At 46.1% G+C, this 122,574-nt stretch overlaps 3 protein-coding genes and 1 long non-coding RNA gene across 14 annotated transcripts; 3 read left to right on the forward strand and 1 right to left on the reverse strand.

The window, feature by feature from the left end:
* The first annotated feature begins 4,603 nt into the window (after positions 1 to 4,603).
* Positions 4,604 to 45,366, forward strand: RGS8 (regulator of G protein signaling 8). 7 transcript variants are annotated; one of them, XM_014866781.3, is made up of 8 exons: positions 4,604 to 4,819; positions 16,576 to 16,691; positions 17,809 to 17,882; positions 19,786 to 19,914; positions 22,384 to 22,485; positions 23,318 to 23,382; positions 38,569 to 38,735; positions 40,008 to 45,366. In XM_014866781.3, the coding sequence occupies exons 4-8, from the start codon at positions 19,889 to 19,891 to the stop codon at positions 40,188 to 40,190; spliced, it is 543 nt and encodes a 180-aa protein (XP_014722267.1). In that variant the 5' UTR covers positions 4,604 to 4,819; positions 16,576 to 16,691; positions 17,809 to 17,882; positions 19,786 to 19,888; the 3' UTR covers positions 40,191 to 45,366. The 7 variants fall into 7 exon arrangements, with proteins under 7 accessions (XP_014722267.1, XP_070353669.1, XP_070353670.1 ...); XM_070497568.1 differs by lacking the exon at positions 19,786 to 19,914 and having other exon boundaries at positions 4,681 to 4,819; positions 40,008 to 42,499; XM_070497569.1 differs by lacking the exons at positions 4,604 to 4,819; positions 19,786 to 19,914 and adding an exon at positions 14,613 to 14,751 and having other exon boundaries at positions 40,008 to 42,499.
* Positions 45,367 to 51,114: 5,748 nt separating this feature from the next.
* Positions 51,115 to 96,151, reverse strand: LOC123280621 (uncharacterized). Of its 3 annotated transcripts, none has more exons than XR_011498089.1 (4): positions 96,030 to 96,151; positions 77,432 to 77,493; positions 54,359 to 54,527; positions 51,115 to 53,421 (listed from the first exon to the last, which is right to left on the reverse strand). It is a non-coding gene; the product is annotated as an uncharacterized lncRNA (long non-coding RNA). The 3 variants fall into 3 exon arrangements; XR_006519679.2 differs by lacking the exon at positions 96,030 to 96,151 and adding an exon at positions 79,269 to 79,647; XR_011498090.1 differs by lacking the exons at positions 77,432 to 77,493; positions 96,030 to 96,151 and adding an exon at positions 60,825 to 61,154.
* On the forward strand, positions 79,765 to 85,544 carry RGS16 (regulator of G protein signaling 16). Of its 2 annotated transcripts, none has more exons than XM_014866737.3 (5): positions 79,765 to 79,952; positions 80,857 to 80,967; positions 81,721 to 81,785; positions 82,070 to 82,236; positions 83,686 to 85,544. In XM_014866737.3, exons 1-5 carry the CDS (start codon positions 79,909 to 79,911, stop codon positions 83,905 to 83,907), a joined length of 609 nt encoding a protein of 202 aa, XP_014722223.1. In that variant the 5' UTR covers positions 79,765 to 79,908; the 3' UTR covers positions 83,908 to 85,544. The 2 variants fall into 2 exon arrangements, with proteins under 2 accessions (XP_014722223.1, XP_014722224.1); XM_014866738.3 differs by having other exon boundaries at positions 81,724 to 81,785.
* A 393-nt stretch (positions 96,152 to 96,544) lies between the features above and the next one.
* RNASEL (ribonuclease L) lies at positions 96,545 to 116,642 on the forward strand. 2 transcript variants are annotated; one of them, XM_044757998.2, is made up of 8 exons: positions 96,601 to 96,653; positions 97,012 to 97,054; positions 98,678 to 100,312; positions 104,548 to 104,633; positions 105,820 to 106,025; positions 106,791 to 106,923; positions 110,130 to 110,263; positions 111,206 to 116,642. In XM_044757998.2, the coding sequence occupies exons 3-8, from the start codon at positions 98,833 to 98,835 to the stop codon at positions 111,333 to 111,335; spliced, it is 2,169 nt and encodes a 722-aa protein (XP_044613933.2). In that variant the 5' UTR covers positions 96,601 to 96,653; positions 97,012 to 97,054; positions 98,678 to 98,832; the 3' UTR covers positions 111,336 to 116,642. The 2 variants fall into 2 exon arrangements, with proteins under 2 accessions (XP_014722217.3, XP_044613933.2); XM_014866731.3 differs by lacking the exon at positions 97,012 to 97,054 and having other exon boundaries at positions 96,545 to 96,653.
* The last annotated feature ends 5,932 nt before the right edge of the window (positions 116,643 to 122,574 follow it).

Genomic DNA, 122,574 nt, shown 5'->3' on the forward strand with positions numbered 1-122,574 from the left:
ATAAGGGGCTTTGAATCTGGGCTACTCCTTGAGGTATCAGTGAGCTTTTGCTGTGTAACAAAACGTCCTAAAACTTGATGGCTTAAAAGAGCAACCATTTGTTAGGTAGTAAATATGTGGGCCAGTTGGGCAATCCTTCTGGTTTGGGCTGGCTTAGCTAATCTTGGCTGGACTTGCTTGTGTGTCAACAGTCAGCTGGTAGCTAGATTATCTGGTATGACCTCACTCACATGTCTGGCAGTTGACTGGCTGTTGGCTGGTACGATAGCGGTGACTGGATGACATGTTTCTATTCATCCAGTAAGCTAGTGCAGGCTTCTTCACATGGAGGCTGCAGGAGCCCAAGAGCAGCAAGAGAGAGCAAGCCCCAACTCACAAGTGCTTTCCAAGCCTCTACTTGCATCCTATTTGCTATGGTCCCATTGGTTAAAGCAAGTTACCTGGCCAAATCTAGAGTCAGTGTGGGAGAGAGTATCCAAGGTTATGGATACAGAGGTCTGTGAACAGATTAGGGGCCATCACTATCATCAGGCCACCACGTCTGGTGATAGATGATACTCAAGTAATGGTCTTAACAAATTACTAAGTGTCGTTCATCCAAACTGCTCTAACAATTTATTTCAGATGAGGCCAGGAAGAGAAATATAGTGCAGAATTGTAGAATTATAGAATTGGAAGCAAATTTACAAATAACCTAGCCTAGCCCTGTCATTCAACAGAAGAGGAAATGGAGACCCAGAGAAGTGAAATGACTTGCCCAAAGATGAGAGCTAGGTACTGATAAATCTTTTAAGCATCTATGCCTTTACTCCAGGAATTTAACCTTGAATGAAAGAGAAAACTCCATTTCATCCTTGATTTTGTGAGCACGTGAGATAAGTTGAGAAAAGTAAAGTGAAACCAGATAGATGTTGTCCCTGCCTTCATGGAGCTTATGGTCTAGTGGGAATGTACACACAAAAAACTAGATAATTAAAAAATAGTGTATATACCAGGATACATGTAGGACGTGTGAGGAATCAAGGTGGGCATGAATCCTGAGGGGACAGAGGAGATGTCTATTAGTAGTCTAATTGGCAGCGTTGGTGGTTCACTGGTAGAATTCTCACCGGTCATTAGTAGTCTAGGCTGTTTAAATGTGAACTCATTAATTCTCATAACAACCTGGTGAGGGAGGTGCTATGAGTATCCCCATTTTACAGGAAAAGAAAGTGAAGCATAGAGAGGTTCAGTGACACGCTCAAGGTCACAAAACTGGTAAGTGGCAGAACTGGGATTTGTAAACAGAGTGCCTGTCTGACTCCAGAGTCCATGTTCTTCATCACTCCCCCGCTGCTGTCTATGGAAATGGGGTTTGGGAGAAGTGGATGGAGTTGAAGGATCATTCAGACATCCTACAGAATGATCTGGTTGAGAACAGAATTCCTGGATAGACATTTTAAATTCTACTCTCTATAAACAACATTCAGGTACTTGCAAATTTTAAACTCCATGAGTGATGCTCGTGAGTGTGTGCATTTGCACATACACAATGCAGTCCTGTGCCCAATTGCACAAGCAGGGGTGAACTCTCACAGATCTATATATAAATTGTCCATATGGTGAGGTTCAGGAACTTTCTTTGTTCCTTCAGTCCTATCTGTCTGTCTATCTGTCTGTCTGTCTATCTATCTATCTATCCATCCATCCATCCATCCATCCATTATTCCATCCATCTACCCACTCATCCCTCTATTCTATTTTCATCCATCCATTTCTATTTCTTTCTACTCGGAATCTTCTGACTCCTTCCTATCCTGGGACTGGATTTGTTTTGATTTTGTTTCTATTGTTTATTTACTTTGTTTGCTCAAGTTGGTAGGTTCTGCTTTCTTACCGCCAGAGGCTCTCTTCTCCTGCTAAGGGAGGTGGCTCTCTCTCTATGTTTCTTCTCTTAAACATAAAGCATTAATTGTGTTTCCCATGACAGATGTGTATGTGAGAGCAAAGAAAGCCTTCCTTAACAATGGCTACTCAATCAGAGGGATAAAGCCGCTTTTGCTGGAGGTAGCATATGCCTGGGGAGGAGAAGGAGGCTAACAAATCATTTAAGACTGAGCTCAGACATTCGCTTGTGGGGCGTTTGTGCGACATACTCTTGGGAAGATCTTTAGAGCTTACATTTCGCTGAGAGGCAGAGTTCATCTAACTTCTGATCTGGGTTCTTCAACAGTTTCTGTATCTCTACACTGTTTGTTAGTATCCATTAACTTTTCGTCCTCTGATCCTGTCTAAATATGAGAAATGCCCTAACTACAACCAAGGACAGCCCCCTTATATTACTTTTCTATTGCTGACATGAAAAGTGACCACAAACATAGTGATTTAAACAGCGCAACTATTATCTCACAGTTCTGAAGGTTGGAAGTCTGACACGGGTCTCACTGGGCTAAAATCAAGGTGTTGACAGGGCTGTGCTCCTTTCTGGAGGCTCAGAGGAGAGTCTGTTTGCTTGCTCCTTTGGGTTCTTGGGCTGCATTTAGTTCCTTGCAATTGCAGGACTGAGGTGCCCTAGGCTTCAAAGTCAGTTCTCAAATGAGAAATTGTAGAGTCATTCTCAACTCTTTCCCAGCCTCCCTCGTTCCGAACTCCCCTCATCTGTCATATCAGATCAAGTCCTGCTGATTCAGCCTTCCCAAATCATGGCATTTTGTTCTTTCTTCTCAAGTCTGTTGTCTTAGTTTGGCTCTCATCCTGTCTCACCTGGGGATTTATAATAACCTTGACTGGCTTCACTTCCTTCCAATCCCTCTCCACTCAGTATCTTCTCAAAACACAAATCTGATAATGGAAGTGATCAGACCAACACTCCTTTAAAGTTTTTTACTAGCTGGTCACAATGGGTTCTTTAAATTACATCCTCCACTGTGACCTCCTATCACACTTTACTTTCTGCTCCTGCCTCCTTAGAAAGAGCACTCATTGTTGGCCAAACCCACCAGGGACCTCTAGACTCTGTGCCTTTGCCCAGGCTGTTCCTCTGCCTGAATTCTCTTCTCCACTCAACTCCGCTTGTCAAAATCCACTGGTAATCTTTGATGTGCACATCAGATGAGGCCTGCTCTAAGAGGACGTCTTTGATTTCCCAGGTGGACTTGGTCTCCCCTCCCTTCAGCATCCCCCCTGTGGCACTCCGAGTCTTTAGCTCACCTATCCAGCTGTTCGAGTCACTTATTTAAATCTCTCATTCTCTTGGTTCATGCTCGACATGACAAGGATGTCTTAGTCATCTCTACATCCCCCACAGCACACAGTAGGCTCCAACGACTGTTTGCTGAATTGACCTGATTTTGCTGAATTGGTGCAATGTTTTATGCAACAGCTAAATGGTGATCATGAATGTCTATGGAGGCAGAGTCCTACCTGGAGCAGCCACCTCCTGAGGGGTCATCTGGGTCAGTGCTTGTCAGGACCTCTGGAGACAGGCCTGAAGGAGAAGTAGCTTGTAGCAGGGATGCACAATTCCCTAGAAATCTGTCACGGTCCTTTCTTCACCCCTCTGCATCCTGCCCCTCCCTCCAGAGAAGGCGCTTATTTGAGATCTCTTTCCCTTCGTTAGCTGCACTTGCGGAGCGTCCCCAGCTGTAGCTTCCTTTGGTCTTCTCTGGCTTCCACTATTTGTTTACTTCTTTCCCTGTCAGCCTCTTCCTCTGGCTGTGGTTGTAAATAGAGCCGATGACTGTCAGCTCTGGGGCCTGTGTGGTGAACCTGCCGCACGTGGGCGGCAGGTCGAAGAGACTCTGGAATCAGAAGCGAAGGGTTTTCCCTCATGCTTGGAAGCCGCTCCAGGCACTGGCCCAAGCTGTCCAGAAGGTTTTGCTCCTGACCATCCAAATGGAACTTTACAGACAACAGCATCACATGACACACTGTCTCCGTACCCTCCTGGTCCTTCTCGCTCCCATTCTTGCCACCGCGGCCCCCTGATCACAGGTTGGCCAGATGGCAGAGGGGGCATTTGGGCTTGCTTGCAGGGTAGAGTGACAAATGACACTACACAGTCCATGCATTACCCTGTTTCACGCCTAATTTTTTTCTCTTCTTTGAGAAAGTTGGAGCTGTGCTTGATCCAAAACGCCTAGCCGTTCCAAATTCCTAAGTCAGAGTGGCCTTGCTTGTTGGTTATGGAAGGAGAGAGAGACAACCTTGAAGGCAGGCCAGGAATGTGGGGCTTTGTCTGTCCCTTAACACTACCTCGTAAAGCAGATTCCTTCAGCCTGGTCTGCTTTTGAACCAAAGCAGGTCATCCTCTCTCCCCATGCCAGTCACCCCGCTTCACCTCCTCTGGGCTGTGCAACCCAGGGGATCTCCTCCCTCCCCCCTCCATCCTCTTCCACCCCCTCTGTACTCTGCCTCTCCCTGAATTCTCTAGAGCCGGCGGCCCCTCGGAGGCAGCTGCCAGGGAGCGAGCTGTCAGCGGGAGAGCCACACAGGCAGTGCCATCCTGCTGGAGTCTGCGGTCCTCCCCCGACTCTGCGTGGCAGTGCGCATCATCTGTCAGAGTGCCCCCTCCCCTCCCTCCGCTTCCCCACCCCTTCCCCCTGTGCTAGCTCTTTCCCTGTTCATGAGATGCAAAGCCGGGAGAGGAGCGGAGCCAGCGGGAGCGGCTCGTTGCAGCAGCTCTGCTAGGGGCGCTGAGGTGAGGTGGGCTGCCCCTCTGGCACCCTCTCCCATGTCCCAGGAGGTGGCTGATTCTGTCACTCAGAGCCTCGCCGAGCCATGCCCACCTGGGGCCCACGCCAGCCACACCTTCCCAGCTGCACTGTCTACCACCAGACAGGTAAGAGAGACCAGCTCCTTCCAGCAGGGCCTGAGTGGGTCCCTGAACTGGCCATCCTGAGCCACAAGTCTTGCTGGGAGGTGCAGGACAACTCAGGCAGGAAAGGTACTGTCCTCGTGTCATAGTCCTTGCTCATTCTCTAACAGAGCTCCTCAGAGTGGGTTAAGCCCTTTACCCTTGCCAGGAGCAAGGGTGCAGGAATATGCCTGTTCTTCCCAGTTAGTGAGCGCTAAGCTGCAAACCTTTTTTTTTGTTCTCCTTTCTTCTCCATCCCAACTCCTCAGGTCCCCTGAAACCTGCTTTCTGGTCCAAAAGGATCCTGTTTCTTCCCCCAGAGATCCTGTGAGGGGCTCTGAAAACATTATAGGTCAATATCTGGACTATGACACTGTCCCTTTTAGTTTCATTCATGTGTTTTTTGGCTGTTGTTTTAAGCGGGTCGCCTGCACAGCAGTCTTGCTGCACACAGCATCTGTTTTGTTTCCAGTGAGCATGCAGGTCTCTGGTGTTGCTGGTGACTAACACTGGTGACACATTCTGATGCAGACGGACTGACAATCACAATGAGTTGGAGCAAGATTAAAATATGTTGGAGGTCACTAATGTCTTTTTTTTTTCCAGCTTTATTGAGGTATAATTGACAAATAAAATTGTAATATGTTTAAAGTGTACAACATGGTGATTTGATGTATGTATACATTGCAAAAGGATTCCCACCGTGGAGTTAATTAACACATCCATTGACAGGTCACCAATTTCTTTTTAAAAAATTTTTTTCCAGATTTTTATTAATACACGCAATGCTGAAATAATAGTTAAAATTTTGCTCACATTCTGGATTATTTTCTTAGACACAATCTTAAAACTAGACTTGCTGGGATGAGAGTTTTTTTTTAAGTAAGATATAATTGACATATAACATTATATTAGTTTCAGGTACACAATGCAATGATTTAACATATTTGCATACTGTGAAATAATCACCACAATAAATGTAGTCACATCCATCATCACACATAGCTACAAATTTTCTTTTTGGCTGGTCACCAATTTCTAAGCAGTGAGTTGAGGGCACAGCTGCTACCTGCAGGGGGTGACGGGTCCCTGGAACAGCTAAGTGGGTCCTTCTCAGAGCTGTCTAGGTAGTGACTTTTTGGGGGGTGGGGAAAAGGAGGGTGGCTTTTCTCTTTCTGTCTTAGAGTCACTCAATATCAATCCATTGTTTTGCTACATACTGAAAACCTGGCCTTCAGATTCCTTCAATCTAACAAAATAAGAAGGATAGTCTACACTGTCCTGCAACTTGGGTTCTTTTTGGATTATTTGTTCCTACAGATTTGGAAAACTTCAGGGTTTTCTTGGAAGATGGAAGAGGTGCTAGAAAGTGGGGGAGTGAGCTAACTGTTACCATATCATACAAGTGTTTGGGAAAAGTGCAAAGCCCTAAACATGCGATGTGGTCTTATGTGGAGGATGGCTGTTATTACTTTGGGAATAATAGCTCCAGGAGCGCTCAGTCAGTCTGGCCAACTAGTCTTTATTAACCGTCTGCTCTCTGCTCAATCCTTAGAGTAGGTTTCCTGGAAGAAGGTCGATGGGAGTGGGGTGAGTGGGGATTGAGTGTGTAGTGTGGCCTGGAGCCCACCATGGCCAGGCAAAGGTAAGCCATCCCTGGAGATTGGGTCCTTTTGGTGCTTTTTTTCAAAAGTAAATTTCACACAGTCCCTAACACACAAACGAATCTGAAAACTTCCTCGTAGTCTTTGTCCAGTTGAGTTAAACCTGCTAATGAAGCCAAGGTCTTTCTCCCATGAATCAGTGAACTCCAACCTGAAGAACATGGTTCCTTGGCCCCAGTAGCTGTGTCACAAATGCCAGGTGCTCCCAGGGGATTGAGTAAGAGTGTGGATGGACGGCTGAGCAAAACCCAACGTATTTCCACTAAAAATTCTCCCAGATGTGGATCTCAGTGGCAGGCCAGCAGCAGCAGCAACTGAAAAAAAAAAAAAGAGACATTGCTTAGAGTGGAAAAAAACCCTGGCCGTCCTGGATTCCAGCCTGCCGAGGGCCATTAGTTGAATTACCCTGGGCCCTTCACTCAGGGCTACTGAACAGCTTTGTGTTTGTAATCTGTAAAATGGGCACAATTACAAGTGCCCAGCTTACCTCCAAAGGTTTTCGTGAGGATCAACCAAAAGGACTAATGACAGCTCCCAGTCATTAAGATGCGCCAGGCAACTTGGCTAAGTACTTTCCCTACATTAGGTGATTTTTTTTTTTTTTTTTTGAGGAAGATCAGCTAACATCTGCTGCCAATCCTCCTCTTTTTGCTGAGGAAGACTGGCCCTGAGCCAACATCCATGCCCATCTTCCTCTACTTTTTTATACGTGGGACGCCTACCACAGCATGGCTTTTGCCAAGCGGTGCCGTGTCTGCACAAGGGATCCGAACCGGTGAACCCGGGGCTGCTGGGAAGCAGAACGTGCGAACTTAACTGCTGCGCCACCAGGCCGGCCCCGCTTTACGTGGTTTAATCCTCCCAATTTCCCAGAGCAAACTGAGGCTCGAGGAGGTTAAGAAACTTGATCAAGTTCAGCTAAAGAAGTGAAAGCACTTTGTAGGTTGTGACGGTGCTGTACAATTGTAAGTTTTGTTGTGTATAACGACTTTACGGATTAGAATTTTTGTCCTGTCAATCCTATCCCACACTCACAGTTTGGTGCTTTCTCATTTTCTCTTTGTCCAAATGCCTACATCTTCAGAGACACTAGAAATGCTCCTTGCTTCCCCTCTGTGCCTTGGGGATTAGAATGGTTTTCACTGTCCAAGAAGCATCAGCATTCTCCTCAGGACCTTTATCAGTGTGCTCTGGATGGAATTTTCACAAGGCTTTTGAATTCTTCAATATAAGGTCCTAGAAAGAAGAGGGTCTCAGAAAAGCTGAATGGCTTAAGGTAAATCCCTACCAGGGCCTTGTCTCTCAAGGAAAAGTGTCAGAATTTGCTCAGCATCCTTGTGCATCAGAGTGCACCCACACAGCTCTGTTCCCCACCCCCCGCCCCCTGCCCAGTGCACCAGGAACAGCCCCAAAGCGAGTTGTCTCATTTCGCAAGGCTCTGTGAAGGGAGGAAGGGTAGCAGTGGATCCCAACAGGAGAGCTGTGCCCTCAGGAGGCCTGGCCTCCACTCAACTATTTCCTGACGCTGTGGCTGCACCAGACCTCATCCGTGGCCCACTGGCTGTGGAGTTTCCCTTTTCACATGACTCTGAGTGGCTGGCTAGAGTGGAGCTGGAAGGAAGGACATAAAAGCCATTGGCCAAAGTTACTAAAAACGGAGGGTTAGAAAGAGCTTCTTTTATATTCAAAAGATGGGGAGAGTGCTGAAGCCGCTTTCTACCCACTGCTGTAGACCCTGGTGGCAAATGGTAAAGCTTTTTTTACTGTCTTGAAGGGGAAGAGATTGATAAGCAGCACCCTGGCGCAGCGTGATAGGAGAGCGCCACGTTTCAACTGCGGCAGTGCCTCGGGTTACATCTCAGCCCCAGGGCTTTGAAAACTAGGTCCCGCTGCTTCTCCATCTCTGGCCCTGCTGCCCCTTCCCCTGCAGCCTCCAACCCCACCCCGTTTGGTGTTGGGCCCCTGCCTTCTATGACTCTGATGCTCTCAATGTGACTCCATGTTTTCATAAGGCTGAACAATTTATAATCTATGTTTGCTTAAATATCTCATTGAATTCTTCCAATAACACAGGAAGCTGGCATCACCTTAGTAATTCGGATTTCAGAGATAAGGAGGCAAGGTTTTAAGCCAAGATGACCCAGCCATGAAGGGGTGGAGCTGGAGCTTGAACCCTTTTTACCTGATGCTGGAGCCTGTGCCATTTCTATGACTCCACACTACCTCTTCTGGCCAGCATCCTGCTTCAAATGTTGTCTCACTCACCTACCTGAACCTGGCTGGCTCAGTGAAATTCAACAAATATTTATTGAGCATCTTCTTGGTGCTAGGCACTGTGCTAGGTGTTGGAGGTGTAGAGACGAAAAATACAGCTTTTACTTATGTAATGTACATAGGTAATGGAATGTACCTATGCCTGGTACATTGCTGTGACATAGGAGATACCTAAATGTTAGCTGAATAAATGAATGAATGGATCCACTTTCCTGTCCTTGATGAACTTAAGTCTGGTTAGGAGAAGAGAGTTGCAGGCACATAATTGTGCCAGGTGCTGATGTAAAGAAGTGTGCCTGGGAGCACAGTGTAGGGCACTTTTGGAACCTGCGTGTGTGAGGGCAGCTGCTTGGAGGAAGTGGTCCTGAGTGCAGCTTGAAGGATGAAAAGGCATAAAGGAGCCCCGGGAATGTGGAGTCCATGATATGTGCTCAAGATTGTGAACAATGTGAAGTTGTCAGAGCATGAAGCCCAAACCAAGGGAGTGGTGGGTGACTCTCAAGGTAAGCAGGACCCAGCTTTTGGGGAGTTTATGTGTCAGGATCCTTGTTAAACCTTGAACTTGATCCTTAGGCTAGAGGGGCTTATAGGTTGTGAGGATAAGGGAGCATAACCATGTTTGTGACTTAAACAGGTGACTATGAATAATAAAATTGAATTTAAGGAGGTAGGCTGGATCAGAGACCCAAGACCACAACATGAACAGGGACCGTGAACCAGGACATGAACAGAACAGTGGGAGTAAGGATGGAGAGGAGGAGAGAGATGTGAGGGAGATTTAATCAGTATGATTTGGTAATTGGTTGACTGTAAGAGATGAGAGACAAGGAGCTGTCTGTAATTACTTTCCTATTTCTGGCTTGAGTTACTCAGTGGATGGTGGCGCCAGAAACTGAGATCAGGAATTCCAGAGGAAGCCAAGATTTGTATGTGTGTTTGAGGTAGGATGGAGGATAAAACGGGTCAGCAAAAGAAGGGGATAAAATGTGCTCAATTTTTAGATGTATTTTCATTTGTTGTACCTGTGGGACATCTGAGGGGTATGTTCAGCAACCCCTGGGCTATGAGAAGCTATACGATTGGGAGAGGGGCCAGAATTAGAAGGAAAATATTTAGAAATGGTCAATATACCCAAAGTAGTTAGGACTATGGGTGAGGATGAGATTGCCCAAGGAGCGTTTAAAGAGAGAAGAGCAGGAAGCTAAGCTTAGAAGGTAGGAGAATACTAGCATCTATCAGGTGGGCAGAGGAGGAGAAGCCAGCACAGGAGACCCAGTGGAAGGGCAGTTAGGAGGGTCTATGGCCATGGAGGTCAAGGGAGTAGAGATGCCAGAAGTGAATGGTCACCCTGGCAAATGCAGCTAAGAGGTCCATAATGACAAGGACCACTGGACCCCACAAGATGGAGGTCGCTTTTTCATGGAGAGGTGGGGACAGAAGCCAAATTATGAAGGATTTAGGAGAGGATAGGAAGTGGGCAAACATGAGATTCTTTCAGGCAACTTTGCTGAGAAAGGGAGGAATGCCCAAGGGAGGACTTTTTTTTTTTAAATGAAAGAATCTTTTTATTTGCAAGTGTAGAATAACACGGGAGAAGGAGAGAATAAAGACAGAGCAGAGAGTTCATACAGCAGAGTGAGAGGGGAAGGAGGGCCCAAAGCCACAGGAGGAAGAGTTTACTTTGAACAGCTAGATCTCAGAGCGGTGGGAAGGAAGGAAGGGTGTGTGTCAGTGTGGCTAGATTTGTAGGGGAGGCGGGGGGGAGAGAGGTGGAGGCATTTCCTACCTGAGGCCTCGATTATCTTGATGAAACAAGAGATGAGGCTGTGGGTGTGTGAAGGATTGCGTGTGTTATGTGAGTCCTCTCTGTCTCTACACTCCGGCTTCCTGCCCTTCAGCTGCCTTCACAGAAGCCAGCTGGCCGCTAGGAATCTAACATGCAAAAACTGAGTTCACTGTTTAAGATTGAGGGCACAATAGGAATGGAGAAGGGTTGGGGAGGCAAGTGAACAGGTCATCATTTGTATCCTCATCCAAAGTTGAGTTATTACCCTGGGTTCTGGATGTGTATTTGGGTAGCTCAGCAGGAGGAAGAAAGGATGTGGCTGGATTCCACCCCAGGAGCTCCCGGCTTGAGTTCCAGCTATGCCTTAAGAAACGTGACCTTGGGCAAAGTCTTTAAAGCGTAATTTCTGTAGGTGCTATCTAAGAGTCACGCCCACTCTAAACCTCTATGAATTTTGGCACCCACTCCCTAGGAGTCAAATAATAGGTTTTTCTGAAAATGGATTTATTCATGGGGAAGAAAACTCACAATAGAAAATTGACAGGAAATCAATTCCCATTCAAATTCCTTCCTTCTCCTCTGCTTCAATTTCCCTTCACTAATAGTTTACACTTGACATACTCATTTGACTGAAGCACGCACTGTCGTTGGTCACACTACTTAAAAAAAAAATTTATGCACAATTTCAAATTTACACAAGTCAAGAGAACAGAACAATGAGCCCTTACGTACTACCATCAGCTTCCACAACCCGCGTTCCCCACCCTTTGTGATTTTGAAGAAATTTGCAGAGAGCGTATCATTTCAGCTCTAAATATTTCAGAGTGTATCTCTAAATAATAAGATTGCTTAAGAAAAAAACCCCTCAATATTGATATCACACTAATATCAATATCTAATCAGGGCTCAAATTTCCCCAATTGTCTCATAGTATTTTCTTATGGTTTTAAATTTGAATTAGGATCCAAATTTCATATATTGCATTTGGTTGATGTGTTTCTTAAGATATATATATTTTAAACACTGACGACCATCGTCTGAGAGACAGTCTTGTAACCCTACGACACCTCCCGATTTCATGGTGTTTCCCCAGGGTGAGTAAGCCATTCAATTTTAGGAGACCTAAGGAACGATTGCAGTTCAGACTCCAACTTTTAATTTTAAAATTCCTTCTAGACACACTTAGAAGGAGCAGTATAAAGGTAGTGAGTAAAGAAAGGAGCATAGAAAGAAGAAAAGGCTGAAGGGAGAGGTACGGAGATGAATGGAGGCTCAAGAGGAACAAAAGGAAATGACAAAGGTCACAGAGACTTATATAACCCTCCCATCCACCAAGAAGCTGGAAAGTTCTTACAAATGTACTCTGTACATTTTTGTATCATCAAAGTTAGTGTGGGGAACACGAATCTTTAAATGATATTCTATTTAGTGTGTTTTACCAAACAGCTTGTGAAATAGCTGAGCAGACATCATCCAAGGGATCCTCCGTGCAGAGTAGGGAAGTAGTAGGAGGCAGCAGTCCCATTTTACAGCTGATGCCACAGTCGATGAGGCTAAAAAAAGCGGCTCGCACTAAACAAACACTCCTTTGCCATTTGTCCAGCATTGTGCTAAACCCTAGACTGCATTATCTAATTTAATCCTTATAACAAGCCTATGACATTGGCACTGTGCTCTTCATTTTCCCCACGATGAAAATGACACTCAGAGTGGGAGAGTAACATGCCCGCGGTTACAAATCTGGAAAATGATGGAGCTGATCGAAACTCAAGGCTGTCAAACCCACTGTCCTATTTTTCCAGGTCAGTCTACTCTCCACTAAATCAGCACTCTTTTTTTGCTAATACTTGCTCACTGGCAAAATTCCATTTACAGGGAAGCTCAAAGCATCACCAAATATAATAACAGGGTGCGGTGTACTAGAATTTGCAAAGCATTTTCCTTCCCACAGACTTTCTCATTTCTTTCTCATAAGCACCCTGAAAAATAGGCAGGGCAGGTGTGTTAATTTATGTTTTACAGATGAGGAAGTTGAAAGGCAAAGCTCTTGGTTATGTTAGTTAGCGATCACATAGCTAGTGAGGGCAGTTCGTGTCACGGAGCTAGTTAATGGTAGAGTTAGGACCAAGGCATTTTCTTCTGATTCCAGCTCCTGTGCTTCTGGGGTTCTCTCCGGAAAGCTCGTGGGCCCGCACCTTTAGCTGCTGACTTCTTTCTGTGTCTTCTCTGCTGTTCATTGTGAAAAGTCGAACAGGCTTACTACAAATTAAATATCTGAATGCTTGAACTGATGAACAGGAAATGAGGCTGTAATGCTCAGAGGAATGAAATGGAGATGCATTTTTTTTTTTTTTAGTAGAATTTTGGGCCAAGTGGCCTCTTTCTGTCCTTCTCTTCCCTATGTCCTTCCAGTCTCCATGGAAACCCCCAATCAATGCAGCATATGTTGATTCATGTTTCTACTGTTACTAGGAAGCTACAAAGTGGAAATTGCTTTTAAAAGATTTGCAGAAGAGCTTTAGCATGCTGACCAGAATTCAAATCTAATATCCGAATGGCTGTTTTATTAAAAGCTTTTAATATGGTACTATCCTAGGTGGTATGTTGATTAAATAAGCGCACAGGGGGCATTTGGAAATATACATCCTCCTCCACTATCACGGCTTTTAAAAATATTATGTTGCAGACTTTAATTCCCTTTATCTCCAATTTAATTACATTTTTGTGGCTTGTGTGACAATGCCAGGTGCCCCTTTTGCTCTTGATTAATTCCACTCTGGCCTGACCAGGCTGTTGGGAGCAATAGTTTGCAAATGTCTCAGGTACCTGTGCTGCTGACCCAGAAATGTCAGAGTGTCTTTTGCATTAGGTTGACTTTGGTCTTGACCTGGAGACTTACGGAAGTCTAACACGTTGCTGCCATAAGGAATCTTCAGTGATTTTTTCATATTTTTCCATGAACTCAAGATCAAATTTAGCCAACATTTATTAAAGACCTGCTCCGTATGAGGCAATGAGAATTGATAGGAAGGGGAGTCTGTCTTTGTGGGGCACGTAGTCGTTTGGGAGGATCAGAAAATATCGATCACGAGGATAAACCACAGACTGTGATGCGGGCTGTCAGAGAATCACACACTAATGGGGTGGTGTTGGGATGGAGGGGTTCCTTTTTTTCGAGAGAGTTCTGAAAAAGCTTTGGACAGGAGAATTTTAAGCTTGGAGGGATTGTGTTTCGAGAGGGAGCTGGGAGTTAACGGGCAGATCCAGGGTGGGGACAATCCGGGTAGAAGGAGCAGTAGAGGAATCAGGTGTGTGCGTTCGTGCCTGTATGCGTGTGAGTATGTATGTATGTGTGTGGGTGCACAGTGGGAGATAAGACTGGATAGGGAAATGGGACCAAATTATTGGAATGTCAGGCAGGACAAGAAGCTGCAAGGGAGCCCATCAAAGAGTATTATGCAGAGGATCTGGTTTATGGTATCGGTTGAGTGGGTAACTCTCGTGGTGGTATAGTGGTTTCTGGGAGGTTGGGGGTGTTGATGGGGGGCAGGAAGATTAGTTATTTAGGAGAGGTGGAAGGGCACGCCCTGTGCTGTGTACTGAAAAACCTCTGACATGGCAGCGTCAATGGATGGGAGGGGATGAAGTTGAGAAATATTTCAGAACTATAACGACAAGGTTTAAAAACCAATTCAGCAAGGGGAATGGAGAAAAAGAAGCCCCAAGTACCTGTACCTGTGACCCTGAAGGGCTAGGACAGAGTGGTGTCAGGAACACTCACAGGGAGCCCAGCAGGGCTGGAGGATTTGGAGGGAAAGTCAGCTGTTTTGGAGGCAGTCGAGTCTGCGGGGTCTGAGGGGGTGGAGCTGTCTAGCAGCCCTCTGGAAAAGCAGTCTGGAGCTCAGGGGAGGCAGGACTGAAGCATCGATTCTGGAGAGAAGCAGTGGCCCGCACCTGGGAGGGCTGGGTTTTCCAGGAGGAGCAGGCATAGAATGGGAAGAGCAGAGAGGCGCAGGGCATCTGAGAAGCCAGAGCAGAGCTCGTAACGACTATTTGCCTGGGAAAATCCATGTGTTGGGAACAGTGGAGACATCCTGTGCCCAGTTTTCAGCCAGCAACTCAGGAGCAGTAACCAGAAAAGAATCCAGCGCTCTGGGTCCCGGCTCCAAGCTGGGGATGCAAAGTCCAAGTAGGTGAGTGTCTTTCTCATTAGCACTCCAACCTGCCTGCTTTTTCCTCTCTCTCTCCTACAGGAAAGAAGACCATGCTAGAATGCTTACCCCCTCGGTTCAGCTTAATTTTCCCCCTGGAATTCTTTATGCCCTGCCTTATAGGACGGAAGACTAAGTTAGAGTCCACCCCTGAAAGGGGCTTGTACTAATCTGTGCTTCTCAAACCAGGGTGCTGCGGGGTTATTCCTGGGTGTTTAGGCATGCTATGGTAAAAAAAAAAAGTTTGGACTGGTTTTAATTTTCTTTTTACTCATGCTAGGTGCACATCCACATATTCTTGTCTTTATATTCCTATTCTTTCCTTTAAACTTCATTAATTCTTATATCTTTCTTTAAACATTTGGGTTGGCTTATTGACTTCCTGGGACTATATTATTTCTCTAAAGGCTAATTGAAGATTCTGAAGGCAGGTTAATATTGGTCAGCTTCCACTATGTGGGCCCATTTGCAGCCCTGCTCTAGCTCCTCGGCGCCTTTAAATCCTGGAGGCCAGACGGGGCAGCACGAGACATGGAGGAGGCCTCTACCCCGCTATTTTAACACCCGCAGAGGAGTCCCCTGATCATACTACCTTTATGTTAAAGCGAGGGGCAAAGCAGAGGCTGGAAGCACAAAGTTTGGTATCAGACACCAGCTCTGCCACTTACAAATGACTTGTCGTGTTTTTCCATCTGTAAAATGAGGATGGTAAAGATGTCGACATTGTGAGTTTATTGTGAGATTATTGTGAGAGTTAAGAAAGATCAGGCAAGTGCACTGTTTAGCACAGGGTCTGGCACATTCTAAAAGCTCATTAAATGTTAGCTATGTGCTTGGGATCCAGGGGTGGATCCACCTTATGGTACAAACTTATCTTGCATTAGGGAAGTGCTTATCGATGGGCTTTTTTTCACCCGTTTATCTGTCCACTTGTTTCTTACGGTACAGGAAAGTGTCCAGACGTGAGGGAATCTCTTTATGCTTAGCTTCTAAACCCCAGTGAGCAACAGGGTTTGGGACAGGGGTTCTGAGGGATAGAGTATGTTTCCTTTACATCTCATTTTACGACACTAAGTTCCCTTTACCCAACAGAGGGGAACCGCGGACATTTTCAGAGAGAGACAATGAGTCACTGTGGAGGCAGCCTCAGAATTTTTATTTCATCCTTGTCGTCAGGCAGCGTGCGGTTGCGGCAGAATCATTTCTCTGCGAGAATAGGGGTCATGCACCAATAGATCTGCCAGGAAGACCGAGTCCCGGCGTGACGTAGGAGAAAAAGCTCTGCTGTGAGCGTCATAAGAAAACAAGTTCTGGTCCTTGAGCTGCCTTATATGTGTTGTGTCACTTTGAAACAGACATGTCACCTTTTCTAGTCTCCGTTTTCTCATCAACTCGGGGACGGTAATACTCTCTCTGACTGTGGCGTGGGGTTTTTGAGTGACGATGCACGAAAATGCTTTTTACATTGTAAAAGATTAACCAAATGGAACCTAATATGTTTATTATAAAGCCATCATTTTCCATAGAGATTTCTGCTGCCTCTAGCAAATGCTGCCTTTTGGGTTTTAGAAATGACTGGCAGCAAAGGCCAGGTGCATTTGGAGCTAGTTCCTGAGCGGGAGCAGGAGACTCGGCCTTAGGGACCTAGAGCGGATAGAGGAGAAGGTAAGCTTTATCCCAGGGCGTGAGGTGCAAACTTTAGCATACATCAGAATCACCTGGAAGGCTGGGCCCCATCCCTGGAGTTTCTGATTCTGTAGGTCTGGGGGTGGGGCCTGAGAATTTGCATTTCTAACACATCTCCAGATGATGCTGACGCTGCTGGTCCAAGGATGAGACTCTGAGAACTACTGCACTAGGGCAAACAGGAAGAGAAAGTCCTCCTCCTTGAACTGAAACAGGCCGTGTGAAGATCCATGTGGGTAAGGCGGCTTGGAAGAAAAAACGTAGAAGACAGAAAAATAGGGATAATGTGCAGGTTGGGCAGAACAAAGGGAAAAGTCTCATTCCGTACCAAATGCGAGTAGGGGGAAGTTGCTAGGTGATGGATGAGGAAGAGAGGTGAATTTCCACTGTAGGAAAAACCGGGAGCACAGAGTTAGAAATATACATGTTTGGGGAGGCAGAGGAGGTGGAAATTTCTCATTAAGAAGTGAGGAGTGGTGTGATTGGTGCTGGGGGGTGGCAGTGGAGATGGGCTGGGGGAGAAATGCCTTGGTGGAGTATGGGGCCAGCTGAGGTGTGGCAGAAGGGGGTCATTTCAGCGCTGTGTGGTTCGGCTTGGCAGTGCAGCACAATAGAAATTCGGAGAAAGGGGGTGGAATTTAGATGTGTGACCTGCCCCGTAGTGTTCTTGCTCTCTGCATTTATCACATCACATCACACCCAGCAAGACAGCCCCCCTCCTCCTGGCTCATTAGGAGATTTGATTCGGCTTGGCTCCTGCTGTCAGCAGCTGTCTGGGGCAAGATCTTTATGCTCTCTGCTCCCTGAGCAGCAACCATCCTTCGGCCAGCGGCAGAGCTCATTAGAAGAGGCCCTCTGGACATTTGATTTTCAGGTCATTGGTGGCTGGAAAGAGTTAATACCTACAGCTTCGCTGCCCCCTGCACAGCCTCTGGGTGCAGAGGGAGGCAGCTTTGGGCTGTGGGGACTTCTCCCTGAGCTGCAGCCAAAGGAGCAGGGAAGCAGGTTAGTGAGGCTGAGGAGGAAGGTGCGGGAGGAGTGCCAGGCAAGCTCTGCTCAGGGGCACCTCCTGCATCCTGCCAATGAGGATGGGTGTGCAGACCGTGTCCCGGAGCTGAGCCGCCGCCCGCGGGGTGTAGGCTGCTTCAGTATTTACTGGATGTGACAAGCAGAGAGAAGAGCTTTCAGCGGGGCCGCTTGCTGCCCGGCTCAAGTGGTGGGAGGTGTGTTGTGCATGCATGCATGTGTATATGTGTGCGTGTGTGTGCGTGTGTGTGCCTGTGTGTCCAGGCACACATGCCCTTCACCCGCCAAGGATTTGACTGCTAAGAGAAAGATCTACTCTTTCCCCAGAGCTCCTTAACCTGCAGCTTCTCTGACCATCCGGTTGGCAAAGACGCGCAGGCCATGAGGACTGGTCAAAGACAGTGAGTATTGCGCTTTCCTCTCCGGGGTGCCCATGTGGGCTGATTGCATTATCCATATTTAATTAACCTGCCTCTTCATGCATATTGATTGCTTTCTCCCTGCTGAGGCTCTTAGTTTCTCTTCCCCTCTTTGTAAATCCTTGCTCTTTGCTTTTAACCTTTGCTTTTTACTTGAGTATCCTCTCTTTCCATTGTGTCCCATCCCGGCTGCCCCAGAGTCACCTATAACTTGATGTCCATCTATGAGGGCACATGTACTGTGGGTGCAATCACACCCTCGGCCTTCCTGGGCTCAGGGTAACCCCAAACTCTGTCCCCCAGAAGCCAAGGATCCTGGGGTGCTGGGATGAATCAGGAAGCTTGGGTCGGAGAACCTGGCAGGTTCTTATTTCATTGACGCTGAGGCTGAGCTCATTGAAGGGGTGGTGGAGAGTCCGAGAGGCGATGGTGGGCAGTGCTGGATTTGGAAGAGAGAGACGCAGGCATTGAAGCAGCTCCAGCAAGCCAGGGTGGGTACCAGTGGAGTGGGAAGAGCGACAAGACAGTGACAGGAGGCTGGGTGATAACTGCCCCAAATGACCTTGCCTGCTGTGTATGCGGGGAGCGGTCCCCGGTTCTGCTCAGCTCCAGGGTAATGGAGGTCCCTGGCATGGGCTTCCCCCTCCTCTGGGGTATATCCCACAAGCAAGAGAAACTGAGGCTTAGATGCCCCAAATAATGATTTCTAGAGACCCTTACAGCTGTGAAGAGCTTCGATTTCTTGACTTCTGGGCAAGCAGGTGTACACACGGTTAGGACAAAGATTACGGAAGTGTCCTAGCTGTCAGAGATCACGATCCAGGCTCAGTCTCCCGGGGATGAGCCTTTACGCAAAGTCTAACTAATTTTTTTTAGTTTTAACAAAGCCATCGTTTTATTTTATTAATTGTGGTATTATTAGAGAAGGTATTTTTAAAAGTATTTGTGAAATGTTCCAGGTAATATCAAAATAATTTAACCGGTGTAGATTGCGTCAGGGCCTTATCCATCTAAATTAGGTTTCTTTTAAAATGGGTTCTATGTTCCGTGTCAGAGTTTCCCAGGGGAACCCTTTATGTATAGGCTGCTCTCTTCACGTGTTTCTTCTTATCAGGTTTCTTCTGCGGCAAGAAAGCATTCAAAGCACTGAGAATAGGACCCTCAGGAGAGAGAGATGGTCAGTCAATCAGGCCTCAGCCTCAGCATCCCTCTCCTGGTGTCCTCCCTGCGTCGGGTCAGGAATAGGCAGGTCCCCAGGCTGAGGAAGGCCAGGCAGCCTCCCTAGGGGCAAGAAAGAGTGACTCACATATTCATTTCTTCAGCCTGTGCCTGTGATCCCTGCAAAGGAGCAGGCCTGTTCAGTGACAGTGCCTGACAAGCCTCCCTTGGAGTTGCTCCAACCTTCCTCCCGCTCACGCCTTCCTGAGGCTCCTCGCACTCCCGCCTCCAGGACAGGTTCCCTTGAGGGAGGCGAGAATCAGAACAGCAGCCAATCAAATGATTCTGGAGCAAGTGCTGTCCCTACCTCCCCCACCCCTGGCTGGCTGGTCACTTGAGTCCCACTAGAGTAAGACAAAGAGAACAGTAATTTGTGGCCTGCTAAGCCCATGCCTTCCTCCCCTGGGGCATGTGTCCCGCTTTACTGTGGATGGCCAGTGGTTGGGAAAGAGAAACTCCTGACCATTAGGCAGCAGAGTGAAGCCACCCAACGATTCGTTCTTATCTATCCTTGGCTGGTCACCCTTGCTCAGGACAAGCAGACATCTATGGGGAAGGGGGTGTGTGTGGGGAGGTATTCAGTTGGCAGAAAGCCATCTGAGAAGATTTGCAGCCAGGCCAGATAAGAGAGGGTGGCCCCCTCTTACAGCAGATTCTTTGATTTTAGGTGAGAGGACGTGAAAGGGTATATCCCTGTGCCCCGCAGTCTTATCTCCCGCCCTGACGTCCCTGCAAACCAGCCAGAGGGTTAATCGTAAGCGGGTGCCTGTATGGCCGCTTTACTGATGCCACGCAGGTAACTGATGCTCACCTGTCTTCTTGCCCCTGCCCCTTTCCTCTTTCTCTACCCTCCCACCTCCCCTGCTGTTTGAGCCTGCCCCAAGCCTTCTAATCTCATGGGTGGTGCACTTGCCTCCGTCCCCCAGGCCTTCCATGTGGGCTGCACTGTCCTTCCTTGGGTGCTTCTTGCAAAGTTGTGGCCTTGCAAGCAGGACTTGCCTTAGTGCCAAGCCCTCCCATTGACCAGGAGGACTTATGGGGTGGACTGTGCATGAGCTTGTGTGGAACCATTTAGAGACCTCTGCGGGTCACCAGGACAGGGAAGAAAGATGAGGGCAAGCCTAGTTGGGATTTTTTTGGTAACTTTAACCTTTGCCTCTTACTTCTGCTCTCATTTCAGACTTAACTAAAATGTTATAACTCAGGTCTCAGCTAGACAAGATGGAAAATCAAAACCATTTTGTCCCAAAGAATATTCTATGGAAGAATTTAGTAAACGATTTGGGAGAATCACTGTTGTCTTGGTAAAAAGTATCACCCTTTACACCGGCCCCTGCTAAACCCTGTTAGATGGCTTGGGTGGATTTGCCATTTTTTAAAATCCTCTTAATTGCTCTTTGGGGGTATCAACCTGACTGTGATTGATAATCCTGAGGCACTGAGGAATGAACTGACACACTGAAAGTTAAGTTTCGGCCTGTGGTGCAGCCTGAGCAAGACCTTTACTCAGATTCACGGAAAGTGATGACTCAAGGGCCTTTAATCAGTTGTTTGTGTGGCCTGGTGTCAGAGCAGCCTGTGACTTGTAAGAGTGAGTGGACACACGATGCTCACTAGTGCAGGAGAGAGACCAGCCGAAGCCAATGTTTTGAAATGCCACAAAATCGATTCACAATGGGCCTGCCTGAGATGAGAGGTGGGAGCGAAGGCCACGCAGGCCCACTCTTCTGCGGGAGAGGTACCATTTCTGGGAACTTGGATGTTTTGGCTTTAGCAGGCTCCTCGGAGGCGGACTGGGAAATACAAACGCTGTCCATTCACGCCAAATAAGATACCATCCTAGTGGACATTCGTTGGATAGGATTTCTGTGAACAAATACCAGAGCCAGGGATGAAAACCCATTTGAAATAAGAGAAAGAGATTGAATTGGATGGTTTCTAACATCTCTGCCCAGTTCCAGGATTTGTGAAAAAAAAGGAAAGAAAAGCCAGGCTGGAAGGACTTCCTTTCAGCAGGGAGAATGAAATCTTCTGGGCCTATTTCTGTGGCAAATTGTTACCAATGTGCATGTGGCAGCCCCCTTTTATAAGTCACTCTTAAGTCCTGATCTGATTATACCAAACACCTCCCAGTTACCTTTGCCCTCCATGTGAGGAGTTGTCAGGGTTAAAGGTCAGGGGTCAGTAAACTTAATTCTGTCAAAGGCCAGAGAGTAAATATTTTCAGTTTTGTGGGCCATACAGTCTGTGTTGCAACCACCCAACTCTGCCCCTGTGCTCGAAAGCAGCTTTGAACAATATGTAAACAAATGGGGAGTGTTGTGTTCCAATAAAACTTTATTTACACAAATGGGCATCTTGCGGGGCTGTAGTTTGCCAATCTCTGATTAAAGGTAAAAAGGGGCTAATGTTGGGAGTCTGAAAGAGACATGAGCACAATTTCTCATTTCGTCCTCCACAACAGGTAACTGTTTAAGTATCTGATCCTTAGGAAAATAAGAAATATGAGAAATTTAAATATGCATGTCAAAATTTTAAACATGCTGATTGAGATAAGCCAAAATATAAATAGGAATATGAGGGCTTCATTAAGTAAACAGAAGAACTGCCAAGGGCGCACTGGTTCTTAATTGCTAATTGTACCTTGCTCTTGTCCTCGCCTGCAGGCATCGGTCCTTGCTGGTCTGTAAAAATTTATGTGTATCCCCAGGTGTGTGGGATGAGTGGTGAGAACTCCAGGCAGCATTGACCCGCCTTGAAGCCCATACTTCGCGCTCTGAGCCTCTGTGATATGCATCCGTATCTTAGGCAGGAAACCCCCTCCTCTCTGCGTGGGTACTACTTCTGGGGCTTTGCAATCAGGAGCTGCTGCTGCTACTTTGCCCTCCTAGTGGGAGAGCAAAATGTAGATTGTTATTTTGTCATCACTGTATTTCCTTTCCCTACAGAGAATCCTAATTTAGAAATTCTTCCAAGCTAACGACCTTCATTGACTTATCATCAACTTGCCGTGCCAGCTTTAAAAAGCATTAAGCCTCTAGGGGTAGGGTACCTATTACTATTCTGGGAATCAAGATAGGGAGTGAGTGTATCCCTTCATCTTCTAGGTGTTTCTCCTCTTGTTCATGAAATCTTCAGGGGCCACCTGGGGAAGGGTGGGAGGGGGCAGTGCTGGCCCTGACAGCAGCAGCTCCAGGGGCCCCTTCTAGAGCTGACAGCTATGATCATGACATCCCCCATCCTTCTGCCCCTGTGCTTGTTGCAGGAACAAAGGGATGAGGACTCGACTGGGATGCCTGTCGCACAAGTCAGACTCGTGTAGTGATTTCACAGCTATTCTTCCTGACAAACCCAACCGCGCTCTAAAGTGAGTAGTATGGCCACCCGGCTTTCCCGGGGTGCCCACCATGGGGTGCTACTGTGGGGCTATAGAACCCGTTCTTCTCTAGGAGGTTGGTGACCAGATGAGCCAGGTGACACTGAATTTCTGCTTCGTGGCACCTCCTTTTAATATCCCTGAACGTGAGTGAAAGAATGTTTATTTTCCTTTTCAAAAGGTATGACGAGTCAGAATAGGGACGCTCCTTTTACTTTTAAGAAAACCATATTACCCACCACTCTTACAAAGCTGCAGTGAAGGATACTTCTTGGTTCTACTTAGTTGTCAGTCTCAGCTCTCAATTTGGAAACAGACACTCAAATCTACCCTAAAAATCTGCTTAGGGTCAGATAATCTGGATTCAGTGCCTATACTGTGCAGGCACTGTGTTAAATGACGTCATAGATGTTACCTCATTTAACCCTCACAGAGCTCTGTAATGGCCATTGTTATCCCCTCTACAGAGGTGAAGAAAGTCAGGTGACAGTAAGAGATGGAGTCAGGAGCTCAGCCTAACTTTTCTGATGCCGAGACCAGTTTCTTTCCATTGTTATCCTGACATCTCTAAATCATGCACTTACTTAGCTTTGCTTTTAAGACTGAAAACCAATATACTAAATACACTGAATTCCAGTCCTGAGGGTTTTCCATCAGTTACTTAAGAACGTGCACATTCACAGCGGCCGAATTGCAGGAATCTAGGTATGGTCTTCATTTGCCCCCATTGTTCCAATTTTTCCTCCTGAGCAAATCTCGGTGATGGCTGAAGGAGAGGTGGTTATTCCAGAAATATTCAGGGGAGATGTTTCTTTTTTCGTAGGAGATTATCCACGGAAGAGGCTACGAGGTGGGCAGATTCCTTTGATGTGCTTCTCTCTCATAAGTGTGAGTAGAATTCAGGTTTCAACATGTCGCAGTGAATCGTTTGGTGCATCAGTAAAACATGCATCAAAAGCCTACCATGATCCAGGTGTTGTGCTAGGGGTCTCAGACGGCGCCAGTGCCCACCGTCACAGAGCCTTCTGCTTAGAGAGGTGTAGAGATAAGAAAACATACTTTAAATGCAGTGGGAAGAGGCCCTTCTTTGCTGTTTTCTGGGTTGACAGTATGGTCCCAAGAAGCCTTCGTGTTCTCAGCATTTTAGTAAGAAAGAATTTAGCTTGGGGAGTGGGAGTGGTGGGCTCCATGGGAATGAGAGAGTCGAGGTTCCATCCCAGATCTTCTTTACAAAATTAAATGACCTCGCCCCAGCTCACTAGAGAGCCTTGGGTTGCTCATCAGTCAAATGAATGTCCTGGGCATTTTGTTATTCACTTGAGTTGGCAAAGTTTTGAGTTTTCTTCTTGCTCTTTATTTGGGGGGTTTACTACCCTAGCCATGTTACATTCCTCAATTTCTGACGGGCAGAGCACACTTCTGCTACCCCTCCTCTTCCGTTTTGCCCTTCCTCATCTTTTTTGCCATTAGTTTCCCACAGAGGCAGAAATAGTCGTGCGTATTTTGGTGTGGGAAGGGCACTTTGACAATGGCCAAAGTTTTCAGCTTGTGCTTTTTTCTCATCATAATCAAGTCCAAATTCACTGGGCTTTGAAATCCTAGTGGCATTAAGCACATGGGAGAGGGAGAGCCGGGGTGAGGAAGAGAGAAGGGTCTTTTGCAGAGAACAGAAGGGGTCGCACAGACGTTCGGTGTTCCTCTTCAGTTTGTCTTGTCAATATTAGAAGTCCGGATTGATCTGGGAGCAGAAGGGCAGCTTTTAGTTTAGCATATTATTTCCACTTAATTGGAGGACACGATTTTGTACAACAAAGTGAAGGGCATTGGCTGGTAGTCAAACTTGTGTTCTCAATTTTGACCCAGCTCGGCTACAAGATAATTGAGTGGCCGTGATGGAGTCCCTAGGTCTTCAGAAGATGTCTTTAGAAGTGATTTTGCTTTCCACAGGACGAGCAGTGCCTTCTGCCTTTGCCCTGATCCTAATAAACTAATTAACAAACGCATTTGAATAGATTTTAAAATGAAATGCAAGATCCAAGAATAAGCCCATATTGTAGCAAGTAATTTGTGAGACAAATAGTCATTTGAGCGTTCTATGGATTACACTTAGGAAGGAAAATAAAGCAGCGAAGATACAGCCTATATAACATATGGCTATACCCCAAACAGAAGCTTATGTGGTGAATTTGCCGAGGTATTGGCATATGTACAGTAATGCTTAGGATTTGACAGCAATGCTTGTTTCTTATGAGGCTATTCTGACATTTTCTGGAGTCACATTAGGCTAAACAAGTGTCACTATCAATTTACACCTTCTTTTCTGGCTGAATTCGATTCAAGGTCACCTTAAAGTTTGGTTTCTATTTCAGCCTCATGACTGACTCACTTAGTTCAAGTCCCTGGGGCTGTTTCCTCATTCTAAAATGCTGATAGAAATACCTGTGTGCTACCTGTCACCCGGCTATGAGAATCTTCATAAAAGGACACTTTTACATGATTTTGGGTTCTCTACTCAATGGTGTTTTGTAAGAATATGATGGTATTTTTTAAAATGATGCTTTTACTTATCAAATGTAAAACAAATGTGTCTTGAGAATAAGCTTGCAAATTTTGCTGCCCATTATTAATGTTAAGCCATTGTAGACAGAGTTTATGGTGGTAAAATTAGTGGATGGAAGCTTAGGGTGTATTTGGGTTGCTGCAGTGGCAAGACCTGGAGGTTTTAGAGGTTTAATTTTATTTGCTTGAGTCAATGACTTTTAGACCTGAAGGCACTTGGTTCTGCTTCTGTCGCGGTTGCTTTTGGTTTCCAGGAAGGCAATGACACTTTTCTGAGATGGGGCTTCCACTAAGGGGTTACAAGAGACACCAGATTGGTTTCTTTGTAAAACCACTACAGAAATAGGCTTTTTGAACTTTGAAGTTCTGTGATCCTTTTTGGAGTCTGATGTTCTATTTTTACGACTGTTTAGTACAGAAGTAAAAAGCCAATGGAGTGAATGTCTGTGAGAAGAAAGGTGTCTTTATTCAGGGGTCACTGGCAGAATTTCAAGGTTTTAGAACTTGAACACTTACTCCCCAGGAAGGCTGTGGAGGAGCCAGAGCCCAGGTTACTTTGTAGGGTGTTGACAACTTTCTAAAAGTCTAATTAGTTTAGGTTAGTATTGTAACTCAATTAGGGCTGATTAAGCTTTTCCCAAGGGATTGCGTGTGTGCTGGTCCCTTAGGAGGCACAGCAGTTGATCAGAGGTGTTCGGGGCTTTCAATTAAGACAACAAAATGTCCTAAAAAGTAAAGAAAGGAGAACCACTGAATGACTGGGCTCCAGAAAAAGGTGCATTAGTCTAGAGTCTACTCCCCGGTAATTCTCTACACCTAGTCAGCTATCCTCCTGGAGTTTTGTATTTCAGAAAATTCAGATAATTATTTTTGTGCCTTTTCTCAATCAACAGAACATCTTTGCCATCCCTGCTCTGCATGGGTGTTTTGGACACTCGTTTATTTTAAAGAAAGGTGTATCGAGCGTTCATTATATACAAAATCTATACTAAGCAGCTGGTTGGCTGATGAGTAGGATGGTCCCTCCCTGGTGGAGAATGCACCCTTCTGAGGAAACAGACAAGCGTACACCTAACACAAGAAATAAGACAGTCTGCTGACTACAGACTAGGGGCCTGAAGATTCCAAATAGAATCCTGGTATTCAGTGTCCCCCTTAAATTCCATCTCGTCAATATTGGAAGTCCTCACTGATGTGGTAGCAGAAGGGCTGCTTTGGGTTTACAGCGTTGTTTCTATTCAATCAAGGAACACAATTAAGTTAAGAACAATGGCTGGTGGTCAGTCCAGTGCTCTCCATTTTGACCCGGCTCTGCTACTACATAGCAAGGTGGCCTTGATGGAATCCCTCAGTCTCTTGGAAAATTTATTCATCTCTGCAATGAAGGATCTGGAGTAGGATATGTCAGAGGCTGGATCCAGTTTTGCTCCCTTGTTCTAGAATGCCGTCTGTAGCAACTACCGAGGCTCGGCAGTAACTCGTCACCTGCGGCAGGTGGTCTGAGTCAGCTCTGCCTGCAGGGTTATGTAAAACTGCTTCAAAGCTGACATGGCTCCAGCCACCAGCTGAGGGGCTAAGGCACCTGCATTATGAACCCTTCCGCTCTCCCTGGCAGGGTCCTGCTGTGCAGGGAGCACCGCACGGGTTCAAATCTCAGGAAAAAAAGAAAGCAACTTTGCTATTTTTTAAACCTTAGTACAAGAAAAATTTGGAAGGCAAATATTTGGAGCAGTTTGATTTCCCATCACACTTGCTGACAAGTGTAGTACAAAGCTAAAGAAGCACCCACAGGGGCTGGCCCCGTGGCCAAGTGGTTAAGTTCGCGCGCTCCGCTGCAAGCGGCCCAGTGTTTCGTTGGTTCGAATCCTGGGCGTGGACATGGCACTGCTCGTCAGACCACGCTGAGGCAGCGTCCCACATGCCACAACTAGAAGGACCCACAACGAAGAATATACAACTATGTACTGGGGGGCTTTGGGGAGAAAAAGGAAAAAATAAAATCTTTAAAAAAAAAAAAAAGTAACCCATTTAAAAAAAAAAAAAAAAAGAAGCACCCACAGAGGGCTGGGAGATACCCACTTGCTAAGTGCTTTTTTTTTAACTAACAAATGAAAAATGAAGTTGAAATTGCTGATGGCTTTATTTGCTAGGGAGGGATTGCTAATGTGCATTAATCTGGCATCTTTTTCCTATTCATTCAGTGGCAATTAGACTTGGCGTCTATGAGTTGTGCATGTAGTCTGCCCCCAAGGGTTGTGTGGGGGTGTGTGTGTGAGTGTGGACACCCAGAAGCCTTTCTGCCTCTGCAGCTCAGACCTGGGAGAGTGGAGGCTCTTAACTTGTGGGAGGTCTTGTCTGACAGGTTGCTGGAGAGCAGGCACAAAATTGTGTGTCTTCTGCTTTTATATTCCTCACAAGGTGCAGGTGTTATATGCCTGTTATATGTCCAGCGTTTTGTAGGACATTCTGTCCTTAACTCTGGATCAATTCTTCCTCCCTTTTTCTCTCTCTCCCTCCTTCCTTTCTTTGTTATTTTGGATGTAAAAGTTGGATTCATTCTTGTTTTAAGGTGAAGATGTAGACAGGGTTCTTCCCTTTTGCCCTCACTTCTTTTAGCCTGACCCCACACCCAGAAGACAGAGCAGTGCACCCTGGGCATCCATGTGGTCCTTGGCTTTGTTTCCTTGTTTGCACGGAGCATGGAGGTTCTATGCTGACCTGTCCCCACCAGGCCCAGGGAAGGTTAGGTTAGTGGAATAGTACAATTGAAAGCTCTCCTGCATTTGTAAAGTTTTATCCATTGCTGAGCAAAGGAGACCAAAAAGGAGGCTTTTGGCTTTTAAAAATTAGCCTCCTTTGGGATAATGGTTGAGATATAGAAAAATATAATGACTTGACCTGTTCACACAGCAACCATGCAGAAAACCCTAAACAAACAAACACTAAAATTACCAGCTCATGAAATTCCTTAATTGTTCATCTGAATGCTCTTTGGTTTTAGAATATACAGTTGAACAATCAGGTTTCCATTTACTGCACAGCCCTCCCCACATCTCTCACTAAGCCAAAAGTTTCTAGAACAGTGTTACTCAAAGTGTGAACCAAGGAAGGCAGTACCAGCAGATGCTGGGAGCTTGTGAGGAATGAAAATTCTTGGGTTCTATCTCAGACCTACTGTATCAAAATCTCTGGGGGTGGGGCTGGCAATCTGTTCTTCTTCAAGCCCTCCAGTAATGTTTGTGCTCATTTAGTGTGAGAAGCACGGCTCCAAAGCACGAGTAAGTGAAACCATGAATCTGGAGCATCCTAGTGAGGCAGGTGGTCTGTGGTTTCCAAGAAACACACTAAAGACCGTATCGCAGCTTTCCGAAGTTCTCAGGCAGTGCATGGATGAGGTACCGTGTATCACAGATTCCGCATATGTAGCAGGTATGGTGGAGGGTGTTCACAATAAATAAACAAATATGGCAAGTGTGCTTTCTGCGTAAATGGAGGACATGGGTTAAAAGAGATATGTGAAATAGAGATGGGTGGAAAAGAAGCTTCTCTTCCCCTTGCCATCCTCTCTAAATTGCTGTAATTTTTACTTGCACCCAGGAATGTGGGTGCATTTAGCCTTACAGGAGTGTATGGAATAAATAAGGCAACTATTAACAGCTTATTGAAAAAGGTTTGAATGAAAGCAACTGGACAGCCATTCTGTCACTGACAAGCTATGTGACCTTTGGCGACTTGCGTAACCTCTCCAAACCTCCCTTTCTTCATCTGTGAAAGATAAGACTTACCTGTAGAGTTGTTGTAAGAGTTAAATATGGCTGTGGTTATGAAGTGTGAAGCATGATGACTGGCACACAGAGGGGCTCCATAGAGGATAACTATTTTTATTATTTTTGTTATAACACATTAAATTCATTGAGAAAACATGCATTTCATGCCTCCTCTACGCTAGAGGTGGCCTCAACTCCTTGCTCCCACAGGCAGCTTGAGCTTGAACACTGTGGGTAGGGTGGGGGGTGTATTAGAATTACAGGTGGGCTTATTCAGGCTCCATCGTACCTCATCCTCTGTCTCCCGAGGTTTTAGCATCCCTTCCTCATACCGTCCCAATCTCCCCTCAGTGTATGTGAGGGAATCCCTCTGGGGATGCAGTTTAAAAGCCCAGTAGTGAATCTGATATGTTTCCTCTTTAGGAGTCCCTGTAGTATTGCTCTATCAAACCAACTAGGCAAATATTCCTGGACACTTAATTTTGAAATCTTTCAGGCTATGGACTGGTGTACATGGGGTTTTGCAATACTTCTCCTGTATAAAAGGAGTCATTTGTGAATGCTAAACTTTCACCCTATTAGGGATACTTCCTGGTCTCCCCTTCAATAGAAAAGTCCTTGCCAATTTCTTATAATAATTGCAGATACAGGCTCTACCTTGTTTTTTCTGTTACCTGACTCAGCTTCTGCTTGATCAAACAGGAAAGAACATTGGAATAGGAGGTGTAAGACCCAGGTTCTCCTTACTCTTCTGTGACTACGTCCTAGGAATAAGAAACCATACAACCTTAGAACCTCCCGTTTCCTTGGCTCCAGTGTAGAGCTTGACCATAGGATCTCTCATGTCCTCTCTAGCCCGAACACTCTAACAACTGTCAAGTCCTACTACTATTATAATACATCATCTTGCTATATGTACACTAACAAAGTGGAGATCATTGAAGAAAATTATGTTAATCACAAGATTGAAGTATAATTAGCATACCAATTGCTTGCCAATAAATGTCAGGAACTGGAAATAGTTTGTTCTCTGAATAACCTCCTACCTAAATCTTGCTTAGCGCCAGTTATTTGTTTAAAAACCTTTATTTTGTAGACAACATGAAAGAAAGCCTTTGATCCTGTTGTCATTCTCATCACCAGTTTCAAATTAGTGAACTTGGTTCTGAATCAAAGAGGTTTTGACTTCACCATTAGTGTACATATCCTGGATTTTATAAATGTGTTTTCCTCTCCTATCCTCTGTCTGACCTTGGAACACATTCACCACTTTATTTTTTCCAATTGATCAGGTATGCAAGAGGACTCTGGTCTTTGGGACAGCACTTTGGTAAACAGAGAGCTTAAAAAAAATTCATCCTTGTGATCATATATTTTTCCAAGTCCGAGAGCTGAGCTAGGCTCAAGCCCACCCCCGATGCCAGCTAAATCAGGGCTCCTGGACCTTGAACTGTTACCTAAGCCACCCTCCCCGCTGTACCAGCTGCACTGCTCATTCATAGTGACCCAGTTTCTCTTCTTATGTAAGCACCCTGCATCAAAGAACCGGATGAGAATGCAGGCAGCAGGCAGCATGTGCGGCCACGGGTGTGTTCTTGGAGATTCTGTGCATGCTCGGGAGGATGCCAATATTCTGCCCAGTGTTCCAGGAATTCTGGACACAGGCCTTTCCCTTTCTGCGATTAGATAGACACTACTCTCAAAAAATGTGTAATATTCTCAGAGCCTTGACTTGTTAGAGGGTCATACAAAGAAAACCAAAGTGAAATGAAAAAAAAGGCAGATCCTCTTGTTTCTCTCCCGTTTTCCTGAACTCTTCATCACCCACCACCTTGAAGTTGCCAGGATTGATTTTTTTTTGTATTAGACATGCTATGTTCTGTATGATGATTCCTTAAGCCACCGAAGTGCAGGAATGATGGTGACAAACGTGAATGGTGCAATCCCTGTCTGAGTGTCAGGCCCTGCATGCTGTCTACATGGATTGTGTAAACACAGTCATGCCCACGGCCCCATGGAGCAGGCACACTTAGGACCTGCACTGCACAGATGAGAGATCCGATGCACAGAGAGGTTTAGCATCTTGCCCAAGGTCACACTTAGCTAGTGTGTGTCAGAATCAGGACACAATCCCAGGCAGAATAGCTTTGGGGATCAGAGAGAAGTCACTCTTTCCAGCTGCCTGGAATCTGTGGAGGGGGGACTCCAGTTCCCTGAGTATAGAGGAGGGAGCAGGGCCGGGGGTGCACGGAGCAGCTTGTGCCTGGGGCGCAGGCAGAGGAAGCACAGCTAATGCAAAGCAGGTCACTGAGAGATGCCAGTGGGTGCTGATGAACTTTCGGAGATAAACCAGCATCTTGCATCTTAACCAACTGCAGTTTAAGGACAAGCAGAAGGGGAGGAGAGAGTCCTGGCGGAGACAAAGAGAAAGATGGAAGGAGGAGTGAGAAGGGACAGATGACAGGAAAAGGGAGAGCGTCAAGGAAAGATGCTGAGGAGTCAGGGAGTGGACCAGAGGAAAGGTTTGCTGGGAAGGGGTGGGAGGTGATAGAAGGAGGACAGGCTGTAGATGGAAAGAAGACCTCCCGCTGGCTCTGGCTCCATACAATTCCTTTGCTTGGTCGCATAAGCAGAAAACGTGGGCCAGGTGGGGGACAAGTGGTCTGTACACAGAAGCCCGCTGTGGCCATCTGCTCTGGGGAAGGGGAGGGGCTCCTGCAGCCGTAGGGGGCCTTCCCCCACTGCTCACTTCCATTGTTCCCCGGTGAAGTTTCTCTTTGCACAGTGACCCTCCACCCCTGCTTTGCTCAGAGCCGGCCCTGGGAAAACGAAAGAGCGGGGGAGATGAGGTTGGGGCTGAGAGGGGCCGGTGAGCAGAGGAGGAGGGCTGCGGCCAGTGCAGTCTGTGCAGGGCTCTGTGAGCTTCTCCAGCATCTTTGCCCCAATCTGTTCTCTAGACGCTACTGCTTCTCTAGATGCTACTGCTTCTCAGTTCCAGATCCTCCCAGGTCTTTCTCCCCTCCTTCCCCATCTCTCCTCAAGCTCTTCCTATGAAATCCCCGGCAAATTTCAAATGCCATATTTTGCTTTGGTTCCCTTCTGACTCTCTCAGAAGCCCGCCCTAGGAATGCAGGCATCCACACTTTGGATTGAGGCTGCCTGAAGGAGCACGGCATGTTTACATGGTCACCCAGCCATGCCTTGTTACAGTGTCCCGGCCTGGTTGGGGAATGTGCCTGCCTGGTCTTTGAGGGGACGCTTAGGGTGGGTATCGTGCTGCAAGAAAGAAGAGAGTTTATGCAGATTCCAGGTTATTCGTGGTATCCAGTGGTCAGTTGTCACCACAAAGATGGTGATGGCAGGTGTCTGTGGGAGAATGTCCAGTTCTGTGAGCCAAATGGCGCTTTTGCTCTGCTTTGGCACACTTTCAGCATGATTTCAGTCTAATTTGGGGTTATTGTCCATCCCTCCTTTGGAGGAAGTGAAAATGTGGAGCGCATCAATGATCACCAGAGGAGAGACAGGCAGAGGGGCTCTGAAGTCACGCAGATGTGTGTATAAATCCACTCCACCTGTTACCAGCCAACTGATTACAGACATTTAACTTAAACTCTCCAAGATGCGAAGACTTGAGCTTTGAGATGTTAAGGCACTTTTCCAAGGTTGAGCAAGAGTCAAACCCAGGGCATCTAACTTCAGAACCTCTGCCTGGATAATAGGGTGGATGTAAGGATTAAGTGAGTTGACATATGCGGATTGGACAACACAGAACTTGGCCTGTTTTATGATGATGGTGATGATGTTGAGGAGGAGGAGGATGGAAAACAATCGACTAGGAGTTGTGTCAGGCATGTCTAAGCTGCAATAGGGGTGCAGAGCAGAGTGCTAATTCTACCTGGGAGAGTTCATCGGATCCAACCCCCTCACTTTCCAGATGAGGATGCTGAGTTTGAATGTGTTGTCCGGGGTCACAGAGCTAATTCTGGGCCTGACTCTGATCAGAACCAGTGCTTCTGACTGAGACAGTGGTGCACCCCTCCAGGGGGATAGGCAGGGTTTGGCAGGCTGCTGCAGTGAAGCTACCAGATAATCTCGAGCTGAGTATGAGTTCACTACACGTTTTTCTCCAAATTTCCATCAGTGTCTGCTGCTTTCAATGTCAGTGAGTTGAATCCTGCTGCCCATGCTCATCCTGGTCTCTCTGCTGTTCTTCTACTCTCAGATACTCCTCTGCTTTCCTCTGTGACTTTTTAATTTTCTCCCCACTTCATCTGTTGCCATCAGTCCTGGAAATGCCATCAGTAGTGTTACTAGTGACCTCCTTGTCGTGTGCTGCAGTGGCACTCTCCTCCCCTCCAGCCGTCACTGGAGCAGACATCCCTTGGGCCTCACCGTTGTACAGAGCTGGAGACTGGACCACTGATCACATAAGAATGCTGGATTGCAGTCTGTCATCCTTGCCATTTGCTAACCATGTGACCTTTGGCAAGTTACTTAACTTCTCTAAGTTTCATTTTTCTCTACTTTAAAATGGTGAAAATATCAGGACCTGTGCTATAGATTTGCTATGAGGAGGAAATGTCATAAGATTCATGAAGCATTTGGCCCAAAGCGAGTGCTTGATAAGCACTTGTGGTGGTTATTTTAAAAATTCCATCTCTAACTTCAATTTTTTTTTACTTCCTGCTTTCCTTTTCTTTATTCTATCTCCCAATTGCTGGTTTGTAAATCCTTACTGTTCTCCAGGGTCAAGGTTCATTTGCCAGCCTGGATAGTTCTCTCTTTAAATGATGGACGTACCCCAAAACGAAAAGTTCTTGCTTCCTTCGTGGAGCATCGTAACCCTCTCCGGGAACTGAAATCTAGGTCTTCACAATAGTTTGCCTGTTTTCTACCAGGTTCCTATTCATTTTTACAAAGTAGCTGCTCCAAACTGTTTCCATTCTCTTAGGTGTCCACACTGCACTGGCAATTATTCAATTAATTATTTTAAATATTGCTTCATGTCTGTTACACTGCACTAGTTTATGAGCTCTATGAGGTGGCGACTATCGGACTTGTTCGTACCATTTCCCCCAAACCTAGCACATGGAGACAGACCACCTGCGTAGGGACTTCACCCCAAATTAATAAAGAAGACCCAGGCTGTTCAACTTGATGCATCTCAAATATGTCGCTTCCCCGACCATTTCTCTCTATCTTCATCCATCTCCCTCTCTTTCCCTCCTTTTGACTTTAAGGAAGTCAAATTCTTCAATTTCTTCTTGATCCTTCTCCTTCTGCAGAATTTCCCTTTACCAGAAACTATTCTTTCGCTCATTTAATCTCTTTCTTGCCTTTCCCTTCTGCCTGCAAACACACCTGGAAAGATCCTGCTGTGGAGTCATATGGACCTGGTAGGGAAACTTGGCTCTTCTTGCCAGCTGTGGAGCTGGGAAATTTAGTCCACTTCTGTAAGTTTTAGTTTCTTCCTGTGGAAAACGAGAGTGATGCTGTCTATGGATCAGTGTTGTTGTGAAAAAAATTTAGGCTAGTGTTTGTAAAATCTCCAGCAAAAAGCATGGTATATAGTGAATAAATAAAACTCCCTTCCCCAAATCCTAAATAAACAAATAAAAATAAAACCCTAGGTTCTACTACCTTCTCCAGCTAATACCAGATAGGAACTCTATCAGTTTCCTGTACCCAAGCTAGAAACTTCCCTGCATCCACACGCAACCTCTCCCCTTCCTCTCCATCATGATACTGTTCTCAAGCTTATTACTTCTACTTTCCTAGAGGCAACATTTTATCAATTAAACTCCTTCTTTCCTTTAACTTCAACTCCTCCTGCTCCACAAGTCTTTTCTGACCAGATCAGTATTTAAATATACCCAAGGCTTTCTTACAAAAAACCCATCACGCGCACACACACACACACACACACACCATCTCTTTCCTGACCTCCTGTTTCCTTCCAGCTATGCTGTCTGATCTCCCTACTCCCTTTCTTGCAGGAGACGTCTGAATTAACTGTTTCTACTTCCTCCCCTCTCGTTCACCGCTCTATTTACCACTTGTGGCTCGGGCACCCATCACATCACTAAAACTGTTCTTGCCAATGGTTGCTGAATCCTGTCACTGAATCTAATGACCACTTCTCAGACCGTATCTAGCTTGACCTGTGGGTAGCACTGGACACAGTGACCACCTCCTCCTCCCTGAAATGTTCGCTTCCCAGGTCTTTTGGAGCGCTGTGCTATCCTTCCATCTCCCTTGCTCTTTCACAGGCCTCTTGGTGTATGCCTATCCTATAAGTAGGCTCAATGATTTTTAGCATTATGTGGTGATTATTAAACACTGGTCTACTAAGCTATTTCTGGTTACTCAAATAAACTTTAATTCTGCTCATGCGCTTCCCCTGTCCTGCGATTCTCTTCTCTGTTCTCCTTTCTCCTCTCACTTAGCTGCCTTCTCCTCAACTTCATATCTTGGCTTAGAATCTACTTCCTCTTGCAGGTCATCCCTTTCCTCCTCAGGTCTGGCTCAGGCATTCCTCTGGGTACTTCCACAGCAACCTATGCTTTCCCTATCTTATCATGTATCATATATACCGCAATTACCATAATTATGTTTTCTTGGCTCAAATCACTCTTTCACTGCAAGTTCTGTGACAGCTTAACTGTGCCTGTTTTTTTGTGCCCACACACCTAGCAAAATGCCTGGGTTACATGATGGGTGAATGAATGAATGAATGAATGGAGATGGCATTATTGCTGTGTTGGTTGGGAGTTAGCATACCTTGTATTTTTTTAATGCTACATATTCTTACTTGTGTGACTCAATCAAGCCACTTCTCTAAGCATCAGTTTCCTCATCCATAAAATGGGGGTAAGTAAAGCACTTTGCAGGCGTTCTTTCTTTTATTCCACACAAAGCCCCAACAAAGCTGAGACTTAGATGAAATGAGATAATGTCTGTACCTTGTGTAGCAGGAGGCCAGCCCGTCTCCTGAGCAGGGTTACCTCCACCAGTACCATCGAGGAAGGCAGGAAGGTAATTTTCTCTATCTGTAACAAGATTCAGCCAGCTCACAAGCACTTGGTTTTGCTTGATGAAAAGGAAAACAAAATCTAAACCAAACAATGAACTTAACCTTTCCCATTCAAGGAATCTACTCTCTTCTGGTTTAAAAACAACTGGCTTTTCTAGTCAGTTTGCATTTGTTCTTTTAGATAAATGCGCAGTGTTTTAGTGGCCTCCCCTGACCCTTTCCTTCCCACACGCTGACTATAGTGGAAAGGCAGCAGGGGAGGGCTTCTGGCCTGTGGTCCTCAGGTTTTTCCTGTGTCCCCTGAGTGTGTCCATGGCTCTTGTCACATGTGGACCCATCATTGCTCAGAGGCCACCTATCTGAACCAGCTTCCCTTGGCTCTCACAGGCACTGAGTCTCCTCAGAGGCTTCCACAGCTCCAGATGGTTTTCCGTCTGGCCTCCACCTGCAACCTCTGCTGCAGTGGTGCATGCTAGCTCTCAAATCTGAGTTGCCTTGGAGCCTGTGGAAACTTCTGGATCTCCTCTGTGAGAACTGGGAGGAGACAAAGTGTGGCAAAAAGAGCATTCACAAGGGATTTTATGATCTGTTCTTGGATGTGTCCCAAGACTTGGAACAGTACTTTGTATGTTAGTAGTTCAAAAAAATTGTTGGGGGGCTGGCCTGGTGGCGCAGTGGTTGAGTTCACATGTTCCGCTTCAGCGGCCCAGGGTTTGCTGGTTCAGATCCTGGGTGAGGACCTACACACTGCTTATCAAGCCATGCTGTGGCAGGCGTCTCACATATAGAGGAAGATGGGCATGGATGTTGGCTCAGGGCCAGTCTTCCTAAGCAAAAAGAGGAGGATTGGTGGCAGATGTGAGCTCAGGGCTAATCTTATTCTTCAAAAAAATTGTTGAATTGAATGAATGGTTCTCAGGCCATCTCTTTGCCTGATCAGTGCCATGTCACTGTTTTGTGCTCACTTTGATTCTCAATTTATCTTGAGTTTCTACTCCCTCCTCTTGGGGTTTTGAACCCAATGTAGGAATAAGGGTGAGTGGGGCCCTGAGCAGACCTCTCATATGAGTCTAAACTAAACTCCACCTCCTTCCTTGCCTGGCACAGGCACAATTTTATTTCCATCCTGCTGATGGAAAACAACCTTATGTCATATTCTGCTTTCTCCATACTCCTTGTCTTAGAATTGGTGACCATATGTCCTGCTTTTTGCCTGTGGTGGTCATAGTTTATGCCCATCGTCCCCATGTAGAGAACAGAAATGCCCCCTTCACTCTCAAAAATGTCCTGCCTTGGGTAATAAATTTCATAGCCACCCCTGTTTTTGTTAAATACTTTAAGCTCAGGCCTCCAAACTTAGATTTCTTCATGATTTCAAGTTTAGGTTTGGGAGTTCCATCAAAATTCTTTTCTCTCTCAAGTTCCTGGCTCTTGCAATGACAAGTCTTGGCTTTTATGACTATTGGTGTAGGGTAGGGATTAAAACGTCTACTTTCAGAAACAAAGATTTCCACAATGACTTTGTAATTAGGAGAAATAAAAATATTTCAGGAAAGTAAAAATAAACATTTAAATATGTCAACAGCATGGCCACCAATCCATGGAACGATCCTGGGCAGGGCCTGTCCTGCTGCATATTGGTGGACCTCAGGAGCTCAGGTGATCCCCTGACCCAGAATTAAGAACTGTTAACACATTGCCCTTCTAATGAATTCTAGAAAAGAAATAAAACATTATAGCCAGAGTCATTTTTAACCAATGCAATCACTTCTTTATTCTAGACTTCATCTGCCCTTCCTCTGAGGACAGTCTTTAGAAAGCTACAGCTCTTATTTGATTAGAGGAGAGTGCGTTAAGGGTTAAGATAATTTATAAAAAATATTTTCAAATAAAAACATTAACCGAACGCGTAGGCTATCAAGGAATGTTGTTTTCCTTTCCAAATCTGTGTGGTAACCCTGCTTATCTTATTCCCACTGGAAGCTCTGTTTGGCAATGTGCATGACATTGATTAATAAAAATTAAAGGGTATGTTCATCGTTAAATCATTTGGTAGAAAAATTATAATTAATCTTAATTAAAACATATAATTCGATAGGCAAACTCTTTTAAAATAAATGATCCATGGAATAAACCATTAAAATAGGGGGTTTCAAAGGTTTTTCAAAAGAAGCTGGGAGTCCCATCCATGTAGAGAACGGCATCACTGACTGAATTTCACTAGCGTGTTTCCTTTCAGACATTTTTCTGGTAGTAGTGAAGGATTTGCCTGGAGGCATTCACACCCCTACTAGTTTGTTGTGTAACAGATTGTTTTTCCAGGGTGGTTGACTTGGATTAGGGTAGGGAATGGATTACATGTATTGCTTTGGCCTAACTAGAAACAAAGGCTCACCAGTAGATTCAGGGGGCAGCCAACTCTGCATTAGCGGACAGGCAGTGACAACTGAGGGCTGATTAACAGTGACCAGGCCTTCCCATAGTCATTATTACTGTGGCTTCCTAAACTTTTCTCCCTCCTATCACAATGATCCTTGAACAAGGAGCATGGCTTGACTCTGAGGGTACCTGTGTGTTTAGGAGGACAGAATCTTCACGAGGACGGGAAGGAGCAGTGAAGCTTCGACCATCAGGGCCACCTTTCTTTCTTCTCTAGTTCTTGAGCTTAAGCCTCTTCCTATCTTTCTTCCTCTCCACCTCCCTCCACATCCACAGATGGGGTGGCTGCATTTCGCGCCTTCTTGAAGACGGAGTTCAGCGAGGAGAACCTGGAGTTCTGGTTGGCCTGCGAGGAGTTCAAGAAGACCAGGTCAACAGCAAAACTGGTCTCCAAGGCCCATAGGATCTTCGAGGAGTTTGTGGACGTGCAGGCTCCGAGGGAGGTGTGTTGGTGGTGGCGAGCGTTTTGTCAGACCTCTATCTGTGGCTCCTGGCTCACATCTCTCTTCTCATGGGGGTTCAAGTCACGCTTGGTGGGGACTTTCTTCTGAACTGAGCCTCACTACGCTGATGGCTCTTGATGAAAAAGGGATCATTTTTAAGGTGCAGAGCCCAGGGCTTCTATAAAAGGAGCTCTATTAGGGGTGTTTTAGCTGTCTGTCAGTGAAATGTGACAGCAGGAACTATGTTTTTACAGGGATTCTGCAAGGATAGATGCCATTGAATCCAAGTTAGTTTTCCTAGTGGAAGGCACCGCAGCTTAGTGGAATGAGCACCCAGTTTGGAATCTTGTTCCAATCTCAGCTCCACCGCTTACTAGTTGCATGATCTTAGTCAAGTTACCTAGCCTCTCTGAATCACATTTTCCCCAGTGTAAAAGGGTATAATATCACCTATCTTTCAAGACTACTCTAGCATTAGGGGCAAAGCACCTATTTGATATTTGTCACTGCTTATTAATGAGTAATTGCAGACATTTATATTATTTTAAGATAATTTATTACAATTATTTATAATAATGAAATGAATTTCTATGTACTGCTGTTCTGAGTTATGAAACAGAATTTTACTTAGAGGGTTTTATAGCAGAAAAATATTTGCTGTCTATGAGTTTAGGTGCATTACATACCTACAACTCTTCAATTGCACTTTGACTCGAGATGCAAGAGGTCTTTAGCCAGTGGCCGGATGCTGTAGGCTCCTTATAATGCTGGTTGGAACAAAGATGTACATTCTAACCATCTCTCCCTGGGGTATTTATTTTCTTAGCAGTTAAGAAATGGCAAGAGGACAAGCTTACCTTAGGGAACCCACATTAATACTTGTCTCCACTCTAACTCTTCGCCTGACATTGTGAAGACCCCTGGGTTAGGAGTTAAGTGATTCGGGGTTTTGCCTTGGCTCTGTTATTGACATTCCATACTACTTTAGACCAGTTTTTTAGTATCTCTTTTCTTTGGTGTCCTTATCTATATAATCATGGCTGATAAAGAATAGTCCCATTCTTTATCATGGGATAAAGAATATCTGGTCTTTAGGCCTTATGGGATTCTTGCTGGGATGAAAAGGGATGACCTCCATGAAGCAGTTTGAAAAGCATGAATACCTTACATATATAAGATGCTGTCATTAATAATTCTTACATAGCTAGGACCAGCTGCCAGGCATCTTGGCTCTTGAGGGCCTGTGACCATGCTCTCTGTTTGTGTCTCCAGGTAAACATAGACTTCCAGACCCGAGAAGCCACAAGGAAGAACATGCAAGAGCCATCTCTGACTTGCTTTGACCAAGCCCAGGGAAAAGTACACAGCCTCATGGAGAAAGACTCTTACCCCAGGTTCCTGAGGTCCAAAATGTACTTAGATTTACTGTCCCAAAACCAGAGGAGGCTCAGTTAGACCTCAGATGGGGACTTCTGGAGATCACCGGCCTTCCCCTTCCCTTTGCTGCCAAGACCATATTCTAACATGAAGTGTCATAGGTGTTCAAAAACAGTGGTGTTTAGGTTGGGAGGCTGGGGGTGAGGAAGGGATGAAAGGCAAATTCAAAGTATGATCCAGCCACAGAGCTTGGCCTCTACTCCATTTACCATGTTTGTGTTTTGGTTAGTGATAGCACCTTGTCGCTGTCACCCCTCTCTGGGGCAGCAGCTTGCCTTCCACAATGCCTTGGGTCATCTCCACTGAGAAGGCAGATTCGCTATGCTGGGCTAATCTGTAAATAATGCAAATGCAATTTCCACCTCTTCCACACCTTCCTCAGTTAGGATTCCTGACTAGTTTGTCCTATACCCCTGTGAGGAATAGCTAGAGGACTCTGGCTCGTATTTATGACTGCTGTCACAATGTAATGGCCAGTCCCAGGTGCTGGGACCTCACAATTTAGGAAAGAGGTCTCTGGAATCCCAGGTTTCTGGCACTGTCATTGACAGGTGGCTTCTGGGCAAGGGGGCAAACTCCATGGAGTTGGCTGTTTCTTCCATATCCCTAGGACCAGTGTGAAAAGCTGTAACCACTGCCCATCTTAGCCTAGGAAATTCACAAGACTCCCATACCCTTGCAATTCCAGAAAGGATCTTGGGAGATGTCCTTCATGATTTCTGATGGAGCTGCTGTTAAGAAAGATACAGCTTGTAAATCTTCCTCAATTCTACCAAGAAGTTTTCCAGAAGTCAAATGACCAGGGAATGTAGTACCAGTAGACTTTTGTGCAAAGGGGCACCTTATAACCTTTCTGTTGCTTAATACACTCTCTGCCCTCGCCTCCCTGTGGCATCACACATCCCTGATCTCCTAAAATGGCAAACACCTTGGCAAAGGGAGATGAATTCCCATAGCATGGACAGCTCTCATGGTGCCTAACACTTTCCCCGTCTCTCCCCCTTCCCCCCGCCATGCAGGTCATGTAATTATGATGGGGGAGAATGGGAACTTAGGTGTAACTCTCTTTCCAGCTTGCTTCCTGGGAGCATGCTCTCTTAGAAACGTCCCTTTCATGAGGGCCATTTTGGCTATTCAGCAGCTTCCTTCTTGATCTCTGACCTTTTGGGATTGAACATGGAACAGAAGTGGGGCTAAGAAGATCACTGTGAACACCTCGTTGTGGAGAACCTTCCTAAAACGCTTTCATGGTATCCTGGGTCTGCTCTCTGAGAGGCATCAGGAAACTCCTCTTTGGAAGATGAGTGAGATGCACAGAACCTACTCTAGCTGCCCAGGAAAAAGCTGACTTTGGAACAGGCTGCAGTGCCAAGGAGATGACTCTTCAGCAGAGAGACCAGAAAGTGGAAGAGGAGCCTGGAAGAGGCTGGCCTCCCGGTGGACTGAATCACAGAGAACATGGTGGAGGTATTGTTGGATAATTCTCAGCCGATAGATCTGGATTCGCTGGAGATCTGGAAAACTTTCAGCTTGACTAAGTGAACAGCCCATGATTAGGCGTAAGCTCTGGAGTGCAGGTGATTGAGAAGTGGGCTGCAGCATTCTCTTCTGGGGGCGATGGGCCTTTTATATGTGTAGGGGTTCCAGTATTAGCATTCCCGTCCAGTAACTGCGTGAATCTCTTCTTTCCTTGGTTACAGCTAGACAAGGCCAAGAAGGCTCTTGAGTCCCACTAGTGTTGGGGTCCACTTTCCTGCCATGGCACACTGTATCTATGACTGAGGGTCCGTGTGTCTGTATGAACCGTCAAGGAGAGAGAGATCACGGGCCTCCTTAGCCCTCACACTGAAGAGACTGGTGCAATTTCATGTTCAAGAACTCTGAAGCCTCAGATGTGTGTTCCTAGTTAGATTGGGTAGTAGTCCCCTGCCTGCACTGGTAAAAAACCATCCTTAGCTAAAGCTGCCAGAATTAATTTAATGATCAAATTCTCGAACAGGGTATTTTAAACATTGTTTACACACGAAATGTGCATCTGCTGCCAACTCTACTGTCGAATATGAGGTGCATATAAATTGGAACAGCACAGAGTGATGGAAATATGAAATGTTCTAAGAGGGGCCTTTTTACCACTTCCACTGTCCCCAGGAGAAAAGTCTGAACAAGAGTGTTGTGCAGTGGCCTCATTTGGGGCCTAGAGTTCTTGCCAACCATTGGTGGACTGAAGGCTGCAGATGGTGGTGTCATGGTGCCTGGTGACTTGCTCCCACGATGGGGAGGTGTGAAGGACCAAGCCTGGGTATCCTGAATTTTGCCGTTAAGTGAGGGTATGTGGGCGAATGTTCGTGTGTAGAGGAATGTGATAGCTATATTTATGGTACTCCTGTGAAGTGTCTGTGTGTGTGTATATGTGTGTGTGAGAGTTGTGAGCATTAGACTAGCACACCACAGAGATAATCTTCCCCGGGGTGGAGCTTTCCTCACATCCGTTGTGTCCTGCTTCCCACAAAAGGCACAGAGTTCCCCGCTCTGGTGCCTACCTTCAGGCACTTTGGTCATGCCAACCAGATTTTGGTCTGTGATGAATCAAAGAGAAATGTTTACAACATCTAGAGCAATATCCAAGCATACCTCATCCCTGATCTTCCACATCTCTCAGTCCTGCCCTCTCTCCCATTTCCTCTTCCACATGCTCTCATCCGCCTTGTTAGGTGGGCACCCGCAGGGGCCACTTCTTCCATTTAACGTCTTCCTTTGCTCCTCGTGCCGGGCTTGCCTGTGGACTGCTTTCTGGGCTCCAGGCTTGCTTTGGGCGCGGGACCTTTGAAGGCCCAAGGCAAGCCAGGGCAGTGGGCAGGCAAAGCTGTGACTTTTAGGACTGCTTTCCACCCCCCAAGAGGCCTTTCAGCCCTATTTGAGCGTTAGCCTGTTAGGGGGCTGGTGCGAGATTTCCTGTTGCCCTTGGCAAACCAAACAGAACACAATCAATGACAGCCATTCACAGCCCCGGCATGCCCCGGCATCTCTGGGGTGAGGAAGGATCCTCTGAGCAGGATTTATTATTAAACTTGAGCATGCCCAGGGATCACATGGAAAGCCTGTTACACATGCTAATTCCCAGGTTCCACACCCAGAGATGCTGATCCAGCGGGACCCAGAAATCTGCATTTTTAATAAGCTCCTGGGTGCATAGTGCCCCATGGAGTCGTACTTTGAAAAACAATGGCCTAAAACAGTGGCTCTCACCCATGGCCGCTCATTGGAATCACCTGCGGGAGTTTTAACCCCCCCCGCCCCCCAAATGTCCAGGTCCCAGAACAACCTGGAGTTGAGACCCAAGGCATCAGTTTTTAAAGCTCCCCAGGGGATTCCAATGTACAGATGAGGGTGAGAAGCACAGGTGAGGCCTGAGGAGAGAGAAGGAACAGAGCTAAGCTGAAAACACAGATGTGTGGGCCAAGATGGCTGGAGCTGCCCAGATGCAAACAGGCACAAGGACCAGGAACCTGCCAGCCCTGAGTTTGACTCTTGGGGTGGCTGCCCCTTGTCCTCCCAGTCTGACTTGCTCCTCTGAGATACAAATGTTTCTGCCCCATGCATTGTTAGGCAGCAGGTATGCCAGTGGTGGGGGCTGAAAGTGTACTTAGTTTAGAGAGGTCTGGCCATTCCTCCTGGGTCTCGTTCACAGTGCTTCCTCCAAGCTGGACTCCTGGGCTGTTTCACCTGTGTGTTTGTTCTCATATACTCTTGTGTTTGGCCATTTCATGTTAGGCTGTGCCTCTATGCCCAAGGCCATGCAACATGGTAGTTGGAACTCAGGTAGTGGATGAAGGGTGTGTGGTCTTAATAACAGTGGTAGCACAACTTCCAAATTTCTTTTCTTTTCTTTTCCCTTTTTTAGTGAGAAAGATTGGCCCTGAGCTAACATCTGTGCCAATCTTCCTCTATTTTTTGTATGTAGGACACTAGGACACTGCCACAGCATAGTTTGATGAGTGGTGTGTAGGTCTGTTCCTGGGATCTGAACCTGTGAATCCCAGGCTGCCAAAGCGGAGTGTGTGAACTTAACCACTACACCACCGGGCCAGCCCCACATTCCAAATTTCTTAATGGAGGGTGTCCCATCCTGGAACTATCAAGCTCTCTGAAGCTTTCTTTTCCAAGGCCACGGCGGGGTTTGGGTTCCTGCTCTAGGTTCTCATCATTCCCTCTTTGGTCTCAGCTGGACGGACAGCTGGAAAGTTCCTAGTTGATTTTACTCTCTGGTGCTCTCTCCAGAACTTGCTGCTCTGAATCAACCAAAACTGTGAAACGGTGTTCTGCCCGGGCTGCAGGCCCAGCCTCTGGGGGCGCACCCTGGGCGCTTCTCCTCGGCAGGGCTGGGGTGGCTGGGTACTCCTGGCCCTGGACTGTGAGGGAAAGGCATGAACCCACTGTGCTGAGAAACAGGGGAGGGTGGGAATGGGAAAGACTGAAGAGAAAGGAGGAGGGCAGGAAGACAAGTAGCTAAGGTGGAGTCGGCTTCTCCATGAGCCAGAAAGGAGAGGTGGTAAGTGGCACGTTCACAGACAGGATGGTCTCCCGCTAACAAGAGTGCCCAGAACTCTCCCTACCCTGTCTATGCCCACTTCCAAGCAAGGCAGAGGAATTATGATTTTCCATCCAAGGCTGTCCTTCAACCGGCCAAGTGTCAGCCCTCTTTAAATCTGCATCCCTCCGGGTTAGAAGCAAGAGAGTGGCATTGAGAGCCTGTGCCACTTGGCACGAGATTGTGGAGGAAGAACCCAAGAGCAGAGATGTCTTCCTGTCCCTGTGGCCTCTCAAGACTCCACAAGATGCTGTGGACCAAGATGGGAGACTGCAGCCTGGAGCCATTGGCCTTCCCACGTTTGGGGCCCGGGTCCTCTCAATAAACTGTTCCCTTTCTGATTTTTACTCCCTTTGACCCTTCTGCTCCCTCCCTCTGCCAGGTATGGAAAAGGTGGCTGGCTCAGCGTGCACTCAAACCACGGCGGCGTTAGCTGAGTCCTGCGGTGTGCACAACAGATTTGTAGCAGCTCATCTGCCATATAAACTGCTTGGCTGATGGAGTCCTCATTGAGTTGTTTCATTACTGTGCAAAGTGGAATCATGTCATTCACCTTTACTCCAAACAAGGCTGTGAGAACATAATAAACAGAACCTGGACACGCTGCCCTTCGTTTTCTGCCCACGTTTCTGGCCTGCTGACTCTTTATGAGGAAACGTTTCACACGACACACACGGACTCACCGGGGTGGGGGGCATGTGGCCTCACCTCGGCAGAGGCCGGCACGGGGCTGGACAGCAGGAAAGGCAGCAAGGTGGGTGGAAATGGAATGAGAATGGTTGGGATGAGTGTGGGGGTGGAGAGTGACTTTGGGTTATGAGAGTGGCTTTGAAACTGCCAAGTGCTATACAAACACGAGGCGGTGTTTTTATTAGTACCACCTACTGCTTGAAAATGCAGGGAGAGAAAAGGCTGAGGGACGGTTTGTATATTTGTTCAGCTGGAGCAATCTGAAAACGGAGTGGGTTGATCTTGCTTATGACTGCGCCTCACTTTATACAATCGGTGTGTCCATGAAAAGTGTGTGTTAGTCATTGAATCTTTGTCTCTGGTGATCGGGTCCCGTGGAGGGGACCGAAGGCGAGTGAGGGGGAGTAACTGTTCGCAAAAGCTCATTTTTTCAGGTGTGGTGATAAGATAGAGATATACAAAATATTAATAATCCAAATGATTAAAATGCACCAGTGAAGGTCTGTCTTCAAGGAAAGCTGAGGTTTCTTCAAAGGTGAATGCTTTGGGTTAAATGAAAAAGCGTTTTGTGATGCAAGGGATCCCCCCCCCCCCCCCCCCGCCAGTTCGAATTTTGTCAGGTGGGGCAGTGGGGGTGCCTGCAGACAGGAGGCTCCCCAAAGGGAGGAGGATGGGATTGGTCCCTCTTTCCAGCTTTGCTCTTTCTACTGCTTCTGCTCCTCTTGCCACCTGGGGTTTCTGACTCCTCCAGGACCAAGAAGAGCAGGGAAGAAGGAGTGGGAAGGGAGCAAGGGGGTTACCCCTGAGGCACACGCCTTCTGGGATAGGCTCGGGCTCCCTGGGCCTGGGAGGACTCTGGTGGGTTCTCCTGGGTTCACTGGATACCCTGTCTCTGGGGAGTCCTCACCCCACCCCCTAGCTCTCCCAACCAGCTTTCCTCCTGGGAGCTTGCTCCCTCTGGGCACTGCCCCAGCTTCTCTCTGCAGTGGTCTGTTTGCTCCTCGAGGACAGACTCTTGGACAGCTCCTCTGATGATCCCATGCCGGTCTCTTTCTCTCAGATGCCCACAGCCGGCCTCCGGGGAGCACTTGGGCCTGATCTGCCTCTTGAATTACAAGACAGCGGCTGCTCTGCCCTCGCTCTGCAGCCAGAGCCCCTGGCCAGCCCATTGCTCACGTTTTTGATTTCCAGGCTGGAGGCAGGTCCCCAAGCATCAGGGGACACATGTCAGGCTCTCCAAGGGACACCCCCACATCCCCTCTCCCTGAGGGTGAGGTGAGAGGCAGGCATTCAGCCCCGTGTGAGTGGGCTGGGACTCACAGTACACTAACAGCTCTCTCCAAAATCTTTCATAAATTCTCCCCAGCCACCGAGCTTTTTCTCTGTGGGACCAGTTTTGAGTGGCCCTCGCTGGTTCTTCACTCCTTTCCTGCAGTGTGTGCTTGGTCCGGAACCCTTTGGATCTGAGATCCATCTTCTAGACCTTGACAGAAGCCTCTTACAGATGGAAAACACTTAACACTATGCCGGGAATCTCATTAATACACAGTAAATATGGAAAAAAAGTCCCTTCTGGGCCTACTGTCTACATCCACAAAATGAGAGCCATGGCCAGAGAAGTCATTGAGATGACTCCCTCCTGTTGATACACTTCTTAGTTGGGGTCTGTCCTTGGCCCTATCCAGGGTGTGTGGGACAATGCTCCTGAAGGCTGGAGGGAAAGGGTGGGGACCTGTCATGGATGCTGCCTCCCCTGTCCATGCCCCCTTCCACAGCACAGAGAGGAGAGAAGGCCACCACCCCGTGTCACAGTGGCTGCATGCCCAGCCATGGACACAGAAAGGCACAAGGCTGAGAGAACTGTCTTGGACCAGGGTTTCATCAGCACATTCTTCCTTACAATTTGGGCTCTTATGCTAGATTGCCTGAGTCTGAATTCCAGTTTTAACTCTTAAGTCGTGCGATCCTAGGAAAGTTATTTCCCTGTGCCTCAGTTTTTTCTTCTGTGAAGTTAACATAATAACAGATCCAATCGCTTGGGGCTGTTGTGGACATTATGTAAGTTCACATGGAAGACTGCTTAGCAGGATGCGTGGCACAGAGTAAGCACACCGTGTGTGCCAGCTGGTGTCTTCTTTCACATTGGGATCACCAGGACTCATCTGGACAGCACCTCCATTCAGAGCTCACTTGCTTTTTGATCGAAAGCAAAAGGAAACCACTCGAAGCAAATGACATTACGGGATCTATGTCTCCTCCCAACCCATAAACTCCCTGAGGGCAGACTGTGCCTGCCTTATTCCCTGCTCTAGTCCCTAAATTTTCTCCAAAGAGTATTGTATCTACAGGTGTTTTTTGAGCATCTCTTATAGACTAGCTACTTGGGTTGCTTGGAGGTGGAGGCAAGAAATCAACAACCTGGGCCCTCAAAGATCTTCCTTAACTCTTACAGGAATTCAATCCTTCACAAGGCCTAGGAGAGAGAGCTCAGACATCAAAGGACTCACCAGGTGAGGGGGAAAGAAAGTAAGCGACTGCATGTTCAGAAGCAGCCATACTAACAGAAAACACCCAGAAGCAGGAACTTCACACAGCAATTTAGATGCTTCATCCAACTGAATGCCCGCAACAATTCTAGGAGGTGGTGTGCCGGTTTCCTAGGGCTTCCACGACAAAATACCACAGACTGGGTGGTTTAAACAACAGAAACGTATTTTCTCACAGTTCTGAAGGCTGGAGGTCTAAGATGTCTAAGATCAAGGTACAGGCAGGGTTAACTTCTTCTGAGGCCTCTCTCCTTGGCTTGGAGATGGCCACCTTCACGCTGTGTCTTCACAGGGTCTTTCCTCTGAGCCCATGCCCTTGGCATCTCTTCCTCTTCTTAGAAGGAAATCAGTCAGGTTGGATCAGGGCCCACCCTAACAGCCTCATTTTAACTGAATCACCTGTCTAAAGGTCTGTCTCCTAACAGACACATTCTGAGGTACTAGAGGTTAGGGCTTCAACATATGAATTTGGGGATGGGGAACACAATTCAACCCAAAACAGGTAGATGCTGTTATCTGTTATCATCCCTATTAACAGAAGAGGAAACAGAACTACAGGGAGCTTAAGTAACACACCCAAGGTCGTACAACCTGTGGATGACAGAATCCATCGAGAACCTTGCGCTCCAACTCCAGAATTGGCGCTCTTGGTCCCTGCTGTGCCAGTGGACTAGAAGGGAAAGGCGGGAGGGGCTGGGGGTGGGGTGGGGTGGGGTGGGGTGGGGTGGGGTGGGGAAGTGCGCAGGCGCAGGGGAAGGGAGGGAGTGCTGGAGCTAAACTGCTTCCGGGGTAGGAAAGATGCGTATTTATATATATACATATACACACACACTCCAATGTAGGTGAGGTAGGGGTGGAAATGGGGGTCAATTCTCTGTCTCTTGCTTGCTCAGAAATCTGGGCTCCTGGGGAAGCTGGAGGCCTGTTGGAAAACGATGGGGGCTGAAAGACGCGCTGCAAAGCCCGCTAGAAATTGGATTAGCCGAGTATCTGCCCGAGCTGCTCCCTGGAGGAGCGTTCAGGCGCAGTTACACGGGATTATTTTGTTTCTGCCCAGCACTTTGTACCCTCTCTCCATTGGGACCATCAGTCCACTGCCTTCTCTCACAGCACAGCCATCATCCTCCAGCAGGTCATTCTTCCCCGGGAGGCTGAGTCACGGCCCCACCCACAATCCCGAGACAAGTTTTGGCTCCATTTCCTGCATCTGCCATGGGGGAGCACACCCATGCAATGCAGGCTCCAGGCTTGCCCTTCCCAAGGAGGGAGAAATAGCCCCTCTCTTCAGGCACTAAGACCAGCCTTACAGATACCAAAAGGGGCAGGGGGCTCTCCTCTCAGCCGCGTGGTGGGAAAGAACAAGGCATTGGGATGAGCAGGCCTGAGATTGAATCCTGACTATTGGTTACTGCCATGTGTGACCCTGAGGAAGGAACTTAGCTTCTCCTAGCCTCTGTTTTCTTTTTAGCCAAAGGGGGATAGTAATGCCTATGCTTCCAGGCAGGGGGGCTGTGAGGATGAGAGATGATACGTGCAAAGACCTGGGGCAGGAACTGGTTTGTGTAGATGCTCAAGAAACTGAGGCTGTAAGTATTAGAGATCCAGGCCCTGGTGTGCAGGCGCCCCAGGGCTCAGTCTTTAAACCTTTTCTGGGGGTCACAACCTGTCACGGGGCTGTTGGCAGCAGAAAGTCTATCTGCGTAGGCTGAATGTAAGCTACACTTGCAGACAAACAGGACCTCTGTCAGCTAGAAACAAAATGAGGTGCCTTTCGTTCAGGAGTGTGCTCTGCCCTGGCCAGGGTATTAGGACCACTCCGTGGGTGCCCAATGAGCTAAATGTAACAGGGATCGCTCACTTGTCACACAGGCTTTTCAATGTGGTGTTCAAAATGCAAACAAATTAACTAGACTTGGAATTGGCAGAGTCAATAAAAAAAAGTCCCTGTTTTGCAAAACCAAATCGACAGATCGGGCACCTTCATCGTGCCCTTTTCTAATCTATCCTCGGGACCAGAATTATAGTTTTGACTTGTTGCCTTTGGAGAAACATGAGAAACCTAACTGATGTGGACATTCTCATTCAAGGTGGCCCTGGAATAGATTAAAATGGAGCCTGCCTTGACTATAGAATAGCTGTGTGTAGGTTTGCTGGCATATTAAGGGAAATGATTTTAATCATGTGTTTTAAAAATGAAGTTGTTAGAGTTTTCCAGTAAGTGCTTTATCAGGTCAGCTGTAACCAACAAGCAAGGATGATTTAAATCTTCAACTCCGCAGGGTCTCCATTGGCAGCATCTCCCAGGAAATGGCAAGGAAGGGGTGAGGAGCTGGGAAGGGGACTTCTAGGACCTTATGTGTCATAATCACAGTCAAATTACAGCAGCCCTGGAGGCAGTGGCATGCTGGGTAGGGACAAGCTTCCTTTGCCTACATGTCAGGGAGAAGGGGAGTTGACTCCTGGGGAGAGGAATATGGGGGCAATTACCCAGAAGTAATCTCAGCCCTCACTTTGGCCTGGGGGCCAGCCCAGTGAAGACTGAAACAGGGCATGAGGGCAAACAGGTTGTTTTTCTGACTCAGGGGCAGCAGTTGCTAAGATAAAGACACTTTCGAGAGAAGAGAGGAGATAGTGCCTGCGGGCAGCTAGCAGAGCTGTGGGACCCTCGCCCCTCCCACTTGGCAGGCAGCTCTGCAGAGGGACACGTCTGAGCCAGGAGGTATCTTTCTCACGCAGAGGGGCGGCATCTGGGCCTGCTCTGCGCCACGGAGACAATCTTTCTCTGTCAAGGGAGCAGCTGTCGGCCACCTGCTCATCAGCCTGGGTTAAGCCCTCTTTTGAGCAGGAGCGAGGGAGCCTCGCCTCTAGAATAAAGGGTGTGTTCAGGGCCACCTGCCCCGGCCATTAGTTTCTGGAGGTGAGCTGGGAGCGGGGGCGTGGGGGCCCAGGCGCCTGTCACAAGCCCCACTCCACCCCACCTAAGGTCCCATGCACAGGGGCCCCTCAGCACACTGGCAGCTGTCCTGTCTGCCGGCCTTTTTGTCTCAGTAGCACCTGCCTCTGCTCCCACTTCCCTGTCCCAGAGGAAGTGTCTGTCCCAGAGCCAGCCAGGGTAGCAGCATGCTGGGCAGGGGCTCCGTGCCAGGCGGCTGTGGAGAGACTCAGCACTTCAGCCCACAGCCCTCGCCCTTCCCCAGGACACGTGCAGTCTACACCACAGGCTCCAGAGCAGAGCCAGCTGCCTCTGGGGTGTCTGTGCTTGTGTATGGGGTGTCAGTGGGGGTAGAAGAGCAGGGAAATACTCTCCAAAGCTGCAGGAGAAAATGCCACGTGTACCATCCACCACCAACCAAGAGAGGGAGGAAAGAAACAGACTAGAGGTGAGAGAGTAACACATCCTGTAATTTGAAAAGAGAACTTGATGGGAGCACTCAGTTCCAGATGTAGGGATCGCTGCTATTTATGAAGCACTTACTATGTGGCCATTATTTACATTTTCTTGTTTAACCCTTGCGGAAGGCCTGTGAGGCAGGCGGCATTATTCCATTTTACAGAGAGGTACATGAGGCTCTTCGGGTGACGTGCCACTGCCCCAGGTGAATGGCAGGCTGGGCTGTGGACTCCAGCTCTCAGCCCTGGCCTTCCACCATCTCCTGTGTCTGCACTTTGCCTTCCTACAGAAAGGACTTCTCTAGACCACCCCTTCCATGAGAGAGTGAAGCCATTTGTTTAACTTTTCATCTGTCGTTCATTTTCTTTCTCTTTTTACCCAGCATATAAGTTCTCGATAGGCAAGAGCCAAGGCTGATACTTCTTGGCAGGCAAGTCCTGCCGCCCAGGGCGCATATATGATACACGGTGAACACCTGAGTGCTCCCCAGTGAAGCGAGGTCACACCGGGCTGTCCTTCCTGCGGGAAATGATATCCCTGACCCTCTGTCTGGAGAGCTTCCATGTTAGACAGTTTTTCCAGTTGGGATCGACACTTTTCCCCCCAATCTCCCTTAAAACCTTCAGCAAATTCCTTTAGAAGTAGAAGGCCCCGGGGGTGGTGGCGGGGGCGGGGCGGTGGGCAGGTCTGTGGCCTTGGGAAAGAGTGGCCTCTGTCTGAAGGAACAGGATCTGCGCCTGGGGGCCCTCTGGGGAGGGATTTTATAGGCCCTGCCATTACTTAAATATACACAGATCTGTGAATCCTGTAAGCCTGAGGCCAGTGAACAGCTGGTCTGCCCAGGGCACATTTGCCTGGTAATTCTAATTTTTATTTGAATGCCCATCTGCCCCGTCACTGACATCACAGCGCAGCTGCAGGACTTGTTTTCTGTTCCTGTTGCCTGCGCCTGTGGCGTGGCCTTGCACTGTGATGATTAAATGGCTCTGTGGGTGGCCTCACCCTGTAGTATGTGTGCATGATGTGGGGGCAGGCAGGGCCGAGGGTGGGTGGGGATGGAAACCGCAGAGCAGGAACAACAGGGCTGTTCTGGCATTGTGTGTGTCCCGTGGGGAAAGGTGGGGCTGGGCAGGGGCTGGAGCATCTCATCTGCTGGGAGGCCGGGGGTGCCCTGGGAACAGGCTGTTCCTGAAGCCAGAAAGAAAGTTTGCCACTTCTGTAACAAAGCGGTCAACCCTAGGGATTAAAGGGCCAAGTGACTCTTCGTCCAGAACGAGGGCCAGACTTTTCCCCAACCTCTGCAGCTCCCCAGGCCCAGCACAGGCCAAGGCATGTGAGAACAAGTGTATAAATCGCTCAGCACATTCAGTAGATAGAAGTTCCTGTCTTAAAATTGTAAAATATAAACTTTCCTCATTACTTTGATTACTCCTCATTACCCCATCCTCCACTTTTTGCTCACCTGGATTCAAATCTGGGATCTGGTTATTTACTAGTTATGTCATCTTGAACAGTGTTTTCAACCTCTCTGAGCCTCAGTTTCCTCATTTGCAAAATGGGCCCAGCAGTTCCACTCCTAGATATATAAATCTTGGAAACATTCTTATACATGGACACCAGAAGACATGACAAGAGTGCTCTTAGCAGCACTGTTAGCAATAGCAAGAGACTGGACACCACACGAAAGAAGAAAGGGTAAATGATGGCATTCGCACATGGGATATCATATACCTGTGAAAATGAATGGACAACAGTGACACTGTAGTAACCGTATGGATGAATCTTAGCAAAATGATGCGCTAAGAAAGCAAGTCCTTTTATAAGATTTAAATATAACCAAAACAAACGATGTATTTTGAGATTTCCATATATAGGCAATAAAACTAAAAAACAGCAAGGAAATGAATGGAGATGGGGTTGGCTTGGGCCCAGGGAGGTAGAGGCGGACAGGGAAGGAGCATGTGAGTGGATGTAAGTTACCATCCGTTTCTAACTCTTGAGCTGGATGTAGGTTCAAACGCGTTCATTGTATCACTAAAAGAAATGATTGAAAGAAATAATAAATAGATAAGTAAGACCCAAGTATGGACTATTACGGATAGTATGAATGGAAGCAAGGATTATAAAGATTAATTCAATTTTGTGCACTGAGGTCCATTAAAAAATAAGATTGCAGGATCGCATTAAATGAAATCATGTTTGTAACAACCTACTAACGCGCTATCTGGCCTCCAGTAGGTATTCATGAAATAAAGTTAATCTCTCCACTCTCCCAGCCAACCAGGGACCTTATCTTGTTCTCCATAAAGCAGGATTCTTAGCGCTTTGATCCTTCAGGGCTGAATCCTCACTCACTCACTAATTTCTTTCTGCTTCCTTCCTCCTTCCCTCTCTTCTCCTCTCCCTGCCCAGAGCAAATAAAGCTTATCTGTCCTATGTCCCAGAGTCGTGGGGACAGTATGTACGAGAAGGCTTTGAGACTGTTAAGTGCCCCTGTAAACTGTTGCTTTCCACCTGCCCTGCATTCTATCAGTGGATGAAAAGAACAACACACAACTGCCAAGCCTGGGCAGCTTCTGCAGGTGAAGTGGACATGTGGCCATGGTGTTCTGGGAGGGTAGAGTGATGTGATCTGTAATATTCTGGGAGGATGCTGGAGGAAGTGGCCTGGGGTTGCACCTGGAATGGCATCTGTGGTCTAAGGAAGGAACCCTGGACTTGGACTTGAAGCTGTAAAACCTAGCTTAGAATCTTGACCTCCCTGCTCTCTGGCTGTAGGTGGGCAAGTTACTCAGCCTCGCTGAGCCATGCTTTGCTCTTCTGTACCACGCAACCTGAAATGTAAATTAAACACGCACACACAGCCAACATAAGCCCTGCCTGACACACAGTGGACGTTCAAAGGCTGCTGAATCTGAATCGCATATCCTCTCTGGAGCCCGAGTTTCCCATGAGGGATCCGAACACTCACTCCAGCTAGAGTGAAAACGGCTTAATCCAGATTTGACCAGCAAGCGTCATTTGGAGTTTCAGTGTTGAGAAATTGGTGGCACAGGTGGGTGACATTTGTCATGTAGTTGGAAGCCGGCTCCTGATTCCCATCCTTGCTTCCTGAGCCCCATATCGATTGGAGCAGGTGCCTGGAAAAGACACAACAAATCACACGTACTGGTGCCTCTTTTCTCAGCTTTTGTGTCAGATGTACAGGAGACAATCAGAGCAGTGCTGGAAGGGAAAAGAAGTCACTGGAAACCATTCTGGAGAACCCTAATGGGGATGGAAGTTGGGAGAAAATTTGGGGGTTCTGGAGATTTTATAACCTACGGGCCTTTAAAAAAATCATTAGGCTTGGCCTGAGAAACTTCCATTTTCCTCCAAAAAGTAGCTTAGCCCAGTCCAGTGTGATGAAGTCTAGGTCTGTGAGACGGACCAGAAGCCTGGGGACAGCCCAGAACTTGGCTACGTCTTTTCAAAACAGAGACATACTGAACACCCACGACGCACCAGGCACGGCGCTAAGTTTTTTATGTACTTAACAGTATCTAACTATTGGGATGTCTCCACATATTCATGTTCTAGACTAGGTGTGAAACAGCCTTGGGACAGTTTCTTAGATCAGATGGGGTTACCCAGAGATGAATAGTGAAAATGTGGGGGCAGAAAGCAGGCGTCGGGGTGGAGGTGGGGGCCACGGGCAGGAAGTGAGGGCATCCTGTATCTTAGGTCACAGTTGCCTGTGTAACTCAGAGGCGGGGGTGGTGTCTACAGATTTTGACCAGAGCACAGTTATGAGACTTGGCGGGGGGGGCCCTGGAGGCCCCCAGCTTCCTAATAAGAAATATTTCTCACCATTACAGACCTCCTCACGCAGCCAATCCTGCCTCACCACGTGGAAAATGGGGTGACTACTGCTTGCTTGTCATCCCAGAAGCATCCCAGAGGTATTTGCATGTAACTGGGAGAAAAGCCTTAGCCCAAAGGGAAAAAGCTTGGTGAGATTCTGAACATCAGTTGGAGTTTTCTGGGGAGGGAGAGTTTAAAAAGGACCCTTTGGGTGCCCTTCTCATCACTCCAAAGGGGCAGAATTTTGTCCTATTTGAAAATGTGACCAGCGTCCCCATTCCCCCCACATTCCCATATATTTGAAGCTCTGGGGTATTTGCTTGTCCTTGTGAGTAGGGAAAGGCCTTTTTACATTTCGGAGCATTTCTTTTGGAGATAAAGTATGTGAAAGAGTTTTATAAATAGTAAAGGTTACATAAGTGTAAGGCGATGCTTTTCTTGCTGCTTCCTATGGAGCCTGCTGAGGCAGAGGTCTCTGATCTTGCTTTCGCTGGGAGCGTTTCTCCCTTCATAGGAGCCTGACCCAGATTTTAAGCCCAGGAATACAGCTTATGTAATATTTGGCTAAACTGAATAGAGCCCCTCTTCCCAGCCCACATTTGGTTAGATTTATTTCAATTAAAAATTTTTATTGCGTGTTCCCAACGTGCCCAGGCACAGTGCATAGCTGAGGACATAAAGGAGAATCTTATGCACACAGTCCCTGTCTTCAAGGAATTTGCATTTCAGTGGAGTGGCTGAAAAAAGGGGGAATTTTTTTGTTAAATGAAATTTTAGTTGAAACTCCAATACATAAAACGAAGGAGGGCTGCTTTGATTGAGGTGGGGGTAAAGGAAGGAGGAGGGGAGGGAGGTGGGAGGTCAGGAGTCGTGTTGGCCGGACCTCACCATTTCCCCTCGAGGCCTTTCTAGAATTTCTCAGAGGTCAGTTCAAAAGGCAATAATTTCCATAAGGCCTTTAGAAGAAAACAGGAGAATACTTTCATGGCTTGGCGCTAGGCAAAGAATTCTTAGGATACAAAAAGCGCTAAGCATAAAAGGGAAAAAAATGATAAATTAGACTACATAAAAATTTTAAACTTCTGTTCATCAAATGACTGTTAAAATAAATAGGAAGGCCAGACTGGGAGAAGATATTTGCAATACATATGACTGACAATAAACTTGTATCCAGAATATGTCAGGAACTCCTACAACTCAATAAAAAACAAACAAAAAACAATTTTGAAAATTGGTCAAAAGACTTATTTTTGCACAGTCACTTCACAAAAGAATGTTCATAAATGGCCAATAAACCAAATAAAAAAACTAGTCAACATCATCAATCTCTAGGGAAATGCCAATCAAATAGTTTGCCAACAGCTTGTTTTGTAAATAGTGGTGCCATCATTTGAGCAGCTTTGTGTCCCTAACAGTTCCAAGGATGCCCAAATGCTTTTTCTTATTTTAGCTATAAAACTTTTTCTCATATCCCTTCTCTGCCTCCAAATTATTTTTACCCACAGCACTAAAGCCACGAAGATACAGCTAGATTAGCCATAGATGTCAATGCTTATGTAATCCTCCACTAGTGGTCTCAGAGGCCTCTTTTGTAAGTTCACAAATGACATGTTAATGTTTCTCTTTGCCAGGGAGTGATCGCCCAACGGGCTGCACTTACCACCCTGGGTAAACACGTAAACCCGTGTTCCTGGTAGCATCGCACCATAATGATCCCCTCCTGCCCATAAACGATCTCACTTGTGAGTACAAATGACAACCCCAAAGAGTGCCAGGAGACTCCTGTTCAGAGCTCCAAGAGGCTCCTCTCAGAACTCGGGGACAGTTGGAAAAATTATGCCAAAAGCCACAGTGAGGTTCCACTGTACACCCACTAGAACATGTGAAATGAAAATCCTGATCACAACAAGGGTTGACAAGGCTGTGGACTAACTGAAATTCTTATTCAGTGCTGCTGTGAGTGCAAAATGGTACAAAGCACTTTGCAGAGCAGTTTGACAGTTTCTTAAAAAGCTAAATATATATCTACCCTATGGTCCAGCTACTCCATTCACGGGGTCTGAAAACATATGTCCGTGAAAAGACACGTACACAAATGTTCATGACAGCTGTACTTGCAATAGGCAAAAACTTGAAACAACCCCCAAAAAGCAGGAGAATGGATAAGCAAATTGTGGTGTGTTCATACCATGGAAAATACTGCTTGGCAATGAAAAGGAATGTGTTACTGATAAAGGTAACCACATGGATGAATCTCAAAGACACACTGAACGAAACAAGCCAGACACGAAGCGCTACATTCCATACAACTTCACTTCTGTAAAGTTCTACAACAGGCAAAATAGTATATGGTAAAAAAAAAAAAAAAAAAAAAAGATCAGAAAAGTAAGTGCCTGGTTGTGGGGAGGGTGGAGTGGCATGGTAGCAGGAAACCAGGAAAGGAAGAGTGGGGACTATCTGGAGTGGTGAGAATGTTCTAGATCTTAAAAGTGATGTGGGTTATATGGGTGAGTGCATTTGTCAAAGCTCCTTGAACTAAAACAGTTAAGACCTGTGTATTTTGCTTTATATAAATCATATCACAATAAAAAATGTTAGGCAAAGAAATCACTAGTTTCCAATTTCAAGAAGGCAAGGTAAAGATCTTTCGGTACCCTTCTTGAGAACAACTCCCAAAGAACTAGGAAAGCAAGAAATAGAAAATAAACTTTAACTCAATGAAACTAGGTAACATCTGTAACCTAGAATTACACACGGAGATAAAGACCAGATGGAGGAATGACAAGTGACTTAGAGAGGACAGAAGCCAAACCTGACCCCAGAGGGGTAGGGGTGAAGGAGGCGGGGAGGGGTTGGTTGACTGACAAAAGACAAGTTCATTTGCCTGCAGAATCCCAGAAAGGCTCAGGAGCTAGAGGAATCACCAGGGGTGGGGGGATGCTGAGGCCCAAGGACTGTTCGGGAGCCTGGTGAGAAGTGTTCAGGACACCCTCCCTGCTACTTCCCTAAGTCACCAGCATCAGGAACCCACAGACCCCTTCTCCTTTGACTTCTCTGCGAACTGAACCCTTCTCGAGTCTTAGGGTCTGAGAAATCCAAAGCCAGGAAGATCTGCAGGCTACTTCCGTTGTCCCACTCTGAACAACACTTCCCTGACAAAAGAAGCTGCAGAGTCTGTTACCTGCTTGAAGGGAGGAAGGGAAAGAGGACATTTCAGGTAGAGGAAAAACCCCCTCAGATTAATATTGCCCAATATCATCCAGCTACCTGCACATGCAGTGTGTGATGTCTTCTAGAGTTGAACCTCATGCAGTGTTCCCACCATTTATGAATCTGTGAGGTAGTGCGGACGTGATTATTCTCCATCTAACTGATAAGGGAAATTGAGGCACACAAGGTTTATATGGCCTGTCTGAGGTCACATAACATGTTACTGTCTAGTCAGAACCAGGGCCCTCGTCCCTTGGCTCCAAGGTCAGTATCCTCCACTATTCAATGATGACTCCTTACCGCTCTTCAAAAATACAGGCAGACAGACAAAAAGAGAATATATTGTGATTCCCGTTGTAGACACCTCTAGAAAATGCAAACTAAACCACAGGGACAGAAAGCAAATCAGTGGCTGCCTGGGGATGGGAAGGCAGGGAGAAGAGGGAAGCTGAGATTCCACAGAGGCATGAGAGGGTTGGGGGTAATGGATGTGCTCACTGTTCTGATTGTGATGATTTCACTGGTGTTTACATATGTCAAAATATCAGATTTTACACTTTAAAATATATACACTTAACTGTGTGTTGATTATCCCTTAATAAAGCTGTTTAAAAAAATATGGGCAGAAATGAATCAGTTGCTGGGAGACCCTACAATTATCATCTCCACTTTTTAAACCTCTACAAAACGTCTTTAAACGCTAGACATACAGAATAACATAGACTCTGCTTGCATGGGGATATGCTCAATGAAGAGGATGTCAAAAAAGGGAAATAAAGAGAACAAACATTTACTGAGCATCTGTTTTGGATGGCAAGTTTGTGTCCCCCCCAAATTTGTATGTTGAAACTCTAAGCCTCAATAGGATGGTATTAGGAGGTGGGGGTTTTGGGAGGTGATTAGTAAGGATGAGGTCCTGAGGGTGGAGCCCCCTTGATGGGATTAGTGTCCTTGTGAGAAGAGAGTCTAGAGACTACACATTCTCTTGGCCACGTAAGGACACAGTGAGATGGTGGCTGCCTACGAATTAGAAAGCCAGGCCTCACCAGACACTGCCTTAATCTTGGACTTCCCAGCTTCTAGAACTGTGAGAAATAAATATTTGTCATTTAAGCCACTACGGTATTTTTGTTAGCGCAGCCTGAACTGACTAAGATAATATCTAACATATTTTAAATTTTCACTAAACTCTATCTGACGGCCGTTACCATCATGTCCATCTTACTAGTAAGAAATTCTCAAGTCAGTAACAGTTGGAGTTTGAGAGAGCCAATAACTAAAACCCATTTTCCCCACTCACTTCCTGAGTTCTGAACCCTTTGTCTGACTCAAGGAGTCAGACGTATGATGATGAAAATGTCAGCTTTATTACCAATAAAAGCTGATTTGCAAGGCTTGGCTGAGAGATGCTGCCAAATGAGTCTGCTAATAGGTTCTCCTCAACTGAACTGAGCTCTCAGATTGCAGGCTTCCCCTCAGGCCCCGCTAAATTTAGCACAGAGGAGGGATTGTGGCTAACTGGGGACAGGCTGCTGTGGAAGAGAACTGGGCATGCCAGCTCCTTTTTCCAAACTCACTAACCAGTGAGTGGCTACTTCGATGGTGAGGACTGAGTAAAGCTGGGGAGACAGTTGGGGAGAGAGGCCACAAGTCTAACTTCAGGGCAGTTCCTTCACATGAAAACACAAGGAATCCAAAATAAGTATTCCCTGCAATGGTCTAGCGGGATTCAGACACATATCCATGTGCCAAAGCATTAACTACATCAACGGATGTGTTCTAACAGTTGTGTGCAAAAATAGTTTCTGTGCACTGAGTCCTAAATTAAATGGACTAAGTCACGTTTGATTTAAAGGAACCCAGCGGTGACCTTTTGGTTAATGGGATAACTTTCTATATTCTCTCATTCATTTAAATACTTTCTGTGCACCTATTCTGCAGAGGCCTTGAGCCCATGACTAGGCAGGTGAGGATAGGTGTCACGGTCCCTGTCTGCAGGGATCTCAAGGACTGATCAGCCATTCCTAAGTCACAACTCTGACCTCAACTTTCTTTTTCAGCATATCTTCCACTGATGGGTTTTGTGCCTCCTATCACCAACAAATAGGGCGACCACTGTACTTGTGACACCACACGTGCACATGATTTCTGATCTTTGCCTCTTTGGAGGATTTGAATTGTAGCTTGGAATGGTATGTCTATCTGCTGATGGGTGATTCTTCAGCCACACTTTCCTAGAGGAGCACACCCCATAATTCCATGACATCTCCATAGCGGAGCCCCTGAAAAGCTGGTCTTTCATTCCCTCACCCCCAGATTTTGCTGCCTAGCATACAATGGGCAGGAAAGGACCTAGTCAATGGACGGCAAAGGCTACTACTTACTGGCCTGCCCCCGCATCTTATGTGGCCAGCTCCTCCTCCGGCTCGCCTTTGCCTTTGTGCCCACTGCCACTCCTTCACCTTCCTGTCGCCACGGCGATTAGTTCTCTTCATCTTCCCCTCTCACATCCTCCCACTGCAGCCTCTGCACTTCAAGCTTGAATGAGCCCAGCCGCAGATGCCTTCACCTTCCCCCATAGCCCAGAACCTCAGCCTTTCACCCCTTCCCACAGTCTAAGTCCGTCGCAGGATGCCAGAGCTGCTCTGTCCTGGGCGCAGAGCCAGGCTGCATCTCAGTGCAACCCTAGGGACTCCTTTGGGTTTTTCCAGCTTTAGACTTACCAAATGCCTCACCAGACCAGGGAATGTGAGCAGATCTTTTTTCCTGCTTCCTGTACAGGAGTGAGCAGTGGGGGTGGCCCCCTCTATTACTAAAGAAATTTTGGTTTACGACATAAATTCCACTGAAACCAGCATTAATAAAAGGGGGGTTTGGCCAGAGTACTGGGGAATCCCATGGCGTCTGGACAGGGATGCAGCCTGGTGGAGGTCAGAAAAAGTGAGCGAAGCCCTAAGAAACACAGAAGCCTTGTCTTCCCTCCCCTCTCAGTTTCTCCCTGTGCACCTGCTGCAACCTTTTCTCTTCTTGCAGACTGTTTTACTCTGCTTTCCAGTTCACATGGCAAAAAAGGGTCAATAGCTCCCATGTTGACATATGAGTCCTAACACAACGACGTCTAGAGGGAGACCATGCTATCTCTCAGTCCTGGGTCCAAAATTCCCAGGTAAGAGAGAACTGGCCCAGCTTGAATTGGATGTGCTCCCTAGGGGCAAGGAGGTGAGGAGGCAGAACACAGCAGCTTCTGCTGCAACTGTGTGGAGTCAGGACGGGAAGGGGAAATTCCTAGAGAAAGAGGTACTGGGGCCAACGATCTGAAAGGGTCTCCCACACCCTTCCATGGAGCATACATGGACAACCACTCTTTCTAGGAAATTAGTCCCCCCATTCAGCATCCAGCTAGCTACCTGGACACTATTGCTGGTAATATGCTTATTTGTGAGGTGTCTTCTCCCTTACTTGCTACCCCCTCCTTAAGCTCCTAGAGGGCAGGGACAGGCTTAGAGTTCTTTGTACCCCGCCCCCCCCCCCACTGCTTATCCAGTGCTTGAATTCAGCAGATTTGTCTGATGGCTGCTGAGAGAATATAATACTTACTGTGCCAAGAATTGTTCTGAGCCCTTTACTCATTAACTCAGTTAATCCTTGAAATAACCCTATGAGGAAGGAACATTCGTGGAGACCGAGGAGGGTAAGTAACTTGTCCAAAGTGATGCAGCTAGCAGGTGGCACAGCCAAGGTTCAAACCCAGGCAGTGTGAACTCAGGTTTGGGTTCCTAACCGGCAGACCCCATCACCTCTCTAGGATTGTGTGCTGAGTTTCTACCTCTCTTCTCAGGTTTTTTCAAGTGAGCCCTGTCTGTATATGCCCACTGGCAGCAGAAAGTGGAAAAGAAAGAGGAGTCAAAATCAAGAATTTCTTGGCCCTCCTTACTTAAGTGGAACTGGCTACTCTCTCTTTCACGCCCACACCTTACCTGTGTACAGGTAGCAACCGTAAGTCTTTCCTGTTCTGATCTGTTTATGTGTCTATTTCACATCCGTGACCAGTGAGCTTTGTTTTTAATACTGACTTAATACACTTTTATTTTAAATAAAAGTATTTCTGGGCAATTAGTTTTAAGTTATACGTGTAGAAAAAAATAATAAAAATTATCTCTCTCTTATTCCACTCCCCTTCGCCCTATCTCCTTTACCACAGAGAAAACCACTTTCAACTCTGAGTTATTCATCTGGTATTTCCCCTGTATTTTTAAGTCAGAGTGTGTTGCTTGCTCTCGATTCATCAGTTTTAGACATTACTTACATACTTCCTATTATGGTAATGAGGATCTTAAACCCATGTACATTCCCCTCTTCTCTTAGCCCTCCCTAATTTCTGGTTAACAATGCTTCTGTTGTCATGATTATATAAATATTGTCCACTATTAAGCCAATTAATGTATTTTAATTACATATCCATTCTTGCACAATTTTTTTTTGTTTTTCCTGGGGTTAATAATTGCCTCTAATTTTCACTTGTTTAATTTTCCGTCAACACCTGACTGAGTCCTCCCACAGCTCAGTAAAACACTGCTCAATAACATTTCCACATTGTCAGCTTTGTCACGTATCCCCCCACCCCTCCCAGACATCTCCCCAGAGTCAGGTGACCCCCTTCTTAGGGATCAGTTGCTCTCTCAGTCTGCTGTCTAGATGTTGTGGCATTTTCCTTTGCTGACTTCCCGAGAATTCCTTTCTCCTCTCTCTTGTCTCAGGAGGCAAGATGATTATCTCCCACCCCATTCTCTTTCTTGTTTTTATTTCAACACAGCATATTTTCCAGTAGTAGCTTTCTAAGAAAGGATGCCTGGGAGATAATTCTTTTTTGAGGCTTTTCTGACTGAAAATCTCATTCTGTGCTCACTCTCGATTTAGGTGGTATAGAATTCCAGATCGACAATAATTTTCACTTAGAACTTTGGAGTTGCAACAATTGTCTTCTGTTTTCCATGTTGCTATTGAGAAGACTAATGTCCTTCTGATTCCTGTTCATTGTTTGTGGTCTGTTCCCCATTCTCCTTCACTCTGGTTGCTAAATTTGTAGGATCTCCTTTTTGTTCCAGGGTTTTGAGTGTACAGTGATGTGGGCCTTGATGTGGGTCTTCTTACCTTCAGTGTGAGCACTTGACAGGTCTTCGCAATTTGGAGACTGACCGCTTCCCTTTGGTGATGGTTATTTTATTTCTTTAACAATCTCTTCTCCAGTGTTGTTTTCTCTGATTTTTTTCCTGGTATTCCTGTTAGTTAGAAATCAGACTCCTTGGCTTTGTCCTCTAATTTTCTTATTCACTTTTTTCCTATTGTCCTTTTCTTTATCTTTTTCTTTTCTACTTTCTGGGAAATTTCCTCAGCATTATCTTTGAACCCTTCTGGTTTGTTTGTGTGTTTTTTTTTGGTGATCATATTTTTAATTTCCAAGAACTTGTACCTTTTCTCTCATTATCCCTTAGAAAACAAAATTCTGCTTTTGTTTCAGGGATGCAATATATTCTCCTACTTCTCTGAGGATATTAATGATGGGTTTGGTTTTAGTTTGTTTATTTTTTATTCTGTTTCCTGCATTGTTTCTGTTTCTCCCGGGTTGCTTTTTATTCTTTGTTTTAGTCTCTTTCTTTTGTGTTTGAGGCTTTGCTCCAAGGTCTGGTGATCCTTGGTCGTTCACTCACATTTAAGAGTGAGGCACTAAGAAGGTGACTAGAAGCTCTGTGTGCATGAGGGGGCTTTTAGAGCAACTGACTGTTTTTTTCTGTGGGGAACCTCAAATGTCAGCATCTGTTGGTCTCTCTATTGGAAAGAGATTTCCTGGAGGCTGAGGCAGGGAGAAATAAACAGCTTCTGGGTTATCAAAGCAGAGGGGGGCCTGGGAACTGTTTTCCAGGAGTGTCCCAGGGAGGCAGCAAGACCCTAGACAGGAATGGCTGGGAGGGCAAGGGGTCCATAGACAATACTGCAAAAGGTTCCTGTTCAGCAAGAGCAGTAACAAAGCAGCCAAGAGCTGCCGGACCCGATTGTAGGTAGGGATTGTGGCTGTCTCGGGAGAAACCTGAGAGGACAGAGAACCAAAGAGCAGAGGGCCACTCACTCCCACAACTTGATGCCTTGGCATTGCATGAAGCCTCATAACCCTAGGTGCCATTTCATGGAGAGGTAGCCTGGGAAGGTCAGATTTCTCCTTTTGCTTTTCGCCTCTCTAGCAGCCTGCAGGATGGGTGCTTGAATTGAGAAATTAGGTTAAGCTATAGGAAATAAAGAAAATAGTAGTTTGAGATTCATACTTTTTATACGTACATCTGTCTATTAACTAATGCCAAGTGTACCAAATAATAATGACATAAAATAAATCCCTAGGCCCCAAACGCAGGTGTTCTGGAAAGGCTTCTGAAAGCTCCTTGGCTGCCCTCAGCCTCTACATTTGTAAGTCTAGCCTGCATCCATCAATGGAGGGGTCTGAAGGATGACTTACCCCACAACATCCCACTCAGCCATCATCAGGGATCCAGCCCTCCAACGGGAAAGTCAAAGAGATGCAGCTGAAACTGCTGACATTTCTGGAGAGAATTTCAGTCCTTCTGCTTAGGCATCACACATGTGTGTGCACACATCTACTCATGCATGCACACACAGACTGCTTCCCAACTTGAGGAATCAGTGGAGAGATGGGAGAATCAAGCTCATTTCCAGCCTGATTGCTGCCCAGGGGTCTCCAGGCAGAGCCCCAGGACCTCTGGAAATGTAATCACAGTGCCACACAGGTGTCTCGGGCAGCTGGGGGCCTGCCCTGCTTCCGATAGTCTAGTAGTTCCAGAAAGGCAGAGTGGAGAAGAGAGACAGTGTCAGGGCACGGAGGCACACAGGCGGATGGCAGCAGGGCCTGGACTCCCTCCAGAGCACTACTGAGTAGCAGTCCTCTCTCCCCTCCCCCCTCTCCCTGACAGCCCCGGTGCTGAGGCAATGTGTCACCATACTTTCAGCAGTTCTGCTAAGCTGTGTCTCAGAGAAGCGAATGACAAATCTCCAGAGATTTGTGTGTTTGATTCACACCTAACACGGCAGCTGTCTGCTGCCAGGGGAAACACTGCTGGGTGGATTCTGGCAGAAGCCAGAGACTGAGTCTCCAACCTTATAGCCATTTCGCTTGTCTTATTGTTTGGGCCTTGGGGAAAAGTGTAAATGATGCAATGCCAACCTTCCTTGCTAGGCATGACTCAGGCACCAGCACTTTGGGAAAATAGAAACCTGGCCCTGGAGAGGACATTGAGCAAGCAGTGGCAGCAATGTCTTCATCATGCCCATAGATGAAATGCTGCTCTCTTAGTAGGTGCGTGTAGATTGCATTCTAATAATACTTTGTGCTTATCTCAAAGGGCCATGACTAGAGAGCTTCCTTAAAATCTCATGGCAGCCTCATGAAATATACAAGAGAGTCTATGCTCTGTATTTCAAAGAGAGAAACTGAGTCCTGAATGACTGGCTGGGTGGCCCATGATTAACCAGTAACAGAAAGGCCCAGAATCCATATTCATTCTCACTGAATGTCTCTTTTTCTCTTTCCACTCTCTTTGACCAAATTACCCATTTTAAAATACTGATTTATTACTAGACTATACCAGATCAAGTATCGACATGCAATCCGATGAATAAAAACCAAGAAGAAAAAAAATCCAGTTCACAATACGAATGTCTTTGGGGATGATCTTTCTTATCAAAGATGATTCCTCTTGGGTGTCTATTAATGGTGCGCTTTCCTGCTACATTTAAATATTGGCGTATGGATCTCTGCTTGCTTGCGGAAAGAAGTAGAGAAAGAGGAGGGTAGGTGAAACTTTCAGCTAAAGTACCCTGTTGTCAGCGAGCACAGAAGAGCAGCTGGAGATTAGCAATGGTTTCTGAAATGATGGTGTGAGCCAATGAGTATACAGAACTGATTCACAAAAATGCAACTCACACGCAGCTTCAGGAGCCATATGCGTTTTGTGAAAAATGAGCCCTGCCAGTAGCAGTGCAAACCCAGCAGTATAGAGCCCCAGAGCGGCTTTATGGGGGCTGATGGGCTAAGTCTCAGTGGGGTGGAGGGGTCTGCCTTGATGAAGAAGGAACCAGAGAACCCTGCCAAATGGCCTCATAGAGCTGGGCTACCCGGGAGGCTGGGACTGCTGCAGTCCTGGGCTATCAACAGGGGCCGTAGGTGCCTGGCAGGTAAAGGGCTGTAGAGCCTCTGGTCCTAAATTCAAATGACATCTACTGTCCCCCTGACCCCCACCATGTTTGTACCATGGCCAGGATTCGGGAGCGGGGGTCACTTCTGTGCGGAAAATTTGCCTGAATTTCAGGCATCTTGGGAGACAGTGTGTGCTCCTGAGAACAGAATAGACCTGTGTTCAAATTTGAGCTCAGCCACTTCCAAGTTCAGAGAGTCTGGACGAGATCTGTCATCCCTAAAAGAGTTAGATTATGCATCTGAAAATGGAGAGAGTAATTAACTACCTTGCAAGAAGGTAGTAAGCCTTAGAGATGAAGTCTGTGAAGGATTTGCATATAATAGGTACTCAAAATTAGTAGCTATTATTTTTATTGGAAGAAAGGCTGAAACCCCATCAGGGGAAAAGAGGCTGCATCAGCTAAATTGGGTTGTGGGGGACTTCAATAAAGAGTGAAGGGACAAGTCAGTCCCCCCTCACCTGCCCCAAGCTCGGGTCTGCATATTCACCAGCACCGGGACCAATGCCAGAAGCTGCCCGTCACAGCTTGGAACTTTGCATCAGAAGCAGCAGGGTGCCAATTAGGTACACCCATCTGGGACTTTGAGTCAGGAGCTGGTGATGCAAAGAAGTGGGGCGGTGGAGAATTCACTTTGTGGTTCGTGGTGGCAGCAGCATCCGGTTTCCAGGGCAGCAGAGCCAGCCAGGGTGTCTGGGGAGTTCCAGCAAGCTGGGGCGTCTAGCCGTCAGCCCCGACACCTGTCGGGTTCTTATCAGGGTGGTTTTGTGAAGGGATTTTTGGCTGCCCAGCCTCCCTTTGGTCTTGTCTGTGTTCTGAGACTTCCTGAAACTTCTGCGGGCTACCCCAAACACCCTGCAATAATTTCTTTTTCTCTTTAAGTCAGAGAAAGTCCATTTCTGTCCTTAGCAACAGGAACTTGACTAGTACACGTTCCCACACCATCTTACTTAAAGTATTTCCCCCTTGTGCTATTTCCTTTATTGCGTTAATCACTGTTGGCAATTATTTTACTGATTTGATACTTGTTCATTATCTTCCTTCCCTGAATGTCAGCTGCCTGAGGGACCTCATCTGCCTTCCTCCTGGAGGCCCCCGTGTCTCGGCTTCCTCATGGGTAAAGCAGAGATAATAATAGTTCCTTTATACAGTTATTGTGAGAATTAAATGGGTGCATATATGTGAAGAGCACCTAGCACATACTATCTATGAATGAAGGAACTTAGGAGAACTTCAAATGAGAGTAACAGTTGCTTTTCAGGATTTTATCATCTTTGTCCCATCACCTCAACCTTCATGCTCCGGGAGGACCCTTTCTCTAGAGTCAGGCTGAAAGCTGACCAGAATGGAATTTGGGGTCTGCTCGGTCTCAGAACTAAGGGTCCGGTCTTCAAGGTGACTCTTCACTTCAGAGCACTTTATGCTGCCCACGTTTAGTTAGACGAGCATCCCAAACCTAGGCACTCAGAGCCTGGGAAGTCAAGCTTTGAAACCGCTGAGTCGTGGAGATCCCCGTCCCCCAGGACTTTCGCTGTCCCTGTTGGGGCCCGCGGGACAGCCACTGCTTCCGGGAAGAGCTGCTCCTTCGGGGAGCGCCAGACCTTGGAGATAGCAAGGCACTGCATCTCACCCGGATGGGCCCGGGGCCAGGCAGCCAACCCAAACACGCATTCCTGGATGACCGCGTTTCTCTGGAATCAGTGTTCCTTTTTCCACGGCCTCGGCTCTTCGGGCACTGGGGCTGGGTGCCATGCGAGCCAGTCGTTTCCATGTGTGCGCTGCATAGGTGCACCTGAGCCTGGAGCTGGGAGTCAGGCAGACATTGGCTGCTCTATTTTAAGATTCTCGGTTCTGTCTATTTCCCAGCAGTTGTCACTTGGTCAGAGGAAAGGGAAATCGGGGGTGGGAGAAAATGAGGCCCAAGCCACAGGCGCTCATTGCTTCCAGCTGAGTGGAAATTCCCATCCTTCATCGAAGCGAAGCACTGCCCCCAGGCCCAAACCGAGTGACTCAGACTTCATCACTTGTCATGGTCAGGGCAAACTCTTGCTCATTTTAATGACAAAAATGAGGATAGTACCATATTATTTGTATAAATCTTAGACTTCTCAGAGGACATTCACATACTTTCCCCCAATTTGTTGGGTATGACAGACATTATTACTCTCTATTTGCAAATGAGAAAACTGAGGCACAGAGAGGTTGGTGAGTCATAGAACACATCACAGAGGCTAGATCTCCTGAGTTTTAAACTATGTCTGTCATTCAGTAAATAGCCATTTCTCATCTTTCCTTATCCCATGGTGCCCTTCCTGTGCTCATGAGCATCTGTGTCATGGAGAATGAAGCCTTGGGGCTGGTGTATGGTAACTCTCGTGACTGCTGTTCCCACGGCTTATTCCTCCTCAAGTCCAGCCTCACAGGAGAAGACATTCATTCATGCAAATAAACAGTTATCAAGGGCCTACTGTGTGCAGCTTCTGTGCTTTTGCAGGTTCATGATTTACAGAAGAGAAAGTTGTTAAACACAAAATTACGCTAATTACACTAGTAAAGCACTGCGTTCTTGGCAAATACAGAATGTTATAGGAACACAGAGAACGGGCTAATTAACTTTGTCAGGGCAATGAGGAAACTCTCACAGACGAGGTGATTTCCATCCCCCCCTCAAGTTTTAATCATGAAAATTTTCAAGTATGTAGAAGAGTTGAAAGATGATTACAACCACCACCTAGATTCAACCATTGTTAGCATTTGCCGTATTATTTTTCTCTCTCTTGATATATAGATAGGTGGATATAGACACACAGATAGATACACATTTATGTAGGCATATAACCGAATCACTTGAAAGTAAGAAGAGCTGTCATGACATTCATTCCTAAACATTTCAGCATGCATCTTCTAAGAATAAGGACATTCGAAGAGGTGAATTTTAAGTTGGGTCTTATCAGATGAATAGGAATTTGTCAGACAAAAGAGGGATGCCATCCCAGGTAATGGCAATGACAATGCATGCAAAAGCAAATGGGTGAACAACATGGACTATTTGGGGGAAAGGTTGTCGAGCGTGACCAGAGCTGACGGGGTTGGGGAGCAGGTAGAAGAGGAGGTTGGAGCAACCGACTGGAAGCAGACTGTGGAGGAACCGCAATGTCCTCATGAGGAGTTTCAGTGTGACCCTGGGAGAGCTCGGAGACACTGGAGGCTCTGAAAGAGGGAGACGCTCTGATGTATCTTTATCTGGCAGCAGAGTAGGTGGGATGGGTAGGTGGAGAAGGTGGGTTAGGAAGGGAGAGAGTGAGGACAATGGTTGTGAGGATGGAGGGGAAGAGTCCAGAGATCAGATTAGAGTAGACAGGACTTGGAGGCTGATTGGAAATGGGAGAGATGGAAGCGAGGGGTCCTTGATGGTGAGTGAGATTTCTTTCCAAATCAACTGAATGGATGCTTTACTGCCATTAATTAATGCCATTAATCTAGTCACATGTGGTGGTGTGTACACGATACTGGATCTGTTTTGGACAAGTATGAAGACACCAAATAAACATGCAGGTGAAATATGGGTCTTGAACTCTACTAGGGGCCAGGGAGATAGGTTTGGGGGGTCATCAGCATACAGACAGTGGTTGAAGCAATAACATCTTACTCCGGAAGAGGCTAGAGCATGAGAAGAGAGGGGGGCAGTCAGGGCCACAACCCTGGGCAGCACCTATATTGAAGGCACAGTTAGAAGAAAAGAGGAGTAGCCATGGAGGTGGGAGAGGAGCCCACCTGGCAGGTTTGCAGTGAGCATTAAATGAGCTCATACGTGTGAAATTCCAAACTCCATGCTATGACTTGGTAGCTGCTGGATAAGTGAAAGTACCTGCGTTAGAGTGGAGGGACGTTCTAGATGAAGAGTGTGGCCCCAGGGTCAAAAGCTGCTGGGAGTGACAGGGCTGGCCCTCTATAAACTGTGCCTTGGCAGCTGAAAGTCCTTTTTCTGTGCTCCCTCTGCCCCGTCCCAAGAAGTGAAGATCAGATTGAACTATAAGAGAAGGTAAACCTTCATCTCTGGAATCCTTGTGGAGCTGGGGATGTGAGCGTTTGTGGAACCCAGGGCAGGACTGAGCTTTCTGCAGCTCTGGAGGGGGCGGGGGGCAGTCTGCAGAGTGGGTGGCTAACTGCATGGATGCTGGAGTCAGACGACCCAGTATGGAATCATGGCTCCCCTCCATCCCTTCCTCAGTTAACCTCTCCATGCCTGCTTCCCCATCCATAAAACAACAGTAAGAATACCTTCTCCAGAGGTTCGTGTGAGGATTAAAGGAGATGAGACCTGTAACAACCATAAATTTAGAGTGCAGAAAATGCTCACTAAATGCTAGCGATTATCATTGCTATTACTGCAGCCGAGGGTACGGGAAGCCTGGGGATTTGGATCCAGAAGTTTCCCCTGTGGCCATACTTGGAGCAGCACAGCCAGACTGCTGGTGGAGAGGGAGTGGCTCGCCTGGGCTCGGTCACACAGCTCATGGCGTGTGTCCCCGTGCTCAGACATGTGGGGCCCATTAGGGAGAGCTCATTTCTTTCTCTGCAAAACACCACACCCCCTGCTGTGCTCGTCCCTCTGTCCACCTGGGCCTGTTTCTAGGACAGCTGCTGTGTCAGGGGCTGATGGCCGGGGAGCTTGTGAAAGGACCACCTGTTTCTGTCGCTCCCCCCTGGCCTCCTCCCTCCCCTCAACTCTGCCAGCCCCAGCCCCCGGCTGCTCACACGTCGGTCCACGTTCCTCCCTCTGCTCAGGTGTTGCGGGCACATTGTGAGAGGCACGTTTCCTCACAACCTGTTACTGTCACACTAACAGCTAGTGTGGTGCCTTGTTGAGCCTCCTGTTTTCCTACAAAACTGCTTTTCCCCCATGCTCCTGAATCAGCCCTACTCAGCCCCACACCCCATCCTCCCCGTTAAAATGGGGGTTATTGAAGATGACGCAAAGGAGGGAGACAGGGCTGTGTAGAGGGCAGGTCCCTAACTCCCAGGACATGGCAAAAGCCCCTCCTGAGCTCTGACCTAATGTCTCTGCACGTGTGCGTGATGGTCACATGTTGGGGCTTGCTGTCCATGCAGCCCTTGTGTCTCATGTGCGGCCTATGGAAGCAGCTAGAAACCTCTAACTAAGGCAGAGTGGAGAAATGGCCTGAAGAGGCAGTCAGGGTCCAGAGTGAGAGCTGCTCAGAGGCAAGAGGACTGGGCAATGAGTAGCCCTGGGTTTGGATCTGCTAGACAACTGGGTTCCAACCTGGCCCCTCTGTTTACTGGGCGTGTCACTCTGGGTAGTTTATGTATCCCTGCTGTCCGGTTTCTCATCTGTAAGGCACTGAGCTCAGTGTGGGATCATGGTGGGCCCTGCAAATGGCAGCTTCCCTTCCCCCAAGACAGGGTCTCAAGCAGGGTCAGGTGTCAGGGGGCTGCAGTCGGCTGAACTCTGTTTTTCCTGCCAAACACAGGGCTTGGTGTGGTCACAGCTTCTCCCGAGCGCATATCTCTCTGGAATACGGAGGGGATAGGTAGGGAGAAGGTGAGGTGTGCTGGAGGCCTTCGTTACTGAAGACCTTCAGAGAGATAGGATGAGGTGACACAGGTTCCCTGTGTGTGGGGTGCCCTGTTTCCAACTGGAGCCGGGCTCTGGAACCACTGATGTCTGCCAGAGCCTTCCCTGACTGCGCCCAGCTTGCCTGCACCAGGGGACTCCACGAGCCACAGAGGGAGGGGTATGTCTGGTGGTGGGGTGCGTGATAGTAAGTTTCACTGAATAATCCAGTGTGTCTGTGACCCATTTCCAGGAAGTCTTCTGTTGAAGTTCAGCCAAGAATGTCTGCAATCTCAAGGATCCTGGGAAGGCTGGGCTGACAATGACTCTCCAGAGATATTCACCATGTCTGGAGTGGGATGCATTCCTTCATTCCTCATTTAGTATTTCATGAGTACCTGGACTGTGCCAGCCTCTGTGCCAGGCACCAAGATTTGGGGTTCCAGGCCTCCCTGAGGTCATTTTAGACCTGCCCAAGTAAGCGGCTGCGTCTCCAAGGCAGCTTTCCAACTGAGGAGAGCCCACTGAGTGTCTGTGGAAGCAGGGGTTGTCTGACGTGCTGGGGTTTCCCAAGAAATGAGAGTGGGTGGGCTGCACACAAACTGCAGCTCGTAGAGGTTCCCCTCTGTGAGTGTCTTTCAGTCCCCTTCACACACGCGCAGACACACACACACACTTTGAGAGTAAAACAATGCCGCCTCTCCACCTATTCTCTATCCCGGCTCCCCGATTGACACAACAATTAGACTGTTTGCAGAGACTTCCCAGAGAGTAGCCTTCTCCTTGCCCACAACATCACATACCAGGAGAATACCCCGCAGAGGGAGCGAGTTGCTCAGAATCCCCCTTCTGCTCCCCATCCAGGGGCAGCATCTGTTAGATTCCCCTCCGCCCTTGTTTCCTGCCTGGAGAGGGGCCAGCGCCTCCTGACTTTCCAGTTCTGGAATCCAAAAGGGCTCATTCCTCTGCCCGGAAAGGAACAGGGGGCGGGAATTGTCAATGTCACCTTTCAGTCACTTGTAAATCCTAGGCCTCACTTTTTCCCACTAATCTTTCATTCTAAGTGGCTTCTCAGGGCCTTGGAAAATTATTAAATGAGAAAAATCCAGATTTTGAATAACTTTGTATCTAAGTCACAGTGAGTGGAAGTGAGAGGCTCTCAGAAAAATGACATATGTGACAAAGGTGAAGAAGGGGACGGGGAGGGAGGGTGAGAAAGAGGAAGACATTTAGAAACCCAGGGTTCTGAGGTGATTCTCCTATTTGGGGATTGGCAGTACTAGCGTGAGATGGGGTGCATTTATTGCCATTGATTTCATTGGTACTTCGGGGGAGGCATCAATTCAAGGGCAGGAGCATTTGCAGATGGGAGCTGGGGCAGCACGTGGCAAGTGTGGGGAGAGGCCCAGGACAGGCACACTGCGGGGTGACCTGGGCACTGGCAGTCAGGGAGAATTCAAGAGTCTGAGGCAGGCCGACAGTTATGGTATGGGGTAAAGCAGACCATCGCAGCCAGGCAGGCAAGCTCCTGTGCACGTGCAGACCACAAATCACCAAGCGTAGGGCCTGCAAAGGGCTACAGCCAGCATGCGACAACCAAGAAAGCATCAACACCACAGGCGCCATCTACCCGCTGTCAGGCTCCCAGGAGGCGGAGGAGGAGCAAAGGTCCCCCAGGGCCCAGCACACCCGAAAGACTTTGGGAGCTGGAGACCTGCCTCCCTTGGATGCTGCCCCTGGGGTCCCTGCAGGTGGGAATCAGGGTCCTCCACGAGCAGAGGGATGGGGAAGCACAGCTGGAAAGGGTGGCAGGGCAAAGCAGCTCAACTCCGAGTTTTCCTGCCAAGATAAATAAAAGGCCAGATGTTAACTGAGGGACTTTAACAGAGAAAGGGACTCTCCCCGCCACACTTGGGAACTGTATTCACAAGGGACTGAAGAAGCAGAAAAGTCCAGAGCCAGTGACGACACACAGCTAAGGGAAAACACAGAAAGTGGAAAATGTGAATGGTGAGAGAGGAATGGGGTGAGCAAAGAAGAGAGGATTCAAGGAAGAAGAATTACAGGAGACAGAGGATGGGTTGTGGCATCCTGCCATTATTTCCCAAGCTTGTGCTTCATTCTTCTCATAGGGAGCAAATTCTGAGTCCTAGGAAAGACCACAGAGTAAACCACACACACGGTGTTTGCTTAGGAACACAGGCTCTAGAGTTGGACCATCTGAGATCAAAACCTAGCTCCACCACTGATGAGCTGTGTGCCCCAGGCAAGTTACTTAACCAATCTCTGCCGCGGTTTACTCAAATGTAAACTGAGGACAAGAGAGTACGTATCTTATGGGGTGATTGTGAGAACTGAAAGAGAATTCCGGGGAAAGCACACAGAACAGAGCCCGGCACATTGTAAGTGTTCAATAAATGTTAGCTTTTATGATTTGTGTTGAAACAGAAGCCATCCAGCCAGCCATCACGTATAGAAATACACTGAGCCGGGCATGGTGCTAGGCACTGAAGATAAAGAAATGACCAAGGCAGTGGTCTTTGCCCTCCAGGAGCTCATGGAGGAAACAGATTAGAAATCACCAATTCTATGAGCACAGGGCAACAGAGGGAAGAACAAGGCACAGAAATGAGAAAGCACTTGAGCTAGGCATCAAAAATAAGTAGACAAGTCAAGAGTCAACACTAGCCCTATGGTTCTAGGAGTCAGACTAGTGGTTGCCTCTGATGGAGGTGGCATGGGTGATTGGCTAGAAGGAACATGAAGGAGGTTTCTGGAATGATGGCAGTATTCTGCAGCTAGATGGGTATTGGCTACATGGGTGCATACATTTGTCAAAACTCATTGAACTGTACACATAAGATCTGTGCATTTTAGGGGCCAGCCAGGTGGCGCAGTGGTTAAGTTCGTGTGCTCTGCTTTGGCAGCCCGGGATTTGCCGGTTTGCATCCCCGGCGTAGACCCACGCCCTGCTCATCAAGTCATGCTGTGGCAGCATCCCACATACAAAGCAGAGGAAGGCGGGTGTTAGCTCAGGGCAATCTTCCTCACGCACACACACACAAGATCTGTGGATTTTATTGTATGTAAATTGTATCTCAATATTTACAAATAAAATTAGTTTATTGAACAATATCTCTCTCAAAATGAGTAGTACAGGGAGGGGAGGGCCTTCAGGCTGAGAGAACCTCATGCACAGGGGTTTGTAGGTGCAGGCAGCCTGGCGCCTGTGCTAACCTACTGACTGCTGAGTTTGGCTGGGTCTTAGGGTGTGAGGTGAAGGATGTGAGATCAGGTGGTTAGAGCCTTGTATGCCATACAGAGGAGTCTCGACATGATCCTGCTGGCCATGGGTACCACTGAAGAGTTTCAGCCTCCTCCCCAAGTGGCCGAGATGGCAGCCTTGGAGGCTAGGCGTCCATTCCCAGTTGGATAGTGAGAAGCAGGCCTCCCACACTCCCATCTCCTCAGAACTCTGCCCAGAGGGGAGGGAGGGAGGAAAGAGGAGAAGAAACCAGAGGAATAGCACAGCCATCACAGTGCACTGTACCCAGTGCCCTGAAGGATAATCAGGGAAGAACAGGGTTTCCTACATCCAGGCTGAACTTGCTCAACTCTCCTGCCCGGGGAGGGAGGGTACCTATAGTTTTTGTCCGGACCCAGGAAGGAAATGGGCCCCAGGGACTATTTCACAACTTCAGGGGTGATCTCTCCCTCCTCATCCAGCCCCCATGGGATATGTTCTGTCCCTGCTGTTTGTATGCTTCTAAACCTAAAAGTGGCATCCAATTGTGCATCCCATAGGCCTAAGCGCCTCTGCCAGGCGGTAAGGTATTCCTAAATCTTTCTGTGCCTTTGCTGGACCCCCAAACTACAACTGGCTTTTCCTGTTTCTCCCACTTGAAGCACAATCCCTCTTCCACGTCCCACACGTTCCAGCCATTGTCCCTGTCACCAGCCTCCTCTCACGCCTCCTTTAACACTGCCGACCCTCTCTGACCTCTCCCTTCCCTGGACATCTGTTGCGACACCAGGCAATAATTTCCTTTCACCTCTCCCTCTCCCTATGCTAGTTCTGTTTCCTCAGCCAAGAGGAAAAATAGGGTTATTAGAGTCAGAGAAGAGCCACAAAAGCTGTTATTTCCCCCACCGACTTGGGGACACAGTAAATTCTTAATAAATATTTGTTGGTCGATTGATGATTGAATTTGGAACGCCCAGACCACTGTGGGAATTGTCTGTGCCCAATCAGAAGCTGAGAAAGTGTTTTCAGCAAAGATCCCGTCTAGAATTCTACCTCGGTGGAAAGGGCGGTGCTGGGGGTCGGAGGGACTGAAGGAGATGGAACGCAGGGTGGCTGGGATGTTGTGGGATGTTAAATCCTGACTCCAGCTTTGCCTGGATTGCTGACCCCAGATGACCCAGGCCGCAGAGCTGTGTCCCCACACCCTCCATTAAAGAGAGCACTGGGCAAAAAAACCCGAGATCAGGGTCTGTCAAAGCCAAGGCAATTCACAGGTGAGCTCAACTTGCCGATTTACGGCAACTGTTGAGTCATTACCGAAATTGCAGTTATGAACCGACCTACCTGCTGGGAAGAGAATTTGGGATAAATTGTGAACTTCAGAAAGTTTCTGCCTGGAAACCGAAGAGGTAACCATGGCAACCGGGAGGCAGTGAGAACTCAGAGAGGGCTCTTCATCCTGAGCAGGGAGCTCTGTGCTCACGGATTGGATTTGCCGGTCCGCGTGCGCCCCGCGCATCAATCCCTTTGTCTCTGCTTTCTTTGTTGAATGGGAGAAAGCGCAAGCTCAGGGATCTGGAGATGGGGCCCCGGTTTCAGCTGTTTCCAGTTCCAGAGCACTTAATTAAGGGAGCCTTAGGCACTGCTGTTTTGTTGTCTGCGAAATGTGAATTAAAAAGCTCCTCTGGCCTATTCACAGGGTTGCAGAAAGGACAGGAAGGTTTGAAGAGGTTCTCTGCGTGATCACTATTATCGTTGTCATGTGGCCATGTCTGGGCCGATTCCAACATGGCGAGACTGGTGGTTCAGTCCATCCGTAAACTCATTTTTGTCTCTTGAAGAAAAGCTGTCCCAGACACCACCCACATCCCCACCTGGCAGCTGCATAATAAATGTAGAACGACAACCCTCACCTCAGCTGACAGACTCCTCCAGCAGAACGTCCTGCTGATGGGGCCGGGTGGGCTGCGGTATCCTGTGGATGAAGGACTGGGGTGAGAAACACAGACGTTCAAAAGGGCATCCTTCCTTTGCCTGGTTGCACACCATCGTCCCCCTCCCAACCCTTGCCCATCTCCTGTCCCCACCAATCCAACCCTGGACTCGTGAGAGAGGAAGAACAAGAGCCTAGGTCAGCGAGACGGGGGTGAGGGTGGGATGCTGGCGTCTGAGATGGCGCTGCCGGTGTGTGAGCTGCTGCTGGACCTGCCCCTGTGCTCCACTGACCAACCCACTAAGCAACTGGGAGGTTGGCAAAGGGTGGACTCCGGCTCTTCAGAGCGCATTATGTTTTGACCAACTGGGTCATCTTCTGCAGGCCCTGGCTTAACAACGGAATCTGCTTTGACAAAGACCCCACACATTATTCCCATTTGGACCTCTCTTGCTCTAGCAATGCCTCAACGACTGTCTCACAGGCTTTCTTCTTCTCTTCTCCTCTGTGGCTTTTCTCTTTTCTTCCCTGACCAGCTTTTCTGAGCCTTCTCACTGAGTTCTCTAAGGTGGGGAACCTCTTCTCCTCTTGTTTCTCTCCTTTCTAACCGTTTATGTCTAGGCCTTGCTGAGGAACAGCAACTCTTAGATGCCCCTCATGAAATAAAAACTTAAATTCCAAGAGACGAAAAAAAACTCACCACTTTTCCTTATTGTCTAGCAATCCCTGTATTAAGTAAATCCGAGAGCTAACATTTAGTGGCTGCCGATAACATGTTGAGTGCTAGTCTAAGTGCCTTATGTGCATGTGCTGTGGCACAAAGCCCAGATCCCTGTTTTGGACGGAGGCTCTCATCCCCCATCTTCCAGCATGTTATCTGCTGTAGGCTCCCAGTGCACTCGCTCCAGGAGCTACTCTTGACAGAGGTTGCTTAAGATTAGGCCGTCTTCTTGGGGCAACTGCATCCGATGAAAGGCCTGCCCCTTTGCCTCAGTGGGGGACAGCTCCGAAGGGCTGTGCCACTCCAGAGCATCCCCTGGGAACAGCTTCCATCTCTGTTGCAACAGCAAGGCATTCAGCTCCTCCCTCTGCCCAACCCTGCTTCCCTCACTCTCTCTCTCTTCCAAGAACTCTCCCTAGCAAGTCTCTGCCTCAGAGGAACAGAGTTTCCCGTTTCCCGGGGGAACTCGACTTAAGAATTAGCTTATTTAGACCTCACAACAACCTTATGAAATAAGTGCATCATGTTCTCATCTTAGAGGTGTGGAAACTGAGGCGTGGAAAGGTGAAGAAGCTTGCCCAGGGTCTCCCATCAGTAAATGCTGGAGCCATGATTTGAAACCCAGAAATCGAGCCCTAGACCCTACACTCTTAACCTCACATGCAGCCCCTTAGTAGCAATCTCAAAGGGAACTGAGGGGCAATGGGGGAGGCTGTAACACCTTTATGGGAAGATGAGGAGAGTGGCAGGGTATGTATTACCTTTATCTCAGAGATGAGAGGAGGACACTGAACTAGCAACTGATTAAACCCAGGATCACTCATTAGTTACAGAGGTGGCAGGGTTCTAATTTTGCGGGGGGAGTGGAAAAAGCATGGTAAATTCACATTTGAATTCTGGTGCGACACTTACTTACTGGGCAACTTTGAGTAAGTCGTGTAACCTGAGTCTTAGCAAACGTGTCTGGTACATAGCACATGCTCGATAAAGCTCCCCCCGCCATACGTCTCCTGATCTGGGCAAGTCTCTAACTTTCTGACTCAGTTTTTTAATCTATAAAATGGAAGTAATGATGAGATGATAATAAAGGGCTTACTTAATCCCATGGCCATCCTGGTAGGAGCACAGTAAATGGTAGCTATCAGTATAGTCACGATGCTGTGTTGCCCGGCTTGCACCCTGTGCTTCTGTCCTTCAGGACCGAACAGGCTCAGGATCAGGCTGTGGTCGACACCTGATGTGCCTCTCAGACGCGCCACCCCCTACGCAAATCCTCCTGTTACCGCTGAGTTGGTTTCCTGCTTTTACTGGAGGCCGGAGGGTTTTTTCCTACTAAACTGAGTGTGCGCATCTCATCTCTGTGTGACTTCTCTGTCGCTTCTCCGTCCCCACGCCCGCGTCTGCGCGGAGGAGGAGGGGGCAGCCCCGTGTGCACCCAGGTGTGAAGGCTGCGCGCGGGCAGCGGAAGCGCAGCCCCGGGCCTGGCGCCCTGCCCAGTCGGGCTCCCGGGCCCCGCCTCCGCCCTCGCCGCGCTCAGCCCCACTCTCCGATTGGTCGGCGGCGCCCCGCCGTTCCTCTCCGAGGGAATAAAAGCCGCGGTAGCGCCAACTCTGCGAGTGCCGCTCATAAACACGTCCTCCGCTGCTGGGTACCGCTCCTCTGCCTTCTTGCGCTTTTGGTGCCCACTGAAGCCCGCCACCATCCTCCCCACGACGTGCTGCCCTGCACCCTCAGCCATGTGCCGGACCCTGGCCGCCTTCCCCACCACCTGCCTGGAGAGGTAAGAGGAGCTTGTCCTGCTGCCCCGAGGAAGTTGTTCAAGTCCCGCCAACCGTTAGGGAGTGGAGCGGCAGGCTTGGGGGCCTGGGTGGGCGGAAGAATGGGACGCTAGTGGCTTGAGTGGAGAGGCAGAGGTCAGCTTGGATCCACGATCTCAGATGGTTCCCTTAGAGTCTTAGAGAAGTCATGGGCCAAGACAAGGGAGAAGGAAAGGCAAAGGGAAGCAGAGGGACCACTGCTTACTGTCATTCCCCATCCTCTGACAAATGGCAGTCCTTCTCAGGTGACCTGCTGAAGACTTGGCTGCAAGAAGACCATGTTGGCATCACCAGGCAGAACTGAGTCTTCCTTAGTTTCTTAAGCACTTGATTTTCATTCTACAGCCCAGATCTAGGGACATGGCCTCCTCTGGCCCTGGGAAACGGGGAGGTGTTTTTGGGTCCACGGGTGAGGGATGTACCCACTTCCCACGGAGCTACTCAACTGCCTCCAGTCCTTACTGCAGCTGGTGGCTGGGAAGGAAAACGTAAAAAGGAAGGCAGGAGTCACTTTCCACACAGTTTCCGAAAAATTCGTGAGAAGCCTAGAGGGTGCTGAACTGCCTTCTGCTAATTAACAGGCTCAAAGTTAGATTGGTGTGACTTAGGTAGGAAAAAGCCCATGTATGCACTGCTGGAAACCCAGAAAGCATAAGACCTACCGAGGCACAGCTCAAAAATTCCTTTCATTGTTGCTGGGTTCATGACACTAATGAAAGAAGCAAAGTTTAGGCCCTGGGAACAGCCAAGGGTTCCCAGGACCCCTTGAGGCTGGAATTTGGGTGGCACCAGCCTGAGACCCCATAAACCTCTCTGCCCTGGCTGAGCAAATAGACAAGCCCTACACGCTCGTGCTTTGTCTTCCAGAGCCAAAGAGTTCAAGACCCGGCTGGGGATCTTTCTTCACAAATCAGAGCTGGGCTCCGATACTGGGAGTGTTGGCAAGTTTGAATGGGGCAGTAAACACAGCAAAGAGAGGTAAGTCCTGCTGACCAGCTGAGGGCCCCTAGAGGGAGGGAGCCAGATTTAGGAAAGGAGTCATGAGAAAATACAAGGAGAAGTGAGGACACGCTAGGGTGGACCTTGGTGCCCCACCCCTGGAGATTTTAGTAGGGCTTCTTGCTGGTCTGCTATGGCTGCTTGGCTCATGGGTGGGTGGCTCCAGGGTTCCAGGTCCACAACAGCAGTGTACACGGGGTCTGGATGTCTAGTTACCAGACTCTCCCACCTGGAGCTGTCATTGTACATACAACCAAGGCTAGGACAGGTTCCAAGACCTCCTGAGCTTTTTAAATCAATGTCCCCACTTCCATTAGCATGCACCTTGCCTAGAAGCCCCTTCAGTTTGAGCACTGACTGTGCCAGGTGCTGTGCTAAGCTCTGGGGTTATGGTTGACATAATCCCTATTCACGAGGCCCTGATTTCCTTGAAGATGTGTGCAAAACAAAGCTGTGAGAGTCACGGGAATAGAAACAGCTTTGGACAGCAAAGAGACAGTCTTAGAGATATTTACTGAGGGCCTAAAGGTCCCTGGCTTTGGTTTCTGGTTACCGAGTAGTCTTCTAGAAAACTCTGCTGTTTCCCCCAGCCCCAACCAAGAATTTGAGGAGTCAGCTCCAATAATCATCAAGCAAAGCTTTGTGTGAATTATGCAACTCCCATTGGAGTTCTGATAGGATTTGTGCTATGCATTTGTTTGTTTGAAATTAAAATCTTGCCTTTTTTTTTAGCAGAAACTTCTCAGAAGATGTGCTGGGGTGGAAAGAGTCATTTGACTTGCTGCTGAGCAGTAAACGTGAGTCTGCCCCATTATGTCTGTCTGTAGAAGGCACATGTGGACTCATGTGCTTGGGAGCCAGCCCTGAGGGATGCTGAAAGCGTGGGCAAAATAATCATAGTAGGAATAATAATAATGATCCCCTGGTGTGCCAGCCTCTATTCAGAATACAAAGGCAGGTCCTTGATCAAGAAAATTGCACCCTAAAAATAGAGCCATTAACTACAATAGCTGTCTTTCTTCTTTTATTCCTGGCTGTCCCACGGTCTGACCTGTCTCTTCCTCTCTCATCCCAACCCCAGATGGAGTGGCTGCCTTCCACGCTTTCCTGAAGACAGAGTTCAGTGAGGAGAACCTGGAGTTCTGGCTGGCCTGTGAGGAGTACAAGAAGATCCGCTCGGCTACCAAGCTGGCCTCCCAGGCTCACCGGATCTTTGAGGAGTTCATCTGCAGCGAAGCCCCTAAAGAGGTCAGAGCCCTGACATGTTCCGTGGACCCTCCAGACCCTGCCTGCTCCTTCCCCACTGAGCACTGGGGATGATGGGGGCCAGCAGGTGGAGGGTTGAGTTTAGAAGTAGAGTGGCCTTATTTGGCACAGGGGTGAGTGGGTGTCTGTAGCTGGAGACTAGGAAAATCAGGTTCCATGCCACTTCTGGGTGCTGTTACCCTCAGACTCACTAATGGGGTCAGAGGGGTTGGCAGGTGTTTTGGCTTTTGTCCATACCCACTTTTGTAGACTAAACCCTTTTTAGAGGCTCAAAACTCTTACACACCTGGGGAGACAGGTCACCCTAGGGACCTTGTGTAACCTGGCTCAGTCACCTGGCTGACCTGCCTCAGGCTGGCAGGTCTGTGGTCAGTGAGCCTTCCCTTCCGGCCTTTCCTGCATGGTGTCCGCACTCGATAAAGAACATGGGGCCACCTTGTGGAGAGAGAATGGTAATGCCTTGCTTTTGTGTCCTATTTTGTATTTTATTTTCCGAGCACTTTTATTTATTCCACGTTATTCCATAAAGATTTATTGAACACCCATTACGTGCGAGGCACTGTTATAGTCATTGGGTTGTAGCAGTGACTGAAATAAAGTCTCCACCCTCTTGGGAGAGGATGACTATAACCAATAAATGAACAATGTGTGCCAGGTGACACTATGTCCTCTGATCAAAACAAAGCAGGACCTGAGAGAGAGGGAGTGCCGGGGCATGGGGTGGGAGGGGAGGCCTTTCCGATTTATAAAGGGAAGTTAGGGATGGGCTGTGACGTGAACAGACGTGATAGAATTAAGGCAGAACATTCTAAGACAGGAAATGGCAAGTGCCAAGGCCAGAGAGTGCCTGTCGTAGTCACGGGTCAGCAAATGGGCCTGTGGAGCAGGGAGAGTGAGGGAGAGAGTAGGGGATGAGGTCAGACAGGCGGCACATGGTCAGATGTGGGCCCAGCACGCCCTCTGGCTTTCCCTCTGAGTGACATGCGAAGACAACAGAGCTGCTAGCAAAGTGACTTCGGTTTTGAAAAGCTCACTCTGGCTGCTGGGTGGAGAACAGACCACGGGGTGAGGGTAGCAGAGAGAGACCCGGTCGCAGGCTCTGGTGTTAATATAGGAGAGGTGATGGTGACCTGAACCAGGCTTGTTACAGAGGAAGGGGTGACAAGGGGTTGGGTTTGGATGTACTCTTAATATATCCTCGATAATTTTGAGAGATTGGAGGGCAGACTCTGGATCAATGTGGGGACAGGTCCAGCTTGGAAAAGCCAATTAATGGTTGATTCAGGAGACCCCAGGTTCCTGGTTCAGAATCCAGTGTGCCTCCCCCAGTCCCACCTGCCAGTCAGTCCTCCCTTGGCCTGTTGGACCCCTCGCCTTTCCCACCCTCCTCCCCAGCCCCCCTCACCCATGTGCTTGCCTTCCTTCCTATAGGTGAACATAGACCACGAGACCAGGGAGCTGACCAGGACGAATCTGCAGGCTGCCACGGCCACGTGCTTTGACGTGGCTCAGGGGAAGACACGCACCCTGATGGAGAAGGACTCCTATCCACGCTTCCTGAAGTCACCTGCTTACCGGGACCTGGCTGCCCAAACCTCAGCCACCTCTGCCTCTCCGTCCAACTGCGGCCCGGCTGAACCTTTACACACCTGAGCCTCATGGCAGTGAGGAAGCCAGCCGGGAGGAGGTGGAGTCACCCATCCCTGAGGCGGCCGCCCCTGTGTGGGAGACAGGTTCTGGAAAGCGAGCATGAGTGGACAGTGAAGGATACGGCCATTCTGGCAGCCTGTCTTCAAAGCAAAACCCTTTCCTCCAGATACTGTGGGACTGGACGCCATGCATGAGAGGGTTCCCCCACTTCTAGGACCTGTGGATAAGGGCTGAAGATGAGGGTCGTGTGGGGCTCTCCGGGGAAAAGAATGGTGGTGTAAGTTCTATCTTTGGCCCTCGTCATTCTCAACAGGGCAGGATATATTCCAGGGTAGTTAGGGAAACATGTGCATAAAGGGAAACTGGAAAATGAGAAAAGGGAAGACAACCAGATCATCTGTTTTTGCCTGTGGAACAGTTGACTGATCGCATCCTGTTTTCCAAATTCCCAGACTGTCCTGGGCACAGAAGGGAGCTGTGGATGTGGAGCCTTCTCATTCCATCCTCCTCACCTGCCTCTGGGCTGCCCCAGGGGCCCTCAACCTGCACTTCTCAACACCCCCATGTCCAGCCCCACTGTCTTGTCAACGCCGGGGTACCAATGTGATGCTTGCCCAAAATGAGATTTTTATACCTCAAAAACTGGCCTTTGAACCCCCTTCCAAGTCAGTAGCCCTGAAAGAGGCCTTCTTGCTCATGTGAAATTAATCTTGGTGCTCTTGGTGACCTCTTGCGGGTGGCCCCTGACCCTTGCTGGGATGTGCCCTCTCTTAGCTCTGTGCTGCCCCTGCATGTGGGGCCCGGGGGGAGAAAGGTGTGAGGCTCTCGGTGAAGGGCTAGTCCAGCTCTTACGCCCGGCAGTGTGGAACAAGGGAGATAAGGATCATAAGAGACGAATCTCTTGGCAGTTCCCCAAAGCCCTGTTTAAATCAAGCCAATATTTTTTGTAGGTTTGAGAACAGGGAAAAAGAGACACCCTAGGATGGAAGAGGAGCCTCGTGTTTCTTTCCTGTAGATGGGAGGTGCACTTATTGGAGTGTTAGGAGAAATGGGGCAGGGGCCACGATGACCCTTGGACAGACCATAGAAGCTGGGGAGAGAGGCTGCTTAGAAGAGCTGGAGTGGGGGAAAAATCAGAACCTGCTTGTCGCCTCAGGGCATCACCGAACAAACATTCCGTAGTGGGACTTCTGCACGAGCCCAGGCTGGGGAGGTGAATTAACCAGGCAGCCCCCTTTGCCCCAGGAAAATCAACACTGTTCTCTCTGCACTAGGAGCTCCTCCAGGAGAAAATTATTTAAGTATAACATATTGTTGGTTTTGTGACGATTGTCATAGCGTGTTGTTCTTGTTGCTGTTGCGTTGTTGCTATTGTTATTTATTATTGTAACTTCAGTTTGCCTCTGCTGGAGAATCTCCACAGGAGCTGGCAGCCTGACGTCTCCCTCCCTCCACCAGACTCTACCTCCGAATGTGCTGGGAATCTTTTTAGCGCCTGTCAGGACCTCCTCACAGTTTAAATATTTATTTATTGTTGACAACTGGAGCTGGTTTCCTAGATATGAATGATGTACTCAATCCCTGTTTTCCTGTTTCAGTATGTTATATTCTTGTAAAATAAAAATAAAACCCAAATACGAGATGCTGTCTCCAAGGGCTTTGTGGTCAGGGGAAGAGGGGAAGGGAAGTGCTGTGAGAGCCTCGTGGAGGAGCTGGCCTCGGGAAATTCCACAGGACAGATGGCTGAGCTTTCGCGTCATAGGCAGAGGCACAGGTGAATGACCCGTGTTTGCCTGATTCTAATGCTGGCCACCATGGCTGGTGACTTCCTTTAGCTGATGACAGCCCCAGCTTGTGTGGGGCTGTTCTGTTGTGTTGATTGGACCCAGCTCTGCTGTCATTTCAGAGCCTGTATCCTTTGTCCACCCGACCTGGCACCAGCCATTCCCAATACTGCTTGTGACAGTGCAAGGGGTACTTCCTCCTGGTCAAGTAGCCATGCATTATCAGTTAGGTGGTGACTACTGTGGCATTTTCACTTTGGCTCATTTTCAATTTGCATTAGTATTCTTTTATAATTTCATAGAAGTCTCTGTGGTGAGCTATAGGAAACCCCTCTGTCCGTGAGGCTGCTCTATTCCAGAGGCTGGGGGAATAAGAGGGTTGAGCTGGGCGTGACAGCATTTGGGGGGAGGTTTGCAAGGATCAAATCTGCTCTTCCTCCGCCCTTCACCTACTTGTCCTCTTCTCTCATCCTACTAATCCTCATCTCATTTTCTGATCACCACTATTAAAAAATTCTTCTCTATGTTGAATTATCTGTTTATATACAGATCAGAACCTATTATTGACTTTTAGTTCTCTCCGGTTGTTAGTCTGAGTAAAGTGATCAGAAGTTGGGTATGTTGAGTAGAAAACCCCATGGGAACACACTCTAAGCCCAGGTCAAAGAGGTGGTTCTGTGGGTGACGCTGGGAGGGATTCTGAGTTTACGGGCCTGGGAAGGAAGATGGGAAGAAATACAGGGGCAGGCCCTGATCTCACGTAGTCCTGATGAATGAAGTAGGTATGATTACCCTATAATACAGATGAGGAACGGAAGCTCCTAGGGGCAGGAGCTTGCCCGGGACAGCTGCCTCAAGAGAATGGCAGAGATGAGATCTGAACCTAGTTTTACTGGGGGGGTTGGGGGGGGTCCGGTCTGTGAGAGATGGGTGGAGGGATATGATTGATGAAGGAAGAGAAAAGTTGGGTACCCAGGGAGGTGAGCAGATAGGGAGGAAATTAACATTGTCTTCCTTACTTTCCTTGCATCTTTTTCCTTCTCACATGCATTTATGGAGTGCATCCTGGAAGGAAACCGGAAGCAGTAACTATACTATCAACCGCAAGCAGCCTCATTTAATGGTAGATGGGGATTCCAAATAAGTTTAGGCAGGACACAAATGTGCACTTTCTGAATCAATGTGGGGGCCAGTAGGAAGAGGTGAGTGTAATCCATAAGCGATAGAGCTGTGATCGGGGATGATGGACAGCCAGTGACTGGGGTGGGTGCCGGCAGGCTCGGTGACTCAGTGAGACCATTCTCAAGGTTTTTCCCATTCCCCTAGCCGCCCCTCGCACACACAGGGTGGTCTTGGAGCCTGTGATGTGGCCTGAAGGCGGTAGGTGCACATTAGAGATAAAGAACAGCTCTTCGCTGACCTAGACATCTCCCAGGAGTCAGGCTCAAAACAGTCCCATACCATATTGGTTCTCAGAGAGTTTAAGTGACTTCCTGAAGATCACACAGCTAGCAAGGGTCTCCAGTATCTTTAGACTCACTATGTCTGTGCCTTCCCCAGAGCACTTCAGGCTTTGGATCTGCAGGCACAGTGCTTCCTGAGTAGGCTGCTGACGGCCTCTCGGGTCTGTTCTCTAGCAACTCCCTCATCTGCCCCTTTAAAACAAATCTCTCATGGTTCCCAGATCCACCTGTCTCAAGTTTCTTTGCTTTTGCATATTGGACCTCCCTGCTATGTCCTCTACCCCCACCATTGGTACCACTGCCTCCTTAATCAGCCTAGGCATGCATCTTTCCACAGTTGGCTCAAGGGTCTTTCTGGGGAGGCTTCCCTGAGCCTGTGGGTCTGATGATAGATGCCTCTCCTTCACATTCCGCTGCTGCTGATGCTCACCCAAGTAAGAGCACTTAGTTCCTTGCTCTCTGCCTCTCTTTACCAGATGGCAAACTCCTGGGGTGAGGCACATCCTTTTCTCCAATTTTCTACTCCTAGGGCCTAGCATATAAGGGTTTAGCAAACGGCTCTTGAGTTCACAATTAATTTCAAATCCTGCAGGAGAAAAGTTGAGATTATCATTTCCATCTTCCTACCAGACTTCTCTCCCTGGATGCCCCACAGGCTTTTCATACATAACACATTCAGAACTAAGGTCATCACCTTCCCCCTCAGATACCCACACCACCCCTCTGAGATACCCACTGTCTTCTGTTTCCCCAACCCTGATATGCAGAGACACTGCTTTCCCTCCCCAGGCTCACCAAGATTTCCTTAAAGGAGCCTGTCATCCTCTCCAATCTGGGCTATAAAACCACTTCCCACCTGGTCTCCCTCCCCCCTCCCCTCCCCCTCCAACTCATTGTCTGTGCTGTAGTAGTCTTCATCCATAAAGCACAGAGCAGAGTGCATCGTGGCTACTTTAAGGCCCTTCAGTGGCTCACTTTTGACTACAAGGGAAAGTCCAGATCTTACCACGGCCTACAAGGCTTGCTCTGACCTGACCCAAGTCCTTCTCCTGACTTACCTCCTGCCCAGATGGCCTTTTCACACATGCTATTCTCTCTGCTTGGAATGTCTTCTTCCTCTTCCTCTTTTTTTTTTCTTTAATAGGGGGTGGGAGGTGAGGAGGGAAACGCCTTCCTCAAAATCCAGCAAAAACATCACCTCCTCAGTGAAGCCTTCCCAGATGTCCACCACACAGAGTTAATTGCTGCCACTTCTGTGATTCTAGGACACACTGTTCCTGCCTTGATTGCTATGGCATGGCACTGGAACAGCTCTTCACAGTTCTTTTTCTTCCACTAAACTGATCTCTTCAAGGTCAGGAGCCATTATTTTTACCTTGATAAGATGGCGCGGGACAAGTCACAGCAAGGCAGTTCACAGCCCTGGCTGTAGAGTTGGAATGTTGGGGTTGGAATCCTGGCTCATTTGCTGTTTGACCTTGGGAAGTTATTAAGCCTCTCCAAGGCTTAGTCCCCTCGTCAGTAAAATGAAGACAATAAGAGTGCACCCCTCATAGGGAACACTGAAGGAAATAAAAGTGTTTGACACAATGTTGATGTCCCATGAATATTAACTATTATTATTATCTGATTCAAGTACTTTGCACAGTACCTTGTACCCAGTAGGCATCAGTCAATAACCACTTGTTGACTTTTTGAATAGAACAGAAGAATCAGGATTCAAAGCCAGGATTCTAAGTCTATACTATTCTTTCAAGTATAGTATGGCTGTTTAAATACTGTGTTTCATCTGATGCTCAGAACATTCCAGAATTTCAGAGGAGAAAATCGAGGATTGAGCCATTAAACAAGACAGTACTCACTCAAACCCAGGTTGACTAGTGCTGTCTCCAAATCAGTGCTGTCACTTCCCTGTGACGGTGGCAGGCCCCCAGGCCCATCCCTCACCCTCTGCTGCCTCCCTGTGGTCATGTCAGGCTATGCAAACCTTTTCTTTGGCATTGCTTGACTTTCACCATATTTTAAATTTGGTCCTTCCTTTGGCGTTATATCCAAGAGATATAATTTGTAGTTTTGTTTATTAACACATTTTAATAAAGATGTAGAATTTTAATAGAACTGAGAATTATCAGCATAACTGCTAAGATGGCCCAGTGGGTTAAAATAAGATTTCTTTAGTCAACAGGGCTGAAGTTAACTTTAAAAATTGAAGCTCTTGGCGTGGATGTGGAGAAAACTTTTGTTCACTGTTGGTGGGATTGTAAATTGGTACAGCCATTATAGAAAACAGTATAGAGGTTCCTCAAAAAATTAAAAATAGAACTACCATATGATTCAGCAATTGCACTTCTGGGAATATATCCAAAGGAAATGAAAACACTTACTTGAAAAGATGCCTGCACTCGCATGTTCACAGTAGCATTATTTACAACAGCTAAGACATGGAAACAACCTAAGTGTCCATGGATAGATGAATGGATACAGAAGTTACAGTGGGAGTGAAGTCAGCATCATGGTGGAGTGAGTTATCCCCTTTGTCTCTCCCCTCTAAGTTATAACCATTGACCAGCACAGGACTCCTTACACAGCACAACACGACCCCTAAGAGATCCATGTGTCTATACACCTGAAGCTGGGTGGACTGGACCTCCAAGGGGAAATGGAACTGGGGGAGCAGCCCCTCCCAATCCCCCCTGCCTCCCCGGCAGTGGTGACCCAAGGTGCAGATCTTCACACTGGCATGTGCCTGCAAACAAAGGCTGGCCCTCACGGCTTAGCCTCTCCGCCAACCCCAACCCCGCCCCCCCAGCAGTGGTGGGTGGCGCACATGCCCTGAGGGTTTAGGACACAGAGTGGAGCTGACATCTACTCCCTTCCCCCATCCCCTCCCCCAGCAGTGGCCCTGTCTTTCCAACAGTGGAGACAGTATACAAAACTCAGATTTTCTCAGCGGGGGTTGGGTTCCCTGAACTGAGTTTTCAAAACACACCAGCTCGCACCAGAGACCAGGGACTGCACAAGCAAGCAGCAATGACAATCACTGTCTGCTTAGCTCCTGTCCTCCTCAAGTGGTGGCAGGTGGAACCTGTGACCAGAGGCTTCAGGAAGCACAGCAGCACTGGTGACCCAGCCCCCAGTGGTGGCACTCCCAACACTGGCTCCACCAGCAGTGGGGGCTGCATACCAGTCCTGGGGTCCTGGGAACCCCAGCAGTGACGGCAACACCTGTGAACTCAGTGCCCCGGCAGCGAGCACCCCCAAACAACCTGGGGGCAGCAACACAGGTGGTGCACGGGGCAGCAGCATCTGAGCCTTTGGAGAGCCCACAGAGAGCCAGTGGGGGAACACAGGACCCACGCGACCCTGGAAGCAGCAGAAATGCTCTCAGTCTGGTGACCCTGGTGGTGACACCGGAGACTTCAGCGACATCGTAAGCAACAAGAAAAATCTCAAACAAGCAATCTAGCACTACACCTAAAAGAACTAGGAAAAGAAAAACAAACAAAGCCCTAGGTCAGTAGAAGGAAGGAAATAATTAAAATCAGCATGGAAATAAATGAAATAGCGACTAAAAGAAAACCAAACAATAGAAAGGATTGATGAAACTAAGAGCTGGTTCTTCGAAAAGATAAAATGTACAAACCTTTAGCCAGACACACTAAGAAAAAAAGAGAGAAGGGATCAAGTAAATAAAATCAGAAATGAAAGAGGAGAAATTACAATAGATACCACAGACATACAAAGGATTATAAGAGAATATAATAAGTTATATGCCAACAAATTGGATAACCTAGAAGAAATAGATAAATTCTTAGAATCATACAATCTCCCAAAACTGAATCAAGAGAAAGAATCTGAGTAGACCAATCACCAGTAAAGATATTCAAACAGTAATCAAAAACCTCCCCCAAAACAAAAGTCCAGGATCAGATGTTTTCTCTGGTGATTCTCCCAAATATTTAGCGAAGATTTAATACCTATCTTCTCAAAATCTTTTAAAAAAATTGAAGAGGATGGGACACTTCCTAATTCACTTTACAAGGCCAACATTACCCTGATATAAAAATCAGACAAGGACGACACAAAGCAGGAAAATTACAGGCCAATATTGCTGATGAACAAAGTTGCAAAAATCCTCAAAGAGACACTGATAAATCAAATACAACAATACATTAAGAGGATCAAATACCATGATCAAGTGAGATTTATTCCAGGGATGCAGGGATGGTTCAACATCCACAAATCAATCAATGTGATACATTACATTAACAAAATGAAGAATAAAAATCACATGATCATCTGAATAGACACAGAGAAAGCATTTGACAAGATCCAACATCCATTTATGATAAAAACTCTCAATAAAATGGGTATAGAAGGAACGTACTTCAACATAATAAAGGCCATATGTGACAAACCCACAGCGAACATCATATTCAACAGTGAAAAACTGAAAGCTATTCCTCTGAGAACAGGAACCAGACAAGGATGCCCACTCTTGCCACACTTATTCAACACAGTATTGGAAATGTTAGCTAGAGAAATTAGGCAAGAAAAAGAAATTAAAAGGATCCAAATTGGAAAGGAAGAAGTAAAACTGTTGCTATTTGAAGATGACATAATTCTATATACAGAAAACCCTGAAGAATCCATCGAAAAACTACTAGAAATAATTAATGAACACAATAAAGTTGCAGGGTACAAAATCAACATACAAAAATCAGTGATGTTTTTGGCGCTGGCCTGGTGGCATAGTAGTTGAGTTTGCACACTCCTCTTTGGCACCCTGGGGTTTACAGGGTCGGATCCCGGGCACAGACCTAGCACCACTTCTCAAGCCATGCTGTGGCAGCATCCCACATAAAATAAAGGACGTCTGGCACAGATGTTAGCTCAGGGCCAATTTTCCTCACATACACACAAATCAGTGACATTTCTATACACTAACAACAAACTAAGAGAAAGAGAAATCAAGAATACAATCCCATTTACAATTACAGCAAAAAAATAAAATACCTAGAAATAAATGTAACCAAGGAAGCGAAAGATCCATACACTGAAAACTATAAGACATTATTGAAAGCAATTGAAGAAGACACAAAGAAATGGAAAGATATTCAGATATTCTGTGCTCAAGGATTGGAAGAATTAACAAACTGAAAATGTCCATATTACCTAAAGCAATCTACAGATTCAATTCAATCTCAATCAGAATCCCAACATTCTTCACAGAAATAGAACATAGAATCCTAAAATTTTTATGGAAGAACAAAAGACCCCAAATAACCAAAGGAATCCTGAGAAAAAAAAGAACAAAGCTGGAGATATCACCCTCCCAGATTTCAAAATATACTACAAAGCTATAGTAATCAAAACAGCATGGTACTGGCACAAAAACAGACACAGATCAATGGAACAGAATTGAGAGCCCAGAAATAAACCCACACATCTACGTACAGCTAATTTTCGACAGAGGAGCCAAGAATATATAATGGAGAAAGGAAACTCTTTTCAATAATGGTGTTGGGCAAACTGGACAGTCACACACAAAAGAATGAAAGTAGACCATTATCTTATACCATACACAAAAATCAGGTCAAAATGGATTAAAGACTTGACTGTAAGACCTGAAACCATAAAACTCCTAGAAGAAAACATAGTCAGTATGCTCTTTGACATCGGTTTTAGCAATACCTTTTAGAATACCATGTCTCCTCAGGCAAGGGAAACAAAAGAAAAAATAAACAAATGGGGCTACATGAAACTAAAACCTTCTTCACCGCCAAGGAAACCATCAACAAAATGAAAAGACAACTCACCAACTGGAAGAAAATATTTGCAAATCATATATCTGACAAGGGGTTAATTTCAAAAATACATTAAGAACTCATACAACTCAACAGCAAAAAAACCAAAGACTCAATCAAAAAATGGACAGAGGATATGAACATTTTTCCGAAGAAGATATACAGATGGCCAACAGGCATACGAAAAGATGTTCAACATCACTAATTATTAGGGAAATGCAAATCGAAACTACAATGAGCTATCATCTCACAGCCATTAGAATGGCTATTACTAAAAAGACAAGAAGTGTGGGAGAGGATGTGGAGAAAAGGGAACACTCATAATACTGCTGGTGGGAATATAAACTGGTGCAGCCACCGTGAAAAACAGTATGGAGATTTCTCAAAAAATTAAAAATAGAAATACCATATGATCCAGCTATCCCACTGAGTATTTATCTCTAGACCATGAAAACATCAATTCAAAAAGATATATGTACCCCCATGTTCATCACAGCATTATCAACAATAGCTAATATTTGGAAGCAACCCAAGTGCCCATCAACAGATAAATGAATAAAGAAGATGTGGTATATATACACAATGGAATACTACTCAGCCATAAAAAAGACAAAATCCTGTCATTTGTGACAACATGGATGGACCTTGACGGTATTAGGACAAGAAAAATAAGTCAGACAGAACAAAACAAACACTGTATGATTTCACTCATAGGTGGAAGATAAACAAATAAACAAACACATAGATAAGGAGAACAGATTGGTGGTTACCAGAGCAGAAGGGGGTAGGGGGAGTGTAAAAGAGGTGAAAATGTACATAAGTATGGTGACGGACAAAAACCAGACTACTGGTGGTGAACATGATGCAGTCTATACAGAAACTGAAATATAATAATGTAAACCTGAAATTTACACAACGTTATAAACCAATGTGACCTCAATAAAATAAGTTTTTAAAAAGTTGTGATATATATATCTCCACTCTATCTACATAATGGGATATGATTTAGCCATTATAGACGAGGAAATACTACCATTTGTGACAACATGGGTGGAACCTTGAAGGCATTATGCTAAGTGAAATAAGGCAGACAGAAAATGAAACACTGGACTATCTCACTTCTATGTGGTACCTAATAAAAAACAAAAAAATACCAAAAAACCTACAAAACTCATAGAAAAAGAGATCAGATTTGTGGTGACCAGAGGCAGGAGGTTGGGAGGAGGGGGAACTGGAGGAAGGTGGCCGAAAGTTACACACTTCCAGTTATAAGACACATAAGTACTAGGGATGCAACAATGTATGTACGACATGATGACTATAGCTAGCACTGCTGTATGGTATACAGGAAAGCTGTTGAGAGAGTAGATTCCAAGAGTTATCACAAGAAGAAATGTCTTTTCTTTTCATTGTATCTCTATGAGATGACGGATGTTAACTGAACCTACTGTGCCAATTATTTCTCATTATATGTAAATCAAACCATCATGTCGTACACCTTAAACTTATACAGTGAGAGATGCCAATTATTTCTCAATAAAACTGGAAAAAATGAAAAAATATTGAAGCTCTTAGATAAAGGGAAAAAGGTGTTCAGGGCATATTAAGTGCTGATCTCAAGGTAATTTGCTGTCACTAAGTCTTTTAAATTGGTCCAGCTATTCAAATTGCTTTGTGAAGAGAAGAAAGATTAGAAATTTAAATAACTGAGGAATGATCCCAAGGGTAAGGGATATAATGGAGATAGGTGCTAGATAATGGGGTTTGAGTCTCCATTATTTAGAAATATGTCTCTTGATTTGTAATCCCCATCCTGGTAATTTCAACCCTCCTGATTCTACTTTATTATTCTCTGTAGGATTTTTCACCATAAAACATGATATGTACAATTTACTCTCTTCTCCAAGAAGAATGAGGGCAGGTGTCTTTCTCTGTCTTTTTCAGTGATGTAGCCCAAATCCCCAGAACAAGGCATGTTACTTAATCACTTTGTGCCTCAGTTTCCCCATCTGTACGATGGGGTCAAAAATAGTACCTATCTCATAAGGATTAGAGCACATGATTTTACATATATATAAAGGGCTCAGAGCAGTTCTTGGAGCTACAGAGCTACAGAGCTACAGAAATGTTTGCTATTATCATCATCATTCTTATTACTATTATTATTAGTTCAGGTAGCAAAAGCAGAGTGTGCACAGACGTGGAGGTGGGCAGCAGTGTGGTGTGACGGGGAACTGGATGGTAGTAGTGATGGCATGCCTGACGAATAGGGAGAGTCAGGGACCACATCCTAAACTGAAGTCGTGTTATATGTTGCATTTCTCAATTGTTTGTGATCTATTTCTGCCTACTAAGCTGCAAGCTCCACGAAAAACTCCATGAGGAACTTGTGCGGTAAATCACTGTATCCCAAGCATTTAGAATAGTCACTGGCAATATAGTCAGCGCTCAATAAATGTTAATTGAATGAACAATGGATTCAGAATTTTGAACTTTGTCCTGAAAACCCTGGTGAGCCAATGAAGCAGGGAGAACACTAGATTAGAGGCTAGGAAGCAAGTCATCAGTTTCGTACAATAAGCAATGACAAGCGCTAACGAAAGCAAGTGACTGGGCATTGGAATGAGGATGAGGAGTGGCATCGAGGTGGTGGTGCCATTCATGGAGACAGAGAGCAGGAGGAGCAGATTTAGGGGGAGATGAGGGTCTCTGTTTGGGACACGTTCAAGATTTGTGGGTCTGAAGCTCAAAAAAGAGGCTGGGGCTAGAGAAAGGCTTGGGAGTCATTGGAGTATAAGGGGCGACAGAGGCCCAGGGTCTGCATGGCCTGACACTGGGGAACACCACGTGACCACGTTCTGTTCACTATTCATGACCCTTTCAGGAGCTGGCCTCCTCAGCAAGAACAGACAGTCTTTGAGGACAGAAATACTTTCCACTGTAGCATTCCGTATACAGTGTGCGACTCAGTGATAGGAAAAGGATCAAGAGCAGAACTTCCACAGCAGAAAGGAACCTTAAAAATCACCTTACATGCGAGAACTGAGGCCGAGTATGGTTAAACTACCCACCTGAGTTCATTCAGCTAAACAGCCACAGCTCTGGCTGCAGGACCAGATCTCCAGGCTGCCATCCCAGTGCCCTTTTGAGGAGCCACAGTGCCTCAGGGCGATGAGTTGCGTGCACCCAGATGAGTGGGCTTACTTAGCTTCTCTGAGCCTCCGTTTCATCATCAGCAGGATTGTCAGGTGTGAACCGGGACCATGTCGCTTGTGAAGCAATGAGTATAGTGCCGGGCATCCAGTCGTGCTCAATAAATGTTTATTTACCATTCATTTCCCTTAAGAAGATAGGGGATTTGGAATAACGTGTTAAGGATGGAGCTGGCTGCTGCGATCTGAAAGGCTGAAAGATGAGCAGCACGATCTTGCATGTCTGTCATCAGCGGTCAGAGAGGAGCCACTACTTTCCTCTAGAGGGGTTAAAAGAGTTAGGTGCTCTGGCTTGCGGGCTTACGCCTGCCAGAGTGCGGGCGTGCACCCTTTTACCTCGCTCATCTCCCTTCTCCGTCCTCGCTTGGCTCCGCCCCGCTGGCTCGGTGACGGCCCCAGAAGGAAGTGATTCTCCGCGGGCAACAGTATTTAAACACTAGATGTTGCCAAAGGCATACCTGCGGAGTCTTCTGAGTTTAGAAGGTAAGATGGGCAGAAGGAAGAGAGCTGGTTCTTTCAGGGATTCGTTGGGCTTTAGGGGAACGCAGCTGAAAGGGGTGTGGGGCTGGGGAGCGGAAGGAGGGGTTGGGGAGCAGAGCCGGCTGGCCAGCCCCAGCGGGCTTTTCGGTCCTGAGCCCTCCTGAGAACTCCCAGGTTCTGCCACAATCTACACATCATTCATTCAAGTCGTCTCCATGTATCAGACACTCTGGGCACCTGGAGAAAACGAAACTGAAACCAGGACTCATCCATTGCAGTGCTTTTGGTGGGGTGTCTTTTGACTTTCTTCCCTTCTCTGCTCCTTTCTTTATACCGGCCCATCTCACATCCGTTGTAACAGGAAGGGTCCGCGCAAACATTTGGCTCAAAGATTTCATTGCTGGGTGAGTGTGTGCTTGTAGCACAATTGATTAGACCTGTGGGGGTGGGACCTTTGAGACGGACTGAGTGGTGAGATTGCTAAAAAATGGTTGCTTTGTGAATTGCAGCATATGTTGCATCGTAGCAGATGCAGTTATATAAATATTCAGGTAACAGTTTGGTGTTGTCTGATGCTTGAATTGGATCTAAATCGCTCGGATCTGATTGAGGGCAGTTGGACTAAAGGGACATCCTCAGGTTCCCTGTTTGTCTAGTAGGTATATGCACATGGATGGGGAGAATAGGATTTGTTAAAAAAGTTTTTCACGAAGGGACATAATTATCTCTACCATTTATTGAATGCCTTATTTTTGCCACTCCGCCCTCTTTAATGCACTTTATATGCGTGACCGCATTTATTGTTGCCTCCATTTCAGGGAACAGAAAATTGAGACAATAATCTAAGGTTACACAATTAGGAAGTGACAGCCTGCAGTTACCCAATCAGGGGCTCAAACTTAGATCTTGCTAAGGTGCGAGTCTCAGCTCCTTAACTACTTTATCCTGCTTGGAAGAGGAGCACACCGTGCACAGAGAAGCCTGCACAGCGCGAGGGAACACCGTGAGCTATGAGCCTTCCTGGGGTACAAGTAATGCACATTGACAAAAACACATTTTTTACTATTAAATGAAGTTTCTGGATTTTTAAATTTTTTGTTTTGTTTTTTTTTAAAGAGGCCATCTACTTCTAGTCAGAGTGTATTTAAAGACATTGAAAGAGTTTTACTATTATAGATTTGAGAATCCTAAAATTGATCATATGCTGTGACCAGTCAAGTTTTTGAAATCTGTCATAAGCTCCATCATAAGAAAATAAGCTAAAATAAGCGAAATTTGCTGCAATGTTATTTAGAATGGTTAAAAAACTCTAATTACAAAATCTTATCTAAGAACTGCTCAGTAGTAGGGAGATGAAACAACTGTATGATGGCATATTACACAGCCGTTAAAAATGTTTTAAAAGACTTTGTAATAACACATGAAATTATTTATACTGTGGCATTAAATGAGAGGAAGAAGGATACAAAGTTACTTACCTAGCATAATCCCAACTATTCTTTAAAAATCTATAGAAAGGGGCAGGCTCCGTGGCCAAGTGGTTAAGTTCACGCGCTCCACTGCGGCAGCCCAGGGTTTGGATCCTGGGCGCAGACATGGCACTGCTCATCAGGCCACGTTGAGGTGGCGTCCCACATCCCACAACTAGAAGGACCTGCAACTATGATATACGACTGTGTACGGGGGGTTTGGGAAGACAAAGCAAAGCAGAAAAAAAAAAAAAGAAGATTGGCAGCAGTTGTTAGCTCAGGTGCCAATCTTTGAAAAAAAAAAAGAAAACAGTTGCTTCAAAAAAAAAAAATCTGTGGAAATATACTAAAATATTGAAATGTTTGTTTCTGGGCAGTGGGCTATAGATTAATAATTTTCTTATTTTTAATTTATGTATGTTTGTAATACTCTATAATAAAAAAGTTCTGTAATAAATAAGTAGATGTATTTTGAAAAAGTTGCTAGTAAAATTAGTTTCACTAATTCAGATGTTTTCTCGCTATTATAAAGTTACAAAGTACTTCTCTCATCCCCAGGTGGGAAGTCAGAAGACTCCAAGAGTGTTGTCCTTCCTTGTTTGCCCTACAGGAATTTCTAAGAGCTGTATGTCTCTCTGATCAAGTGCCAAGGAGATAAGTTTTCATTTTCTCAAAGAAAAGGCTAAAAGTTGTAGCCAGTGGTATTTACCATCATGGAGACCAAGAGCCATAACAACCCTCAGGGGAGACCCACACCCTCCAGCAATGGGAGGGTTTCCATGAAAGACAATCATTTGTTGATTGAAGCTGTTAAAAAAGGCGATATGGAGCAGGTCCAGCAATTGCTGGAAGGAGGAGCTGATGTCAATTTCCAGGAAGAGGAAGGAGGCTGGGCACCTTTGCATAATGCGGTGCAGAATTACAGGGAGGGCCTTGTGGAGCTTCTGCTTCATCATGGCGCTGACCCTTGCCTGAGGAAGAGGAATGGGGCCACTCCCTTCATCGTGGCTGGGATCATGGGAAATGTGAAGCTGCTCCAACTTTTCCTTTCTAAAGGAGCAGATGTCAATGAGTGTGATTCTAATGGCTTCACAGCTTTCATGGAAGCTGCTGGGAAGGGTCACGTGGAAGCATTAAGATTCTTGTATGAGAATGGAGCAACGGTGAATTTGAGTCGAAAGGCAAAGAAGGATCAAGAGAAGCTTAGGAAGGGAGGGGCCACAGCTCTCATGGATGCTGCTGAAAACGGACATGTAGAGGTCTTGAAGATCCTCCTTGATGAGATGGGGGCAGATGTCAATGTCCGTGACAATATGGGCAGAAATGCTTTGTTCCATGCTCTTCGGAACCCGGATAATAGTAATGTGGAGGTCATTACTCGCCTTCTGCTGGACCATGAGGCTGATGTCAATGTGAGAGGAGAAGAAGGGAAGACGCCCCTGATCCTGGCAGTGGAAAAGAAGCACTTGGGTCTGGTGTCGATGCTTCTGGAACAAGAACGTATAGAGATTAATGACACAGACCGTGAGGGCAAAACAGCACTGCTGTTTGCTGTCCAACTCAAACTGAAGGAAATTGCCCAGTTGCTGTGCAACAAAGGAGCCAGCACAGATTGTGGGGATCTTGTTATGATAGCGAGGCGTAATTACGACAGTTCCCTTGTAGACTTTCTTCTCCGTCATGGAGCCAGTGAAGATTTTCACCCTCCTGCTGATGACTGGGAGCCTCAGAGCTCACGTTGGGGGACAGCCCTGAAACATCTCCACAGGATGTACCGCCCTATGATTGGCAAACTCAAGATCTTTATTGATGAAGAATATAAAATTGCTGACACTTCTGAAGGGGGCATCTACCTGGGGTTCTATGAGGAGCAAGAGGTAGCTGTGAAGCGATTCTATGAAGGCAGCGCACGTGGACAAAGGGAGGTCTCCTGTCTGCAGAGCAGCCGAGTCCGCAGTAGCTTGGTGACATTCTACGGGTGTGAGAGCCACGGCGGCTGTCTGTACGTATGCCTTGCCCTCTGTGAGTGGACACTGGAGGAGCTCTTGGCCCATCACAGAGAAGAGGCTGTGGAAAATGAGGAAGGTGAATTTGCCCGAAACGTCCTCTTATCTATATTTAAGGCTGTCGAAGAACTCCACCATTCGTGTGGATACTCTCACCAGGATCTGCAGCCACAAAACATCTTAATAGGTGAGTCCCCAGTCTTCTCTTAGAAATTGTAAAGTCATTATTTACAAAAGGAAAAGATTTTCATTGCAGATAGGAAAGACCTAGAGCAAAGGTAAGTTATTCAGTTTGAGGATTAACGCAACAAATTTGTAATTACAGTGCAGTGCTGCCGGTTAAAACCTTTACTCCACATGGAAGTCACAGATGCCAACAGAATGCCAGGCTAGTTTTATATTGCCCATGGCAAATACAAATATGAAGCCATGTCCTGGATGGAGCCAGCTCTAGAAATTTGCATTTGTAGAACAAAAAGAAAGAGCTGAAGAGAAATGCAACGGACCAAATATTTGTGTTCCCCCCAAATTCATATGTTGAAACCCTAATCCCAGTGTGGTAGCATTTGGAGGTGGGGCCTTTGGGAAGTGATTAGGTCACTTAGGGTGGAGCCCTCATGAATGAGATTAGTGCCTTTTTTCCCCACAATCAGAAATAATTTTTTTAAATTTTTTTAAACTAACAGCTTTATTTTAGTTTTTTTTTTACTTTTTAAGCTAGCAGCTTTATTGAGATAAAATGGACATCATCTAAGTTTAAGGTGTAGAATGTGGTTTTATATACATACATATTTCAGATTGATTACCACAATATGATTAGTGAACACATCTGTCACCTCACATAGTTACCATTGTGTGTGCGTGTAGTGAGAGCTTTGAAGATTTACTCTCTTAGCAGCTTTCAAGTATACAAGACAGTATTGTTAACTCTAGTCACCGTGCTGCTCATTAGGTCCCCAGAACTTACTCATCTTGTAACAGGAAGTTTGTACCCTTTGACTTTCAGCTGTTTGCCCCACCCCCACCCCCACAGTGGCCACCACCCATCTACTCTCTGTTTTTATGAGTTCAGTTTTTTTAGATTCCACATATAAGAAGTGAGATCATATAGTATTTGTTTCTCTGCCTGACTTACTCAACTTAGCATAATTGCCTTCAAGTGTCATCCATGTTGTCATAAATGGCAGGATTTTTTTTATGACTGAATAATATTCCATTCTGTATGTGTGTATATATATATATGTCACATTTTCTTTATCCATTAATCCATTGAAAGACACTTAGGTTGTTTCTATGACTTGGCTTTTGTAAATAATGCTGCAATGAACCTGCAGGTGCAGAGATCTCTTCAAGATAGTGAGTTCATTTCCTTTGGATATATACCCAGAAGTGGGATTGCTGGATTATATGGTAGTTTAATTTTTAATATTTTAAGGAACCTCCATTATGTTTTCCATAGTGGCTGTACCAATTTATATTCCCATTAACAGTACGCAGTCCCCTTTTCTCCACATCCTTGCCAACACTTATTTCTTGTCTTTTTGATAATAAATATTCTAACAGGTGTGAGGTAATATCACACTGTAGTTTTGATTTGAGTTTCCCTGATAAGTAGAGCTGTTGAGCACCTTTTCACGTACCTGTTGGCCATTTTTCTGTCTGCATTGGAAAAATGTCTATTCAGATCCTTTGCCTGTTTTTTAATCAAAGTATTTGTTTTTTTGCTATTGAGTTGTATGAATTTCTTATATATTTGGATATTAACCCCATATCAGATATATGATTTGCAAATTTTTTTTTCCATCCCATAGGTTGCCTTTTCATTTTGTTGGTCATTTCTTTTGCTGTGCAGAAGATTTTTCAGTTTGATGTAGCCCCACTTTTTTATTTTCACTTTGTTGCTTGCACTTTTGGTGTCATATCCAAAAAATCATTGCCAAGACCAATGTCAAAGAAATTTTTCCCTATGTTTTCTTCTAGGAGTTTTACAGTTCAGGTCTTACATTTAAGTCTTTAATCCTTTTTGAATTAATTTCTGTGAGTGGTGGAAGATAAGGGTTCAGTTTCACTCTTTTGCATGTGACTATCCAGTTTTCCTAATATCATGTTTTGAAGAGACTGTCTTTTCCCCGTTGAGTATTCTTGGCTCCCTTATTGGTTGACTGTATATATGTGGGTTTATTTCTGGGCTCTCGATTCCGTACCAATGGTCTATATGTCAGGTTTTATGCCAGTACTGTACTGTTTTGATTACTATAGCTTTGTAACATAGTTAGAAATCTGGAAGTGTGATGACTCCAGCTTCATTCTTCTTTCTCAAGTTGCTTTGGTGGGATTAGTGCCCTTATAAGAAGAGGTCGTAGGGCTAGCTAGCTGTCTTTCTGCCACGTAAGGTCACACCTGTTTGTAAACCAGGAAGAGAGCCCTCACCTAGAACCTGAACCTGCCAACACCCTGATCTTGGACTTCCAACTTCCAGAACTATGAGAAATAAATTTCTGTTTTCTGACTCACCCAGTTGATGGTAATTTGATATAGCAGCTGGCACCGACTAACATAACAGTCAAATTATTTTTGTTCACATGTGATTCAAAATAAATACATTTTTTAAAGTATTTAAGGATTCAGGAAAACTTTCTACCCACAGACCCTATATGAAAGAATTGCTGGAGGATATGTGTAAGGAAGGAGAGAAAGAGCCTGGGAGAAAACAGACTTTTCAGGGGCAAAAATGAACAAAGAAATAATTTTTTTAAGTAAGCTAAACATGTATTGTTTTTTAAAAAATTAAAATTAAAAAAATCTTAATCCTAGATGATATCTCTGTGGTGGGAGTGAAGATGACAAGCAGAGTGAAGGAAAAGGGGACTGAGCTTCTTGAGTGGTTGAGAGCAGGATGAAGCAGGCAGGTTTCGTCCTAGCTCTGCCCATCAACTGTTTGTTAATGTCTGTGATTACATAAGACAGGACACTAAGCATAAGCATTTAAAAAATTTTATAGCACTTTAACAATGTCTGTTGAATCTAAAAATAAAAAATTGGGGCCTGTAAAAAAAATCAAGTCTTAGAAGAGATGTGAAGTGTTCCATTAGACACTTTCAAATTTAAGTAGCAGAAAACTCACTTCAAAAGTGGCTTAAGCAAGTGAAAGGAATTTATTGGTTCAAATAACGGAAGATAACCCATGATTTTTAATCTGTGCCCCTTCGCTGCTTGATCCTCATTGCAGGCCACCTTCTGACTTCATCCCTCCTCTCTAGCCCTTGGGCCTTCTTTCTGTCAGCGCAGAATTCTCCAGGTTCCTTTCTGTCTTGGGAATTCCTACCTGGAATTCTGTCTCCCGTCCATTATTTGCTTCACTCACTTACCTGAATTCTAGATCTTTTCCATCTAAGTCTCTCTTCCTTGAAGAAGACTTCTCCCCCACACACAGCCATGGAGCTCTTCTTATAATACACTTTCAGAGGATCCTGCACTTTGGCTAGCATTTTCAAAATGGCGATTAATTTTATGTTCATCTGTGTAATTATTCATTTAGTATCAGTCTTCTCGTCCAGAGACACTACACCCTGTAGGTCTGGGACTGTGTTCTCCTTCACCATCGTTTTTCCCCTCATTAAACTCTTGTTGAATAATTTGATGGGCTACTTTTTGTTAGATTCTGGGTTTCCACACAACGTTGATGTCTCAGTTCAGAATAAAAGGGGTTTGAGAAGCACACAACTGCGCTGGCCATCATCCTACCTGGGGATACCCAGCGTTCTTTCTCAGACTCCTTCAAGCCAAAGGCAGGAGCCACCTCTTCGAGGACAAATCACTGATTTGCCCTCCTTTCATCTTGTTCCTGACCTCTCTCATCCATGCATCCCTTTTTTCTAAGGACTCAGTGGCTTCCTTCAAGAGAGAAAGATTCTGAAGCGGGCAAGGAGGCAGTGACTCATTACAAGCGTGTGGTTGACCCATGATAAGTGATTACAATGTCATGGTGGGCTGTGGCTAGTGGGCTCAATTTGATGGAGCGCTCTGCTTAGGCATTCTGGGATTTGGAGCCTTGTTGGTTAATTGTTCTTTAGCCATAGGCTGTAGCCATAACCCCTACCAGCAGCTCCTTTATAAATCTGTGCTCCTCACTCCTAGGAATTGCATGACTGGGGAGCTGGTTAAATTTATTCTCATCTGTCCCGACCCGCTGACCTGGAAAAAGTAAAATGTAAGTCCTGCTCTTGGCAGATACCTAATAGGTCAAACGACACAGTGCAAAGGACAGTGTTTTGAGGAGTAAACAGCAATGCAGATAGAAACTTTATTATTGCCTTCTTCAGAGATGATGGATTGCACATTGCGTTACGTACTTGTTTAAATTAATTACTCACAACATGGAGGATGAGGATTTTTAATGCAGCTCTACAAACTGTCCCTTAGATTCCAAGAAAGCTGTTTGCCTGGCAGATTTTGATAAAAGTATCAAGCTGTCTGGAGAGCCACAGGAAATCAAGAGAGATCTGGAGGTAATTTCTACAGTCAATGGACTTTTCCGTTTTCCTGCTTCCTTACGTTTTCGTTACCTTATTTGCTATGGCCAATGAGAGGCTGCTCCTATTTTATCTAGGAAGGAAAGACCTCTCAAGGCCTTCCCCTGGTCTTGCTCACGGACCTCCTTCCCTTGCAGACAATGGTGATTCTCTGGGTTGGTGTGGAGTTGCTTGTCGCTGTGGCTCCTTTCTGTGTCTCTTTGGATTTCTTCCTTCCAAATAAATTGCGCATGCTGCACCTCTTCTAGAATCACCTCCAAGAGGTATCTCCAAAATACCTCCAAAATTCCTGCGGGAGGTATTTTCTGCTTAATGACAAGGTAAATGAGACTTTTTTCGCCCACTCCATTCAAACTCTGAAGAGGGCAGACACTAAGCCCTCTGAGACACCTGGGAGGGATGGGCTCGATCCATAGCTCCAAAGAGACTAAGCCTGGTCCAAAAGGTTAAGACCCTGAAATAACTGTTTCTCCTGGGAAGAGACAGAGCCTGGCCTCTGCAGCCAAAGCTCCCAGAGCGGTTCCGACCCTGGGGGAGCAGATCTCTCTGGAGAGTTCCCCAGGCTGTTGAACTTTCAACCCAGTGAGCAAGAGCTCTGCATCCCTGTCCAAGCTTTGTGGTTCCACGGCTCCCGATTTCAGCTCCTTCCCTGACTGGTGTCTTGCGTGGTACAGGAGTTCCTATGTTGGCCTCCTTCTCAGCCTTTCCTCCCTGCCGTGGCCTACCTCCTGGGGCCGTTACTGTGTCCCGCTGGACCTGAACTGGCTCCTTTATCTGCTACCTGTCATAGCCCCCACCCAAAGTCCCAATTCCCAGCCAGATTCCTGGCATTCCCCTTGTGTTTCAAAAATCGTTTTCCCTTTTCCCAGTTTATCTAAATTCTATCTATACTTTAAGGTCCATCTCAAAAACTTCTTCCTGTAAGCAGTCTTTCCTGCCAAGTTTGGCCCAGAATTATCTTTTGCTCCTTATAAACCGAAACTGTGGGGATCACGTATTGCCTTGAAGAGTTCTCAATGCACAAACCTATGTCTTTTCTTCCCCTGTGGACTCCTCGAGATTCCTCCCATTTTCCATTTGCTCGTAGCCTGCACCACACCCTCTAAGGTCACCCAGATAGAGTGGGTAAGCACCTTTGGCTTCATTTGTGGCTTTTGTGCAGGCCCTTGGACTGCTGGTCCTATATGTGGTAAGGAAGGGAGACACCCCTTTTGAGAAGCTGAAGACTAAGAGTAATGAAGAGGTGATTCAACTTTCTCCAGATGAGGATGCTCGGGACCTCATTTGTCAACTGTTGGACCCTGGGAAAAATGTGAAGGACCATCTGAGTGGCCTGCTGGGTCATCCCTTCTTTTGGAGTTGGGAGAGGTAAGTAAAACTTGAGTGCACCTTAGGGGCCTCCAGAATGGAGACAGTGAGTGTATTAGTCAGGGTTCTTATGTATTGATATTTATTATGAGGAAATGGCTCATGCAGTATTGAGGCTGAGAAGTTCCACGATCTGCTGTGCGCAAGCTGGAGACCCGGGAAAGGCAATGGTGTAATTTAGTCCAAATCAAAAGGCCTGAGACCCAGGGGAGCTGATGATGTAGATTCTAGTGAGGGTCTGAAGGCCTGAGAAGCAGGAGAGCTGAGGTCCAGAGAAGACTGATGGCCCAGCTGAAGCCGTCAGGCAGGAAGGGGCCAATTCCACCTTTTGTTCTACTCAGGCCCTCAATGATTGCCTGCCACCCACTCGCGTCAGGCTTTGCTGAGTCAGCTGATTCAAATGCTAAGGACATCTGGTAACACGCTCACAGACACACCCAGAATAATGTTTAATCTGCGGCCAGTCAAGTTAACACACAACATTAACCATCAGGGGGAGGTGGTGTGGGCAGGGGGATCAGCAGACCCAGGCTTTCCTCTCAGCTTGGCATTTCCTGGCTGTGTGTCCTTGGAGTGGTGACTTAACCTCTCTGGATTCTGGTTTTCTCTTCTGAAGAATAGAAAAAGAGAGAAGAGAAACCTGCTCCTCCCATCATGCAGAATTTTTAGAGAAGTGGTTTTACTACTTTTATCAAAACCCAAAATCTAACTGTTTTCTTTTTCTGGAAAGAGTGGGAATGACCATGTTAATTCTCTCATCTTCAGCCGCTATAGGACTCTTAGGAATATAGGAAATGAATCCGACATCAAAACGCGAAAAACTAAGAGTAACATCCTCCAACTACTCGAACTTGGAAAGTCTGAACATTCCAGAAGTTTTGTCCAGTGGACTAGTAAGGTATGAACAATTCCTCTGCTCTGGGAGTTATTCCAGGGATAAGAATCTGTGTAATGTGGTAGGTTTTCTAACTTCTCAAATTCTATTGGCCTGGCCCTACCAAGAGGTGAGAGAGGGGGTTTTCCTTCGCTTCCTTCCCATCCCTGAACTTTTGGGTCTCTGCTCTCTCTTTCAGAAGCCAGGTCCTCCGAACAACCTCTCATCTAGTCTCCTCTTTAGGGTGGCTTTGTCCCGTCCCATAAGCTTTTTCCTTTTCTCTGGCTCTTTCCCTCAAACCTTGTTTTCTGAGAGCGGCGTGGCTAATAATCCTATTACCAGTGTGACAAGAGCAGCTGATTAAATAGAGCTTTTAACCCAAAGGAGGCACTCCGCTGTGAGGTGTTTCAGTCCGGGCAGAGACTCGCTGTCTCCGCTGCCTGTGAGCAGCCCAGCTCCGAGGATCCACGTACACTCCTACATTCTGCCTGAGAAGACAGACTACACAAAAAGATCATCCTTCAAATTCCTCTTCTTCAAGGAAAGGTCCACTTAACTTGAACTAAATATGGTGGAAGATAAAAAATGAACCACCATCTAGATCTAGTCAGTACTATCACAACTTTTCGTTATTATCAATTGGCAGACATGTATTAACTACCAGTTATGTGCTAGGCCCATGCGAGGCCATGGATATACAAAGCAGAGTACGGCATGGTCCATGTGGGGCCCAGAGACCCACAGAAACGATGGCTGTGTGATACCTGCTGGGTGCCCCAGAGACACATGCAAAGCACTATGGGAGAATCTGTAATCTTCAGGTCTTTGAGACCAACAGCTTCCCTCTCTTAGGCCTGATTTAGGACTGTGCTTCTCCCATACCTTTTTGTTTCTGGGTCTCATTTTGTTTTCCTTCTTTCACTTGTCTCTAGACTACACGTCAAACTCACAATTGTTGGCTTAATGTCTTTCTTGCTACCCTGTAAGTTCCATGAGGGTAGAGACCGTCCCTTCTCTGGTTTGTTGTTGTATTCCTGGCATGGAGTAGGTGTGCCATGACTCTTTGCTAATGAATGTCTATAAAACTTCAGCTTAAACTTAAACTTGTAGAATCAGAGAAATTTGAAACCAGAGCAGATGATAGTAATCGCTAATGATTATGTAGTGCTGACTATATGGCCGCTATAGTTCTCAAGACTTAGGTGAGGTACCACACTTAATCCTTGAAACAACGTCTGAGGCCATTATCTCCATTTTGCAGATGGGCAAACTGAGGCACAGGCAAATAATTTTTCGAAAGGCACAGAACCAGGAAGGGTTGAGGCAGGATTTGAAGCTGGGCAGTCTGGCTGAAGAGGCCATCTGCTAAAGCCACTCACTGCGAAAAGCTATGATGCCCTCAAGTCCACCATCTCGTTTAATTGCTGAGGAAATTGAGGCTCAGAGGTGGAACCCAAAATAGAACTGGAAAGTCAGAGATTGGCAGAGCTGGGAAGAGAATTCTGTTCTTTCGTTTCCCAATTCAGTGATTCTTCATTGACTTATTTTGAATTTTGATTGACTTTAATTCTTATGTTTTAGTTTCCATTTTAGGCTTGGTTTTCCTGTTGATTTTAGTGACTGGCCCATGTTCACAGCTGTACTACTGTTACCGAACCCGGAGTGAGTTCACTCACCCGTTGCGCAGCAAGCCAAGCTCTGACACCGGGTGTAATGGAAGAAAGTAGGAACTTTATTTTTGCACAGCGCTGAGCAAGGAGAGAGGGCAGCTAACACTCAAATCCCAAACTCCTTGAAAAGCTAAAAGGAAGGGTTTTTATTTGGGGTTTTAGCTGGTCGGAGCTTTCCCACCAGCCTGTCTTTGGCCTTGAGACACTTGCAGAGAGGAGGAAGCCTCTGACCTTGCTGGTCAGCAGCTTTCCCCCAGCCCATATCTCTTTGCGGGAGGAAATAGTCCAGGTGCTTGTCCTTGACAGTGTCTTTCTCCATGGAGAATAGTGGATTCTGGAGCCAGGAAGCCAGAGAGTAAGCAGGGAATGAGTGTTTTGGTTTTAACCCCATGTATGCTGGGTTTAATGTGGGGAAACTGATATCAGGGTCGGTATCACTACCAGCTTTTGGCAGCACAGGTCCAGAGCCCAAGTCCTCCAGCATATACTCCTGCCTTCTCTCCATCAGCTGCCCCGTCCTGCCACCTGTGTGTTGCTTGGCATTTCTCACATGTGCTCTGCACAGCGTACACTCAGGCAGGCTCAGCAGGTCTTCACTAGTGTTGGTCTAGTCACCAGTTACTCTTCCTAAGGGACCCTTTGGCTTCATGGTTGTAGCATTTTGTTCTTTTACTCCAAACTCTTACTAACTATGAGAGCCATCTACAAGGGTGCACGCACAAAGAGGGAAGGCACTTATATGAGAGAAGTTGCCCTGGGACACCTGGAGGCAACAAGAGACATGTAACCTTTGGAGGTATAATTAAAAACAAAATAAAACAAAAAACAACCAGCTCACTTTGGCAATGGCTACCAGGCCTGGTTTCAGTTTGGACAACCATCTTTGAGGAGGAAATGCAGGGGCTGGCCCTGTGGCTCAGTGGTTAAGTTCACACACTCTGCCTCTGTGGCCAGGGGTTTCACTGGTTTGGATCCTGGGCGTGGACATGGCACGGCTCATCAGGCCATGCTGAGGTGGTGTCCCACATAGCACAGCCAGAAGGACCTACAGCTAGAATATACAACTATATACTGGGGGGCTTTAGGGAGAAGAAGAAGAAAAAACAAAAAAAAAAGAGGAAGATTGGCAACAGATGTTAGCTCAGGTGCCAATCTTAAAAGAAAATTTTAAAAAAAGGATGAAATCAATCAAGTACGAGTTTGGAAGGGTGGCCATGAGGATAAAAATACTGTATATTACAATAAGCAAATTTCCTAGTATAGTAGCCAAAGATTTTCTAAACCATGTTTTAATATATTTAATTTCTTATAAAAACAATTCTCTTGGGAAACAGATACACAAATTTAAAGTTACTTATAATCCCACATCCATACACAACTACAGTTAGCAGTTTGGTGTATCGTCTTCACTTCCAGTCTTTTCTTTCTATTAATTTGTTTTATTAATTGGTGGTAATTTTAGCATATATTCAAATTTGTATTTTGCCTTTTTGCAGTAACATTCCATCAGGATTTATTTTGTGTTGCTCCTACATTTTTGCGTAATGTTTTGCTTTTTAGATTGACAGCTGTGTTATGCGACAGATGAATAAATTTTATGAAAAAAATGGCAATTTCTATCAGGACACAGTGGGTGATCTGCTAAAGTTCATCCGGAATTTGGGAGAACACATTGATGAGGAAAAGAATAAAGAGTAAGTATTGTTTTCGTTCCTGTAAGTTATATATGAGATGAGAATGATTTTAAAAATCCAATTCTAAATTTATATCTGCTATTTGATGGGAAGAACAAAATTTATTCTGATGAAAGAAAAGTAATTCCTCCCCCTTGTTCAGAAAAGGACCATCACAAGGGTCTTACAATGAACCATGGACACGCTCAGCAGGGTCTCATCTTCCTTTTTTCTTTTTTTTTTAAGATTGGCCCTGAGCTAACATCTGTTGCCAATCTTCCTCTTTTTTCTTCTTCTCCCCAAAGCTCCCCAGTGCATAGTTGTATATTCTAGTTGTAGGTCCTTCTAGTTCTTCTATGTGGGATGCCACCTCAGCATGGCTTGATGAGCAGTGCTAGGTCTGTGCCCAGGATCTGAACCGGTGAACCCCGGGCCGCCAAAGTGGAGTGTGCAAACTTAACCACTTGCCCACAGGGCCGGCCCCTCATCTTCCTTTTTAGCTTATCCTGAGGCCGCTTTGAACAGAATGCTAGTGACTCCCTTGTGTGAAGAAACACAGGGGACTGGGCAGCTGGGTGAAGTGAATATAGCGTTATAAAAGTCTGGACGTAGCCCCATGTTAGTTAAATCAGCTTTTGTTGCCAAAAATGTTAGGTGCAAATTCACAAAAAACTTGCAGTTTCCAGGGCTCTTTTGGATTTTGGAATTGTGGATGAGGGATTGTGGAATTGTATTATCTCCATTTTATGGGTGATAAAACCAAGGTTCACAAAAATTAAGTTGCCAAAGTTTGCATCGTTAGTTGAAGAGTCAGGCGATGAACCTTGCTCTCAGATTCCAAAGTCCGTATTCGTTTTGCCATAGAAACCAGGGGAGCAAAGAGATCTCTGGAACCAGGTGCTGTGGGGTGTGGGGGGAGAAGAATTTGAGGCAAGCATGCCAAAATATTTATGTTCCTTTCAGGATGAAGTCGAAAATTGGAATACCTTCCCAGTATTTTCAGAAGAAGTTTCCTGATCTGGTCATCTATGTCTATACAAAACTACAGAACACAGAATACAGAAAGCATTTTCCAAACACACAATCCAAATAAGCCTTGGTGTGATGGAGGCAGAGGTGTCCAGCACCTGAGTGTGGCTGAGTGCTGACCGAGCCTTGTATAATCCTGGGCAATTCACAACTCTCTGGGCCTCTTAACTAACCTGGTTGCTTGTAAGGAATGAGTTGAATGGCTGATATGTCAGTTCCTGGTACAATGGTTGGCGTTTCCCACATGTTTATGACAAAAAAAGTATATGCTCCAATTACTCTAGTTCTTTTTAAGGGTAAAACTTAGTGGCGGGAGCTGGAAGCGCATTCTGCCGATTCCTCTTGTCAATTGCACCAAAGGAGTGGGTGCCTAGACCTCTAAGGCTATGTGTTTCACATCAGTTATCTCATGTAATTCTCACAATGACCGTGCAAGATAGGGTTGATGTCCCCATATAAGAACTGACAAACCTGAGACTCGGAGAGTTTGAACTACTTGCCCAAGATCATACAACCTGTACAGAGCACTGTGTAAAGGGATATGGTGGTATTGTTACCTCTTACTTGGGCACCTTAGAACTTAGTTACTATCCCAGGGCTCTTCTGGATGAGACCCAAAAGGAATGCCAAAGGGGCTCTGGGTGGCTCATTCATTTATTCATTCAATATTTGTTGAGCATGTAATACTTGTATGAATTCCATTCCTTCTAGAACCACTTGCACTGGTTTTCTATGACCTTAAGGCAATAGTTCTTAACTGTGGGCAGTTTTGCCCCTCAGGGCCATTTGGTAGTGTCTGGAGATGTTTCTGGTTGTCAAAGCTGGGAGGTAGGGGGTTGTTACTGGCATCTAGTAGGTAGAGGTCAGGGATGCTGCCAAACATTCTACAATGCCCAGGATAGCACATACCCTGCACCTCCCGAATTATCCAGCCTAAAATATCAGTGGTACTGAGGTTGAGAAACTCTGCCTTGAGAGGCTGGGACTCTTTTGAACTGGCTTGGGGCCCGGGACCCTGGAGTGTGCGGACCATCTCATGGAGGAGTGACTCAGATTTGTTTTCTTGCTTTTGGATCTGTAGTGAGACAGTTCCAGTGTCACCTCCTCAGGAATTGATCTGACCACTCTCACTTTCCACACCCCAGTGTGAGTCCTCTTTCTGGCTCCCTAGCACCCCTAGCCACATCAGAGCACGCCTCTCTCCACCTTGAGTGTGCTTTTTCCCCACTGGAATCTAAGCTCCTGAGGGCCAATAATATATATTTTTTTGATTTGTGTCATTACTGCCTAGTAAATTGTCTGCCCCACGGTAATGTTCAATAAATATTCATTGAATAATAAATGAACCATCTTCATAGATGAGTAATAATGGTACCTTATATTTTCATGGTCATTTATAATTTATAAATTACACCTGCGTATCTCTTTTAGTTTTAAAAACAATCCCGTAAGGTGTGTGTCATCATCCTCATTTTGCAGATGAGGAATCTAAGGTTAGAGACATGTTGGTTGACTCTAATACATAACTAGGAGGTGTCACTCTCTTGATTTGAACAGATTTTTTGGGCTTAAGTCTAATGTTCTTTCCATTACCCTCACTGTGGTGGTTAAGGTGGAGCTTTGTAATGGGAAGAGCTGGGAAAAAACCGTATCTTAGGCATTCCTGAAGAAGAGGTAGTCTAAAGTGGATGTTACGGAATGAAGTTAAGAAGTACTGGAAGAAACAAGCTTAAGGGTTTTCTTTAAGATTTTGGGAGCAGCAGGATTGATTTAGGTTTTAACATTAAGCTTTGGTTTTATGATTTGTAGTGAGTACCTGGATATGTCAATCAAAATGCCTATTTGTAAAGCATAGTCAATAAAACTTTGAATCATCTTATAAAGTCTGATTTTCTCCAAGTGATATTTCCGCTTTTGAGAGCAAAAGTAGATATAGTGATATCTGCTATAGAAAATGTTCAATGAGTAATTACTCGGTAAGTTTTAAGAAAGGGCATCCTTCTCAAGGCCATGGCTCTTGTGGTCCCCTCTGCCTGGAGTTTTATTCTGCCAATCTTTGCATGGCAGTTCCTTTTCATCTTTTAGGCTCAGCTACAGTGTTCATCCTTTGATGGCCTTCCTTATCCAAAATGTTTCACAGCTATCATTTTTTATAACATCAAGGCACCAATCACTATCTGAAATTATCAGATTTATTGTTCACATTAAAAAAAGTCTCTTTCTTCCTCATGATGATGGGAACATAAGCTCCATGATAGAAAGGATGTGGTCTGTCTTATTCACCATTATAATCCATCTCCAATATCTAGCATGGTGCCTGGAACAAAGCAGATTCCAATAAATACTTATTGAGTGGGAAAATAAATGCTTCTATGATTGCAATATCTCACTGAGTTATAATTATGTAATTAAAAGCCTTTCTTTAAAATATGAGCATCTAGAAGGCCAGGATATTTTTCTTCTTTGTTGTGCTTGGCATTGAATAGCTGCTCAATAAAATCTGTTGCATTTGGTTAATCCTCCCCCTCCTAGGGGGCTCTATCGTGTTAATATGGGTCTTTCAATGAATGAAGAGGCTTTAGGCCCTAATAAAATATAACTAAAAGGTGGGACTGCAGGTGTCATGGTGGGAGGTAGGGAAGGACACTTGGATGCTTTCTGGTGTCTCTCAAATTATTTCAAGGTGTTTGCCCATAAGAGAAGCAGCCCTTAGGTCCTTAACTCCCCCTGGCCTGTAGAACATCCAAGAAGTCATATAGTCAGGCTCGTGGACTCACGGTCCATGGTTCCTCCCACCAGCCCAGCTCCCTCTGAAGTTTCAGTTTCCAGACGAAACTTTCTTTGGTGCCAGCTTGCTCACACTTAAGGCAACAGCTCTACTCTATTCAGTGGTGGGTGGCGTTTACACCTGTTTCTGTCTGAGCCTCACACAGTGCCTGGCATGTTCTAGGTGCACAGGATATGCTTCTTGAATTCACTCGAATTGAGTAGAGCTTTCCAAATTGGATTTTTGGGGGGGTTCCTCCTAGACCTGCAGCGTGGGAGAGCATGCAGTCTTAGCGCTGACTCCTAGGGCAGCTTCTTCCTGTTCCGTGCTCCACTTTAGGAGACAGTGAGATTTCAAGAAGCTTGGGTAAAGCACAGCAGAACCTCGCTCCAAAGGAGATCCTGGGGGATCCATCTTTTCCTTTTTCTTTCTGGGGGGCTCTCAGGATTGCCAAAGTGCCCAGCACTGTGCCTGGCATACCGTGTCAGTTGTTGCTGCTGTTAATCACCCAGCACAGATGAGGCTTGCCGCAAATGTCTTATGCTCCTTCTCTCTCCTCCTACTACAGGAAACAAATATCAAAGAAAAAAAAGGATGGTGCAAAGTCTTATGTCCCCCATGGTGATTTTTACTGTGCCATGCTTTAATTGCTTTATCGCTTGTTTGCTTAGCTTAAGAACAAGAGAGGGTAATAACAAAAGGAGAGAAGTGGGTGGGAAACAATATGGGATTGGGTTTTTTGAGGCTCAGTGAACCATTAACAGGATTAGGTGTTAATAATATGTATTTTTATTGTTTTTGAGGAATCGTATGTGCACATCACTTTATCACTAATAGTGGCCTACGAAAATTGAATACAACAATCTTGAAATGATTTCATGTCCTCAGAAGGAATAGACCCAATCAGTGAAAAATACCCACCCAGAGATTTTTATTCTTTCTTCCTCCTGAAAATACTCTCTCAACCTGGAGTATTAGGTGGGATTTTGTTTTTGAGATTCTGTAAAATTGAGATAACCAGGTGGAGTTTTACTTAGTAGCTCTTTTAACAAAGACCGAATGAAAGTGACTTTGGCAAGATAAAAGTTTGGTGTTTCTTTCATGTTAAATCTTGCGCAGACCAGCAGTCCAGGACGGAGGCAGTTCCGCCCCACCAGTCACGTAGAGAACAGCGGTTTCCTGTCCAGGGCGATCAAACCACTAGAAATACTACAGTGAGCAAACCAGCTCAAGATCCCTGTCCTCATGGGGCATTCAGGGAGGAGGGAGATGGAAATAAGCATCAATAAAGACATAGTGCACTGAATGGTGACAATAACGAGGCAGAAAAGTGAAGCAGGGTAAGGAGATCGGAAGTCAGGGAGGGTCAGTGAAGTTTAAATAGGGTGGTCAGGTGGACCTCATCAAGTGGGAGACGATTAAGCAAAGACTAGAAGGAAGTAAGAGAGTAAGCTTTGGGGATATCTGAGGGAAAGCAAGCAGAGGGAAGAGCTGGCTCAAAGGCCCTGAGGCAGGATCATGCGCAGCATGTTTGAGAATTAGAAACAGGGCAGCTATGTCATACACAGAGTGAGTGGGAGAGGAAGGAGGAAGGAAGACAGGAAGAAACAGGAAACCAGTCTGGGAGGGCCCTAAGGCAAATGTGAGGCCTTGGGTTTTTACTCTGAGTGAAATGGAAAGCCCCTAGTGGACTGTGGGCAGAGGAGTGACATGATGTGACTTAAATTTTAGGAGACTCATTCTGCCTTCTCTGTGGAGAAGAGGCTACGGGGGAGGGGAGCGTAAAGGCAGGGAGACCAGTTAGGACCTTGTGAAAGACTGGTGGCTTTGCGTTTAAGAGCAGTAGGTGGACTGCAGGTAGTCGGACTGTGGACATGTTTTGAAGGTAGAGGCGACAGGACTTGCTGACCGAGTGAGTTGGGGTGTGAGGGAAAGAGAGGGGTCCAGGATTACTGTGAGCATTTTGGCCTCAGTGATTGGAGGAATGAGGCTGCCATTAACAGAGAAGAGCAGATTTAGAGGGAAAACCAGACGTGTAGTTTGGACACACTAAAAGCGGGATTGTTTTGGGGCTGGCCCCGTGGCCGAGTGGTTAAGTTCGCGCGCTCCGCTGCAGGCGGCCCAGTGTTTGGTTGGTTCGAATCCTGGGCGCGGACATGGCACTGCTCATCAAACCACGCTGAGGCAGCGTCCCACATGCCACAACTAGAAGGACCCACAACAAAGAATATACAACTATGTACTGGGGGGCTTTGGGGAGAAAAAGGAAAAAATAAAATCTTAAAAAAAAAAAAAAGCGGGATTGTTTTGACACATTTAAAGGAAGACATCATATCTGGTTAGATAGAAGTATCAGGAAGGAGTGCAGGGTGATACTGGCTGCAGATGACTTTGTGTGTCAGCTGATGACAATACTAAAAGCCCTGAGAGGGAGTATAGGGAGAAAGGAGAAGTGGCTGTGAAACTACTGGGGAGAAAAAAATCCAAACTATTTAAGAGTCTAAATGTGCTAATAAGTTTCTTTTTCTGAGAACAGGAGAGTTTCCTTGTGGTTCTGCTAGCTCCTCTGTGAGAGAAACCTGGAGTGCACGCCCAGAGGGGCGGAGATCAGCCTGGGGGTGGGAGGTGGGGGGATGGGGGGAGGTCCTCCAGGCGCTCTCCAAGTGAGGCGTTCATCTGGATTTGCCCACCAAGAGCTGCAGCAAGTGACGTCCTCATAGATTTATCTTCCCCTATTTCCTGCTGTTTAAATGTATTTGCAATGACTAAGAGAATTTAGAAAATAATGTCAACACCAATTGCAAATTCCAGCCCATGACTGTGTCTTAGCCCAGCATGTCTGTTTTCAGTTCTTAAAGCCTTTACCAGACTAGTGGCAGGACTATAGCTTTGAGAGGAACCAGAGTCCCAAGATCTGGGGTGGGGATGGGATGGGATAGGATGGGACTGTCTTGGATGTGGAACAAAGTGTGAGGATCTAAAGGCAGTTCAGGGGCTACTAGGTGTCTAAACCAAGCACTGACTCAAAAGGGACACAGAAAAGTGATGAAAAAGTGGCCTGAGGCTTTGGGTCTGAAGGTTTTTTTTTTTAAGAAAAACCAAAAGAATTAGGCCAAAAAGGATAATACTCTGTATCTGCAGATGGGAATGGTATCTGTAAGGCACATCTATGTGAGTTGGATGGAGATGTCCCTTCCATTAAGCAGATGCAGTTCCTGAATCAGAGCTCACAATAGGACACCACTTGCACAAATGGACATAGTGCCCTGACCAAATAGGCCCCGCATTCCTCTGTTCCCTGACAACATAGAGGGCTTCAGTTGGCTGTTATAATAAATATCTTCCTCTTGGGCAGATCCCAGGAACAAAGTTGTCTTGGCTGACTGTGATGAGAACTGTGAGTTGGGGGACAATGGGACACTGATCATAGAGGACCTGAAGGCATTGCTATCTGTCCCAGAATGTTTTGTCACTGTGGTGAAAACCCTAGTCCTTCAAGTTGCCAGTTCCTCCCTCTCCTGATCCTTGAGGTTACCTCATTTCCTATGGGTTTCCTTTCAACCTCAAGGCCGTGGCTGAGGGCTCCTTCTCAGTTTCTGGGAGCCCTGAGCAGACCCAAGTCCCTTCTTTTGGGCTTTAGGTTGAAGCTTTTTCTTTATTGCCCCCCAAGCCAGTGACATTCTTGAACCAGGCTTCCCCTGGTTTGGCAGACTCAGAGTCCTGGGTCTTCTGAGCAGGATATCCATTTCCATCACCATATCCAGGTGTCCCTCAGTTCCCTCTTCTCTTTCTGATCTCATGGGCCCCCAAGGAACCCTCAGATCCTTCACTTACCTGCTCTCCCCTCCATCACCACTCACCTGCCCAACCAGGAGCAGTCTTTGCAACCCTGGCATATGGCACAGTACCTCCTTGCTCTCCCAGAGGCCTAGGGGCTGGGTCTGCCTTCAGAAACAGGGGCCTATGGAGAGGGGATCTTTTCAGGTTAGAAGATTGTGGCAATACCTCGGTGGAAGCAGTCCTCCTCAAGGAAAGAAATTGAGCCACTGGCCCTGTATTCCCATGAAGAGGCCCCGCTGGTCCCCTGGGGCCAGCCAGAGAACCCAGGGTCAATGTGTTGTCTTTTATCTGGTAGCCTTTTTAATGTGGAATCCCCACTTAGGGCAATGAGGAGGGCCTGAAAGAGGATGATAAATGCCTGTTTTCCTGAGGAATTGGAGAATGTGTCATAATCTATCTGATCCACAATATTTGCAACCAATCATGGAGGGACTTGCATACTCGCTGTCCTATAATTAACTGTGGGGAAGAGGTCTGACCTAAGTGCACACAGATTTTTTAGCTACATTTATGATATAACAACTAGTATTTTTTGAGCCATCATTATGTGGCAGGCATTGTTCTGGACATTTAAAACACATATTTTGTTTTATTCTTGGCTCTCTGTGAGACAGATACCATCATTCTAGTTTTGCATATGGGGAAACTGAGGCTCAAAGAGGTGAAATGCACACCTGTGTAACTAAGGAAAGGGCAGAGTGGGGATTTTATCTTTGCTTCAAAGCCTGAGCCTGAGATCGACAGGCCTGTTGGGCACAAGCCAGGCCAAATGTTCATTATTGATCAGCAACAGGGCCCTGAGTATCTTGGGTTTTGGAGGGTACTGGTTAGGACTGCCCCAGTGTCCTGTCCATGTCACGGGCAGGAGTGTCTTGGGCCCAATACCTCACCTTTGTTTCTCTGCCTCTGAGCTGTTGGCTCTTTGTTGGCAGCATGTTCACCTGCCTTTTAGACCAGATGTAGAAAGTGATGTAGAAATGTAGATGCATGGTGTAGACAGTGATGAGTCTGGAAGTGATGTAAGGACAATCTCATTTGTTATGGCGCTTGCAAGGCTTGTCTTTCATGTGGCCACAAAAGCAAAGATTCCTTTTGTCGAAATCTTGGCTAAGATTGAGCATGACATGGCATCAGATCGTCTGAGGGAAATGACTTTTGTCAGACTCAGGATCTCATCAAAATGTTAATCTTCCTTCCAAGAAGGTTAAACAAATGGTGGTCTCCCAGGTGAAGCTCTCCTAGCCCCAAGGTGAGAAGAGCACCCATCCTGCCCTTGCCCCCAAGTGAGGTGCTGTAATGCTCATCCAACAGATGCAACGCAGACTCAGACGTGTTCAGTACTTTGCCCAATGCCACACAGCCAGCAGCAAGGCAGGTCAAGGCCAGAGGCTTTCCACTCCTCAGCCTAGATTCTTGTCTGTTCTTAGAGGGGAAGTGAATCAAAATCAAAACAAGACACATTGGGTGACATGTTTTTAAAAATATTTATTTATAAATGAGGTGGCGCAAAAATAACCAGAATCAAAATAAACTTGAACTTTAAGGCATAAACCAGACCTACAACTAGAATACACATCTATGTACTGGGGGCTTTTGAGGAGAAGAATTAAAAAGAAAAAAAGAGCATTGGCAACAGATGTTAGCTCAGGTACCAATCTAAAAAAAAAAAAAGACGTAAACCAATTTTTAAATAAGAGTAATCAAATTTATTATAAGAAGATTAATAGTAGTGTCTTGTGAGAAATTTAATTTGTATTGTAATTCGTATTATTTGATAAGTAATACCATGAGAGTATCAGAAATAAAAAAATACCCACACTCCCGTTACAATAACAAACTATTTTAATTTTCTGTGTTCCTTCTCAGACTTTGCTTACACGCATGGGACGGTTTTGTGTAATTGACACCCTAGTGTATTATTCCATTCTGAAGCCATTTTTTACTTAATATGTTACAAACATAATGTCATATTGATTTATAATTATTATTTTAAATGACCGCATAATTCTTTATCAAGTTAGAGTATTAAAGATTGTTTGAACATTTCCTTTTGGCTTGTTCTTAGTTTTCTTCCTCTTATTAATATGAATGACACTCCAACGAGCTACTTAAAGCATATAGCTTCATATAACTTTTAAAAATAAAAAATTATAGTTGTAATTTGAAAGATGTGAGTTACGTGTGTATGTGTGTGTGTGTGTTTAACTCTAGTTTGTTGCATGAAAGTTAATTTCAGAAGAGAAGAAAGAAAATAAATACCACCTTGTAATTCCGATACCTAGAATAATTACTGTTAAACCTCTGGTATTTTAAAGATGCATATTCATTATATAATTATCTTAATAATAATTGGGACTCATATATATATATATATATATATACACTATTAATAATAGCTTGGGTCATAGCATAATACTGCTTCTGCATCCACCTCCATTCATGAATATTTTCTTATGTCATTAAATATTTGTTTGTAACATGCATCATGATTTATTTAATTGCATCCCCCTTGTCAGACATTTAGTGTTTTCTATTCACTACAGTTAACAGCACTATAATTAATTTGAAATCAGTCTTTGCACCTACCTCTGATTAGTTCCTTAGAGTTAAATTTCTGGAACTGATTTAAGCATTTTCATATTTTTGAGTGTGATATATATTGCTATATTGCTTTCCAGAAGGGTTGTGTCATTTAAACTTCTTTCTCTGTATGAAAGTGCCTGTTTTCCTTCATACTTAAAAAGAGGCTGTCTCTTTACTTAAAAAGAAAAAAAAGAAGAAAAGCCTAAAAAAAGACTCTATCAGTTTGATAAGTAAAAAATGTGACTCTCTTGTTTAATTTTAGATTTCTATGACTACTTCTGATGCCAAATATTTACATCCTCTATTGGTGAATAGTATTTTTGTGTGAATGTTCATATTCTTTCTCCATTTAAAAAAATATAGAGGTGTTCGCTTTTTGTAATTTTTAAAAGCTCTTTACAGACTAATATTAATTCCCTTATCAAATATGTTCCATGTATTCTTTCTTTTTAAATTATACTTTTAATTTTATTTATGGAAAATATTGTTGAATAGAAACTTTAGATATTTAGGTATTATATTAGTATTTTTCTTCAATTTTATTCATCTTTGTGTTATGCTTAGAAAGTCTTCCCCCTTTCCAAGATTACGTCTTCATCTTGAATTTCTTTATTCTATTTTTTAAAAACATTCATTTCCTTAATTTAACTGAAATACTTTCAGTACGTGGCCATGCTTCATTTTAAATTGTATGTGTGGGTTGAAGGTGGCTAAGAGTTTCCATGGAAATTTGTTAATGTCCGTTGTAAAAAAATGATTTCACCAAAATGTATGTGATTATATATGCCTATGTATATATTTTAAATATATATGTATATATATGCTTATGCATGCTTATATATAAATGAAATGAATGACAGAAATGATACAAAGGGACAGGAGGGAAGAATTAGAATTATTTTATTATTATAAAGTACTCACAATACCCATGAAGTAATACAGTGTTATGTGAAAGTAAACTTGGATTAGGTGTAAATGTATATTGCAAACTCTAGGGCAACCACTAAAAAAAAAGATTTAAAAAGAAGTATAACTGATACGCTAAGAAAGGAGAGAAAATAAAATCATATAAAATGCTCAATTAAAATCACAAAAGGCAGAAAAAGAGTGGAAGACAAAAATAGGAATAAAGAACAAGGGCAACAAATAGAAAACAGAAACAAATATGGTAGAAATTAATCCAACTATATCAATAATCACTTTGAACATCAATGATCTAATGCATCAATTAGAAGACAGAGATTGTCAGAATGGGTCAAAAACCAAGACCCCACTAACTATATGTTGTCTATATGAAAGACACTTTAAATATAAAAACGCATATAGATTATATGAATGGAGAAAAATATACTATAGTAACACTAATCAAAAGAAAGCAGGAGTAACTACATTAATTCCAGACAGAACAGACTTTAAAGAAAGGAAAGTTATCAGGGATAAAGAAGGGAATTACATAATGATAAAAGAGATAATTTCCCTAGAGGATATAACAATCCTTAACATGCATGCACCTAACAACAGAGAGTCAGACTATATGAGTGGAAACTGAAAAACTCATAGAACTGCAAGAAGAAATAGATGAATCCACTCTCATGGTTGGAGACTTCAACACCCCTCCATCAGAAATGGTCAGATCCAGCAGGCAGAAAATCAGTAAGCATCTAGCTGAACTCAACTACACCGTCAATCAACTGGGTATAATGGAAATCTATAGACTACTTCACATTCTATAGACTAAAATGCATTCTGCTCAAGCTCACATAGAACATTTGGCAAGACAGACCACACTCTGGATCATAAAACACACCTTAACAAATTTAAAAGAATAGAAATCATGCAGTGTCCACTCTCAGACCACAATGCAATTAAACCAGAAATCAATAATGGAAAGATAATTGGAAAATCCCAAAATATTTGGAGATTAAACAACACACTTCTAACAACACATGGGTCAAAGAAGAAATCTCAAAAATACTTAAAAATATTTGAACTAAGTAAAAATGAAAACACAGCTTATCAAAATTTGTGAGATAGAGTGAAAGCAGCACTTACCATTGAAAGCATATATTAGAAAAGAAGAAAGACCTAAAATCAATAACCTAAGTTTCCACCT

Source organism: Equus asinus, chromosome 25 (assembly GCF_041296235.1).
Source record: "Equus asinus isolate D_3611 breed Donkey chromosome 25, EquAss-T2T_v2, whole genome shotgun sequence".
NCBI lineage: Eukaryota > Metazoa > Chordata > Mammalia > Perissodactyla > Equidae > Equus > Equus asinus.

Excerpts from the sequence above, each read along its gene's own strand:
- RGS8 (XM_070497568.1), top strand. Across the intron at positions 17,883-22,383 it reads ATGAGGACTGGTCAAAGACA|GAACAAAGGGATGAGGACTC; the intron begins GTGAGTATTGCG and ends TGCTTGTTGCAG. Across the intron at positions 22,486-23,317 it reads AAACCCAACCGCGCTCTAAA|GAGATTATCCACGGAAGAGG; the intron begins GTGAGTAGTATG and ends CTTTTTTCGTAG.
- RGS16 (XM_014866737.3), top strand. The coding sequence starts at position 79,909 with ATGTGCCGGACCCTGGCCGCCTTCCCCACCACCTGCCTGGAGAG. Across the intron at positions 80,968-81,720 it reads AGTAAACACAGCAAAGAGAG|CAGAAACTTCTCAGAAGATG; the intron begins GTAAGTCCTGCT and ends CTTTTTTTTTAG. Across the intron at positions 81,786-82,069 it reads CTTGCTGCTGAGCAGTAAAC|ATGGAGTGGCTGCCTTCCAC; the intron begins GTGAGTCTGCCC and ends TCCCAACCCCAG.
- RNASEL (XM_014866731.3), top strand. The coding sequence starts at position 98,833 with ATGGAGACCAAGAGCCATAACAACCCTCAGGGGAGACCCACACCCTCC. Across the intron at positions 106,924-110,129 it reads TTGTCCAGTGGACTAGTAAG|ATTGACAGCTGTGTTATGCG; the intron begins GTATGAACAATT and ends TTTGCTTTTTAG. Across the intron at positions 110,264-111,205 it reads GATGAGGAAAAGAATAAAGA|GATGAAGTCGAAAATTGGAA; the intron begins GTAAGTATTGTT and ends TGTTCCTTTCAG.